Source organism: Notechis scutatus, chromosome 2 (genome assembly GCF_049901735.1).
Source record: "Notechis scutatus isolate UNSWTSFEM ecotype Mainland chromosome 2, rNotScu1.2, whole genome shotgun sequence".
NCBI classification, from domain to species: domain Eukaryota; kingdom Metazoa; phylum Chordata; class Lepidosauria; order Squamata; family Elapidae; genus Notechis; species Notechis scutatus.
The window spans coordinates 112860602-112998481 of record NC_142010.1 but is presented as its reverse complement, the minus strand read 5'-3'; the positions used below and the strand labels follow the sequence as shown (position 1 = coordinate 112998481).

General features: G+C 40.6%; 3 protein-coding genes and 3 long non-coding RNA genes across 11 annotated transcripts; 1 reads left to right on the top strand and 5 right to left on the bottom strand.

Moving 5' to 3' along the window:
- Nucleotides 1-8706: 8706 nt before the first annotated feature.
- On the bottom strand, nt 8707-20134 carry LOC113411933 (CMRF35-like molecule 7). 2 transcript variants are annotated; one of them, XM_026667246.2, is made up of 5 exons: nt 19995-20134; nt 17415-17747; nt 15116-15194; nt 11193-11402; nt 8707-10637 (listed from the first exon to the last, which is right to left on the bottom strand). In XM_026667246.2, the coding sequence occupies exons 1-4, from the start codon at nt 20032-20034 to the stop codon at nt 11249-11251; spliced, it is 606 nt and encodes a 201-aa protein (XP_026523031.1). In that variant the 5' UTR covers nt 20035-20134; the 3' UTR covers nt 8707-10637; nt 11193-11248. The 2 variants fall into 2 exon arrangements, with proteins under 2 accessions (XP_026523031.1, XP_087811972.1); XM_087955846.1 differs by lacking the exon at nt 19995-20134 and adding an exon at nt 19712-19777.
- A 15071-nt stretch (nt 20135-35205) lies between these two features.
- Nucleotides 35206-122374, top strand: RAB37 (RAB37, member RAS oncogene family). 4 transcript variants are annotated; one of them, XM_087955844.1, is made up of 10 exons: nt 35207-35482; nt 79486-79596; nt 101306-101416; nt 105538-105579; nt 106829-106895; nt 107605-107657; nt 109155-109220; nt 117235-117291; nt 117594-117670; nt 118489-122374. In XM_087955844.1, exons 1-10 carry the CDS (start codon nt 35363-35365, stop codon nt 118592-118594), a joined length of 810 nt encoding a protein of 269 aa, XP_087811970.1. In that variant the 5' UTR covers nt 35207-35362; the 3' UTR covers nt 118595-122374. The 4 variants fall into 4 exon arrangements, with proteins under 4 accessions (XP_087811969.1, XP_087811970.1, XP_026523189.1 ...); XM_087955843.1 differs by lacking the exon at nt 101306-101416 and having other exon boundaries at nt 35206-35482; XM_026667403.2 differs by lacking the exons at nt 35207-35482; nt 79486-79596 and adding an exon at nt 93343-93682.
- On the bottom strand, nt 49525-72905 carry CD300LF (CD300 molecule like family member f). 2 transcript variants are annotated; one of them, XM_087955833.1, is made up of 8 exons: nt 72763-72905; nt 60335-60667; nt 57010-57097; nt 56138-56200; nt 54859-54959; nt 53870-53904; nt 52165-52242; nt 49525-50141 (listed from the first exon to the last, which is right to left on the bottom strand). In XM_087955833.1, exons 1-8 carry the CDS (start codon nt 72818-72820, stop codon nt 50058-50060), a joined length of 840 nt encoding a protein of 279 aa, XP_087811959.1. In that variant the 5' UTR covers nt 72821-72905; the 3' UTR covers nt 49525-50057. The 2 variants fall into 2 exon arrangements, with proteins under 2 accessions (XP_087811959.1, XP_026523187.2); XM_026667402.2 differs by lacking the exon at nt 56138-56200.
- Nucleotides 89191-90786, bottom strand: LOC148132189 (uncharacterized). Its single transcript, XR_015747677.1, has 2 exons — nt 90656-90786; nt 89191-89608 (listed from the first exon to the last, which is right to left on the bottom strand). It is a non-coding gene; the product is annotated as an uncharacterized LOC148132189 (long non-coding RNA).
- On the bottom strand, nt 100992-105143 carry LOC148132188 (uncharacterized). The gene is made up of 3 exons (XR_015747676.1): nt 105099-105143; nt 101294-101493; nt 100992-101178 (listed from the first exon to the last, which is right to left on the bottom strand). It is a non-coding gene; the product is annotated as an uncharacterized LOC148132188 (long non-coding RNA).
- LOC148132187 (uncharacterized) lies at nt 109632-127113 on the bottom strand. Its single transcript, XR_015747675.1, has 3 exons — nt 126996-127113; nt 111073-111151; nt 109632-109962 (listed from the first exon to the last, which is right to left on the bottom strand). It is a non-coding gene; the product is annotated as an uncharacterized LOC148132187 (long non-coding RNA).
- Nucleotides 127114-137880: the final 10767 nt, after the last annotated feature.

Below are 137880 nucleotides of genomic sequence, written 5' to 3'. Positions count from 1 at the left end.
GCAAAGTGAAACTTTTTGTATCTAGCGAAGTCTACCTTGTTATGTTGGTAGTCTAGAGCAGGGATGTCAAACTCGCAGCATCACGGCTGTGTCACATGACGTATCGTGACTTTCCCCCCTTTGCTAAACCGGTCATGGGCGTGGCCAACGCATGACACATCTGGCCCGTGGGTCGCGGGTTCAACAGTCCTGATCTAGAGTGTGTACGAGTATTGTTACTTCGATTTTCTACTCGCCACTTAAAGATGAGCATAGGATATTTATTCGAGTTGGCTTTCCCCCATATCTCTCTGGGTGGCCGTTGCTCTCTCACATCTGTTAGGACGTGCATTTCCCCATTCTTTTCTGTCTCTCTACCACAAAGACCACCTGCACATGATATAATTTCCTCCAGAAGGCTGCACTTTTTCTTTAGTGCTCTTGTCCACATTCAGCCTGTTCTGCTTCTGTGAATCTTGTCCCAGCCCCGTGATGGTGAACCTATGGTACGCCTGCCAGAAGTGGCATGCGAGAGGTTGCCCGGAAGAGGTTGCCCGGAAGAATCCCACTGCAAATGCACGCGTGCGCGCCCCCCACCAGCCAGCTGATTGTCGGGTATCTGTTGCACATACTCAGAGGGAGACGCATGCATGGGAAATGCATGTGCATGCGCAGAAGCATGCGACATGGGGAGTTGTGTGCGCATGTGCAGAGGTGTGAGGTGAGGGGGTTGCGCATGCATGCACAGAGGTGCATGGTGCACACAGGGGGTCATGTGCGCATGCACAGGGGGGCGGGGGGAGTTGTGCGTGCATTGCATCATGGGTGCAGGCATGTGCATGCACTTTTGGCACGCAACGTGGACAGGGGTGGGATTCAAAATTTTTAACAACTGGTTCTATGGGTGTGGCTTAGGTGGTGGGCATGGCTTGGTGGTCATGTGACTGGGTGGACATGGCTTGGTGGTCATGTTATTGGCTGGATATGGCCAACTCAATATCATTCACATCAAGGCCCACATCTTCTCGCCTGGCCTCTCATGACTGTGGGGATGCTGCAACGGTCCTAAGTGTGAAAAACGGTCATAAGTCACTTTTTTCAGTGCCATTGTAACTTTGAATGGTCACTCCACACAAGCAAAGTACCATCAGAGGAAAGGAAAAATGCTCCAGAGAAATTCCTGAGAAAGGAAATCTAGTCCTGCCAAGAATGTAATAAGGGTTAACAGAGAGGCAGTTTCTGTAAGCAACACCAGAATGTTTCCTTCCTGCCTTCCTTACAGGATTAGTCCAGTAATTTCTTCTAACAACCGGTTCTCCGAACTGCTTAGAATGTTAACAACCGGTTTAAGCGAATAGGTGCGAACCGGTAGAATCCCACCCCTGAACGTGGAAAAGGTTAGTCATCACTGTCCCTGCCTCTTCTTAGACCAGGAACAAACTTTCAATAGCCAACAATGTCCAGGTTTGTCTTTGCTTACCCATCATTTTACCTTTGTCCCTCCTCTATTTTCCTCCTGATGTCACCACCAGTCTCCTTGCCTGCTGAGCAGTGGTTCCCCTTTCCTATGGGAAAATACATTATACTAGCTACTCTCAGGGTTCTGCTATCAGCTACAAAAATCCCCCCCACAACATTTCTAGGTACAGGTAGTCCTTGACTTACCACAATTTGTTTAACGACCATGCACAGTTACAACAGCGCTGAAAAAAGTGACTTATAACCATTTTTCACACTTATGACCGTTGCAACATCAATGTGATTTACATTCAAAGGCTTGGTAACTGGTTCATATTTACATTGGTTGCAGTGTTCCTGTGGGGTCCTCTGATCCCTTTTTGTGACCTTCTGACGAGCAAAGTCATTGGGGAAGCCAGATTCACTTAACAACCATGTTACTAATTCAACAACTGCAGTGAGTCACTTAAGAAATATGGCAAGAAAAGTCGTAAAATGGGGAAAAACTCACTTAACAAATTGGCCACCAATATCTTAACAAATTTCTCACTTAGCAACATAAATGTTGGGCTCAATTGTAGTCATATGTTGATGACTATCTGTATCTGAGTATGTACATGACAGTATGCTAAAGAGTCATGGTTGACTATGGATTGCTTGCTTGAGTGCTTGATTGATTGACTGACTATCTACTATTAAGGGTATGTCAACTCTTAGCAATCACATAGATTTCTTCCCCATGACAATCTGTCCTTGTCTTTTAGATCTTACAACTGGGCATCTATTAACACTATAACTGTTTCCATCTACCATACTACTGATTGTTCTCTTCTTTTCTTTCCCTTCACCTTTCCCAGCATTTCAGCCTTCCCAAGACAGCTAGATCTTTGCATATGTCGGAAGTAGGATCACTTCAGCCTGGTTCTTCATGTCTCAAGGGAGAACTCTGATTGACTAGGGACTGACTCAACCAGTTTCTTGGCTTGACAAAAAAAGGGACGAAGCCAAACTATTATCTAAAAATGCCTAGAAAACATGGGCCATAATTCTCCCATCCAACACTGCATACTTATTTCCTCCTTAGGGGCAACTTCTGCTCCTCAACCAACACAGGTCATTTCATTTTAACAATGTGAAGCATCAAAACCTGCTGGGTGAGGTTCTTTTGTTTCCAGCAGCTAAATAGCCACAGAACTTAGCAACTGGCTGGGGGAAGGGCAGTCCCTGCAACCAGTCAATGCAGCTGGCCACCAATATCTGAAGACAACCATTTATTTATTTATTTATTTATTTATTTATTTATTTATTTATTTATTTATTTATTTATTTGTTTGTTTGTTTGTTTGTTTGTTTGTTTGTTTGTTTGTTTGTTTGTTTGTTTATTTGCTTATTTGCTTATTTACTTATTTATTTGATTTGTCAATTGCTTACAAGATAATAGGTATAAGTATATACATAGTTATGAATACATGAAATGGGTACATATAAGAAAAATAAAAGAAACAATAGGACAGGGACGGTAGGCACATTGGTGCGCTTATGCACGCCCCCTACAGACCTTCCTGCAACATAGAACGTCCACCCATTGTCCTAGGAAAATGTAGTTTCAAGCTGGAACTTCTTGAATCAGCAGTGGCCTGGCAATGAGATGGAGGCTCATTGGGTGGCCAATTTCTTAAAAAATGATATGTGACCCCTTTTTGAACTGGGACAAGGAACGCTGAGTGCCATCAATATTGTTCTTTGATGGGAAATTGAGATAGAATTCTAGAGACTTCAAATTAAAAATGGAATCAAAATTTGGGAAGAAATTAAATCATTTCTCTTTTTGCAATAAATTGTGATGAATCATTTGTTGGTGCTCAGCTACTTGTTTATATGAGACATGCTGTATAGTTAGATAAAATGAAAGAAGAAACTCTGCTTTCCTAAGCCTTGAAAACAATTACTGAAAGTGATACTTTTGGAACTGTGTCAAAACAATCAGGAACAAAATAAACGGGTTGGGGATTGAAGTGATAAATAGTCTATTAATGCTGGATTCATGACCTAGATTTTGGGGGGAGGGGAAGGAAATCTTCACATGTTTTGGAGATTTAAATGTAACTAACCACGCACCTGTTTTCAAAACTCTGCCCAGCAGGCAACAAAAAGACTTCAATCTCATTATCGAGTTAGTTAATTACATGAAAAACAGTGTATTATTTACTGTTGTTTGTGAAGGTTTGGGGACTTCATAAAATGTTTCTGTTCCACATTAGTTTCAATGACTGTCAACGGGAAATACGCTTGGATGGATTTGTGAGCTGAAGGAAGTTGTCCTATTTTTAGAACAATGTGATAAAAAGACTATGTGAAGCTTTAAAAAAAAGTAGTAGCTTTCAGATGAGATTGTTATGTCTGGCAGATATACAAAATTCCTAGAACATCCAAAACTGAAGCTTCAGGACAAAAACATCACAATGATTGCTCATCATAGCACAGTTCAAGTATCTATAGTCAATATCAACTATGGATACAGCAAGTTGGGGTTAAACATGTCTATTTTCTCTTGCTGATGAAACTTTCAAATATATGGTCCTTGAAAATGCCCTTGAGGGGGAAAAAAAAGAATAGAACTTTATCTACGCAGCCATAAAATTCAAGTGATATTTCTCAGATGTCATGGCTGAAGATTTCATTTTATTTATGTATTTAAATAATTTATATGACCAGCCATCTCACAATAGTGATTTTGGGTGATGTACAAAGATTAAGACCCAACAATTATAGCAATTACCCATGGTATCCCAAGTAATGACACCTTCCATTCATTAAACACATCATCCTCTACTATAGGGCTGGCTTAATAGCAATAGCATTTAGATTTATATACTGCTCCATAGTGCCTTACGACATTCTCTGGATGGTTTACAATGTAATATTATTTGCATGTTGCCTGCAAACAATCTGGATCCTCCTTGGAAGGATGGAAGGCTGAGTCAACCTTGAGCCCCGTCAGCATCGAACTGCAGGCTGTGGGCAGAATTTTGCCTGCAATACTGCATTCTAACCACTGTGTCACCAGATAACCTCTTGGTTTTGAACACCTGGAAAAACAGCCAGGTTTTGACAGTCTTACACAAGTCCAAGAGTGTCAAGGCCATTTGCCTCTCAGGGATTTAGTTCAGGCAAGCACTTGTACAGAGACGGTGTGGCATTTGATAGGTTATGAGATCTGTACAACAGTGGCAAACTCAATATATGGAAGATGTAGTTTCTCTATCACTAGGCGATTTTAAAAAGAGTTTTGACAACCACTTTTTAAGAAGAGCTTAATTATTTTTTTGGGAGGGACACCGCAGAGAGGTCATTGAGGTATTTCCTGTAGTCCCTTACAAATCCACAGGTCAAAGTTTCTAGGAAATAGTGTAAGTTTGATGTAAATTTGAAGCTTTGTTTTTAGTTACAATATATCATTCATTTTAAAAATTAATAATTTAGTAAATTATTGAAGGAGACAGCTTTGCAGAGGGCATAATATGTTTATTAAAAGGGGGCATAGATTCCAAAAGATTGAGAAACAGTATTTTAGACCAGGGGTCCCCAACCACCGGTCCGCGGACCGGTACCGTCCGTGGAACAAGTCCTACTGGCGCTGGATTGCTGGGTGCCGCCATCTTGTTTTGATGAAAAAGTGCTTCCGGTGAGCTTTTCCGGTAGAAAGCTCACCAGAAGCACTTTTCATCAAAAAGATGGCGGCGCCATGCTCGTGAGCTTTTCCGGTAGAAAGCCATTTCTACCCGGAAAAGCTCACGAAAGTGCATGCGCCGCCATCTTGTTTTGATGAAAAGTGCTTCGTGAGCTCACCGGAAGCACTTTTTCATCAAAACAAGATGGCGGCGCCCAGCTGATGTCAGTACCGGGCCGTGCCATAAAAAAGGTTGGGGATACCGGGCACGGCGTAAAAAGGTTGGGGATCACTGTTTTAGACTATTGTAACTATAATATAGTTTGTGGACAGGAAATATTTTCTGTCTAGGTAGGAGGCATTTTAGGGGCCAAAGACAGAACAACACATTTTTAATTCATTTTTTTCAAAGGCGGGTTGCAAGGATGGGGCCATTTTATAGGTCTTCCTTGAAGCCATCTGATATTTGACAGACTGATGTAATCTCAAGGTAATCTGGAATCAGAGTTTGAAGGTAGGGATGGATGCGTGCAGCCCATGAGTTGCTCAAACCTAGACTTGTATGAACTGATCAAGAACATACTGAACATATGCACACACAAAAATGTCGGTGATTGGCAGTAAGATGCTATCAACAACTAAGCATAGCATTCCCAGTAGAGCAGGAGCATCCAATCTTGGCAACTATAAGACTTGTGGACTTCAACTCCCAGAATTCCCCAGCTAGCCATCCTGAGCTACAGATTTAGCATGTATTTGGTGAGATTTGTTTCACCTCAAAAGAGTACTTGTCCAGCAAATTCAATTCAACATTTAACCCACCATTAGTATGTCAGTACAAATCCAACCTTCTGGTCCATTGCACTGCAAGCACAAACCATCAACTGTTTTTGAGGGGCAGGGATTGATTTGAGTGCTGCCATTGAGAAAGCAGTATGATTATCTCTGGAGACTTTTTGAGCAGTTTGTGTTGGAATTGAGGTGTGCACAAAAGAGCCAAAGGTATTGTAACTTGGAATCATTATTTGTGAAATAACTGCTGACACATTCTATTGACTTTGGAGGTTAGTGAACTCACTAGAAATATCAATCCTAGTACATGGGGAAAAATGGATTGATTCATGAGCGATGATGTTATCATCAAAGGAAATGGCCTAAACGTGGTTCATTCAAACAGCTCAATCTTGTCATCTTGTCATCTTCCTAGCCACTCATTTCCAAATGACTCTAGTAAAAAGAAAAATCTATCAGCTGGAAATATCTCATAACGTTCAGTGTGAAACCCACTGGGGCAAGTGCTAAGGCTTAGAGTTTGTGAAAACAAATGTTTCTGATGTTTGCAGAAACTCAACATTATCTGAGTGCCAGTGGTGGGATTCAAATTTTCTTACTACTGGTTCTGTGGGCGTGGGTTGGTGGGCGTGGTGGGGGAAGGATACTGTAAAATCTCCAGTCAGAGGTAGCATTTGTCGGTTCTCCAAACTACTCAAAATTTTCGCTACCGGTTCCTGCTGAATACCACCTCTACTGAGTACCCTCAGTAGATTACATATGTACATTTGTGGATGGTATGATTGCAGCGATACTCTCATCCAACAAGCTTTGTCACTTGCATGCCTCTGTGATTTGGAATCAGTTTTGACTCTGGCTGACTGTCTGGACAAGTCCCTGAATTTTTTTGGGAATATTTGCAGGAACTGTAGTCCAAAACATTTGGAGGGTACCTGTTCTGTATCCTGTACAGATGCAGATAGATAACTCTACAAAACATCCATAACAAAGTACTTTTATTGGTTCATTCTGTATCCTCATAACTCACATATGTGACAAAGTTCTTCTTTAATGACCAATCCTTTGCATATCTGTCTTGTAGGTAAAAAGATGATTTATCTTCTATCCTTTTTCCCTCATGTTGTAGCGGTAGAAGTAGAAGAGTTACCACGAGTCCATGAGTTCAGCCAAGAGTGAGGAAAACCTCCCCCAATCCCTCAAGGATCAATTTAGTGACCAATCAGGATTACAGATGTGGTCACGTGATATGGACTACATTTCCCAGGATACCTTAACTACATTTACCATGATGCCTTCCCTTAAGGGGACAGCTCACAATTGCTACCTAACTATCCAATTCCCATACACTGGCTGGACAACACAGTACCCCCAAAAGTGCTTTTCCAAGAGGCAACTCGACTTTCTGGCTTTTCTTTGAAGATGTTTCACTTCTCATGCAAGAAGCTTCTTTCTTGGATGAGAAGCGAAATTTTATTTTTTTTATTTTATTTTTATTTATTTATTTATTTATTTGATTTGCCAATTGTTTACAAGATAATAAGTATAAGTGTATACATAGTTGTGAATACATGAAATGGGTACATATAAGAAAAATAAAAGAAGAATAAGAGAAACAATAGGACAGGGACAGTAGGCACGTTGGTGCGCTTTATGCACGCCCCTACAGACCTCTTAGGAAAGGGGTGAGGTCAATAGTAGACAGTCTAAGGTTAAAGTTTTTGGGGTTTGGGGAAGAAACTACAGAGTCGGGTAGAGTATTCCAGACATTGACCACTCTATTGCTGAAGTCGTATTTCCTGCAATCAAGTTTGGTGCGGTTAACTTTGAGTTTGTATCTATTGTGTGCTCTTGTGTTGTTATGGTTGAAGCTGAAGTATTCATTGACAGGTAGGACATTGCAATGTATGATTTTATATACCATGCTTAAATCAGACCGAAGACGGCGTAATTCAAGGTTTTCTAGTTCTAGAATTTCAAGTCTGGTGGCATAAGGTATTCTACAACGAGTAGAGGAGTGGAGAACTCTTCTTGTGAAATATTTCTGGACTTTCTCAATTGTGCTAATATCAGATACGTAATGTGGGTTCCAGACTGATGAACTGTATTCGAGTATTGGTCTAGCAAATGTTTTGTATGCTCTGGTTAGTAGTGTGATATTACCAGAGAAAAAGCTACGTAGGATTAGGTTAACAACTCTTAATGCCTTTTTGGCTATGTAGTTGCAGTGGGCTCTAGCACTTAGATCATTAGAGGTGAGTATTCCAAGGTCCTTTACAGAGCTTGGGTCATCAACAAGATCTTGACTATTCAGCTTGTATTTTATTTTCTGATTTTTTTTGCCAATATGTAAGACAGAGCATTTATTTGTTGAGATTTGAAGTTGCCATTTGTTTGACCATTCTGATACATAGTCAAGATCTTTTTGTAGGGTAGCAGTATTGTCTGTGGTATTGAACAGCTTTACATCATCAGCGAAAAGAATGCAATTGCTCTTAATATGATCACAGAGGTCATTTATGTAGAGTATGAAGAGAGTTGGTCCTAGAACACTGCCTTGGGGGACACCACTATTGACAGGTACAGAATTTGATAGGACGCTCCCAATTTTGACCATTTGTTGTCTGTTTGCCAGGAATGCTTCTATCCAGTTATTCAGTTGTCCAGAGATACCATAGGATTTTATTTTTAGGAGTAGTTTGTCGTGTACCACTGAATCAAAGGCTTTACAGAAGTCTATGTAGATTGCGCTCTATTGCTTTGCCCTGGTCGAAATGTCTTCAAACAAAAAAAGAAAAATCAAGAAAGTCCAGTTGCCTCTTGAAAAAGCACCTCTGACAACCGTGACCTGAATGACTGAGAATCTCCATAGACATTTGGGGGGAACCAGTTTGGGAAAGGCTGATCTTGCAATTTAGTGGTAAATATCCCATGATGATGATGGTGATGGTGTTGCCATTCATTTGCGCTACTACCATTGTTATTACTGCCATTTATGTCTCCTATTGACATTTTTAAAAAAAAGATTTACTGTCATCTTCAACACACACCGGTATTCTGATATTTACTGTACAGAATACATTATATTTATTTATACTGTATGGGAAATGGAGCCTAGGATGCACTGAGCTATATTGATTGTTCTCATCTGACAAGAGTAGCCCAGGAGTAAGCAAGAACAGCAGTTCCATTGTGTTGTCACTCCCCCCCCCTACTTTCTACCTATAGTGCTAATCTCTTTCTCTTTGAAACAACTTCAAAAGTTGGCAAAGATGGGTACAGCAATTGCTGTCTTGGTGCACAATGATATATGGTACCTAGATAGCAAGGATATTTCCAGAAATAAATACACTTATTATTAAAAACAAACAAACAGCAAAGCCAAATTTATTCAAAGAAGTTTCCATTCAAATGCAGATAAGTACTTTTCTTCTATCACTATATGGCTCTGTCAGGACCCTGATAGGCATTTTATTAAGTGCCACTAGCTTTTGTGAGACAAAGCTCATTTCATCTGCTGCAGCTCATCAGGCAGCTGTAATTCACAAAAACTTATGTAACAGTAATCAGATTGTGGTCTACCGTGGACAACCAAGACTCTCCTTTATCTTACCTAGATGACTCTGTGGATCCTAAATTGTTTTTCTCTCCTGTATTAAACCAGAAAGCAAATGTTTCAGCATTCGCAACTATTGAGAATAGACTTAAGAATTCACCTGACCTAATAAATCCTTCTGACCTTGGAGGTTGAAAATGTAATACATTTACTTATATAAGCATCCCTAGCTAAATGATGAATGGTGATGGTGATGGATGCTGGGAATTGTAGTTCAGATGTTGAGGAGGCAGCTAGAAACTATGTCTATGGATATTTCAGTCATCCAGGTCATGGTTGTCTCAAAGGGGCTTTTTCAAAAGGCAACTTATTTTTTTTAAATTTTATTTATATTTATTATTTTATTTATATTTTTCAAAAGGCAACTTATTTTTTATTTTTATTTTATTTATATTTATTATTTTATTTATATTTTTCAAAAGGCAACTAAAAGCACACCAATGTACCTACCGTCCCTGTCTTATTGTTTCTTTTTATTTTTCTTATATATATATCCATTTCATGTATTCATAACTATGTTTATACTTATACCTATTATCTTGTAAGCGATTGACAAATCAAATAAATAAAAATAAATAAATAACTGGTCTATGTATTTTTTTTCCCCTTGAGGAAGACAAAGACATTTTGCTTCTCATCCAAGAAGCAAGTTTGGGCTGCATGGGGTGAGGGGAAAGGGAGGATGAATTCTCAGAAGGATTAGTTCTGAGAATGCTTCTGTTTTCCCCTCACCATCCACTCAGAACTGATGAAGCTTCTTGAATGAGAAGTGAAACATCTTCTTCCTCAAAGGAAAAAAACATAGTCCAGTTGCCTTTTGAAAAAAACACCTTGTTTTTTGTTCAGTATGTTCAGGAGATGAAAGAGGGTGATGAGAAGGGTAAAAGAGTCCATAAGCCAAGAAGAATGAAGGTTTCAACCTCAGCGATGTATTTTCTCTGGTTTGTTGCTGATTTACCATTGAATGATGTAAATTAACCAAAGCTTTTCTCTTCTCTCCTGGTCTTTCATAAGGTAGTTGGGAAGACCCTGGCCACAGCCATCATTATTAGAGCAGTCATGAAACTTCTTGGTGTGAAATCGGACAGATTCTTGGTCCTCTCCAAGGTGAGAAAGAGACAGATACTAGAAAGCAACAAAAATATTATTTATTTTTAAAAAATAACATCCGAATAATTGTCTTAAGTCCTTATTATCTTGATATTTGTATGACCTTCATCTCAAGAGCTACTTTTGATTATGGAAAAAAAATTCTGCAATTGTATAAATGATTCTGAATGCTTGGGCTATTAATGACTACCAACTTATTTTTATAGTATGTATGTATTATCATTTAAGAAATAATGTCAGAGTCAGACAGTTTGACAGTTTGGTGGCAGTAAACATTCTAGGTAGCTTGATACATTTTTATAGGTCAATATAAAAGACTTCACAAATGACTATAACAGATGCACATGGTTGGCAAAAGAATTATCTCGTGCCTGTGCTGTGGCTGATGCGATAACATTTCTGGAAAGTCTGTTCTGACTCAATTTAGAATAACAACCCATATTTATGAAGAACTTATCCAATCTTAAGAATCTAGGTAAGCTCTCTTACCCAAAATTGGATCCCAGCACTGGAGAGGCACAACGTTTGTCTGATCTGCTCCCAAACTACTTGCAAATTGTCCTGACATACCTGGAAAAATCTGGATGTTAAAATCTGGATGCGATTGAATGAAATGAAATCATTCATTATCCTTTTGCTCCTTCTGTCTCTGAAATCTGGACCCCAGAGTGTTTTCCTCTCCTGTACCATATATGCAGCCAAAGTATAGCAGCCAGTATAGTTAAAAAGATGGCTATTTTCAAGATGAGCAGGATAAAATCAAGGCTTCTGAGTTGATTTCTAAATGGAGAAAAGTTCCAATGTTTTATTTTAAATTGATCTTCATTATGACAAGTAAAATGAATATAGATAAGCCACTCATTTATTTCACTTTGAATTTACATTGATCTTTTAGTACAAATAGAACAAGTGAGGTCCCATATTTGCTTCACCATTATGAACTATTATTTTGCTGTATTTATTGGCTGTCCAGGATAGGATTATTCTCCTGTACTCAAAATATTATTATTTTTTGTTTTACACATCGTTCATGTCTGCACTCAGACAATGTAAAGAACCATCTCCTTTTATATAGATCTGCTTATAATTTATGATCATTATTAGAAATTCTGCTACATGTCTCACCATTTAATTCATGTCATCTAAGTGGTTGTGGAAAGAGCTAAGAATCAGGGTGCAGACAGGTCCTAGAAGTCAGATTAGTTTACTAGGTAAGTTACCAAAAAACAATCCTGCCTCCAGATCAGGAAGAATCTTTCTTAAAGGATGAATATAAAAAGATGAAAGGGGAATAAAGTAGTTCTCGTCAATGGATCTAATACATCAACTTGGACAGGTGGACATAAGTTGCATCTGGTCAGAGTAGCTATTACATGAGCTGAAAATATAGGACATTGTGATCCGTCCTTTGCAAAGTCAAATCATTTACTTTTCCACATAGGACATGTTGGCATCTTTGGCCACTGTGAGGATGGAGATTCAATTGCACAGTCCGTCTCAGCTGCCTTATAGATCCAATAAAGGTCGCTGAGAGGATTGTTAAGTACTGGAACAAGACTAATATGGGCCCCCTCACCTACACATTAAGTTAACACAACCACAAGGGTCTCCCCTCCCTCTCCCCACCACCCTGTGAGAGGCTTATTAAAAAGGGGGGGCGGGCAGGGCAGAGAGCAGATAAGAAAGTGGGGGGGAGAGTGAGGACGAAGTGTGGACAAGCAGCATTGGAGTCAGCGCAGCCCACAAGTAGATTTTTTTTCCCGACTGGGAGAAAAATGATTCACTCTAGTCTATACGAATGATAGAAAAGTGACAATTCCCTCGCCTGCCCCCCCCCATCCTCTTGTGTTTTATAGTCACTTCTTGCCAGTTACCCTTTGGCACAGCTGGCGCGCACAGATCCTCCGACTAAGCTAACCTTCCTTTTGGCGTAAAGGATTTCGATAGGGTGAGAAGGGGAAGTTTATTCTTCAAGAAGTGGGAAAAGGGGAGAAAGAGAGAGAAGGAGGTAGAGGGAGGGGCAATCATTGAAGGACACGCCTTCCTTCCTTGCCAGAGTTAGGCTGTCACGGTGGCTGATAACAATAGCTTGCCACCAGATGGTCCTTAGTCTATTAATTTTCAGGAACATGGCGAAAAGTTTTATTCTGTTGGGTGTTTAGAATCTATTTGGAAGCTATTTGGTTGGTGGTGATTTTTAATTTTATTTTTAATTTTAGTGTTTATTTTTGAGTTTGATTACAATGTTATAAGGTAGCATTCTGGAATTTTATGGGGATGAATGGTGCTGTTTTATTTGTATTTATGGACTGTTAACCGCCCTGAGTATTGTGATTATATCTATTTTAACTACAATATCCCCCCCCTCTCTACCTCATCTATCTATCTATCTATCTATCTATCTATCTATCTATCTATCTATCTATCTATCATCTATCTATCATCATCTTTCTCTCTCTCTCTCTCTCTCTCTCTTATTTCTCTCTCTCACACACACATCTATCTATCTATCTATCTATCTATCTATCTATCTATCTATCTATCTCTCTATCATCATCTATCTTCTCTCTCTCTCTCTCTCTCTCTACTATCTCTCTCTCTCTCACACACACACACACACACACATCTATCTATCTATCTATCTATCTATCTATCTATCTATCTATCTATCTATCTATCTATCTATCTATCTATCTATCTATCTATCTATCTATCTATCTATCTATCTATCTATCTATCTATCTATCTATCTATCTATCTATCTATCATCATCTCTCTCTCTCTCTCTCTCTCTCTCTCTCTCACACACACACACACACATCTATCTATCTATCTATCTATCTATCTATCTATCTATCTATCTATCTATCTATCTATCTCTATGTATATATGGGTATATGTATGTGTGTGCATGCACGTGCATATTCTAATAAATAAATAATAAATAGTATGAAGTGAATACAAAATGTCACAAAAGAAAAGGTGCCTAACAGAGAAAAACCAAGTGTTCATTTGTAAATGTCAGGAACCTCTGAGCCAAAATGGAGAAGTAATGGACCACGAAGCTAGGAAAAAAATCCAGAAAGCATTACAAACAACTATTACAACAGAGAAAATTAAAATTATAGAACAATTTTGGGATATAAGCATTACAGAAGAACATATTTGGGGGAGGGTAGATTTGTCTGGTATATCCAAGAAGATGTAAAACCCCTATTCAAATGGAGCAAACATCTCCACAGAATTACTATGGGCTGTTCATATCAGTTCTCAAATGACATGCTATGGACTTAGTCTATCTTACCCCTTCAATCCACCAAGGAAGTCAGGCTAATCTTCAGGTGGAAAGTGAAATCACAGAGGTGTCTAAAAAGCAACTAATGATAAAATGGTGGACAGTTTTTATTACCTTAAAGTAGGCTAGAAAAACGGATGGGGTCTGTAGTTTATGTTCCACCATCTAGAGATACAATGTTTTTGGTTGATACAAGAATCCTTTTAGCAGAACATACTACCTATGGAATTCCTGTCAGAAAATGGCTTTTTCCTTAATGTAGCTTAGGCTTGTGTTCTGTGCTGCATGCTCTAGAACAGGGGTGTCAAACTGGTGGCCTGTGGGCCAGATGTGTCACGCACAGGCCACACCCGCCCCAGCTCTGCAAAAGGAAAAATGTTGCAATATGTCACATGACGGCAACATGATGCTACAGGTTTGACACCCGTGCTCTAGAACAGTGATCCCCAACCTTTTTTACGCCGCGGCCCGGTATCCCCAACCTTTTTTATGGCGCGGCCCGGTACCGACATCAGCTGGGCGCCGCCATCTTGTTTTGATAAAAAAGTGCTTCCGGTGAGCTTTCTACCCGGAAAAGCTCATCGGAAGCACTTTTTCATCAAAACAAGATGGCGGCGCCCAGCAAGCCAGCGGCCCGGTAGAACTTGTTCCACGGACTGGTACCGGTCCGCGGACCGGTGGTTGGGGACCCCTGCTCTAGAACACAGAATAATAGGGTTAGAAAAGACTTTGGAGTCTTCTAGTCCAACCCCTTGCTCAAGCAGGAGACCATTCCAGACAAACTTTTTTAGTGATCCCTAATTTTAATAGCGTTCTTGAATTTTTTTTTGCTTTACTTCAGTATTTCTTAGTTTTATAAAATATTTTAATTTAATTTTAATCAGCTGCTGGGCACCAAAAGTAGAGAGTGGAATTTAAAGATTCAACAAAGCAATAAACAAATGTATGAAGTATCATGTTTTGGTAGAATGAGAGGAACAAATAAGATGTGCTAATTGTGGTTCCTGGCATGCAGTAGGGAAAAATTAATGAGTACCTTTTGTGTGTTTTGGTTATGATGGCCAGATTGTCCACAGATAATCAGGTTGCTGCTGAACTGCAGTATAGTTTGGCATCCTGTTTTACTTAAGAAATATCTACTGGTAGACTGTTTAGTATTTTCCTTGGAATATCAAATATAAGAAAGAAATCGGGATACCTTTCAGGAGATAATGGAGGTTCACTTGGTTCTACTGTTTTATTTTCTTTGTTTCTAGATGTAGGTGTGAAAACATCATCTGTAGATAATAACATCTTTTGTCAAATACTAATGCAGGAGATAAACATGAATGCATTTAATGATTTATGTAGTTATTAAAAATAGGTACCAAACTGGACTTAGGTTATTTCAAATATTATTTTAATAATAAAGGCTGCTGTTTACAACATGAAGTTTAAGAAATATAGGACAGTGATTCATGAGTTCAAACATGATGTTCTCTCTATCTGTGGCCAATCTATGAAAACCACACGTATTGCATTGTGTATCTTGGCTGCACTTTTGAAAATACCCAGCCAGTGGTCTACTAATTTAAAGTATTTATGTATATTATGCATTACTATTCATTTACAAATGTCCCATTTGAAAGAGCAAAAAACATACATAAAATCGTTAGAACAAAATCTTGCCTCTCATTGTTGTAAAAGCAAGTCTTGCATGATAAGATAGACCATTTATTGAAGAGAATACAAACAGTGAGGAATTACCTTTGCCTGAGGATATAAAAGTTCTTCAGTTATAAGTTAGGGGCAGAAAGGGACCAAGAACATTTGAGGTGGGTGGGGGCAGGGGTGGGTTTCTACCGGTTGTGTCCACCTCTGTAGAACCGGTAGCTCTGAAGAGCAGCAGACATAGAATCGGTTCTATGTCTGCTGATGTGTTTGCCTACCCGCTCACCTGGGCTCTTACCTGACCTTTATTTCCTGATTTTTCAACTTCAGCTGCCATGCGAGGCACAGCTGCAGTTACAAAAAAGCAGGAAAAAAGGGCTTTTTGAAAGGCTGCTTCTCTGCACGCAGCATGCTGATGACGATTTACAGGCGCACGCCGGCAGCGTGCAGGGAAGCACATTGTAAATCACCGAACCTCGTAAATGACCGAACTGGTAGTTAACCCTGTTGGATCCCACCCCTGGGTGTGGGATATATATGATGAGGCAAGAGAAGATCTGTCATTCTGGCTTGTGTAACTTCCTCCTGCTGTATTTGCTTTTCTATCTTCTTCTCATCCTGTTGTAAGTGTTATCAGCCACATCTTTCAATTGGCCACCCTATGGAATTGTATTGAGGACCCTCAAGTCAATGTTTTATGTGGCTGCTATGGCAGGGACCTGCAGAGAAATCTCTTGTGCTCCCTCAGGTAGAGGATAACCGGCAGGGAGGCAAGTCATCCTAGAGAAATACATTATGCCATTGCTCTGGACAGTAGGTAGAGACAGCAACTAATAGGACCTTGGCAATTCCCTCCAGCCTTTCGTTTTATGTAAAAGGTACCTTTGAAGGATAATTGTGTTGGGATATTGTTTCTAGCCAAATTGTTTTTCAAGAAGACTGTACAGTCTTCTTGTACAGAGGGACAACAGGTTATATACCCCTAAATGCAATTTCCAGAAGTAGCAGCATCTGGGATGTTGTGAGACACTGTTTATAGCACTAGCACTTAGACTTACTGTATATACCGCTTCACAGTGCTTTACAGCCCTCTCTAAGCGGTTTACAGAGTCAGCATATTGCCCCCAACAATCGGGGTCTTCATTTTACCCACCTCGGAAGGATGGAAGGCTGAGTCAACTATGAGCCACTCAGAATTGAACTCCTGGAGTGAGCAGCGAGTTAGCCCTGCACTTCTGCATTCTAACCACTGCGCCACCATGGCTCTTAATGCATCTTATACATCTTTACATTATTTCTACAAACTTAAGAGGCTATCAAGGTGTTGTCATTTAAAATGGAAACGGCAATTCTCTGAAATCTAAGCAAAACCAATAATGAATAACAACAAGGGGTCCTTGACTTATGCCTGCAATGGATCCCAACATTTCTGTTGCTAAGAAATGAGACATTTGTACAGTGAGTTTTGTCCCATTTTACGACCTTTCTTGCCACAGTTCTTAAATGCATTGTTACAGTTACTAACACGGTTGTTCAGTGGCTTCCCCGTTGGCTTTGCTTGTCAGAAGGTTGCAAAAGGTGATCACATGACCCTGGGACACTGCAGCCTGCATAAACACATGCCAGTTGAATTTTGACCATGGGGAAGCTGTTCGTAAGTTTGAAAAATGGCCGTAAGTCACTTTTTTCAGTGCCGTTGTAGCTTGGAATGGTCACTAAAAAAATGGTTGTAAGTTAAAGACCACCTGTGTACAGTTCTAGTGTTTAGATAGAAACAACAGTGCACTGTCTTCCTATGGTTGCATGATGACTCTGTTCCCAAATTAATAACTACAGCAAAGGCATACCTGCAAGCACGATGAGTTCCACTGGCTGCCAGGTATCATATTTTCTCTCCACCCCACATAAGTAAGTCCCAGCATCGTTGTAAGTGAGGTTCTCCATGACCACATTGAATTCAAGACGTACATGGTTGTCTTTGATGGACATTCCATTCTGCTTCACCTCTTTCTCTGCTGCTGTTGTTCGGATGGTGCGGTTACGAGAACAGAATCTAAAACTTCCTTCTTTGCACCAATACTTGACAGCTTCTTCATCCCCTCTTCTATATTTGCAGGGGATAATTGCTGAGCCCCCAAGGGATGAAATCACTAATTTAGGAGCCTCCAGCATCCAGCAAACTGAAAAACAGTTACAACCATTTTTACTAAAAATAAAAATAACACAGACCCCCCAAAACGATACAAGGCATCTAGAGTTCTACTTAAGTCTCTGTAGCCTGCATGAAATTAATTGGAGAAAGAGGAAAGAATTTACTCATCTTCCCTAAACAGATTGCTCTTCAGAAGGGTTCATCTTCAGTTATCCCCCAGTTAAGAAGGCTTGTGAACTATTAAATTTGGTCCCAGATGTCTGAAGAACACCATGTTAGTCAAAGCTGATTTATATAATCATTTTCCTTAAAGAGAGTCCATCATGGATTTCCCTCAATTTGAAATGCAGTAGTCGACAAAATGAATAAGCCTCTCCAGTGCCTGAACCGAGTGCCTACTTGCAATCCCTTTTCAGCAAGCAGCATTCATAGATGATAGCATCCATTTGAGAAGGAAAAAAAAAAAAAAAAAGACGCGTAGCAATCCGCAAGAAGGGGAAATGAATTAAAAACAAACCAAAGAATGAGCAGGACAAAGGATTAACATCCTATTTCAAGAGTGAACGAAACTTCTTTAGAGAAGGAGATTTCACAGGCAGCCCTATTGCTGAGAAAATCGGGCCAGGAAAATGAGAGAAATGAGTGGGGCAAGAGGAAAGGCTGGAAAACAGGAGGAAGGAAAAGGAAAAGGAAGGTTTCAAGAACGTGCCCAACCTCTGTGGGGTCTCTTCTAAGCCCCAGTGGTGGATTAAGGCTCACTGGAGTCCTAAGCACTGACAAATCATGGTGCCCCCTTCCTTTGTACATACTGTACAAATGAAGCCAAGCTTAAAACTTAAAAGTTAAAACTTAAAAGTTTTTGTGGTGCCCCAAGCACATGCTTAGTCTGCTGAATACACCACTGCTAAGCCATCTTCTCTTTTGACATTGGAACAGAGCACAGTTTGTCCTTCTTATTTGTATAACTATCTCTACTGAAGGCTTGTTAATGCACATTTTTCCTATGAATGCATTACCATTTTAATATGTTTATTTTAGACAAATGGATTTTTCCACTAGAGAAAGGATGATAATCAGTGTTGCCTTTCATACTGCAGGAGACTTTCTTTGGTCAATCTCATTTCACTAATCCACTCCCGTAAAAACCTTTTGCTGATTTTTTATTAAGAATTTGGATTATTATAAAAATATATGTAAACTAAATTTAGGGAAAGAAAAGAGAACAGAAAGACTAAAAAGGGCAAGGGGAAAAGAAGAAATAAAAAAGTAAGAGCATAGTAAAGAGAAAAGAAATATATTAAGAAGTAACTTCCAATTTTCATCACAAGTTTAAAATTTAGTAACTCTTCATCCTCTCTTAGGTTATATAAACATTTATCCCTTTATCCCGTATCCCATCTCTTATCTATACATAAACCCATAAAACCTTTTTTCAGTCCTTTCATCAGCAGAAAATCCAAAAAGAGTAGCCAGAAATAACAATATATCTTATTTTAACCTTGATCGAATAAGCCAGTTTTATATTTATTCCTTTTACAGTCTTAATCTTTAGTTGTCCAGACATTGTCATAGGCTTTGATTTCGCTTCGTTTCTTCTTTATCTTATTACACAGACTTCCTCAAGGCTTCTGGCTATTTTTTTTTTCTTTTAAATATCCCTGATTATGTCAGATTTGAGGTTCAGAATATATGAAAATAGGCTGAAAAAGGTTGCCAGACATAGGATGGTTAAGGAAAATAGAACAAACTGAACCATGGACATGAAACAGCAACATCAATTCAAAGTAATACAATTGCCTTTGACCCAACACAAAAAAATGTTTGAAAAAGAATGGATCTATATTACTTACTTAGAATGGTGTTTAAATGGCTATACATTCTTTTTTTTTTTTTTAAGGGAAAAACTGGTATATTGCTTACCCATCAATTTTCAGTTGTATTCTGAAACCAGCTGCCATCAGATTAGTAGACTAAAACATCCCCCAGTCCTACCTGAATTCCTTGATGCCATTGTAGTCAAAAGCTTCTAACACATTTCTATCTCGCATTGTAGTTTCTCTAGTGCAATTCGACCAGGAAGCATAAATGGGTGTCCCTAGATTGTAATGTTCTATATTTGTATTTCTGCCTTCCTTTCACAATTTTGTCATCTGCCAAAAGGACCAGAGAGAAACTGTGCTCCACATCATTGGCTAAACTGTCCAACATGCATATATCTTTGTTGCAGGTAGCTGAACCCAAATCTAATTACTTCCCCAGTTTCAATAGTTCTCACCATGAAATAAAGTCCAAAGCAAGCCATAGAAAAGTTTCATTGTTCTTGTTTAAGTAAGATTTTCTTTTCTGTTCTTTTTTTACAAAAGTGTAACTTCTCTTTCTAAGTCGTTTCCAGAATCTTGTTTCATTCTCATCTCAATCACAGACCTTGGAGATTTATTTTGCCTCTGGCATTCTGTTGAAATAACTGTGAAGAGGAAGAGGTCAGATCTTGCTTAATTTTAAAAAAGAAAACACATGATTATTAATCCCCAAATTGACATATTGGTAAAGTAGAAACTGCAAACTCATTCTCAGAATAGAAAAAGCACCCAGATTTTACAATTATTGACCAATGCAGTGGCCTTAGATCCTTCCTATTACAAACGTAGACAAGAAAACACTGGGTTTGGGCGTATTTAACATGTTACTGTTGTAGTAGCTTTAATGTGTAATTTCTTGAGCTATAATGATTGCAACCACTAGTTCTAGTTGCTTCCAAAGACAGAAAAATGGAAATAGTAAATCATATCACCTCTCTCCCAGTATGGTTCATTGTCTTAAAGTGAATAAATGTGATAGAGTGTAGTAAGGAAGTGGGAAGAAATACACCCCAGAGGAGTAAACGACAACTCAGTTCAGATAGGTTATGTGAGAGAAAGAGGTAATGTGGATAGTAGTTTCCTTTAGTTGGGCAAGATTTTGTCTGTAGGTGGGGAACAATAAAGAAATATACTTGGAAGTTTCCTTTTTGGTTTTGGGAGCTTGACAATAAATCAAGTCTTGCATACAGGTAGTACTCAACGTATGATCACAATTGATTTGGACCAGAATCTTGGTTGTTGAGTGAAGCAGTTCTTAAGCAGGACATTACATGACTTCATTCAACAACTGCACTCATGGCGCTTCCAGTTGAAGTTGTTCTTGCAGGCTGTTAAGCAGATGGAGTTCCAAGTAAGGGATGTGGGGTGCCTCAGTGGGGTGGGAGAAGCCCTGGCGGGCCCAGTGCAGGTTGCACAAAGGTTGGAGAAATGCTGCAGTGTGGTGCAAAGCCTCAGCTACCCCAACCCAATCATACACTGTGGGGCTTGCCAGTGGAAACCCCATGGCTGGGCCTGAAGTAGAAGCCCAGAGCCTTTAGCAATCTCAGCCAGCTGCCAGATTTCAGCCTCAGTGCTGCGGCTGCCTCTGACAAATGTTGCCAACTTCTCATACTCATCTATTTCCACCACCCCAATCACAGCAGCATTCTCCTTTATCCCTAGGGCTGGGCCTGAAGTAGAGGTCCAGAATCTTCAGCAGTCTCAACCAGCTGCCACTGCATTTAGGCCTCAACTGCAGTCCTGGGGCTCCAAGAAAGCCAAAGCAAGTTCCTCCTTAGAGAGAAACTATCTTCCTGGAATATTTCCTCCTTGTTCTTTCAAACCATCCCCCTCCCCTGTCCTTGTAGTCCTGCCCTACCACCTCAAAATACACTCAGTTGGCTCAGTGACTTCCTTAGGCACATTTATATTCAAATACTTGCTCTTGTCTTTATCTAACCAAATGCCTTGCTGCGGATCCGTCATTGTGTACTCTAATTTGCATAAATGTATAAAGGGGGGACTGTAACCTCTTCCCTCTTGAAGCCTATCTTTGCCTCCAGCACTGTCAATAAACCAACCAGTGCAATGTTTCCTGGTCAATTCAAATGTATCCCTGAGAAAAATTCTCCTACATCCTAACAAATCCTTTGTTTTCTTTGAGTGCAAACATTACCTTCAGAAGAGGTTAGTCAGATTGGCTTTTTCTCATCACAGGCATATCTAGCTTCATCAAGCAGGTGAACTTCAGCATGCTTGCATTTCTACAAGTGCTTGATATCATATCCTTGCTCCCCTGATCATGTTGTGTGCCATCCCTTCCCTTTAGGACAGGGGTCCCCAACCACCGGTCCGTGGACCGGTACCGGTCCGTGGAACAAGTCCTACCGGGGCGCTGGTTTGCTGGGCGCCGCCATCTTTTTTTGATGAAAAAGTGCTTCCGGTGAGCTTTTCTGGGTAGAAAGCTCACCGGAAGCACTTTTCATCAAAAAGATGGCGGCATTCCGATGAGCTTTTCCGGGTAGAAAGCTTTCTACCGGAAAAGCTTTTTCATCAAAAGATGGCGCCGCCATCTTTTTGATGAAAAGTGCTTCCGGTGAAAGTCACCGGAAGCACTTTTTCATCAAAAAGATGGCGGCGCCCAGCTGATCAGCGCCCAGCTGATGCCGGTACCGGGCGCGGCATAAAAAGGTTGGGGATCACTGCTTTAGGAGAAGAGCAAGCAGAGCTGGGGGGGTCAGAGTTAAATGTGTCATCAGTTTAGAGTCCTTGGGTTGCCACAAGTGATCAAATTCTAACCACCTCCCTTGAATTCTATTGCCTGTTATCTAATGCCAATTTAGTGCTGCTAGTTGACTAGATCAGAGATCTGCAACCTGTGGGTCACGGCCCACTCATCAGCTGTGACAGGACTGTAACCAGGCCACGGAAAGAGCTGCTGAGCACCTTTGTGCTCCCTCACTTGTGAAACAGCAGGCAAGCATGCAACATTTGTGTGAGTGGCAACCGCATGTGCACGCCACTCACACAAATGGAGTTTCGTGTGCAAGTGTTTGTCTGATGCTCACCATCCTCTCTCCCCCACTCCCCACCCACCCGCAAAGCCGTAAATGTGGGGAACTCTGGATTAGATTCTTGTGTATAGATTTGAATGAATCTTCTATGCTGCAACTTTTCAAACGATCCTGATTTTTTGCTCTCCCCAAACAAGCTACTCCATGAGTTATTGCTACGTGAATGTTGAATGTGATTGATCTTGGCTGCATCTCAATGCTTGGGAACTCTTCCTGTACCTTTAAAGCAACCACGAATGCCTTCTCCCACCCTACAGTTACCACTAAGTCCTACACAACATTAGCTAAAGGGTGTATACACAAACCACCAGAGATCATGGCCTTCCCTCACCTTCTATTTTGATAAAGAGTATTCTTTAGAAGAGGATGGGAAGGGCCAACCGCTTGCAAGTTTTTGAAATGCCTGCCCATGCTGGAAATAGAAAGCATAGAACTATTTGGGTCATTGCTTCGGGGAGATGCAATTGGACTGTCATGTAGAAACCTGGAAAGAGATCAAGGACATTTTCTTCCATACAACTGCACATTCATGGATGCATTTTTGTGACAGTGGTGGAGAGCAGCTGTTCAATGCAAAGAGATGGGTGAGATGACAGGTGGGCAAGGAGCAGAGCAGAGAGAGCATGAGCACGCGCAGTATTAGGTTTGATCATTTAAAAAAAAATAAGACAGATCTTCATATACAAATACGGGCATCTCTTCATGAGAGCCTCCAGCCTCATCTGATCACCAGAGGTTTTTGTCTGTCTCTGTGGTAGATGATTTGAAATAGGAGCAAGGTGGTGGTTCCTTTCCTCTTCTCACATTCTCTCATATCTTTCCCTATTATCTGTTCACCCAATTGGCCAAAAACTACACTAAACATTGCTAATCTGAGGTGGTATTCAGCCGGTTCGGACAGGTTCTGGTCAGTGGTGGGATTCAATTTTTTTGTACTACCGGTTCTGTGGGCGGGGCTTGGTGGGCGTGGCAGGGGAAGGAGACTGCAAAATCTCCAGTCAGAAGTGGTATTTGCCGGGTCTCTGAACTACTCAAAATTTCCGCTACCGATTCTCCAGAACTGGTCGGAACCTGCTGAATACGAGCTCTGGTTCTGGTGTACCGGTAGTGAAAATTTTGAGGAGTTTGGAGACCTGGCAAATGCCACCTCTGGCTGGCCCCACCGACCCCCCCACCCTTTACTATCCTATATATTCCTTTGTTTTTTTACCTCAGCTGATTCGGATTGTGGCACCTCAGCTGAGCTAAAAAACAGCTCACCTCACTAGTGCCGACACAGAAGGCGTTTTTTGAATGCTGTGCACGCACGCGAAGCACTCTCTCATAGAACCGGTAGGAAAAATTGTGGAATCCCACCACTGTTGCTAATCCTTATTTGCATCTACTACCGCTGATTTAAGTTGCTGTAGTTGCCTCACTTCCCTCCCTTAGATGTCCAAATTCAATGACAGAGACTCTTTAGCTCCTACTGATCACAAGGGGGCAGTAGGGGGCAGATCAAACTGTCTAGGGCAGGGGTGTCCAACCTTGGCAACTTTAAGACTTGTGGACTTCAACTCCCAGAATTCCTCAGCCAGCTTTGCTGGCTGAGGAATTCTGGGAGTTGAAGTCCACAAGTCTTAAAGTTGCCAAGGTTGGACACCCTGGGTCTAGGGAGATTCTCAGTCATCCAGGCCATGGTTGTTCCCAAACGTACTTTTTTTTTCAAAAGGCAACTGGACTTCGTTTAATTTCTCATCCAAGAAGCTCCTCCAGGACTGAAGAAGCTTCTCGGAGGAGAAGTGAAATGTCTTCAAGGAAAAAACAAGAACGTCCAGTTGCCTTTTGAAAAAGCACCTTTGGGTGCAGATCACGAGTTAAGGATTTCAATAGAAGAGAATATCAGGATTCTCAGGACTGAATTGTGTGGCCCTTGAAGCTCTCTGGCCTTGATTGTCTACTTGCAGACAATTCATGACTAGGTAACATCATCAGTGCTATTTATTTTGTGTCCCCTGTTTGTCTGGATGTCATGGATGTCAAACTCAAGGCCCACCAGCTGGATTCTGCCTGCAGGGTACTTAAATCTAGCCCATGGGGCCAGTCTGGAAATAGCAAAGGACCAGCCGCGGTGCCTCTGGCAGCAAAATGGGGCATTGGGAGGCGAGCCCCATGCCCCATTTTCAGCGATGGCCTCCTGCAGCACTCTGCTGGCCAAAATGGGGCATGGGGGGGCATACGTGGCCCCCATGCCCCATTTTGGCTGACAGGCTGCTGCAGGAGGAGCCCATCCTGCCTCCCTGCCCCAGACCCCCAACTGGCCCACAGAGAACTACAATGCTGATCCAGCCCTCAAAGAAATACCCCGGTCTAAGAGATTCTAATATATATATATATATATAATTTTCTTCTGCTTTTCTTCCCAGACCCATCATTTTTTGACTCATCCCCTGGTAGGAGGTATCTAAATAAGTGCTGGGCTTTTGTCACGTATTACCTGTACAGTTGGCCTTCACTTAATAACAGTGGTGGGGGCCAGAATTCCCATTGCTAAGGACATAAAGTGCAACGTAATAAGACTGTGGTGCTTCGTAGTTGCAGCACTTTTAATTGCTATCATTAAGCAAATCCTAGACCAGGATGTGACCTGATCACTGTTTGTGACTTCCTGCCCAGCTCCTCCATTGCCTTTTCTTGTTGGAAGCTAGAAGTGAAGTCCACAAATGGCAGCTGGGTGACTAAAGGGACTCCATCTGTAACCATGGGGATAGGTTGCAAGTACCACTCGCTCTGTGCTGTTATAAGTTTGCATGGTGGCTGAACAAGTGGTCATTAACTGGGGGACCACCTGTAAATATAAGTGGTCCTCAACTTTATGACCACAATTGGCCCCCAAATTTATGTTGCTAAGTGAGAAATTCATGAAGTGAGTTTTCCCCCATTTTGCCATCATTCTGTCCACCGTTGTTTAGTGAATCCCTGCAGTCGTGAAGCTAGTAACACGGTTGCTAAATGAATCTGGCTTCCCCATTGACTTTGCCTGTTGGAAGATCACCAAAAGGTGATCACATGACTCCCGGCTGCTGCCACCATCATAAATATGAACCGGTTGTCAAGCATCCGAATGCAAATTATGTGACCCCGGGATGGTCATAAGTAACTTTTTTCAATGCTGTTGTAACTTTGAATGGTCACTAAATGAACTGTTGTAAGTCGAGAACTACCTGTACCAGTGGTGAAATGCTACTGGTTTGGTCCAGTTCAGCCGAACCGGTAGTAAAAAAAAGCTCTGATGATCAGAGCTGAGAGGATAAAGAAGAGAAAAGCTCAGGATGGGCCCTCCCACTTGCCCCTGTGCTTTTCTCTTCTTTACCCTCTTAGCTGATTGGAGTGACAGAGTCTCAGCTGTTGTTCTTGTGGTTCGCCGGCAGCAGGTGTAGACGGCTGAGGTCTCAGAGAGCGAGGACTCGGATGAGGGGCCTGCGTGTGATGCAGGGATGGGGCCAGGATCATCAGGGAGTGCAATGCTGCCTTCGGAGATTGTGGAGGCTGGCAGCAGTGATGAAAAGGTCCCCAAGGAGCCTGTGCCCAGTGCGCATGTGCGCAGGGCTGCTCAAAGGAAAGAGCAGCTGCAGCAGCATGGGTGACTCGGGAGTCAGGCTGCAAGGTAATGGCCCCTCCCTTAAGAGATAAAAGCCAGCTGAGAAACCGGAGTTCTTGGCAGGAAGCAAAGAAGTTTTCGCACTCAAGCCGTGTGGACATTCGGAATATTTTGGTTGGTGTTTGGAGACTCTTTGTGTTTGAAATATTTCTTAGTAACTTTATCTAGTGTTCTTGGCAGCCTTGCACCACCTTGGCAAGGCTCGTTCTTATCAGAGACAATTAGTTTGAAGCAGCCTTTTAACCGTGAAAGAACGGAATTTGTAAAGAATCATCAGAAGGTTTTGCTGTTACCTCTGTTCTGTGTTTGTTTCCTTGGAACAAGGTTTGGGTCAGAACAGTTGTTTGGAAAGCTGTGTGAAGCGCCCAATCACCGAACTGATAGGGAAACTGGTGGAATCCCACCACTGACCTGTACATCTTCTTTCTGTTGCAGTTGCAAATCCTGCTTCACTAATTATTGCTCATATTAGATATCCATTCTCTGGAACACGAACGGGCCCACCCAGAAATGTTTCAACTACTAAATGTTCAAGAGACAAAGCTCAAATATTTGAAGTTTTTCAGAGTGAGTAACAGAGAACATGCTACATTGGTAGCAGTACAGCTAAGGGTGACTTAAGGCTGCCTCCCTCAAGGGCTGGGATAAGATGAAAACAACACAATCAAGACTCAACAGAAGAAGAAAAAAAAATTGTTTGCCAGGCATCCATGTTTGGGACATGGTTCAATGCATGTAGATGAAGGCCCTTACATGTATATATTGAACGGCACAGGGAAGCATTTCCAACCTAAACGTTAACAAAGACTTTAAAAGAATGGGCCTGTAGTCATGCATAATACAGAGCCAGGCAGCGCTCCCCCAAACCTTAATTAAGGGGTGTTATGGAAGCAAGTCCCTTTGGAGAGACAGAGGTGTTTGCTGGCAGAGGACACTGAGGATGAGTGCATCTGTAAATAATCCAAAGGAAAAGGTACCCATGGGCTCACTAAAGCTCTCCAATAGCTTGAAGCACAATAACACTTTATAATAAACTTATTAGAATGCATTTGTCTTTGGGTGCACAATTAACACATTTCATTGTGCTCCAAGTACAAAGCTTTGTACACATTTATTTTTCTCTCCTGTTAAAAATATATGAATAAAAACTACTTAAACATCTCTGTATGCATCGGATGACATTGGCATTATTTTTTTTAAAAGAAGTATACACCAACTTTTTTCAATTTGGTAGATTGTGTTAAGACCGCAACATCTACAAGTGAGCCTCTTGGGTGTCCATGCAACATCCTGACATGCTAAAAAGGGAGTGGGGCTTCCATTGTAGAATCAAAACACTGGAAACCTTTCCACACCCCTCTCGCCAGCACTGCTAGTCCAATTTACAGGTAATCTTTGAATTACAAGCACTTGTGACTGTTCAAACTTACACTGAAAAAACCTGGGTCCAAACTCTGGCTAGTGCCTGCCAGCGAAAGAAGGACATGAATGTGGATGGAACTGCGTGCACTTGTGAAAAAGAGCAAATATACACTATTTTGCTGTTATTTTAAATTCACTGGATCTCTATGTATTCCAAAGAACCTCTTGTGCTTAAGTGTTTGGTTGAAAGTGACTTAAGTGTGGTTGCTGACCAGGGCTATGAGTGTGTGAGTGAGTGACCATAAGCTGAACCTGGGACAATATCTAAAATAATAATCCATGACTATGAGTTTGCTAAATCTCATTGGGACAAGATTTCTACATCAGGGGTCTCCAACTCCCGGTCCATGGACTGGCACTGGTCTGCGGTATGCCAGCAAACAGGCCACATAAACAAGTGAAGCCCCATCTATGGGATGCAGGTGCACACAAAATCACACCTCCTCTGTTCCATGGAAAAACCTTTCTCCATGGGACTGGTCTCTGGTGCCCAAAAGGTTGGGGGTTGCTGCTTTACATCTTTAAAAGATTAGCACCTTGAGCAAAGGTTACTGGGGCAAACTGAGCCTGAAGGTGTGGGAAACCCCACCCCTCCTAGAAGAATGAAATATTTTGAAAAATATTTAAAAAGCCAGAATATTATATTTCTCTAAAGGAGAGACATGTTTTTAAAGACAGAAAGCAGCCCCCAAGTCTTTTTAATAGCCCCAGCAGCACTGGGCCAGCCTATTTACAATACAAAAGACCTTCAACTCCAGGGTGATGGAATTAAGACATGACCCTCCAGGACATAATAGGATTATCTAGCAGCAGAGCTCACTGCATTGCACAATCTTCTCAGGACATTGCATCACCCAGCAAACTTCAACCAAACTTAACTCAGACAAACACGACCCCAAATGGCCTCATGGGAGTCTGACAACAGCCAATAGAACACATGTTCTTGCACAGGAACAGGAAACTCAAGTGCAAAGCCCAACAGAAGGTATATATACCCCTCACTCTCAACTCCATGTGGTCAGCTGCACCAGGACCATGTGCTTGATGGTTCTGCTTCATCATGAAACCATTTTTCCAATCAGCCTCCAGCCTCCATTTTGTCTCCAGTGCCTTTCTCCTGGCTTGGAACTGAACCAGTTGGATATTTCTTCCAAGCAGTTGGATATTTCTTCTTGGGCTGCTTATCAGATTGGATAGTACTTTGGACACAATAAGAGAGCCACCAGACTTAATCTAAATCTTTTTTTACATCTTCACTGAAAGTTACTAGAAATGGGAGGACTGAATCGTCTCTGATTACTTATAGCACAAATGCACCAGAAATCTTTAACACAAGATGTTACATAATTTGATGTGTGTGCATATTATTATTTTTTCTCTTTTCAGGCTAAAATAAATAAGGCAACACTGCTTGAAAGTTTAGATTCCATAAAACGTGAACATTATAGAATGGTAATATAGTTCAGGAAACCCCGAACTATAAATATACAGGAGTGGGCAATAAAGTAAGCAATTACTTTTTATTACATTGGTGTAACTATCTTAAAATGAATGAAGTGCCATGGACTCATTTCACCATGTGGTTGAAGCCTGGAAATAGCACAGAACTCGTGTCTACTAAAGAGCCATATAACACACCTTCTCCTGCTTCTGTAGCCTTTGCCCTAGCTACAGTCTCTCATTGGCGCCAAAGGAACTCTGCCGCTTGCTAGGAAATTCAATTAACTAATTAAATGCTTTGGGATTGGAATTTATAACATGAAGCATCCCTGCTTTGCTTTCTTTTTTAATCTCTTGAGCATGGGTGGCCAAGAAATCCAAGCAAGGTGCTTGTTTAGTTTGTCTGACCAAACTTCAGCTAGTTTATTTCCATAATTGTCTAAATTACTTTGCACAGTTTAGCATCTAGGGCAGGGGTGTCCAACCATGGCAACTTTAAGACTTGTGGACTTCAACTCCCAGAATTCCTCAGCCAGCTTTGCTGGCTGAGGAATTCTGGGAGTTGAAGTCCACAAGTCTTAAAGTTGCCAAGGTTGGACACCCCTGATCTAGGGGACAAGAAGATCATACAGATATATAGAATCGGCACAGATTCTACTTTTGCACTTAAAGGTAAAAGAAAATTAGTCAAGATCTTCCAAGGAGCATTTTGTTAAGAGGGAGATTGGTGGCTGATGTTCTACAAAACTCAGTGCTAAAGTGACAGCAGGAGACTTTGCTTATTGGGATTTAAATGGCCAGAGCAGTTGGTCATTGGTTTCCTGAAGAGTCACTAGGTGGCAGACATGCAGCAAAAGCTGAAAATAATAAATGGTCATATCAAGGGTAGTTTCAAAATCAGGTTACAGAAATCACTAAAATCAAGTATCCATGGCAATAACACTTAGACTTATATACCGCTTCACAGGGTTTTGCAGCCCTCTCTAAGCAGTTTCCAGAGTCAGCTTATTGCCCCCAACAGTCTGGCTCCTCATTTTACCCACCTCGGAAGGATGGAAGGCTGAGTCAACCTTGAGCCTGGTGAAATTTGAACTGCCAAACTGCAGGCAGGCAGGCAGCAGGGGTAGCCTGCAGTACTGCATTCTAACAGCTGCCACCACCACGCTTCTTAATTAAATTTTACTTTATGTATTAATTAAATTTACTTTCCTGTCAAAAAGTAATCAGGTCATCAAACGGAAACTATAAATATAAAACATGACATTATCATTATAACAGTATAGTGCAGGGGTGTCCAACCTTGGCAACTTTAAGACTTGTGGACTTCAACTCCCAGAATTCCTCAGCCAGCTTTGCTGGCTGAGGAATTCTGGGAGTTGAAGTCCACAAGTCTTAAAGTTGCCAAGGTTGGACACCCCTGGTATAGTGCATCATTGAGGAAGTGATGGGAAAAGTGGACATGAACCCCCTCCTCTCTAAAAAGTCGCTCTGCTTTGGGGTAAAAAAAAACAACCCTAGACATTAGCATCAAATAAAGCCACCTTGCCTTAACAAACTGTACATATAGACTGCTGCACAGACAACTCCAAACATTTTTTAATTCTTTCCTGTGTTTCGCTCCCCCTTCTTTGACTCATGCAGTTTGTCTCAGCACTTCCATTTAAGCTTGTTGCCGGAGGTTGGGAGTGGGCTGGGGATAGGAAGAAGGAAAGTAACTCTTGCTTCAAAAGCTGTGACCACCAGATCTCTCCTTTGCTTCCTCTGTTACCTCCTGCTGCATCTCCAACTGCGGGTTCTTCCTCTGCCTGTTCCTTGATACACACGGTATCTCTTTATTGATTAATTAAATTTTTATGCCGCCGATCTCCCCCGCAAGGTGATCTCTTATGCTAGGTTTCTGCACCCAGATTTCCAATTTGACGTCTGCCTAGGGAGTTGTCTTTCTTTACCTCACTCCAAGCCCCTGGATGCAATTGCTTGTATAAATAGTCTAGTGGTGAATGATTTATGCCCAAACGCTCATAGCAATAGCTAGGATATAGTGTTATTTTAATGATATGCCAGCTAAAATGAAGAAAGTTCCTCCTGAACCAAGTTGTGTGAGAAAAGCTACACTCCAGAGAATAGAGATGAAAGTGGATAATAGACAAGCTTTTGCCCTTGATTGAAATTGTAAATAGCAGCTTCCCCAGACTCCACCAGATGAGTTGCAGCTATATCAATTGGAGATGAAATGAGAAGAAATAATTAGCTTTGAATTAATGGGGAAATTTCAGTCAGTATCTAAATAATAAAGAATATTTGTAGAGCAGGGTTGAAATGAGGGTTCCTTGATGGTCTCTGATCTTTATTTATTTCTTTTTATTTATTTATTTGATTTGTCAATCGCTTACAAGATAATAGGTATAAGTATATACATAATTATGAATACATGAAATGGGTACATATAAGAAAAATAAAAGAAACAATAGGACAGGGATGGTAGGCACGTTGGTGCGCTTATGCACGCCCCCTACAGACCTCTTAGGAAAGGGGTGAGGTCAATAGTAGACAGTCTAAGGTTAAAGTTTTGGGGGTTTGGGGAAGAAACCACAGAGTCAGGTAGAGTATTCCAGACATCGACCACTCTGTTGCTGAAGTCGTATTTCCTGCAATCAAGTTTGGTGCGGTTAACCTTGAGTTTGTATCTGTTGTTTGCTCTTGTGTTGTTATGGTTGAAGCTGAAGTATTCATTGACAGGTAAGTCATTGCAATGTATGATTTTATATACCATACTTAGATCAGACCGAAGATGGTGTAATTCAAGGTTTTCTAGGTCTAGAATTTCGAGTCTGGTGGCATAAGGTATTCTGCAACGAGTAGAGGAGTGGAAATATTGTGAAATATTTCTGGACTTTCTCAACTGTGCTAATATCTTGGTTGTTTTCTTGCAGAAGTTTCATTGCCCAAACTAGATAACATCTTCAGCACATCTTCAGTGATGTGCTACTAGCATGGATGATGTTACCCAGTTTGGGTAATGAAATGTCTGCAAGAAAACTACCAAGGTCAGAAACCCCTTTCAGTATCTAAACACATAGGCTGTACAGTACATTTATGAATCTGGAACCTGGCATATCTGGAATCCATGAAAAACTTAAAACTATAAACATCCAAGATTGAAATTTGAAAAAGATGTGAAAATACTGAAAAGTATTATTGTTATTTCCCAGATTTTGGAAGAAATTGGACACTCTTGTGATAAACCTATTAGAAATCTGGAAACTGAATTATTTAAAAGATACAGACAACTCACCCAAAATAATCTAATGAGTCTACCCATAGATGTAGAGGAGCAGAGAGCTCTGTTAATTTATATGGAATAATGCATTCATGAAATCTTCTCCTTGAGAAGCTAGACGCCTTCAGATTCAGAATGAGAGAAAAAAAAAACCTCATGGAGGATTTCTGCCCCTATAAATATTACATTTCTGAAATCCAACATCAGAGATGATCTTTTTCAACTTTTAAAACAAAATACCTTGAATGAAAGTAATGAGTTTTCCAGACCTTGTGAATGTATGTATATGGATGGATGTATGTAGGTGTACACACATGCACACACATTCACATACACACAAGCAATCACACAAGTACTGAAAATGTGATTAAGCTGTGCCAAGGTGCTAAGGGCAGCCTAAACTTTATCTTTAAAAAATGTCTCTCCCATGATGTTACTCCCTAAGTGTCCCCCAGCTTCTTACTCTTTCTTGCAACAGTCTTATGTGATGGGACCTTAAGACCAATTCCTTCCTGCATGTCCATCACCTGATGGCTACAGCACATGTTAAATTTGTGTGCATTTGAATGACTTTCCAGAGTAATCAGGTAATGTGTTGAGCCATGCGAAGAATCAGACATGCTTAAAGGTAGGGAACAAGCCCATAATAATAAGGGGCATGCATAAGTGCACCATTGTGCCTCCTGTCCCTCTCCTATTGTCCCCATTTATTCGTACCTATTTTCTGTATTAACTCATGTTTATACTTATACCTATTATCTTGTAAGCGATTGACAAATCAAATCAAATAAATAAATAAATAAATAAATAATGTCATACCATCATGTTAGAGAAACTTCTTAAACTGCAATAATGAGAGAGGCTACAGCTCAATATATATTTTTCCCAAGCTGGTACCCTCCAAGACGACAACTTCCCCAGGTTCAGTCAACTGATTCACACCAGGCAAATAAATGAGAACAGAATGGAACAAACATTCACCTACTAAATATTTTGGGTAGTTATTTATTATATAAGACTGTCCTACTTAGTATAGGTGATTCTTGGTGGAGTGCATCCAGAAAAAATGTTAAAACAATAAAGCAAAAATAAATACAACGTAAATGTAACAGAACACAATCAAAATATAATTGGGGCTGTGAAACTCTCCCTCTCACAATAGAATGAGTTAATCTTCAACATTGCTCCAATGTACAGGGGAAAAAAGCCAGATCTTCAGAAGGGTGTATGACAACTCACCACAGCCAACTCACCACGATGGCCAACTCGCTGCAGGACAACTTGCCATGGCCAACTCATCCAGGACAACTTGCCGCGGGACAAGAGTTACATTAATATTGAAGAAATGGTGGAACAGAATCATTAAGGAAAGGCTTAATCATTAAAGGAAGGACAAAATGAAATGTTAATTACAAAAAACATTTTAATTATTTTAAATAATTAAATTGAAATGTTGAATTGTCCCATGATGAGTTGTCCCATAGTCAGCTGGCTGCGGCAAGTTGACATGATGCGTTGACCATGGCAAGTTGTCCTATTCCATTGTGTAAAGGAAACTCTCCTTCTCACAATAGAATGGGTCCATCTGCTATATTGCTCTAATGCACAGCAAAAAAAAAGAAAAAAAGTGAGATCTTCAGAAGTGTAATAAGGTTGGGCCACCTAAATTGGGTGCTTTTTAAAGGGCAGCCACAATAACAGAGAAGGGACATATCCTAAGTCCCATTAGATGCCACTGCTTCAAGAAAGAGGCCCAGAGAATGTCCATTGCCCACTCTGTGTGATCCCCTGGATGTATAGAGGTAACAAGATAGAGGTGATCCCACCCCCAGCCATTTTCCATGTAGAGTTTTTTTAGTATGTTGAATTACAGGAGTCCACAACTTCTCAACCAATACAGATTTCCAAGTGTGGCTATTTTATTTGGAAAGAGATAGTACATCTTCATTTTCTTTTCAAATAATACAATTTTTATTAAAACTTTAAACAAGAAAATAAAAACTAACACAAACTAATGTAAAGTAAGGAAGAAAAAAAAAAAGAAACCAAAGAAGAGGCAAAAAGTGGTGGTGGTAGGGAGTTGAAAAAAAATGGAAAAGAAAGGAAAAAATACAAAAAAAGTGGCTTCTGATATTTTTCCACAGCATTTATAAATACAGTACATCTTCCTTTTCACTATCACACATCCTGATTGCATAACTAAGGCCATACATCAGCAGTCCAGAAGTACATATTGTGCTTTTTGTGTGGAAGAAACACACATGTTTATTTGCTGCGTTAGAGGTAGGATCCGATAACTCTTACCTAATTCTGCAGGACATGGGGGGGTGGGGGAAAGAACCCTACAGCTGAACGTTTTAACAGCTATTCATATCCCTTTGATTTACCTTGAAACCCGCAGTGATAGATTAGAAAGTTGCTGGTAATGCCAGAGCAGGACCCAAGGGGCAGTGTGATGTAAGAGGGAAAGACTCAATGTTTATTCAAGTTTAGAAAATTAAAGGGACCGCACTGAAAGCTTGACTGCGGTGTCTCTCTCTCTCTCTCTCTCTCCCCCTCCCTCCCTCTCCCCGCAGTTTACCTCGGATGCTGTGCTATTAGTGCTGCAGATCGGTGGTATATGAACGGCGTTGGAAGGGTTACGATGCGTTCGGACTTTGCGGTGACTCTTTGAATCTTGACACGGGAGCTAACCTTGGTGCTGAAAGCGCTCCGGCCTCTGCGATCTTTTGAGCTCCTAGTTTCTTTAGCTCTTTGCGATTTTCTCTCCCGTCCCACCTGCTGTTTTTTTTGTTTTTTTTAAACCTTTGTTTCATGTTCACTTTTTCCTTTCCCGGATGAGGAGGGAAATGTAGCAGGCTAGAGCTGTGCTTGCTTGCTGCATTGAGGTTTGGCCTGGAGCCGTTTGCTTTTAGCACTGACGCAAGAAAATCCATCTCAAAAAAAGGAATGGAGACTTACTGGGGATATCAGAGTGGGGCTGGGTGTCCTTATGCCTACTCCGAGCTGGGTGCCAATGAGTTTGGTATCCAAAATACCAGTTACTATAATGAAGATATACTGCATAAGGTATGTACATCTGGGATTGGAGGTGGGGGTGGGAGAAAACATAGAGATGGAAGTGGGACAATATTTTAGAGCCTGCACGAAGCAACATAAACAAGGAAGTGGCACTTTTGAAAAGAGCGGATTGCTAAATGCTGAGAAGTCAGTTTAAAGGGATTTTTATTTATTATCCTGTGGATACTTTGCAAGTTGGTTGTGCGGGACAAATAAATACTTAGCTTCCTAGAATTTGCAGGTCTCCTTAAGTATAGCTTGTTTATTTTAAGAGAAGGAGAGAGGATGAGATCAGTGTTGCTAAAAGAAATTGTGTTAATTGCAATTGTACCTTTCCTTTTAACTTAAAAGGAAGTTAAGGAAGTTGAGACTAACTAACCCCATCAACTTGAACTCAGTGAACTCAGTCATGGTAGTTTAATTTAATTCTGTTGTTTTCATGCAAAAAATTCTAATACAAACCCGAATGTTCTTTTTTCCCTAAATTAGTACTGTTGAGCCTCTTCTTAGCAATCTTAGTCTGTTGCTGTTGAGCTGTAGATAGAAGCACAATATTATCTAAGAGAACTCTTAACTGTAAATATATGCGGTGTTTGCAAGCCCTAGATAGTGAGCATGAGTGCTGAATTTTGTGGGACATTTGTGCCAGGCTTTGGTTGTATTTATAGAATTCCACAAAGAACAGCTTTGCAAAAAAAAAAAAAACTTTCATTTTGTCAGCAAATCATGAAGAATAGTTCTGTTTGGGGTCTACTGTATTGTAAACACAACACAGCTGTTGAATAACCATTAGGCCTATGTTTATTTCCCAATTCTAATAAGGATAATTTGGGAAGCAGATACAAAGGAAGAGATTAAATGTAAAAGAAAATAGGATGTCAGGATGTCTTTGCAATAATGGAATCTAATGTGATTTTTTGGGAAACTTTCCAAGTAAGATATATTGTTCCATTCTGTAATTAAAGCCTTTTATGGAAAGCCATCATTAATCATATTATGGCAGTTTTAATTCTGTAGTATACATTTTTAAGCAGAAGAGCAGCCCAATGTGAGTTTTAAATGCAGAGTGGAAGTCTAGGTCAGTGATCCCCAACCTTTTTTATGGCGCGGCCCGGTACCAACATCAGCTGGGCGCCGCCATCTTGTTTTTATGAAAAAGTGCTTCCGGTGAGCTCACCAGAAGCACTTTTTCATCAAAACAAGATGGCGGCGCCAGCTCGTGAGCTTTTCCGGTAGAAATGGCTTTCTACCCGGAAAAGCTCACGAGAGCAGCGCCGCCATCTTGTTTAATGAAAAGTGCTTCCAGTGAGCTTTCTACCCGGAAAAGCTCACCGGAAGCACTTTTTCATCAAAACAAGATGGCGGCGCCCAGCAAGCCAGCGGCCCGGTAGGACTTGTTCCACGGACCGGTACCGGTATATTTTTTAAAACAATATCCTTATGCAATATAATGAACAGAATCTTCATGCAGATCTTGCCAAATCAATATGTATAGTTAGAGACTGAGAAAACTCAGGAACACCATGCTTGGGAACAGGTTATGGTATCATATTGTAATCCTCAAACAGTGTGTTCCAATCATTCTAAAAGTTCTGTCTTTAAAGTAAGGCTTTGTTCATGCTAACTGTGCATACTTGTTCATATGAGACCTACTGTGTCCCAAAGATGCTTTTTGAAGAGACAACTGAACTTTCTTTTGTTTTTCCTTGAAGGTGTTTCATTTCTCATCCAAAAAGCTTCTTCAATTCTGACTGAATGGTGGGGAATGGAAGGATTTATATTCCTCACAGAATCCTTCCATTCTCCACCATTCAGCCAGAAGCAAAGAAAGTTTCTTGGATGGGAAGCGAAATGTCTTCAAGAAAAAAAACAAAGAAAGTCCAGTTACCTCTTGAAAATGCACCTTTGGGACAACCACAACCTGGATGATGACTGAGAATCATCATAGATATCTACTTTGTACCAGTTACCACACGGACAACATGTGGATTCATAGGGATGAAATTTATCTATATGCAAAGAGAAGGTTGGGATAGATAATAAGAATCAGTCTCCCAATTAATTTGTAAGGTTCCCGGTTTGAAATGATGCCACTATAGCAGCCTTCTTCAAATTCATGTCCTTCACATGAAGTGATGACAACACTTGGATCAGAACTCCCATCATTTTCAGGCAATGTTGTTTCAAGATGATTGGAGTTTGAATTCATCACATCTAGATGCTCTTTTTAAAACCAAAAGTTTTGGTTCTTCATATTTCTAGATTTTCTCCAGATGGCCATTTTCTATATTACCTTTAGTTTTTATCTTGCTACCTGACAAAACTATCCCATTTTAGCAACAGCATTTAGACTTATATACCATTTCATAGTGCTTTACAGGCCGCCCTCTCTAAGTAGTTTACAAATGTCAGCATATTGCCACCAACAATCTGGATCTTCATTTTACCAACCTTGAAAGGATAGAAGGCTGAGTCAATCTTGAGCCGGTTAGGATCAAACTCCTGGAAGTGGGCAGAGTTTGCCTGCAATACTGCATTCTGACCACTGCGCCACTATGGCTCTTAATTTTGAAAGATTATACATTTAAAATAACAGCTACAATACTTAAAAACACTTCATTAGCAAGTATGCTTCTACAGACAGACAGTCCGAAGTTTATGAATAAACTATGCTACAGCATGCTGAAAGTTAACAACTGATGGGAAACCTCTCTGCAGCCACAGTGCCGCTGTTTACAACCTCTGAGAATTGTCATAATTGCAGAGTTAAGAAAATAAGTTGAGAGCTATGTTATTGGGACCCTAACTCAGAGGATCTCAATCTAGTTCTCAATCTATTATGCAAGGATCTATGAGAGTCTTTTGATTATCGTCAAGCAAAACAAATTTGAGTGAATGAATGTATGAATAAATGATATTTTGAACCAAAATCAATATAACATGGAAGTTGTGATAAATTACTTGTAATTTTTTTTAAAAAAATAATGAATACATACCAAGAATTTGATATTTTATACATTTGAAAGCAGTAAGATTAGGGAAAGTTTTTGTACTAATGTTCCAGTCTGACCTGCTTCTTGCTTTCAGAGCTTCTAGTGGCCATCTTGTGTCTCTACATCTCCTCAAGGGGCACATATTAGTTAAAGGAAGAGGAAATTCAGACTTTAAAAAACAAGATAGCGTGAGGAAGTAAAGCTGAGGTTGCTGTTTGCACTTTGTAAAAGCAATTGCAGCCAAGCAGAAACACTTTCCACCACCACTTCCTCATCTCTTTTCCCAAAGGGCTGTAAAAGTTTACAGCAGAGGCCTCCAACCTTGGCAACCTTAAGACTTGTGGACTTCAACTCCCAGAATTCCTCCTCCAGTCATGTTAGCTCAGGAATTCTGGGAGTTGAAGTCCACAAGTCTTAAACTTGCCAAGTTTGAAGACCCTTGCTGTAGGCTGATTTCACTGGGAATACTTTTCCATAAAACCTTAAGCCATGCACCAAACTCCTAATGCTACATGGCTTTATCTTTTGTTGATTTTAAGAGATGTCTTCCAAATTGGCAGAAAGCAAGATGCTTATGGATCACAGCCAGGTGTGCCTAAACTATATCTGTTGTTGTTGTCTTGCTATTGTTTATGCCTCCCACAGCTTAAAATAAAAAAACTGAAAATACAGAAGGGATATGAATGTTTTACAACTTAGTATATATCAACATTCCTGGCTATTAAGATGTAAGCATATTCTTCAGCCAATTAAGGTATACCAGAAAGGGAAGAAGCAGAGGCCCTCAAAAAGTGATAGACATATGAACACACAGTCCCTAATTAGTGGATCCTTCCCCTGATCTGGCAAACAAGATATTGAACAAGATTTTTTTTTAATTTCTAGAAGAATGTTTGTGGCTGGTAACCAACTCTTTCCTTGCTGGCAACAACAGGTGCCCCATTAGGCAGGACATGGGGGATATCCAATTGGGAGTGGATGAATTTTTGATAATTACACATTTTGGTCTTAACTGCCTTTCAAAATTTCCTTGTGTAAAACCTGAATCATCTTGGCTGGTAGAGAAGCTTTGGCTCCAGACCATAATTTCTCCACAGAGAATACTTGTCTGAAAGCTGACAACAATTAGGGAGACTTTTCATTATAAAGATTTAATCATAAGCATTACATTAGATGTTTGTGATCTGGCTGGATGAAATGCATAATTTCATAGATTTTGCCATCCATGTGAAAAACTTGGCAGGAGCTCACTTTTAAATATAAACATATAAATTCAGGTTGAAAATTAGGAAGAATTTCCTGATGATAAAAACTATCAGCCATTCAACAAGTTGCATCACAGTGTGGTCTGCTCCACTTACTAGAAGTTTTCCAACAGTGTTGGTTAACTCTCTTCTAAAAAGATTTAAAAAAAAGATCCAGTTTCTAAAAGAGTCAGTTTTGTCTACTAGTTAAGGTACTGCCTGATCTTGAGCCAGTTACTCTCTCTCAGCCCATCTCACAGAGTTTTGCTGTGGGAAAAATAGGAGAAGGAAGGAATACTTGGTATTGCTGCTATAAGTTATTTATAAAACATACTAAAGACAGGTTTTAAAAAAAACTTCTTTAAAAAAATATTTAACTGATCCTGCATTGAACAAGAAGTTGGCTTATTGACTTCTGAGGTTCTTCCAAACCTATGGTTTTATGATTAATTATTTTTAATCTGCCATTGTATGAGATAGATAGATGATAGATAGATAGATAGATAGATAGATAGATAGATAGATAGATAGATAGATAGATAGATAGATAGATAGAAATTGATAGATAGAAAAGACAGATAGATAGATAGATAGATAGATAGATAGATAGATAGATAGATAGATAGATAGATAGATAGATAGATAGTTCTCTCATCACCTCCATATAGTATCTTATAAGATGAGATTAATGGGAGAGGGAAAGTCATGCATCAGATAGCAATGTTGTTCATCCTTTGCCAGCATGGTTATTGCTCATATTGTTGGAAATGAAATTGTAGTCTAGCACATGTTAAAGGCAGCAGCTTGCGCAAGAGTCCAATAGAGCTTTATGGATAGTTTGGGGACGTACAACAATTTCTTGGTTTAACTTATCTCCCTCCCAGTAGCTATTGCAAGAGCAAAAAACCAGAGGCTGAAAGAGTTATGAGAAAGACCGTCTTCTACACTGAGAGACTGTTTATTAGAGTCTCTCCTGTCCAATTGTGATGCTTCACAGTTTTATGATTTCTTCCCCTGACAAACTTGTCCATCTCAAACCCTCATGTGCTTTTTGACATTTGGTGAGAAGTTTACAAAAGTAAAATTGCCCTAGCCTTTAAAAAAACTATTTTCAGTTTTTGGATTCTGCTCCTAATATTAATATATTGGTGATCTTTTCCCTGCTGTTATTATAGTTTTGGGTTGGACTTTACTGCTTTCCCCCTGAACACTTTAAGCTGAAGTCAGTCTCCAATCCATTAAATTTAATAAACATAGTAAATGAGAGAATTGCTAGGTACTGGTAATATCAATAAGTGAAGCTTTCTTACTGATCTGTTTTTCCCTCATCTCCACCACCCTTAATATTTTAAGAATAAAACAGGTAAAATTATTTAAATTTTCTTTCTGAGTTAGTATTGTATGATTTTATTTATCATTTTTAAAAAACTGTCCATCACCCTCACAGAAGGAAATTTGTAGAGTGCACAAAACCTTTGTGTTACTATCTTCACTTCTTTTTAAAGGAAAAATCATTGTTGGGCTGCAAGATCAAAAATTGATGGAGGCTACAGAAAATGGAAGGACTGTTCAGTGGAATTTAAGAAGTACAGCTGTTTTTGCCCTTTGTATTTCTGTAGCCTATATCTGATAGCCCTTACTATAATAATATTGAAACTGCACAGGAACAGTTTTTTCTTTATCCTGCAAGGTGATAATGACAGCAACAGAATCCTGCAAGACTCAATGACCTGATTTTTATGGCCTGTAAGGACAGGCCATAAAGTAGGGACATAAAATATCAATCACCAGGATATTGGTAGGAAATAACACTATGCTATATGTGGTCCACTTCCCTGCACATTGATAAGTTACAGTGGAAGAATGTATATCCCATTTCTTTGACCTTTCCCCCCCCAAAATATATACAGATTGAAGGTAATGAAGGGATACAGATTTGCATCTCTGACCGAGTGGCAATCTTTCATCCTCAGCTGCTGTGGACTTACACATCTCTAAACGCACCCATTTCTTTGAGTATTTCTTCACAGCTTTGCTAATATGCATTCCTCCATTTCTGATTCAGCTAGAAAAGAATTCCAGTGTAGTAATTTGCACTTTCCCTACTGCCAGACTTTATTATGCTTCAGCCACTAGGCCAGGGAGTGGTGTTATTCTAAAGCAGGGTGGGGAACGTTGGCCCTTTTATGACTTGTGGACTTCAAATCCCAGAATCCCATGCTGGTTCAGGAGTTCTGGGAATTGAAGTCCGCAAGTCATAAAGGAGCCATAGTTCCCCACCTCTGTCCTAAAGGTTTAGTGAGGGACATTTGCAGGTTGCAGTTGGTGAGATCCTCTGGTTCATTTTCTCTCCCACCTGATATCACTTTCAAGCAAATTGCCACCACTTTCTATCCCTAACATGTTGTGGGACAAGACTGGGAAGCTCCAAACATTTCTGATCCCTTTCATTAATCAACTCAATCAACTTGATCGATCTTCTGGGAGATCAATAGCCCTATGTAAAATAAAATAATAAACAACACTAAAAACATATCCTTTCAAACAAGACACTGCTGGCATATAAAGCTTCATCTCATTAGGTATGTTTGCTGCCTCAAATTATTTATAAAAAAATAATAAACAAACAAACAAAATCCACCACATAGGCTCCTAATCAATTGAATGTATACATTTTGGTGGAGAGGGGTGTTTAATAGGAATATAGGGTGACTGGATATAGTTCTACTCATGGAGGATTTGTCATTGTATGCAAAACCAAAAACTCTTGCAGTCCTTGTCTGAAAAACTATAGAGGGCGATACCCAATGACTTCAATGAACATTGGAATAGATCTCCAATAAACAAAACAAATTATTTCATTTGCGTTAGGATAGTGCAAGAAATAAATGTACCACTTTTTTTTAACCATTCGGTTTTAATCTCTGGATCAAATAAAATATTGCTGGAGCCCTTCAATTTAATAAAATGAAGCCATTTCATTGGAAAGGTGGAAAGCAATCCAGTGAAGTGAAACACATGTTATCATAGGTAGATCAATGATATGTGGGAATGATCTTGGGTATGGGGGGGAAAGCTACATCAGGAGAACAATTGGGGAAGAGGCAATTGGGTAGGAGAAGCAGAAGAGATGTGGGCATGTCAAACATCTTCAAAGGGACACTTCCAAGTTTCTTGGGATGTGAAGGGAATGGGGAAGAAATTTATTTTCATATTGGCAAGATTTAGAAACAATGTAACCTTACAATAAGGTAGAATTAGTTCATCTGGGTGTGCTTCTTGTCTATCCTATCTCACAAGGCTGACAATGAGCTTGCTTACTTTTGCATAAATCCTCAAATTTGGGTTGAGGCAGCCAGTCTTTTTGACCCAGTCAGGAAAAAGGAATAAGAAAGGTGTTTTGCCTTAAATTAGTGCTGCTTAAATATTTCACCCTGAAAATCAGCGAAAGGTTGTTAGTTGCCTTTGGCACAATGCACTACCTCTTTCCGTTCTTTGTTCATTGTACAGTTTTACTGCTCTGATCATATGAGGAGAGAGAGAGAGAGAGAGAGAGAGAGAGAAGAGAGAGAGAGAAAAGAGAGAGAGAGAGAGAGAGAAGGGAGGAGGGAGAGAGGGGGAGGGGAGGGCCCTGCTATATCACCATTTCCCTTAAAAGACCTGTGCCTGAAATCTGAGAATTAAATGGTAGGATGGGGCAAGCATTCTCACCAATAGCAAAATAAAAGACCCACAATGTGTAATTAGAGGTATTACAAAAGAAAAGGCCCTGATTGTAGATAAATTAGAACCAAACTAATGACTTAACTTTCAAGCAGAGCTAAGGATTGGCAATTACATAGATCTAACATTATTTCTAAATTAGTTCTAGAGCTTCTTATGGAAGAATAAGGAAAATCTATGATCAGATGTTAAACAAATTTGATCTAGGTATAATCCAATGAAACTGGGAAACTTAGTTAGCAGTACAAATCTAGCTTTGAGTTGGTTAGACAAGCTTAAAGAGAAATATGTGAAATATTTCCGTACTGCCATAATTCTAATTGATATAAGCACTATAATAGTTTATCTAGCATAGCAGAGAAAGAAGGAAATGTGGAGAAAAGTGGAGGAATAGTTGGCATAACTAGGAGGGCCCCCGGGGGGGCCCCCCCCCCCGGCGGGGGGGGGGGGGGGGGGGGGGGGGGGGGGGGGGGGGGGGGGGGGGGGGGGGGGGGGGGGGGGGGGGGGGGGGGGGGGGGGGGGGGGGGGGGGGGGGGGGGGGGGGGGGGGGGGGGGGGGGGGGGGGGGGGGGGGGCGGCGGGGCCCCACCACCCGGGGGGGGGGGGGGGGGGCGGGGGGGGGGGGGCGGGCCCTTGGGGGGGGGATGTTTGGGGGAAAAAAGTCATTTTTTCCGGCGAAAAACCGGTAAATACAATCAGACTTTAGGATTAGAAACCACCCACCCACCCCCACCAAAAAACTTGCAAAAATATAAAAGAACCATTGTAACAAAACATGGCCAGATCAGAGTTAATGAACAGTCCAGAATGGCTATTCTTTCTTTTCCCTACCCTATTAAAGTTATCCAATGTGAGAGCTAATTTTAGAATATTTCACTGAGAACATAAATCCAGATAAGGGATATTATCATTTTGAACAGGGAGATGAACAATATCAAGCTGCATTGTAACGTATTTTAGAGCAGTGAGCCTATGGGCCTATATTAAGTTCTGTTTGATTCTGGCAGTCAAGTGGACCTATTACAGAATCAGGAAGCTTTATGGTTCTGACTGGACAGAGCGACTCAGTTGCTTCTTTGCATTTTGTCCATTATTCTGGGTTAACAGTATTTCCTCGCAGAAATTTCACATATTTCTCTTTAAGCTTGTCTAACCAACATTGGATAACTAACCTTGGCTAAATGGAAAATGGGGAAAGGCCTCGATCACAATGCAAATTAGCCTTCCTATAGTTCCCCAAAGGAAAAGGGAAATGAGTGAATATCCTGCAAGGAAAGCGTAAACCATAAAGTCATATTGGAAAAGCTTGGTAGAATTAATAATGTATAGCAGTTTAATGCTAAAGGTCTTCCTTTTGTGGGAGAGTCGTCCTATATGAACTAATCAAACAACACAGAGTTATTCTGTGAGCGAAATGGGTGGTTTCTAAATTTTATATCTATATATAAGAATCAAAATATATAAGAATATATATATAAGAATATCTGATTCAAGATGTTCCTCAGAATTGCTCTATATATGGCCACATGCACTCTGGGTCACATTTTACTCTTTATATCTGGAACCCTGCCCAATTCTAATATAGCAATACAGGTCAGCTTCATAAATATTTGATTCTTAAATCCATTTATTGGCTTATTTTCAAGTTAAAACTGCACAAATTCTTGTATGCATTTCCCCCTTCTCTGTGTATTTTGGTGTGCAACTTTCTCCTATACATGCACTGTTAATTTCAGATTTTTAATGGAGGGTTGCATCCCAAGATTTAGTCCGCAGAGTAAGAGATTGGAACTGTTAGGTCTCTTCCAACTGTATAACTCTATGATTCAAACAATATTCATTTGGAAAGTTGTGATGAGTAAAGCTGTACATAGCATTCAAAAGACATGCTCTGCAAAGAGATGTTAATAAGAGTGGAAAGCTTGCCTAGGCTTGGAAGACTATTCTTGGTTGTCTGAATGTCTCTGTCTGTTTGCTCTTAAATGACCGTATCCAGTGTTCATTCAGAGACAGTAATCAGATGGGACACCACGAGAGTCCGGTACTCTTCTGAAAAAAGTAAAGGTAATTTTCCCCCTGCCCAGTCATGTCAGACTCTAGGAGGCAGTGCTTATCTTTGTTTTCTAGCTGAGGGGGCCAGTGTTGTCTAAAGATGCTTCCATGGTCATGTGGCCAGCATGACTATACATCGAAGCAAATGGAATTCTATCACCTTCCCACCAAAGTGGTAGCTGTTTATCTACTTGCAATTGCATGCTTTCGAACTGCTAGATTGGCAGGAGCTGGGGACTCACCCTATAAAGTGGTGCTTGGGCCTCAAATGGCCACCCTTCTAGTCAATAAGCCCAGTGTCTTAATCGCTAGATCACCCCATCCCTATTGTATATCTTCTAGACCTTTATTAATGGCTTAGAATATGAAAAACTGGAGGGAACACTTACTGCTAGCTGGGCAAACATTAGAGAAAGTGTCTTTGCTTTAAATGGAGCTTGAACAGACCATTTTCAGAGCTCTTACTGAATCTGAGAAAGACAGGCCATGAGCTTCTTCTAATATTTCCAGTAAGAGCAAGCAGCTGGACTGTTTCTGCTGCTGGTGGTCAGCCATAACAGCGTAACACAGTTGGACATCTCCCTAGACTTAAAGTGGACTTAAAGTGGATGGAAGCTGCTGGAGATCAACTTCCCATCTCTGTGGACACAGGGAAGCTTGAACCCTTAAAGCAGCTTGAATCGAATCATCCAGTAACAGTGACCAGGCATCAAACCAGAAATGACATCAACCTGCTCAGTTGTGTCCTACTTTATAGGCAAGTACTCTCCATGCAATCTTGAATAGCAACCTCTATTTGGCTTGCTGAGATGAATCTCTCCAGGGAAGACGTTCTGTCCTGAGATATTGGCTCTCTTTCCAGTTTAACACAACCTCTAGTTCTGCAGCTAGCCAGGGACAGGAGTTTAATTTTCAAAACAAAGAGAGGACAATTTCTGATTTGTATCAGAAGCTGGGAATGCAAATATGAGTCACTGACATGTTCAGGCTTCAGCTACAGCCCTGCTTTATTTTCCAGCTAGTCAACATACAGCATCTGGGAACAGGCAATCTTCATGATTGACATTTATTCAAGAAGCAGAAACTCATTGTGGGTCTTAGATGAGGCAACACCCAGAACAAGCTCAGTCAGTGAATCCTTTGCTTTTGCAATCACAGCAGAAGAAGGTGCAAAGAATACACTTAATATAATTACAGTAATGCTTGATATCTGTCCAGTCACCATTTCTGTTCTGTGGAACTGCAAGGGTTGCTAAACCCATAACAGATTAACAGAACTGAAAGGGACCCTGTAGGCCATCTAGTCCAACTCTCCCACCCAAGCAGGAGACCCTAAACCATTTCTGACAGATGGCAGTCCAATCTCTTCTTGAAAGCCTCCAGTGATGAAGCTCTCACAACTTCTGAAGGCAAGCTGTCCCATTGGTTGATTAGTCCCACTGTCAGAAAATTTCTCCTTATTTCCAGGTTGAATCTCTCCTTGATCAGTTTTCATCCATTATTCCTTGTCCGGCTTTGTTTTGGAAAATAAATTGATCCCCTCCTCTTTGTGACAGCCCCTCAAATATTGGGACATTGCTATCATGCCTCTCCTTGTCCTTGTCTTCACCAAACTAGCCATGCCCAGTGGGAGTCAAATTTTTTAACAACTGGTTCTGTGGGTGTGGCTTAGTTGGTGGGCATGGCTTGGTGGTCATGTGACTGGCTGGGCATGGCCAACTCAACATCACTCACATCGAGGCATGTATCTTCTCGCCTGGCCTCTCATGACTGTGGGGATGCTGCAACAGTCGTAAGTGTGAAAAATGGTCATAAGTCACTTTTTTCAGGGCCATTGTAACTTTGAATGGTCACTCCACACAAGCAAGCACCAGCAAAGGAGGGGAAAAAAACCTCCAGAGAAGTTCCAGAGACAGGAAGTCTAGTCCTGTCAAGAATGTAATAAGAGTTAATGGAGAGGCAGTTTCTGTAAGCAACACCAGAATGTTTCCTTCCTGCCTTCCTTACAGGATTAGGCCAGTAATTTCTTCTAACAACCGGTTCTCCAAACTGCTTAGAATGTTAACAACCGGTTCTAGCAAATAGGTGAGAACCTGTAGAATCCCACCCCTTGCCCAGTTCCTGTAACTGTTCTTCATGTTTTAGCCTCCAGTCCCTTAATCATCTTGGTTGTTCTTCTCTGCACTCTTTCTAGAGTCCCAACATCTTTTTTATAGTGTGGTGACCAAAACTGGATGCAGTACTCTAGGTGTGGCCTTACTAAGGCTTTATAGAGTGGCATTAGTGCCTCACCTGAACTTGATTGAATCCCTCTGTTAATGCAATTTAGGATTGCATTGGCTTTTATGGCTGCTGCCACACACCTTTGGCTCATATTTAATTGGTTGCCCACTAAGATTCCAAGAGCCCTCTCATGGTTACTGTTATTTAATTGCTTATTGTACCCTATGTCTATTATTAAGTATTGCACCTAATGATTCTTGACTCTTGATTAATGTATCTTTTCTTTTATGTACACTGAAAGCATTTGCACCAAGACAAATTCCTTGTGTGTCAATCACACTTAGCCAACAAAGAATTCTGTTCTGTTCTATTAAGCCTGGTTTCACCCAGTCTATATGTGTACTTTAGGTTTTTCTTGGCTAAGTGCAAGATATCAGTGTTCATACCAATATTAGCCTCGGTGAAAGCATGTGTCTGGGCCAAATTATTAGGTCTATTGGTGACTCAGGCAGAGGTTCTCAACTTTTCTGAAGGAAAACTCTTGCCCTAGGTGTCCCCAGTATTTTTGAAAATTAATGCTGTTGCTTGATGTTTAGGAAATAGAGGTAGTCCTCAACTTAAGACCACAACTGAGCCCAAAATCTCTGTTCTTACGTGAGACATTCGTTAAGTGAGTTCTGCCCCATTTTTACAACCTTTCTTGCCACAGTTGTTACGTGAATCACTGCAAGTGATAAATTAGTAACCTGGTTGTTAAATGAATCTGATTTCCCCATTGACTTTGATTGCCAGAGGTCACAAAAAGTAATTGCATAACCTTGGGATACTGCAAAGGTCAGTGCCAAGCACCTGAATTTTGACCACATGATCATGGAGATGCTGCAAAGGTCATAACTGTGAAAAACAGTCATAAGTCACTTTTTTTAGTGCCGTTGTAACTTTGAATAGTCACTAAATGAACTAAAATAAGTTGAGGACTAGCTGTATAGCATTAAAAGCCTTTTTCCTGCCATATTAATTTTTTAAGGGAATTGTGCTGCAAAAAAAACAGTATAAAGCAAGTGAAGCTGTATAATAAACTGTATAATGTAACTGTAACAGTATAATCACTGTACATTATAACAAACAATAATGGCTGTCTGGGGCATCCTGGGAGTTGAAGTCCACACATCTTAAATTCATTGAGGTTGACCAAGACTGCTCTAAACTGCTAAACCAGGGGTGTCAAACTGGTGGCCCATGGGCCATACGTGTCACGTGCAGGCCATGCCCACCCCAACTCTGTGAATGGGGAAAAATGTCGCAAATCATCATGTGACAGCAATGTGATGCAGCGAGTTTGACACTCCATGTGCTAAACGCTAAAGGCCTTCTGGAAAAGTCCGATTCTAACTCTTCTTCAGAAAGCTGTAGAATCTCATGCCCTCACATTCCCAGCCTTCTCATTCCGGTTCCAGGCTCTCTACCTCTTTAAGGGTCTTGGATTATTTCTTCTCATGGGAATTTCATTCCCTCTCCTCTTTATGATAACCCAGGGCCTCTTGTCTTCTCGCCTTGGGGAAGCTTTCTGGTGCCTGTTTCCAAGAGCCAGTCCTTTTCTGTTTGGGAAAAGGCTGGGAATTTCTTTTGGGGATTGCTCCTCACAGGGACATTTAAGCTTTCTGGGCCAAAAGACCCACTAACTTCCTACACACCATTTTACATTTTACAGCTTTTGGTGCAGACATTTTACATTATAGCACATATCCTCTTGGTTAGTTGGAAGGAACTCAAAAATCAGCTGAAATGAGAACAAGAACCCAACACAGCAGAACCAGTAGAGGAAATCTATAGCTTTTATTTCCTTCTGCTACAACTGATGATGGGGAAGAAAAAAAAAACTAAGCAAGGAGGTTTACCTGCCCGGTTACTCAGATACTAATCTTTACCTGCAGAATCGCTGCTGGATTTAAACAGTCCATGTGCTTGAATGAATCCTGAGGCTATTGGCAAGATTGTCCTAAGGGAGGAGCAAATCCAGGGGATTTTCAAAGTGTTGAATGACGAAACATATCACACAAAACAATGGGTGGCTTGGCTGGGGAATGATAGATGCTATAGTCCAGGAGGACAGTTTTTAGATACTTTGGCTTAACACAGAAGATGGCTGAGGATGGCTCTGGAGTGCCATTCCGCTTAGGTCAAAAGGATGGTCTTTATTTTGTCGCATCTCTGCAGTAATGTAAGTGATGCAGAAGAGTTGTGCTCTTCCATCAGAGCAGCTGCAACAGGAGGATGGAGGAGGTTCTGAATCCTTCTTTTTCAGTTCATATAACGAGATCTTCTCAGGAGTGGCTTGATGGTCTTCTTCTCACACATTAGCGTAGACAGATTGGTCATTTAAGGTAGAAAACCTGAAGGACGCATAATCAACCTTTCCTGTGTTTTCAGAAGCCTAGAGGGTTAACATATAGCACACGTTACTAGTTACGAGAGTGATCAAAAATATTTGAAAAGGGGTCAGAAAAATGCATATTCGTGGTTTGCCAGCAGGCTTTTTTCTTAACTATGGTTGACCAGGTTAAGGCAAGCAGCTAAGGATTTATATATCAACCACAGTGGCTAGATTCATACAACACATAATGTCATCAATTATGCAGCTACACTTCAGATTAATAGCTTCCATAAATCCAGTCATACACACATGTTCTATAAGATTTTATGTTTTAATGTTTTCATTGTGTTAGATAGTGAGGGCAGTTCTTCCAGAATAGGGTTTCTTCTTCCAATTGTACATTCAGAAGTCATGACTCTAAGCCTCCTGACTCCATCACACTGCCATTATATTTTGTACGTATTCAAGGAAGCTATTTGAAGATCAAATCCTAGCAACAGTTGGACCTTTTTCTCTGAGAATGCCTCCATGCCAGGCCTTTCCACAGTTTTAATTTCTAGGTCATTGGAAATGTTCAAGTCCGTTTATTTTTGTCTCAAGAATAGTGAACTTCAAACCACAGTAAAACAGTCTCTATTATTGAAATGCTGTGATCTATGGAGCTTTTGAACTACGTTTCTATTTCTCCCATTGGCAAGACATCTCCCTCACAGTGTCTCCTGGCTTCAGGTCTTTCAAGTAAATTTGGAATTTTGAAAAAATATTATGGGCAGTTTCCAAAATAGCTGCCATAATTGGTGTTGATATTGCCAGTCAGAAAGGCCCATCTACCAGGAAATAATCTGATGAAGTTGCTCTCATGCCAGCCTCACAGTAACTTCGCCTTGTTTTCTGGGTAGGTGAGCTCAAGTCCAAATAAAGCACCATATGAGGTATTTGAAGGCAAAATGGTGCTCAGAGGCTCTATGTTGGAGATTCAAATGATGAACAGGAAAGCATGGAATGGTCAGAACTGCCAAACTCTAATGAAACTGCATTCAATTTACATAATTTGCACATCATGTCGTGTCCATCTAGTAATTTGAAATGCAAATGCGAGTAGATAAGTAGGTACCACTTTGATGGGAAGGTAACAGCATTCCATGTGCCTCAGCAAATAGTCATGCTGGTCACATGACCACTGAAAGTGTCTTCGGACAATGCTGGCTCCCTCAGCCAAGAAACAGAGATGAGGATCTCCCCATAGAGTCGGATACGACGGAACAGGGAACCTTTACCTATTAGTAGCACCCTAGAAAATCTAGATACCAGCCAATTCTGGTACAGAGATTCACTTTTAAGAAGTTCTCCCCTAGGGAGCTTTTTGAAACCTCTGCAAAAGGAAAGGCATGGGGAACAACTTTCAACCGATCTTCCCAATTCGTGCTGTAACCAAAGAAAGAGGAAAGAAAAACAAACAAGATGATAGGAACATTCCATTTTACAAAGCCTTTAGGGTAATAGGGGGAAATTCCAATAGTAGGACAATACTGTGGTTTGAGAGTCACATGGATACAACTTTAAGGAAATCCAGAATTACAGAATTAATGGCCTGTAATATTTTATCTACTTTTACATTTAGTCAAAGGAAGGTTGACTTTTGATGTTTCGTATGTCCTTTAAACTCTCTAAACATTTTGTAGACCTGGAACAATTAAGACTGATTTTGCATTCCGTATACAGGTATGACTATTGAGAGGCCGAAAACTATGAGTTGGAATTGGTTGCAAGTGGTTGGGTGAAAGTTTCCCAGGCTTCTTTCCCAAGATGAATTCACCAATCATTTTGGTTTTATTTTATTTTGGGGGGTGGGGGGAAATCACAGCTAATTTCTTACCGATGTACCAAATATATATATTGATCTTTAAGATAAACACGGTTGCAAATGTAATAGATAACAGATAACAGATAAGAGTTGGAAGGGACCTTGTAGGTCATCTAGTCCAACCTCCCGCCCAAGTGGGACCCCCTATACCGTTTCTGACATAATGAGATAAGTATTAAAAGCATGAACAAAGTTGAATAGTTGAATAATGAAAAGCACCTGAGACTTAGAAGCAAAAGACCGAGTTGGTATCACAGTTGTATATGTCACTTCTGTGCCATCAGATGAAGGAGAAATCTAAATTAAAGGAAAACATGTTGCTATTTAATTTGGTTTGCCTGGTACTTCTCTTACTTTCACAGTTACCTTCACATCATTAGGCTGACATTACCTTCCCTGGCTATATAACAGGATGATATCACAATCATATCATAATAAATGCTGTTTCATTTGGCATTATTTTTTCCCTGCATTTATATTATGTTTGTTCTGTAATATATTCTTTTTTGGTAGGTCAGGGTACTATCCTGTAGCACATCTTGAATACAATTGCGTGTGTTCCATAGAATTAAATGGCATTACTTCCCTGGGGAATTAAGATTATGTAAACAATTGATTTTAGTGATGGCCTTGAAGACAGGAGGCACAAAAGGCCAATCAGAAGCATCCTCCAAAGGAATTCAAACTCCAGTGGCGGGAATGCCTGGTTTTGGGTTTTTTTTTTTTTTTTTGGATAAGCCTGAATTCCTAATCATAGAAAAGCTTCTAAGACCAACTGCACTGAATTCTGATTCACTGTTGGAAATTGATGGCTGAATGTGTAGAAGTGTTGTGTTTGGTAGATGAAATAGCATCTCATTTCCACATGAGATATAACAACTCAGGATACCCATGTAGGGAACTCAGGATACCCATGTAGGGAATGAAAAAGAACCAAGACATAATATACAGACACACACAGGCCACCGTGAAAGGAAAGAGTTTTCTTGAGGATGCTGTTTAGTTGTATGACTCTTAAATAATGCACATCTCTTTATTTTTAACTGAGAGCCTTGAGAATTGTTTCTCCCTTCAATGATTATTTTAAAAAGTCTGATAGTCAAACAATTTTACCTGATCTTCAAATACTGGGAAATGTCAGGGAAATGTAGAAATTGAGGCCCAAGGCTGTAAATAGTCCTTTATGACTCAGAAGGGAATCCAAGATATATTGATAAATCCCTATTCATGAACTTATCTTTTCTTATTTTGTAACTGTGCCCTGACACTCAGGTTTGTGACTCTGAAAATGCTGAAAAGGTTTAAGAGAGGCTTTGTCATCATGGAATGTGACCCAAAGACCTAGCAATTTCCTTCCTCAGAAGAATTTAAGTTTCTAGATACCTAATCTCTTCCCTCATCTTAGAAGTAACTTGAATTATTCTTCTCAAGCCTTCCAGATGTATTTAGCCAAAAATACCCACACTTATCTGCCAACATAGCCATGCTACTGAGAATTCTGGGAGCTTGAGTTCCAGAAAATTTTATTTTTATTTTTAAAAATTTTATTTTTTATTTTTCTTATATGTATCCATTTCATGGATTCATAACTATGTTTATACTTATACCTGTTATCTTATCATTGCTTGACAAAATAAAATAAATAAATAAAAATCTAAAATGCATTCATTTGGAAAATGCTGAATCAGCAGACACCTCAGTCCTTTCCAACTTATTATTTGACGAAATGGTTCAGACATGGTTTCTGGTGTCACTGATCCAGCTATGTACACTGGATAAGCTGGAATGTCTTATATCAATTTTATGAGTTGGGCCATGACTTTAAAAAGTGATCCTTCATAAATATGTTCCAGGTCATCTCCTGTCTTCTTACTAAAGTCAATGCACTTGGATGAACGCCTGCAAAATTTTGGAAATTGTTTACCGTAGTTGGAAGGAGATCCTTAGAGTTTTTGGTAGCTGGGAAAAAAACACACAATAAAATAGCATTAGGGCATTGCTGCAACATTCAAAGCAGCAGCTTTGAAAAAAAAAGTTATCATATAGTTATCATTTCCTTTCTTTGCCCAAATGAATTTTTATGACCTAACCAACTTTTTTTAAATTAGATTTTTCTCCCGGGAAATTATATTTTTTTCAAATTATGGAATAAGGCAGTTACTCAGAGTCCTGGTTTTCTATAATTAGAAACAAAGATCAGAAAAACAATTCCTTAATCCATTCACTCAAATTCATAAAAGATGTGAAGGATTTTAAAGATAAATATTGTGAAGAAACCAGAACTCTTTTATTGGGATGTATGGACAAGGAATTAGAAAAGATTCATGGCAGATTGATTTTGTATATGGTAACTGCAGCAAGGTTATTGTATGTTCAGTGATGACAGAACAGTGAAATTTCTCCCAATGGAGGAATGGATAGTGAAAATGTCAGAATTTGCTGACATGGCAAAGTCGATCTATTTGGTCAGAGAGAAAAAACTTTTCTGAAAGTCTGGAAACCTTATATGGACTTTTTGCTGAAAACAAACAAAAATGATATGATAGTTCATGGATTAAAAGATATGGATTAAAGGAGAGGTTTGTATAACGTCTAAGAAGAAGGATTTATAAGATTATAATTATCTATGGAAGAGAAGGTTGAAGTCATTGTATTTAGTAGCTTAAGTGTCTTTTCTTTCTTTTTTCTTGCACTTTTTTATTTCTTTCCTTTCTTTTTTAAAAGATAAATCTTTATGTAAAATCCTTTTTAATAAAAGTTTTATTTAAGTTTTCACAAAACATACAAGTACAGATAAAAATCCTTAATAATGTAATTTTTTAAAAATATGTCTCCCCAGATACCAAACATAGTTCACTCCTGATTTAAGGAACGAAACAATCAAGATGCAAATGCTTTTGGCAAATTTCTCACCTTTTTTCTTCCTTAGCTTCCACATCAACAGTGTAGTTCCGCCTAAAATTAGCACCAGTAACCCAAGAACCACGGGTAGCAGGATTATGAGGTCAGGTTCTCTGGTGGGAAAGATAACAGAAAATCAGTGAGATTGCTGGACTATACTAGTATTCCCTTCTGGTTGTTTACCATATAGCACTAGGTGTTATTTAAATGAATAAACTAGATTCATTCAAATTGGATGGCACTGGGAACTTCTATCTTGGAGCAATCCTCCATGGAAGGATTATATGGAGACTTTCTACAGATGAAGTCTCTTAATTCTAAAGAGAAATGTTCATTTTTGTCCCTCCTTCCACTGGTGTACTAAGAGTTAATTCCTTGGTGTGAAAAATCCATATAGGCTTTATTTCTAATCCTTACACAGCCACTTTTTTTTGCCCTGCAGATGTCCTTCATATAGTGGGCCAATTTAAAATAAGGGCCGGGGGGACTTATCCACAAATGTTGGAAAGAAGTTCAGTATGAAAAAGTCCATATGTACTACTTAGTGCTACCATCATTTTTTGTACAGGCTGGATCTAGTCACAGACCACAAATCTCAAACATGTTGGAAACCACAAGCAGAAGTCATGTCTTATATGTTAGAACAGGACAGCAACCATTTTCTGAAGGCAGACACCAATATCTGCCTTTCTTAACTTCCCTCCAATTGCAAAATTGAACTCTGTTTTCCTGCCAGTTTGTAAATAATCTATTTCTCTTATGCTGCTTTGAGTTCTCTATTTTGATTCCACTAACCCTAGAAAGTCACAGGGACCAAAACACTTGAGCAATAGTTTGATATCTAAAAGCTTTTTCACCTTTGCTAAAAGCACGCAGTAGCTAAAAGCTTTTTGCCTCCTGGACAGCGCGGGCAAGCAGGAAACAATGGGAAATGGCGGGAAACTGCGGGGGCCAATGGCCTACCTCCCGAACAGTGCAGGCAAGCAGGGAATGGTGCGGGCGAAGGAAAGGCCACACACAGCTGAGCGCACTTGGCAGGATGAGGCGCAGCACAATGGGGCTGTTTTTTTCACCGCCGACAGAGCCACCGATTGCAATGTAGAAACAGGAAATGGGTGACCATCACGAGGGAAGGAGGAGGAGTAGGGAGAAGAGAGGGAAAGCAGCCTCCTCCTTACCTTGCGCCACCCGCTCCATTGCCTGTTTTGCCATTGCAGCCCCGCGCCATGGAGCTTTCCCCACTCACCACCACCCAGATGCCCTTGCTTCTCCCAAATATTTTTTTGCCTACCTGATGTTCAGCTTCGTCACATTTCTTGCCGTTGTATGCAGGGTAACGAAAGTGTGTGTGAGGCTAAAAAAAAAATTCACTCAATCGAGCAGCGAGCGGGCGGACAGGGTGAAAAGGCGGGTGGTGGTAGGGCTAGCCAGAGGTGGTATTTGCCGGTTCTCTGAACTACTCAAAATTTCCACTACTGGTATACCAGAACCTGTCTGAAGTGGCTGAATACCACCTCTGGTAGGGGCATCTGAAATGGTAAGTAAGTAAATATGCCCTTAGATTAGGCTTTCCCAATTTCCCTCCCATTTTTGAGGAGATATAGACAGAGTCCAGGGAAGGTGTAAAGTACATTCTTATAGTAAATACAGCTTTCCCTAGATTTAATTATATAGTTTTCACATTTGTCTTTATTTCGGTGTTTGGATTTTTAGGGAAGGTGTGAACTTTAAGATTAGACTATAGGGCAGGGGTGTCAAACTGAAGGCCTGGGGGACAGATTCTGGAAGCCCTGGAAACAGCAAAGGACTGGCCCGCAGTGCCTTTGCCAGTGAAAATGGAGCTCGGGAGGGTTGCAGGCAGAGGGCTGCAGGAAGCCATCACAGCTGAAAATGGAGCTCAGGAGCCCGTTTTCGCTGGCAGGTTGCTTGGGCCACCACAGGAGCCCCCAACATGAGTGGCATCAAGCTGGCCACACTGACCTTGGCCATGTCCCCCCTGGGCCCCCCAAGATCAAGCACAACCTTGATGAGGCCCTCAATAAAATCAAGTTTGATACCCCTGCTCGAAGGAGATGTGATGGTGAAATGTTTAAGACTGCCTGCCTTATATCCTTAAGTTCGGACACGATTCCTGTCATTTGCTCTATTTACATCTAAACTTACCTATTTGGACTTCTCCATGTAGTTTCAATAGGGAAGGCTGAGGTGGTGGAAAAATACTCCGTTGTTATAATACTGGTAGGTGGTAGCTCTAAAAAAAGAAATTAAAAAAGTACAAACCCATAATTTTCTAACCTATGCTTGCATGGTCTTAAAATTATACCAAGAATGTATACTGACAATGATGAACCTGTCACTGAAAAATTCCAAGCTTCAGAAATAAGGAGTAACTTTCCCCTGGGAGGTTCTCTTCCATTCAAATTGGCTACAAGTATTAGGTGAACACAGAACTGATATTTCAGGATGACCTATTAATGCCTTGGGGAGGGGGAACAATTTGACAATGAAATGTTCAACAGACTTGCTTGCTTCTACCTGGCTCCTGGAAATACAGGTATGGAATGATGCAACTTATAACATTTGTTTGCAATCGTCCCACCCCCCTCTGATCTAAGGCGTCTGTGTACTGTGGCAGAGGGTAGCAATCCCTCCAACTTTGGAAACAACCTCATGAAGGAGATTAAATAAACCTGCATATATAAACAGCAAATGTAAATATCAGTGTGCCAGGAGGTCTGTAGTTTGTGTTCCTGCGGAAAGGCATCTTTTTGTTATAGTGTTATACCAAGAATATTGGGAGAGAGGGAACTGAATCCATTTCCTTCCCTTGTTAAAATGCTTTGCTTCTTCCTTCAATTTTCAATGTGGCTCTTAAACTTTTAAACCTTTCTACTTAAAAAAAAAAAGTTAAGGAGGGCAGCAAAAGAGTTTTTGTTTGTTTGTATGGGTTATATTTATCAATATTTACAGAATTTAAATTAAAATGGATGCATTTGCCGCCATTACCACTTCTCACAAGTGTTTGATGGGAATTTAATGTTGTATTATTATTTTTTTAACATTGCCTGGCAAATTATTTCAATTTGCACAGCCCTGAGAGGGTCTTGAGGGATAAGCCCAGGGATACTGGGACCAGACTTTGAGAAAAACCAGCTAACACCACAAACTCTTAGGATGACAGCCATGAACTCCTGAGCTGCCTCTGCTCCTGGGCCCAGGGAAAGAAGATAGATGTTCCTCAGGACCATCAGCCCTGGGAATTCTATTGTCAACAGCACTAAAGCAGCTTGGGCAGGAAGCCATTATATAGCAGCCAACTCATCTGATTCTTAGAACCAAACCACAAATGGGTCTCACACTTGGTTCTCGGCAAGGTAGCAATTCCAAGTAGGTACCAGAGCGAGGACTTGATCCAATGGAAAGCAACAGCCTCAACTGATTAGTGCATCAACATCAACAGCACAGAGGTTGAACAGTCTGTTGAACTGGAGTCAGTATGTAAAGCTGCATGCATTGGAAAAGGCCATTCCTGCACCCATTAGTTTTGGTGTGGAGGATGTATGTGTCTGCCCACAGGTTCTACATGTGCAAGCCACATATAATGTTTTGGAATCTTTCAAGATGCCTACTGCATTAATAAACAAGTAAGCAAACAAATAGAATAGTGATAGAATGTAACCCCAGAATCTCAATTACTCTAAAAAGAAAGATTTTTCTGCTGTCTTCCCTAGTATAACTCTCTGCAATGAGGAAGAAATATTTAACTAAAAGCGAGGTGTAGCTTGGGTATTGTGAATACAAGAAATTATGTAGTAGAGAAACCTAAGCATGTGGCTGTCACTTTTCCAGGCTATGCAAACTTTATAATACAGTAATTCCCGTACCTAGTAATCCAAGAGATCAGAAGAGAACTGGAGTTCAAATATAGGGCCGAGGCAGAGTATATGCCAGCCCTGAAGGACTCCAGTTTACTACTGATGCTTTACATTTCCCTGGCAACCATCAATTCTCTCCTTCTGTTCCTGCTGATGCCAGCAAGCTCTGTGATGGAAACCAAGGTTCTCATCAATCAGATTTCAGAGGAGCAAAAGCTTTTTTCCCCCCCCCACCGCAGGAATGCTGCTGGACACAAGAGATTTGATCTATATTACTCCTTATCCACCACCTGACATTGCCTGCCATTAAAAAAAACTGTTTGGTTCTTCTCTTTCTATATAATTTTCTTTGACTAATACCAGGTGTGTGATCAAATATTTATTCTTTCTCAACCAAGAACAATTCTGCATGGCAGATTTAAACAGCTCATCTTCCATGCTGAAACCAGCTAGGAGTTTCATTTTAAAAAAGCATTGCTGGACTTCAAGCTCTGGTAAAAAGGACAGGCAGGATATTCTGTCTGGATGACAGTGATCATAGCCCCCAATGGGCAGAGTCTCCATCTGTGCTGGGAACAAATCCCTATTTCCTTCTTTTCCACAAGCGGATCTTTGAAGATATGCTCTTTCCATTGGAGGAGGTCCTTTCATATGAACCCCTGTCCATGAAGTGTCTGTTATACTGACCATCTTGAAATCTGGTGCATAAGCAAAAAGCTTCAGGGCTCCTGAGGAGGAGGATGTTTGCTCAGAAAATGAACATTTCTAGTGGGGCTAGAAGGAAAAACTAGAAGAACTTGTGTCAATCTTACCCCAGTTCAAGAAAGAGAGAGAGAGAGAGGGAGGGAGGGAGGAAGGAAGGGAGGAAGAAAGGAAGGAAGGAAGGAAAAAAGTTATCTGAGGGACCGTCTTTTGCCGGTCACATCTACCCAATCAAAACGGGGAAGCAGGGAATGCTGTGGGTCCCATCCCTGAGGGAGATACACCTGGTGGGATCCGGAAGAAGGGCCTTCTCTGTGGTGGCTCCCTCTCTCTGGAACATTATTCCCCCAGAGATTAGAATGGCCCCCTCTCTAATACTATTCCGGAAGGCGCTGAAGACCTGGTTCTGTCAGTGAACCTGGGGAACCCAGAGAGGGATGAAGCCCATTAAAGTGTTTGTATGAATGTGTGTTGTCACGGGGATGGGGTAGACGGGGGAGTTATTATTTTACTAATTTTATTATTTTTCTTTTTTATTCTTTTTATTTCTTTTATATGGTTTTTATATCCACGTAAGCCACCTTGAGTCACCATGTGTGAGCAGGTGGCAATGTAAATTTTCAAATAAATAAATAAAGAAGGAAGGAAGGTCCAACATTTCACTTGCTCTGTGAAATTCACTGGTGAATAAAAGAAAAAAGGTCATGGGAAAAGAAATCCCTAAAGCTAATTCAGGAAATGCACCTGAAAGAGTTATAGTGAGTTAGAGAGGCTTTCATCACTGCCTCTCAGCCTCTGTACTGGGTTGCCTTTCTTGAGATGAATATTCAATGTATTTGCCCCACTTCACATAATCTCTAACAGGCTTTCATCTTCCTACAGTGCTTGATATAAAAAAAAACCAACCTCACCTACGGTTACCGTAATATTTACTTCCCACTTGAAATCTGCAAAGGATTTCTGTATGGCACACCAATAAATGCCAGCATCTTCCTTGGTGATGTTCTCCATTTTCACTGTGAATTCAAGTTGCGTCTGATTGTCCTTGATAACAGTTCTGCCAACCCTCTTTTCTTCCTCAGTACTGTCAGTCTTAATGACCTCTTTACAGTAATCCCAATCAGAGCCTTTGCACCAGTACTTTTGGAAGTTATGATAATATTTTTCATATCGACACTTTACACACAGCGTCTTGCCAAGCGAAGCCTTCACCATCGAAGGGCCTTCAACGACAGACGTCAAACCTGCAAAAGAGGAACATCCAACCTCAAGCAGACATACAAGCCATTATCCTCTGTGCAGGTGGAAAAAGTGGTTTTGCAGTACAAGGAACAGGAACAGGAACAGGAACAAAAAAAAACACCTAAAAAAGAGAAGGGTTCTAAATATTTCTGTCCCATATAAACATTAGTTTTACTCTGTGGAGCCTTGACTTCCTCTGATGAAAAGATGACATGCAGATTCGTTCTCTATTAATAAAACAACTGATTGATAAGTATATTAGAAGACTAAAAGCCAAAAGGTGTTTGTTTGGTATATGGAGATCATGTGAATTAGCAAAATAAACATAGAAATTTAATATTCTCCCTCCCTCTCTCTCTCTCTCTGTACAATTCAAATGAAACTAACATCAGCCTAACTGTGTTTCTCCTCAGCTCCTTCAATATAGCCGTAAAAAGGAGAAGGATACAGTATTTTCATTCCAGTTTATAATTCACCATAGCCTGAAATCAAATTAATATTCACTGTAATTTGTTAAATTTTAACAAATAGATTCATGAGCTATATTTTGATCTTGACCTTTGCTTGTTTCGAGGAAACGATAATTAAAATTAGCCACTGATTTTGGTTTGGATGTCAAATCAAGCTGGGTTTAATTAAAAAAAGATGCAGAACTTTTCCTTGAGGTTTTATCAGGGAAGGTAGGAGGGGGCCTCTAAGCACATCAACCCAAGGCTAAACGTCTCACAGAACACAGGACTTAATGGGAAACCGTCAATACAATTGCCAATTGTATGTTTTGCAAAAGAGATCCCCATCAGTCAGAGAGGCCAACTAATCCCTTAAGATCTTTTCTATTCTTTCTTTGAAATCTGACGGCCATGCTGAGCTGCCAAATTGGATGGCATTCTGCTAAAATCAGCGGCAAAGCAGTTTTGACAGCTATTTCATGGGCTAATTTTAATATAAACATGCACGGCTGCTTCATTTAGGTCTGGGGAAATTAGGTGTCCTCCTCTTGACATTTTGATGGGTTGAGTCAAAAGAAATCCCTGATATTGAGACTGGGTAGCCGAAAAAAGAAGGAAACAAAACCAGTTTGTAGAATTTAGTGTAGGATATAATAGTATATTAAAAGGATATTTTAGTATATTAAAAGGATATTTTTACTTCCAACAGTTCATTTAGTAACTATTCGAAGTTACAACGGCATTGAAAAAAGTGACTTATGGCCATTTGTCACCCTTATGACCATTGCAGGCATCCCCACAGTCATCTGACTTGTATTCAGATACTTGACAACTGACTCACACATTCATGACAGTTGCAGTGACCCATAATCGTTTGATCCCCTTCTGTGACCATCTGGCAAGTAAAGTCCACGGGGAAGCCAGAATCACTTAACAACCATGTTACTAATTTAACAACTGCAGTGATTCACTTAACAAAGGTGGCAAGAAAAATCATAACATGGGACAAAACTCACTTAACAGCTTTCTCATTTTAACAACGTAAATTTTGGGCTCAGTTGTAAGTTGGGGACTACCTGTATAGATTACAGCCATCTTTGAAGTTTAATTCAGGATAGAATATCAAAGGAAGAGATACATTTCCAATTGTTTTATAGAAGGAAATTCCCATTGTGAGCAGTAATTTGCATGTTACCCCAATGGGCTTTCGGGGCTGTGAGTACAATCTGAGAGCCGTTTTAGCATTCTGCCCACCAGGTCAGACAAGGCAACACAAGACTCAATAAAGGAGAATATTTGTAGCTCAGGGTTGACATGAGGGGTCCTTGGTGCTCTCTGAGCTTGCTTGTTTTCTTGCAGATGTTTCATCACCCAAATTAGGCAACATCACCAGAGCGTTGATGAGGTTACTGATGATCAGCACCAAGGATGTTACCTAGCTTGGGTGACAAAACACCTGTGAGAAAACAACCAAGCTCAGAGAGCATCAGGGACCAGGGGTAGCATTTAGTAGGTATCACCAGTTCTGGAGAACCGGTAGCAGAAATTTTGAGTAATTCGGAGAACCGGCAAACTCCACCTCTGACTGGAGATTTTACAGTATCCTTCCCCTGCCAGGCCCACTAAGCAATGTCCACAGAACCGGTAGTTTAAAAAAAATGAATCCCACCACTGACAGGGACCCTTCATAGCACAAGGATGCCAGCATCATTCTGCCTACTGTTGTATCCAGTTGGAATTTTCTCTGCTTAGTGACCAGGCCAGTGACTGATTTACCATTAAAGGAGGTGGGTAGAGGACTTTTAATGTACAGGGATTGGTGGATTTCCCTGTCAGTGGGACAAAACTTCCAGTAGCCACTTTCTAAAAGTAGGCTGGGCCTATAGCAACATGAAGGGACATTTTACCATGTTTGTTGAAAATGTAAAAAAGCTAAAAATTTGGACACAAATACATATGTTAATCTGGAAGATTTTCACGGCTAAAGCACTACTGAAACCAGAGACTTCTTTTGGAACTTGTTATTTATATGTTGGAAGAAACTTTTTTATTATTATCTTTGACTTTTGTTGCAAGTCTTTGTTCATTCTGAGCCTTTGCTTTCCTGACTTCGTCTTTGCAGATTCTGGCTATGCTGATATTCTGCCTTAGTTGTATGTCCTTCTTTCCATTTTTTTGTATTTGTCCTTTTTGTCTTTCAATTTGTCAGAGAGATCTTTGTGCAACCGTGCTGGTTTCTTCTTGGATTTTTTGTTTTTCTTTCTCAGTGGTAGTGAAACTCAGTGGAACCGCTGTGCTTCGCTGGCAGCAGGTGCAGACAGCTGAGGTGTCAGAGAGCGAGGACTCGGATGAGGGGCCTGCGTGTGATGCAGGGATGGGGCCAGGACCATCAGGGAGTGGAATGCTGCCTTCGGAGCTTGTGGAGGCTGGCAGCAGTGATGCAGAGGACCCCGAGCAGCCTGTGCCCAGTGTGCGTGCACGCAGGGCTGCTCAAAGAAAAGAGCAGCTGCAGCAGCACGAGCAACTTGGGAATAAGGCTTCAAGGTGATGACCCTCCCTTAAGGGATAAAAGCCAGCCCTCAGAGGTGGGATTCTTTGCAGGAAGCAAAGAAGTTCTTGTACTTCAAGTCTTGTGGAAGTTCGGACTATCCTGGTTTGTGTTTGGAGATTTTTGGTTTTGATTATCTCCTTGCAATTTAATCTAGTGTCCTTGGCAGCCTTGCACAACCTTGGCAAGGCTTGTTCTTATCTGGGACAATTAGTTTTTAATAGCGTTTTACTGTGAATGAACGGAATTCACAGAGAAGCATTAAAAGGTTTTGCTTTTATTTCTGTTTGGTGTTTGCTTGCTTTGAACGAGGCTTGGGTCAGAACAGGAACTAATGGACAGCAACCAGAAGAAAGTCATGGGACTTTTTATATGTGGTAACTGCAGTGAGACTACTTTATGTTTAAAAGTGGAAAGGTGTGACACTACTCACAAAGGAGGAATGGCTGGTGAAGATGATGAGATGGAGATTGCACAAATTAACTTCTTTGATTAGTGAATATATATATATATATATATATATATATATATATATATATATATATATATATATATATATATATATATATATGTTTTCTGAGGTTCTCATGGTATTTGTATGTGGATCTTTGGTTATTCGGTTTTCTCCGCGCAAGATTCAAAGTATCTAGGCAACGTTTCGGCGAGGTCCCACTGTTGTAGATATCTCTACAACAAAAGGCCATTACACAGCCCATTATACCAACATCAACTCCATCAACCAATCAAGAGGCTGCAGCACAGCCAACCAGCCCAGCACACCATCCCCCCACTTGTATATAGAGAGATGGCAGCTCCGGTCACACACTGCTTGCACTGGCACTAAGCCGAAAGCACCAGCCTGAGGATGGCGAGTGGGACCTCGCCAAACGTTGCCTAGATACTTTGAATCTTACGCGGGAGAAAACCCGAATAACCAAAGATCCATATATATATATATATATATATATATATATATATATATATATATATATATATATATATATTGTTTGATTGAAACTTCTTATAAACTTTTTCATGAAAGAAACAAGTGCATTCATAATTTGTGTTTTTAATTATTAGAAAAAACTGGATAACGGGGAAAAAATGAGCTCTTTTTTGGTAATCATACAGTAAGACTTAATGTTGTAATTTTGCTTATATTTGCTTCAGAAGAAATTGGAAATGTCTTCTTTTTGTTTATTGTTCTCTGTCCTCTGCAATTGCCCCCCACCCTTTTTTTAAAGTTTGGGTTAGTTTTTATGTACTTTGTGAATTTTAATAAAAATAAGATAACAAAAGATATATACGCTAAAGTAAGCTGAGCCTGGGGGAGGAACTACATTTTGACACTGGGTATAGGACAACTCACTGTCTCCCCAAAAAGAAAAGCCCTCATCTATAGAATTTGGGTTGGTGATATAACAGTACAGCTATCTCACCTATACTGAATTGTCCCACACGGCAAGTTGCCCAGAGTAAGTCATCTTGCAGCGACTTACTCAGAGTGAATTACCTGGGGTGAGCCAGCCAGAATGAGCTGGTCAGGATGAGCTAGCAGAAGTGGGCCAACAGTAAGGACTCAGTAGCCAAAGGCCAGAGCGGCCCAGGGGTGGCAAGCTGACCCATGGGCAGCAATTGTCCCATTCTGCTTGACTTTAGAGGGGCAGGATTATCCATCTCTCCAACCTTTAAATATAAGCATTTTAGCCATTTTGATGTGATCTCCTGTTCCAAAACAGATGACCTAAAAAAGAGGTTGCTGTAGCCCCCTTTGGTTTACAAGGACCACTTTCTCTATTAATGGAAGGTAGATTTGGACCACTCTGAGTAGTTGACCAGGCCCTCTGTAAATCAGATTGTCAAATTGTCAATTCACAGTAGAAATGAATGCCCCAACATGCAACACACTCTGATGGACACTGTAGTAGCCATAAGCCCTCTCTAACTTATGGAGTCAGGACTATTATTACACGGATTTGACAAGCAAGCAGCTCGTTTTACAGAGGCCCTGGTCTAGTCATGGGAAAAGCCAGAAGCTACAAAGAGAAGGGAAAAAATTTGTAGTAGCTGAAAGAGGCCTCCATACATGCGACACACAAGTTGGGCATATAGCAGGACTAGCATTGGGAGGAGGTAAAATGCTACCATCTCACTGGATCAGAAAAAAGCAAAATCAGTTAGCCCTGATCAGTTAGTTGTGGACTAGGAATAAAGGGATACATTATGCAGATGTGTCCTTCAATAACAGTTAGGGAGGCATCCTTTGGCTGAAGTTTTGGAACATTGTGGATGAGCCCTGCGCTTACATTATTTTTATTCCTTATTGTAGTTACTGTAAAGCAAGTGCAGCTATGAATATCCAAAATCACGTTCTTTACAACACACAAGGGCTTCAATCCCATGCACCTTATCAATTAATAAAAAAGCAGCGATTAAACATAATGTTTCCCATTTGTTTTCGCCTTTTGGGGAAGTCACATCAGTAAAAAGCTTCCATGGTTTCTTTATTAGCGACAGAAGCTAAAGCTGTCATGGCCATGATGATCCTAATCAGTGATGTATCTGTCTGAGAATCAGACTTTCTTTGTCTCAAGAGGAAGGTTGAAAAGATGGGATGGTTATAGGTATATTTTTAAAACAGGTGAATGTCATTTCTCCTAATAGCTGTGTATGTTTTTCCACAAGCCTGTGTAAACAAGGCATTACGAACTCTTGCTGATCAAATTATGGAGGCTGAAGCCAAACACCCAGGTTTCCTTCCCATCATTTTAGGAGATTTCAATCAAGCAAATTTAAGGAAAGAGCTCCCAAAATATTTCCAGCATGTAAATTGTCCCACCAGAGGCAAAAATATTTTAGACCACTGCTACACAACAATAAAAGATGCTTATAGGTCTTTACCACGAGCAGCTGTGGGACACTCTGACCACTGCATGATTCACCTTGTACCTGCCTACAGACAAAGTCTTAAAACCATTAAACCAACAACTAAATCAGTGAAGACTTGGTTGGATGAGGCAAAGCTGAAACTTCAGGCCTGTCTTGATTGCACTGATTGGAATGTTTTTGAAGCTGCCTCTGCAGACCTAGATGAGCTCACAGATACTGTAACATCAAATGTCAGTTCTGCGATATGTATATATACACTTATGTGTACCAACAAGGAACCTGCAAATATATAGTAACAATAAACCTTGGTTCACAGCTAAACTTAAGCAGCTACGTCGTTCCAAAGAGGAAGCCTACAGAAAAGGTGACAGAATGTCATACAATCAGGCCAGAAATGTATTAACAAGAGAGTTCAGAGCAGCAAAAAGAAGCTACTCTGAAAAGTTAAGGAATCAGTTCTCAACAAATGAACCAGCAAACATGTGGAAAACTCTTAAAAACCTCACTGGCTACAGCAAACCTTCTTCCCAGGCAGAAGGAAATCAACAACTAGCAGATGACCCGAATGTCTTTTACTGCAGGTTTGAAAGGAAACTACAGCCACTTATCTCCACGACCCACATCTCAAACACACCAACAACAGCCAAGCCTCCTACAACTGACCCCAACCCATTGGGCTCACAACCTCTGGTGATCACAGAAAAAAAAGTGCAAGATCTATTATACAGACAGAAGCCAGGAAAAGCACCAGGGCCAGACAAGATATCTCCTTCTTGCTTAAAAGTCTGTACTGACCAATTGGCCCCCATCTTCACCCGATTCTTCAATAGATCACTAGAGATGTGCTATGTTCCTTCCTGCTTCAAACACTCTACTATCATCCCAGTGCCAAAGAAGCCATCCACCAAGGAACTGAATGACTACAGAGCAGTTGCTCTAACATCTGTAGTTATGAAAATCTTTGAAAGGCTTGTGCTGTCCCACCTGAAAACCATCATGGATCCGCTGTTAGATCCCATGCAGTTTGCATACCAAGCGAATAGATCGACAGATGATGCTGTTAACATGGCTCTGCATTACATCCTACAACACCTTGAATCTCCAAATACCTATGCAAGGGTCCTCTTTGTAGACTTCAGTTCAGCATTCAATACCATCATTCCAGACACTCTTCTAAGTAAATTAAGCCATCTAGTGGTACCTGAACACATTTGTAAGTGGATCATAAGCTTCCTAACAGACAGGAAGCAGCAGGTGAAGCTAGGCGGAATCACATCCGATACCTATACAATCAGCACAGGGACCCCCCAAGGCGGTGTGCTATCTCCACTTCTCTTCTCCCTATATACCAAAGACTGCATCTCAAATGATCCATCTGTTAAAATACTGAAGTTTGCTGCTGATACAACAGTGATTGGTCTCATTCGAGAGAACGATGAATCTGCATACAGACAGGAGGTTGTACAACTTGCCTCGTGGTGTAACCGAAACAATCTGGAACTGAACACACTCAAAACCATAGAAATGGTGGTAGACTTTAGAAGAAACCCTCCCATACTACCACCTCTTACAATACTAGACAACACAGGGACTTCCGGTTTGAGCTTCTTCAGCGATAGACCGAAACCTCGTCTCTGCGAGGCTTCGATCCGTGCTCGCTGCTGGAGCGCCCCGAGCCGGCTGGTTTCGGGGCTAAGCCACCCTGTAGAGGTGGTGAAGAGGGGGGAGACTGCCAGCAGGGTTGAGGAGAGCTGCATCTCTCCTCCCCAGCTGGCCATTACTCCCTTTCCTAAAGGCGGTTGCAGCGGTGGTCAGAAATGGCCAACACAAAGAAGAACTCGACCGGAAAATAATGTGCAGGAGGATGATAAGAAGAGAAAGTTTTGGTTGACCGGGTCAAACAGCAAAAGCAACAAATAAGGTACCCTGGAATTGAAACTGTTAAAAAACAATAACATTGTTCCCTAGGAAGATTTTTAAGCTGCGAAGGAGAGAGAAAAGGGAAAAGATTTGGTTTTCTCCTTTTCCTATACTGACAGCTAAGAGACTTAAGCAAGAAATTGGAAAAAAATCCACTTTGACATCAATAGGCATTTAATGTTGAAAATAAAAAGTCAAAGGGATAATAAAGATTTCTGGATAATTAAAAGCTTTTGAAAACAGGAAAGGAGAGAAAAGAATAAAAGGGTAGGATCTGGAAGGGAGGAGACTGCCTGGAATTAAAAAAGAACTTACAGCAAAATCTCAACAAGACTTCCAAAAGATATATTCTAACTGAAATATCGCAACAAAAACCCCAGGAAGAGAAAGTCGAAAAAGAAATAAGAAGATATAACTCAGGACTATCTGGATTACTTGATTTCTGGATTCTTGGTTATTGTTTTGAATGACTAAAATCAATCAGGTGGTTGTTTAAAACTTTTTAAAATGGCTCCACTTTTAGAAGAACTGAAAATGGAACTTAAAAAGTACAAAGAAGATACACAAGAAGGGAGAGGTTCTTTTGGCTTCGTATTTCAGTTTTTAGAAATGGCGATTTAGAATTATGAGAAACAACAAGAAATGCCTGCAGAACAAGAAGATTGCAACAAAGAAGAAGCCATCTTTAATGAACAAATAATCTTAGATGGGGGGGGGAGGAAAGGGGGGAAAGAGAATGGAAAGTTTAAGTTTGGGAAAAATAACTCCAAAAAAATAGAGTGAAAAATAAGTATAAAATCAGAAAGCAACAGAAGAGGGAAATGCAGAAGAGAGAATTAGAAGTAGAGAGACAAGGGGGTAAAAAGGGGAGGGAGAAGATGAGAGGGAAGAAAGAAAGGAAAAGAAGTTATAAAGGACAGAAGCAAAATATAGAGAAACAGGGTCTATTTAGAGATAATGGGTGAAAACTTAATGGAAAAAGGGATTCTGCAAAGGTTCATAAGATAGTATGGTTATATTATAAGCAGAAATAATTTTAGAAAATATGAAACAATGTATGATTAAAATGTCTGATAAAATAGCTATCGTAATTCATTGGAATGCTTGTCAATAAATAAATGCAACAAAAGGTATATTTAATGATTTATAAAACATATGTGAAGAGAAATAAGGGAAAAATTAATCATGGAGATTATATGTGTTTTTAAGGAAGTATGATATTTAATTGAAAAGAGGTGTTAAAGATGTTATGGTTTTAATGATTATTAATGATAGAACTGAACTGGAATGGAATGAGGGTTTATAATTACATATATTTACAATCTTTCCTTTTTAAAAAAAGAATATAGTGTGTATTATAAGAATGTGCCAAGCAGAATTCGATTGGAAGTTATGTATTATGTAATATATTGAAGGTCATAAACTTAAGGTATATATTGAAGTTTAAATAAGAATGGATGTAATTAAAATATATAAAGGTGTCATACTCCAATTAGTAACTACAGGAGAAAATTTGTTTAATGAGAAAAGATAATATGAAATTGAAACAGAACAGACAAAAGTATAAATATAATGATTTGAATTGAGATGAGATAATCAAAATAAAATTGAGAAAATTAAAAGAGGGGAAAAAACTATATAGAAAATGTAAAATAGTATAAGATATGGAATAGAATACAAAAAGGAGCATGAAATTGAGTTTTGTGTCTGTATAAAGAAGTTCAACCGGGGACCATGCTATTTTCAAAAAAGATGTTTTACTTGTATTTTGTGTGTGAAAACCCAAATAAAACTTTATTAAAAAAAAAAACTAGACAACACAGTATCAACAGTAGAGACCTTCAAATTTCTAGGTTCTACTATATCACATGACCTAAAATGGACACCTAACATCAAAAACGTCATCAAAAAAGCACAACAAAGAATGTTCTTTCTGCGCCAACTCAGAAAGCTCAAACTGCCCAAGGAGCTGCTGATACAGTTCTACAGAGGAATTATTGAGTCTATCATCTGCACCTCTATAACTGTCTGGTTTGGTTCTGCAACCCAACAGGACAGACACAGACTTCAGAGGATAATTAGGACTGCAGAAAAAAAAATGGCTACCAACCTGCCTTCAATTGAGGACCTGTATACTGCACGAGTCAAAAAGAGGGTGTGAAAATATTTACAGACCCCTCACATCCTGGACATAAACTGTTTCAACTCCTACCCTCAAAACGACGCTATACAGCACTGCACACCAGAACAACTAGACACAAGAACAGTTTTTTCCAGAAAGCCATCACTCTGCTAAACAAATATTTCCCTCAACACTGTTCAACTACTTACAAAGTGTACACTACTATTACTGTTAATCTTCTCACCACTCCTTATCACCCATCCCCTCCCACTTGACTGTTTCCTAGTATGATTTGATTGTTGATTGTACCCTATGACTATCATTAAGTGTTGTATGTTATGATTCTTGATTCTTAACGAATGTACCTTTTCTTTATGTATACTGAGAGTATTTACACCAAGACAAATTCCTTGTGTGTCCAACCACACTTGGCCAATAAAGAATTCTGTTCTATTCTATTCTATTCTATTCTATTCTATTCTATTCTATTCTATTCTATTCTATTCTATTATGTTTGAGAGAAAAACCTTCAAACTCACCTTCCACTAGAAATAACAAGAGTAAATATAAAGTATCCTACACAGTAATTTCACCATGGCTTCCTGTGGTGCATGTAGCCAACAATTGTGTGACACCATCACAAATTATCACTAAGCATTCCAGACTTTGAATATCTTTGGTTCTTTTCAACCTCAGAACAGAAATGGGACCGACCAAATTGCAGGGCTAGAAAATAAAAAGACTCCAAAAGCAGAATTTGAGGGGAACAAAGGCTGACCATACATACAGTATCCAGGAAGAGAACTTCTCTCATGAAAGTGCCACAGAAAATAAGAACTAATGTCTCAACTAAGCCAGTAAGCCACATGAAAAGCTATCTTCAAAATGCTTCCGAATACTATTTTGAAAACATTTAAATTGTTTTTGTTTTATTCAGTCTCCCAGATCTTGCAATTTCTTATGCTTTTTCCCTAAAACCCCCCGAACTACAGCTGAATGTGATCTGGTTTAATCCAAACTATATTACTCCTTGGAAATAGCTGCCAATAAGAAATAAAACAAAATGTTTCTCCTAAAATGAAGTTCTTCTAACATTTATCTGTTATATATCCACATTTAATGACTGTTTACTGATATTGCTCCTAGTACATTAAGGAAGGAAAGAAAATGTTCACATTGTTCTACAGAAATGAAATATTTTGGGGTGGAATTTTACACCACTCTGTAAAGTTACAAAAATATAATAAATAAATACAAGCTATGGAAGCAATGCAAAGAAAAAAGAAAAAAAAAGTTAACTGGAATCTTCAATTAACTCAATAATAGTAACTGTGAGAGGGATCTTAGAGTCCTAATGGACAATCACTTAAATATGAGCCAGCAGGGTGCTTCAGTTGCCAAAAAAAGCAAAGGCAGATCTAAGTTGCATTAACAGAAGGATAAAATCAAGATCACATGAAGTGTTAATACTACTTTATAATACCTTGGTATGTCTGCACTTGGAATATTATATCTAGTTTTGGTTGCCCTGATATAAAAAAAAGATGTTGAGACTCTAGAAAAAGTGCAGAGAAGACAAAGACAATTAAGAGGCTGGAAGTTACAACATATGAATAACTGTTGCAGGAATTGGATATGTCTAGTTTAATGAAAAGAAAGACATGATAGCAGTGTTCCAATATCTAAGGGAGTGCCACAGAGACTTGGGGGTAAACCTATTCTCCAAAGCACCCAAAGAAAGAACAAGAAGCAATGGATGGAAAGTAATCAAGGAGAGAACCAACCCAGAACTAAGGATAAATTTCCTGACAGAACAATTAATCAGTGGAACCCTTTGCTTCCAGAAGTCGTGGATGCTCCAATACTGGAAGTTTTTTCTTTTTAGCAGCAATTGGACAACCATTTTTTTTTGAAATGGTATAGTCTCCTGCTTGAGCAGGGGTTTGGACTAGAGGACCTCCAAAGTCCCTTCCAACTCTCTTATTCTGTCAGCTTCTTCTTCTTTAGACTAGAGAACACTCACCTGTCACATTTTACCACTATTAACTCATAAAACTCCTCCTCTTTATGGCTTTAATGCCTCAGATTCTAGGAATTTGCTGAGATATCTGGATCCAACTATCCCTTCCTGTTATGATCCCCTAGTGTAAACTAATATAAATCTCTCACCTTTTAGGAAGAGATCAGAAAAGAGGAACAGTCCCAGGGTCAGGTGCTGCTGTAGCATGCTGTCCTTCACTGCACACTCGCATTCTCCTTTAACTTCTACCTGTTGGTTTGACTGCCACCAAAATTTTCTTTAGAAAAGCATTTCCCCCTTCTATCATTTGCATAGCACATACTTGAAATCAAATTGAAACACCATTACTTCTGCTTTTTCCACTCAGTTATGAAAATTCTTCTTGCTCGTGATGAAGAAAGAGGAAGCAGAAGTCCACCACCAATAATTTACAACTCCAGTTTTTCAAGCATCTTGTCCGAATATGACAGGAAGGAAACAGGGAGATCTAAAATAAGATGAGTCTGCAGTCTACCATGCGCATTAACTTGCAATCCTTCAAATAAGTACAGAAGGCCTGAGGACTTCAGCTTCCACGTAGGTACGGTAGAGGCAAACACTATAAGTGTGCTGGAAATAAACACATTTTATTGGCAAAAAGGAGCAGAATGAGTAACATCCTTGGTGATGAACAACAGATTTTCTACAAATTTGATGAGAAAGTCTCTCATATCCAAGTCCACTCAAAGCCACCCACACAAACAATCTCCACAATTTAGAATACTTTATTGGGCAAGTGTGGTTGGACACACAAGGAATTTGTCTTGGTGTAAATGCTTTCAGTGTACATAAAAGAAAAGATACATTCGTTAAGAATCAAGAATCATAACGTACAACACTTAATGATAGTCATAGGGTACAATCAGCAATCAAATCATACTAGGAAACAGTCAATATAAATTGTAAGGATACAAGCGACAAAGTTACAGTCCTACTGTCAGCTGTTCGTCCGAGGTTGAGGGGGTGAACAATAAGATATCAACTCACTCGTGTAGCTTCAGTAAAGCTTTTTATTCGTCTCCCACACCACAACAACAGGTAACAGCGATCAAATTATGTTTAAAGTCAACTCTGGGTTTCATTGCAACCCAGAGTTGTATTTATACATGTTATTATTTGGATAACAACATAATTACTATAACCACCTTCCGGCCGCCTTCGCTGCCTCACATCCGGCATCCTTTAATTAAAGAAACATGGTAACTGCACCTTTCCCCTGCTCGATGAGTCCATGTACCCCCATTTGTCTCGTATCATTATTACAACACCACCCCTTGACATCCAGCCATGAATCATTATTATTGCACCACTCCTTGTCAGGAAGCCGATGTCAGTTATTTGAAGAATATTCATCATAACGTCTACGTGTTAACACAAGGCAAGTAAAAGACTATGGTCATATCACATCCTGGCTGTCTCGGCTCCAGTCCGTTCTTTATTGGAGTCGTGACACCTACAATCACAAGTGGGAGGGGATGGATGATAATGAGTGATGAGAAGATTAACAGTAATAGTAGTGCACACTTTGTAAATAGTTGAACAGTGTTGAGGGAATTATTTGTTTAGCAGAGTGATGGCTTTCAGGAAAAAACTTTTCTGGTGTGCAGTGGTCTATAGCATCGTTTTGAGGGAAGGAGTTGAAACAGTTTATGTCTGGGATGTGAGGGGTCTGTAAATATTTTCACAGCCCTCTTTTACAAGGGCAGAAATTCAGCAGCACTCAAAAGGAACTGCTTTTTTTTTAAAAAAAAAAACTATTCAGATTAGCCTGCAACACACTGGAATTACAAAGAGCAGAAATGAATTACAACACAAAACATTTCAATACAATACACATTAGTGCAAGTTCAGCAAAAGTACAAGTCATGCTAAACACAACACAAATATTGCAACCCAGAAAAAAAAACAACCAACTTGGAAACTCACATTGCTCCAACCGCCTGGAATAACCACAGCATATAAATCAATAGAGTCCCCACAAAGCATTCTAAACAAACCCAAAGATCCAATATCAAAATACTTCCATAATTGTGATCTGACCACTAAGCACTAGAATCATGATCATGTGATTGTAGGGAAGCTGTGATGAACACAACTACAAGAAACCGTTATAAATCCCTTGGTTCGGTGCTATTGTAACTTTGAACAGTTGCTGAACAAGTGGGTATTAAACAGGGACTATTTGTAACTTAAACTTGAAAATAGTGAAAATTTAGATCTTCAAAAACGCAAGAGGATTCAGCTGCAAAGTGAGGTTCTTTGGTGGACTAGACACCCGAAAAGGAACAGGGATGATATTGTGGCAGAGATTGGTGGATAGATGGTGAATTCTGACTGGAGTCAGCTCTCCTGACAAGGAAAGATTATGAGATCACCCACTAGCACTCTAGACAATTGCTCCTTGTATGAGACTGCAGGAACTGAGGTTTTTGTGGTGAACTCAGGAGTCAAAAGGCTAGAAGTTGATGGATTTCAGTTAAGTTCACAACTGTAACACAGCCTAACTGGACACAAAGTTCACAAAAGCCTCACTTTCTTAATCATTATAGGATATAATCAATTTGCAGTTCAAGAGGGGGGGGGAGGAAAGCCTACCTTTTAGCCTGCCTCTTGTAATTCATACACATTCATTTTGGATTAGAGTATTAGAATGACAGCTACCAGGAAAGCCACAAAAACAGCAGAAGAGAAAAGAGGATTGTTAGAACAACATGAAGAAAGGAATTACACAGAGTTGTTTTCAGAAAATGTTTCAGGAATTAGGTAAAAGGTTGTCTAAATCACAACACTCAATTGATAGCTTTTGAAGAGAGAATGGATGAAAGACTTATAAAGATAAAAGATAAAAGAAGAAGTTAAGAAGATGGGAAGCACTGTAAAACAAGTCACTGGACAAAATGACAAAGAGGAAAATCTGGAAAATAAGACAGAAGTTAGAAATGGAGAGAGGGAAAGAGATTTGATAAACTGGCATTATTGGAGTTGAGAGACTAGGAATTTTGCTTGAGATTCAGAGTGATTACAGAGGATTCTGGTGAAGGAATTGGGGGAAAGGTAATTAAAGCTTTACCATTTTTTAAGGAATGAGAGGAAGAGGACACAGGGGCAGAATTAGACAATGTTTATAGAATAAATACAAAATTAAGAAATTAAGAAATGTTCTGAGGGAAGTCCTGATGCTCTTTGTCAGCAGGAAGATAAGAGACTAAGTTCTGCAGCAGCATTTTAATACAAGTTGTAACAGAAGCCATCTTGAGGAAGCTGAGTTGGGAAATGCCATGAGTTAAACTGTTAAAAGGATAAGCAGGTAGCCCATGGGTAGTCGTCTACCATCTTGGTTATGTTCAGACCAGGACAAAGACCTGCCAAATGGAATAGAAAAGAGAAGGCCCAATTAGGAGCTTTGTCAATCACACTGTCTCAGACATGAACATTGCAAAATAAAATCTGATAGCTGAAGGATGTCAACACTGATGCCTAAGGTGCTCCAAGAAGCATGAAAGGCCACCATATCTAGAAAGACTGTGTGCAACATTCCTATCACTTCGTTCCTTTTCAAAAGTGCATAAGAATATGAACAGATGGCTAAGGATGACATTCCAAGCCTCATATCCTCAACAGAGTTGAGTGAGAACTCAAATCATTCCATCCAACCAATCTCAGGAGGATCTGTTTGAGAAAGCTGCCTTTAACCCAGCCTGAATTTGTCCGGCTTCCTAGGAAGAACAAGGAAGTAACTAAAAGTTGTAGTCATATAAAGGACCATTCTCAGGAAGAACTTAAAGGAGTAGATTTATGAATTAATTGAAATCCGGCTTGTCATTTAAGCATTTCATCACCACCATCCTTACTTCCTGGAAAATAAAAATGCAGGAAAGGAGGGAGGAAAGATCTTGGTGGTTGTATCATCTCTTTCAAACTAAGGGACTAGGGCAGGGCTGTCAAACTCAATTTCGTTGAGGGACACATCAGGGTTGTATTTGACCTCAGGGTGTGGTCAGGGTGAATGTAGCCAGCTCAACATCACTCATGTTGGGATCACCTGTGGCAGCTCTGTTTTCACTGATAGAGGCACCACGGGCTGGTCCTTCACTGTTTCCAGGTGGCCCTGGGGGCCATATCTAAGCACCCCATGGGCCAGATCCTGCCTGCCAGCCTTGAGTTTGAAACCCCTGAACTAGGGCGAATGGGCCATGATAGGGATATAGGGAAGACCCTTCAAGCATTGTGCTTGAGTTGCAAAAGAAGGACTATGTTAGTATATGGTAGTAAAAAGTCATGTTTTATTAAAAGGCATATACTTTTATGAGTTGCCAAAAAACTGTGATAAGCTACACACACACACACAAATACAAACACACACACACACATTGAGAACCATTACTAGTGTGTTGGATACATCATCCCCATCCATCAAAACATTCCCTTTAAGGTGCAGAATAGACTTGGTGTTCTACTTTCCGTCTCTATTCTGCTGCTCTATATGCATAAAAAGATTAAAGCTGGACTAATCAAAGAATCCTCCCTTTGAGACTTTCTCTACTAATTAATCATCCCATTGTTTCCAGTGCCTCTGGAAAATTCTGCGCCTTTTGATATAAACATCTAACGTAAATTCTTGCTCATTGCTCAGGCTTCTCTCTCTCTCTCTCTCTCTCTCTCTCTCTCTCTCTCTCTCTCTCTCTCTCTCTCTCTCTCTCTCTCTCTGTTTTTGCCTGCCTTCCTCCTGCTTTTGCCAGTTTTTTAATAAAAAAATCATATATATGGATGTTTAATAAATAAACATATTTTTGTTGGTTGAACCGAGTGATGTGTGTACTTGCTCTGATCTAGATAAAGGGATTGACTAGGAGGCTGTTGGGTAGAAACCAACTGAGGATAACCCATAATAATTTTCCAACATAGTGTACATTCATAATTAATTCACTGTAAACTTTTCAGTTGCTGGAATTCAAATTGTTACTGCCAAACAGCCCCTTCTTGCTTTAAAGATGGATACATATTTCAATAATTTATATTCCGCTGGTCTGTGGTTGAGTAAAGTAGATTTATTGTTGGTTATTATCTTTATTAGGGTCAACCAAAACGATTCGCTTTCCTAAATTTCAAGGTCTCCACACTTTTTTTTCTTTTTTACCAAATCACTTTTTGCCACCTGACATGATAATTTTTTTAGATGAACTAAGAAAAACAAACTGCAACTCTGTAGCATCACGTTGATTGTTTCTAACTAAAATATTGCCAAAGTATAAATTATAGATTATTTTCCCCAGAACAATTGCTGGTCTTTAAAACAAAACATCTAAAGTAGTTGTAGCATTCTAGCTCCAGATTATCTCTTCATTCTGACATTGGGCCTCTTACTTTGAATCTGAATATAATGTATGTAGAGCTAGCTAATTCTAAATGGATCAGCAGAAGCAGCCCTGGATTAACTATTAGACAAATTAAGCCTATGATCAGTTAACCAAGGAAAGGGGAGCACCAAAATCCACCACCCCCCGCCAGTTATCATGCCCTTAGCTCATGGGTGTCAAATTTGCAGCATCACATTGCTGTCACATGACATTTCGTGACATTTTTCCCATTCGCTGAGCTGGGGTAGGTGTGGCCTAAGTGTGATGCATCCAGCCCATGGGCTGCCATTTTGATACCCCTACCTTAGCTCTCTCACTGCCACATTTCAGTACATTCTCATATTTGTATTTCCCCCACTTATATAACAATTTAATTGCAACAGACATTCAAAAGTATTGAAAATCTGCATTTCTTTTTCCTATGCCCTAGTTATAAATAAATAAGTTTCTCATTTTGGCTATTATATTTAGTGTTATTTTTTAAAAGTTTATATTTAATAGGCTTGCAGGATCCAGTCTAGGGAATGGCCTGGGAGAAAGCTTTAATTTTTAATCTCTTATTTCACCTTCCGCATTTATTGACGTTAATGGCTGGTCAGTGAAACAATGGAAAGGCCGAGGGGCACTATTGTTGGTCTGTACTTTGGGCATCCATTGGCTTTCATCTGTCCTTGACTAAAAGCCTTTAATTAAAAACTTTCAAGAATTGAGGGCGATCCCAGCATGGCTGGCTGAGGATTTCTGGAAGTTGAAGTCCACAAGTCTTAAAGGTGCCAAGGTTGGACACCCCTGTCTTTAGGTTCAGGAGTATTGAGCAACAAAAACAAGCTGATTCTTGAAAAATGTTAGCATGATTTTTATTTCAGTATCTAATGAAGCCTAAGTTGCTCTGCCATTAATGTGTTTCTAATATCTAAGAGGCTGCAACAGAAAGAGGGGATTGACCTGCTGGAGTTGGGTATGTCTACTTTAATGAAACGAAGGATTAGGGGTGACATGATAGCAGTGTTCTGGTATCTCAGGGGCTGCCACAAAGAAGAGGGAGTCAAGCTGTTCTCCAAGAAGGCAGAGCAAGAAGCAATGGATGTAAACTAATCAAAGACAGAATCAACTTAGAAATAAGGATAAATTTCCTGACAGCTAGAACAAGTAATCCGTGGGACAACTTGCCTCCTGAAGTCGTGTGTGCTCCAACACAGGAGATTTTAAAGAAGAGATTGGAGAACCATTTGTCTGAAATGGTATAGGGTTTCTTGCCTGAGCAGGGGGGTTGGACTAGAAGACCTCCAAGATCCCTTCCAACTCTGTAATTCTGTTGTTCTGTTTCAAATCCATGCCTGTGTTTCTCTGCAGAAGTGTAAGGCAGAGATGATTTGGTTAGTGGCCACAATATAGAAGGTGGAACATCTCCAGTTTTCATTTGGCTCGTTATTCATTCCAAAATGCTAATCTGGTTTTCTGTCTGATTTTCTGCAGACCATCCTGGTGGGAGACAGTGGAGTGGGGAAGACGTCACTGTTGGTCCAGTTTGACCAGGGCAAATTCATCCCCGGCTCTTTCTCTGCGACTGTTGGCATCGGATTTACCGTAAGGACCACTCGAGTGCCGCATCTGTTGGGGAATGGTTTTGTCAACTCATAAAATATTTCTGTGGTCTTTTAGAGTTGCCAACAAAAAGGGAGGGGAAGCTGTGGGCAGCTTGAATTCCATAAATGTTTTCAAAGATAATTTCTAGGTGACTGAGGTTTCTGCTGCGCAAAATTCTACCTGGAGATTATGATTGATGACTCTTGGCTATGGATGTGTCCCATTGGAGAATATGAATTATGATACACCTGGGGGTGGGGGAAAACCAGGGTCAAGGGTGACAATGAATTATGTGTCTCAGAGTCAGCTACACCCAGGCAATCTTTTAATCCCCAATAAATCTTTTTGGAGTTTGGCTAGAGACTCATGATTTAAATGGGGTTAAGTGTCAGAATCCTGACAAGTTTACTCTGGAAGTCTTGCTGTCTGGCTTCTGATACAAGAACTCCACAGACGGTCATAGTAAATACATTCAAGCAGACCGAAAAACTAGAGAAAAACCAGTATGACAAGTAATGTGGTAATGTGATAAATGTGTTATGTTGGAATTTAGGGTATCTCTGCACTAGGGATGGCTAGGTCTTCTTTCTGGTTGAGTGTGAGTTCCTCCTGGACAAGTCCCTGAAGTTGTTTTGAAAAGATTTTCAGATGTGATTTGCTCTTGTTTGCTTCCTTGGAGTGAGAGAGAACTACTAATTTCTAGCCTGGTGCCTTAAAACCTACACCAAACTGGCTTTAAGAGTGTAATCCCAACTTACAACCACAATTGAGCCCCAACATTTCTGTTGCTAAGTGAAACATTGGTTAAGTGAATTTTGACCCATTTTATGACCTTTCTTGACACAGTTGTTAAGTGAATCACTGCGGTTGTTAAGTTACTAACTTGGTTGTTAAGTGGATCTGGCTTCCCCATTGACTTTGCTTGTCCGAAAGTTGCAAAAAGTGATCACATGATCCCGGGACACTTGCAACCATCATAAATGTGAACCTTTTGCCCAGTGTCCAAATTTTGATCACATGACCATGTGATCAAGTCATAAGTGTGAAAAATAGCAATTGCACTTCGACTGATATATTGCTCTACAGTGCTTTACAAGTCTCTCTAAGTGGTTTACAGATTCAGCTTATTGCTGCCAACAATTTGGATCCTCATTTTACCCACCTTGGAAGGATGGAAGGCTGAGTCAACCTTGAGCCTGGTGAGATTTGAACTGCCAAACTGCTGGCAGCTGGAAATCAGCAGAAGTAGCCTGCAGTGCTGTACTCTAACCACTGTGCTACCACGGCACATAAGTCGCTTTTTTCAGTGCTGTTGTAACTTTGAACGGTCACTAAATGAATGTTTGCAAGTTGAAGACTACCTGTATTGTGTGTCTTCTCAAAAACTGGGGAGTGTGTTGGGTATGGATGGTCATGAAAACTGTTCTGTCAAGGCCTAAGATTACAATTTGTAATCTTAGGCCTTGACAGAACAGTTTTTACCTAGTATGTCTCTGTAACTTATTCTGAACTGTTTTTATTTTCTAAGGAAACAACATAGGCCTAAGAAAAGATTAGGCTGTAGGTTGCAATTTTGCCTTGCAGTATTTTTCATTTTTTAAACCTAAAGTAACAATAGCCTGATCTTTCTTTACACATCCTAGTGAAATGTCTCAAATGAAGAAAGCTTATTCTCAGAACTAAACAGATGAGTGTGACGGATAAAAGTATTACTTTCTTTGTTCCTATCAATCACCCTCTTCAAGCAAACCCTCTGTGCTCCCTCTGCTAGTTTCCTTCTTTTTTTTTTTTTTTACTTTCTTGTCACTTTTATTACTATGTAATGGAAAGCCGTGTCCTGTTTTACTAGAGAAGTCCTCTTAAGTGTCTTGGGAAGCTGATGGATGAAGTTACTTATCAGACTGGGCAGTGATCCTATGGGGTTGATGCAGCCTCCAGACTGAGAGGCTGAGCCTTTGGAAGATGTAACTTAGAACAAAAATGCAACTTTTATTTATTTATTTATTTATTGTTTGGTCAAACATGTACAAGATAGCAGATATAAATATAAACATAAACGTGAACGAAGGAAGTGAATACAGATAAATGGGGACAATAAGACAGGGATGGTAGGCACTCTGATGCGCTTATGCGCGCCCCCTTTAAGGACCTCTTAGGAACGGGGTGAGATCCCCGGTAGACAGTTTGAGATTGAAGCTGTCAGGGGTTGAAGCTGGAACAACAGAGTCGGGTTGGGTGTTCCAGGCGTTGACCACTCTGTTGCTGAGTCGTATTTTCTGCAATCGAGTTTGAAGCGGTTTACCTTGAGTTTGTATCAATTGTTTGCCCGTGTATTATTGTGGTTGAAGCTGAAGAAGTCATTGACAGGCAAGATGTTGTAGCAGGCAATTTTGTGTACTATGCTTAGATCAGACCGCAGGCAGCGCAGTTCGAGATTGTCCAAGCCCAAAATTTCGAGCCTGGAGGCATAGCGAATTCTATTGTGAGTGGAGGAGAGGAGAACTTTTGGTTTCTGGAGAAATACTTCTGAACCTACTCAATCGTGTTGATGTCCGCTAGACAGTGCAGGTTCCAGGTGGGTGAGCTGTATTCAAGAATTGGTCTGGCAAAGGTTTGTATGCCCTGGTTGGGAATACAATGTTAGCAATACAATGTTACAACTCTTAGTGAATCTGTTCCCAAATCAGCCTCAGTTCCTATAATAAGAGATGAGGTTGGAGGAGAGAAAAAGAGGAAGGGGTACCTACCTCTATTTTCATGCAGAAAAGAGAACCATTTGGCAATGTTTCCCAATCTTGGCACCATGAAGACATGTGGAATTCTGGTAGTTGAAATTTGCACATCTTCAAATTGCCAAGACTGAGAAACACTAGTTTAAAATGATTTAAATATTTTTAATTACTGTATATACTCGAGTATAAGCCTAGTTTTTCAGCCCATTTTTTGTGCTGAAAAATCCCCCTACTTATACTCGAGTCAGATTCCCTCTGAAAAAAAATGGTGTGGAGTCGTGGCCTCCGGCGGCAGCGACTCCCAACAGCCAGCCGGGAAGGGAAAGGCAAAAGCGCTTTGCCTTTCCCTTCCCGAGGCGGCGGGACTGGGGCTGCGCCGGCGGTAGTGACTCCTGACTCAGGGGGCCTCCGAGGGAGGGGAAGAGAGTGACTCCTGCCTCCCGCTGTCATCATCATCTTCTTCTTTTGGGTTAGTGAATCAATTAAACCTTTCATGATAGTGAGATCGTTTCCCAAATTAATTATTTTTATTTTTGAAATTTACCAGTAGCTGCTGCATTTCCCACCCTCGGCTTATACTCGAGTCCAATAAGTTTTCCCAGTTTTTTTGTGTAAAATTAGGTGCCTCGGCTTATATTCGGGTCGACTTATACTCGAGTATATACGGTACTTTTTTTCCAGGTTGTATTTTCTGTTTCATGCATGAAATTATTTTGGCCTTCATTGGGTGCAGGAAAAGTTTCCAGTGTTTTCTGCATTTTTTACTGTTAAGATGAGGGACAAATATCTAACTCTGGGCACTGGGTCAGTGTTCACCGGTGTTATTCTTTGGCATCACTACAGAAGTGGTATGCCTATATCATGTTTTTGTTTTTAACTTCCCAATGAAGCATAGATTTCCTGCTGGCCTCCTGTCCAGGTCCTTATCAAGTGTAACCCTGCATTTTGAGAGCAGTCAGAATTGGCTATGTTTTACCACAAACATAGTGGCATATTTGGGATAGGCTAACCCTAGACTGCTTTGGGTTTCCTTTCCATCTAAGCATTTTTGCATTTCCTAAACCTGCTGATGATATCTCATAGGAGGGCAGCACCACTGTAGATATCTAAACATACAAACTGTGACCACAGGATCACAACTGGTACACCCTGTACTGCAGTATATAGTGTATATAGAAAACACAACACTGATTCTAAGGAGGAGCTTCAAAGGGCAATATCTCCCCCTAGTGGCAGTTACTAGGCAATTTTTTCTCTTTCTAAGGAGCAGAAAAATCGTTAAATTGTGAGATTATGAAAAAGAAACATTGGGGATTCTGAAAGATTACAAAAAGGAAATGCTGATATTTTTAAAAAAAATTATGGTCAAAATTGTGGAAGAGGTGAAGCAGATAAATAATTGGCATACACAGTTGATAGCTTGATCCCATTTTTTTCTACATTTTGGAATTATGAATGTGTGTGCAGATATACTGTACCGGAGTATGTATATGGACTTGCGTGACATCCCTTCACGTTCCTGAGATCTCCCCTCCCTCTGCTGTCTCTTCCAGTAACATTCCTGGTTACTTCCATCTCTTTTTGTAGAATTTCAATGAGTTTTTAATCAGTGGATCTTTCTAGTTGCTGTTACCTTTCACTCTTAACAAATTTGTTCCAGTTTGTTTCAATCCTTCTTAAAATTTGATGCAAATGGAATCTTGCCAGTATAGAATATATTGGCTTTACTGTATTGTTTCCTATGATTTGAAGGCTATATTTCTATTGATGCCACCTAAGATTGCATTTTCCTTTGCAACTGCATTGCACTGCCCTATTCAGATTGCAATCAATTATTATTTCAAGATCTTTTCCATTATGACCACTACCGTGCCCAGTATCCGCAAGTTATTCTCATACACGTGGTTTCTGTTTCTTGCATGAAGAACTTTGCATGTGAATCTATTAAATTTCATTTTGTTATTTCCATTCCATGTCTCTAAGATGCTTTATTAGCTGACTGGCCCTGCAAATTTCTCCATTCCCTCCATCAAATTATTAAGAAAAATGTTGAAGAGTGCAGAACCCAAGACTGAAGTGATTATTTTTTGTTAAGAAATGGGAGGGTTCATGGGTAATTTACACTAGGGGTCCCCAACCCATAGTCTGTGGACTGGCACTGAGCTGTGGCATGCCAGAAACTGGGCCAAACAAAGAAAGCCCCATCCTCAGGCTGCAGGCTTCAGGCAGCACACAAAGCCACATTCCCTCGGGTCTGCAAAAAACCTCACTCCACATAACCGGTCGCTAGTGCTCAAATGGTTGGGGGCCACTGATTTAAACCATATCTCTTTGAGATGGGATTGAAAAATAACGTATATGAACTCCTCCAATTTGCTGATGAGGAGTCCATTCAATGGTGTCCAATTCTCGGCAATTCTATGTGCCAGCTCTTTTTTTCACATTCTCCAGTCTTGTACTGCTTCTTTCCGTTGCTGCATTCTTTTCCACACTTCTTTCTCTATCTTGACTTGCACTCCCTTTCTCTATATTGAACCAATCAGCAACTCCATACGGTGTTCGCACAGTGGTTCCCTGATTGATGTATAGTAATTGCACCAACTTGACCAAATTAGTCGACACCCCCAGGTTTTCTTAGGGCTCTCTACAACTTGTCACAATCAATACAACCGATAAAGCAGATGTAGAAGTTCTTTTGTTATTTTGGAAGCAGCTATGGGCAATATTATCCCAAGTGCAATGCAGTTTGAACATCTGGCAATTCCCTTTCAACAGATAGCACCAGATGTTGTTGTATGATCTCAAGGACAATCTTGCTAGTGTGAGTAATGAGGACAATGGGGCAGTAATTACAGCAATATTTTGACTCGGCCTTTTTTTGGCCATGGGATGAACACTGATCATTTTGGCAATGGTTTGCTCTCCAAGCTTGTTTCCATTTAATTCCCAAAAATGTTATTACCATACCAAGTAATATCATCAGAGGGATTTTCTTGTCCTATTCCTCTTTACCTTATATATGTCTTGTGTGCTGGTGTGGCCAGTTGGCCATGTGATTGGTTGTTCGTTTGGAGCTATAATTAAATTCTGAGCAGTTCATTTGTTCTCTTGCTGATTGGTTGTTCAAATGGTCTCATTTCTTATGTATTCATATGCTAATGAAATGTTCTGGAACTAAATGGAAACAAGCTCAGAGAGCAAACCACTGCCAAAATCTAAAACCTGAGCTACAAGTATTTTCTAAATGATCAGAACACTGATCGTTTCTAATCCTGTGTGCATGTGTTCATTTTCCAAATTTTCTGGCACACGGTTGGGATGGTATAAGCCTTAGCAATTCTGCAGGGATGGTGTGAATATGTTGTCCTGTTCATTACATATAGTGGTTGTGATGATAGACGCAAGGGTCTTCAAACTTGGCAAGTTTAAGGTTTGTGGACTTCAACTCCCAGAATTCCTGAGCTAACATGACTGGAGGAGGAATTCTGGGAGTTGAAGTCCAAAAGTCTCAAAGCTTCCAAGTTTGAAGACCCCTGTATAGAGGGTTTTCTCTAAATCCATAAAGAAGGTATCAGCTTAGGAAAGGCTAATTTTGGTCGCCGTGATATGAAAAGGATGTTGAGACTCTAGAAAGAGTGCAGAGAAGAGCAACAAAGATGATTAGGGGACTGGAGGCTAAAACATATTGCTGGAATTGTACATGTCTAATCTAGTGAAAAGGACGACTAGGGGGTGACATGATAGCAGTGTTCCAATATCTCAGAGGCTCCCACAAAGAAGAGGAAGTCAAGCTATTCTCCAAAGCACCTGAGGGCAGAGCAAGATGCAATGGATGAAAACCAATCAAGGAGAAAAGCAACCTAAAAATAAGGATAAATTTCCAGACTGTTGTAACAATCAGTGGAACGGTTTGCCTCCCAAAGTTGTGTGTGCTCCAACACTGGAAGTTTGTAAGAAGAAATTAGATAACCATTTATCTGAAATGTTACAGGGCAGGGGTCCCCAACCCCCAAGCTGCAGCCCACTACTGGGCCATGGCCTATTCACAACCGGGCTGTGTGAGCACATGCACACACAGCTCTGTTTATGCAAGTCAAGCTGTGTGTTTATGCAAGTCAAGCTGTGTGCATGCCAGCCCACTGCTCGTGTGGCCTGATTCCCTCTCCCCACTCCGGCTGGGCCACCAAGCCACAAAGGTTGGGGGCCACTGGGACAGGGATTCCGGCTTTAGCAGGGGGTTGGGCTAGAAGATCTCAACCGTCTCCTTCCCACCCTGTTATTTTGTTACACTATTCCTAGTTAAGGAACACTAACATTAACCAAAATCCCTAGCAGAGCCATATGGAGGCAGGTATTTCAAAATTAACACCAGAGGAAAATAGGTTGATATTCTGAGAACTGGGCATGTTTAAAACAGATTAAGTAGTGTTTGTTTGGGGTGTTGTTGTTTTTGGGAAGATTCCAAAAATTATCAGGCCTGAGAACTTAAGGGGCAGAGGAGGCAAAATTACCTGTATGTGGTAGGTGGGGAGGGAGACTCATTGGCACCAGCAACAATTGGCTATGTGTTTTTCTCTGGATAGAACGTTCATTTGTGTACGTGCCTGTCTGCAACTCCTAATTAATCATCCATGTGGGAGAAGGTCTTCAGGAGGGAGAAAGGTGTTGCCATAAGTTTAAAAAGACTCTTGTGGGAAAAGCCAGCCTTATGTTTACATCTTATCCTTTTAAATGAGAGCAAAATAAACAAGGCAAAGGATATCTTTGGATCAAGGGAGGCTGTAGATAAGTAAAAGTCTTCAAGTGGCAGGTTGTTTAGAAGAGAATTTACTTTGGAATGAATGAAAGATTGCAGACTTTGCTGCGGCCAGAGGCCAGAGCTGTGGTAATAAATCTTACATTTGAAAGAGGTTTTTTTCCCCCTTTTTTGCTATGCTGGCTGTCCTTCATTGCCCAAGAAACTGAACTATTTGAACCAGGAAGTTCTTCATTCCAAGTCTTTTTAATTCATCTAGGAGAAGTCATTAAATAAGATCGGTCTTAGTTCTCTTATATCTACTGTACAGACATAAAACCACAGTGGTTGCAAGGATTATTGAAATAACAATATTGCATATATAGCTCTTTGAATATAGGAATTTTGTTTTGTTTTGAGGAAAAAGCTTCTTCCCTTCCATTTAAGGGTGCCTTATGCAGAAGCCGAATTTAGGTTTAGAGCACTCTAAATGAATTTATGAGCAGTGGTGGAATTCAAAATATTTTACTACTGGTTCTGTGGGCACATGCTTCCCTGGACCGTCACTGGTCTGTGGCATGCCAGAAACTGGGCCGTGCAAATAAGCGAAGCCCCATCGGTAGGATGGAGCAGCACAAGAAACCGTGCCCCCTCTGGTCCACGGAAAACCCTCTCTCCAGAGAACCGGTCCCTGGTGCCCAAAAGGTTGGGGGCCTCTGAAATACAGGACACCTGAAGATAGCGGGACCTGTCTCTGCATGACCCTTTTCATCAAGAGTGATGGGCGTCAGTGATGGATATAACCACATGTCCTTTTCTTCAAAAGGATCATTCTGAGATGAAGCTGGTTTTGGTTTATTGACTGGAACTGGAGGACACTGGATTTATGAGGAAGATGTTACCATGTTATCTGACAGCACCTTGAGACAAAAGACAGGTCTAGTTTGACAGCCCCAGCTCTTTGGGAAGAAAAAGCTTCTTTTCTCATGCAATTACCTGAAAATTTACTTACACAGTTTACCCTCTTCATCCCTCCCTTCAGTCACCCCTCCCTCACATCATACTACTTGCAATTCCCCCCAACCCATTTGTATTAAATCATCTGGGAAATTGCAGAAGCACCTCAGACCTATCAGAGATCTAATTTATGGTCAGTTTTCAGAATCCTGTGAATTTATTTTTCTTGAATATTTTCCATAGCATTGTTAACAGGGACTGGATATACAGGTTTCTCTAGCAGGGGGTAGTGAAAAACCAGAGCTAATATAAAAGGTTGTGGAGACCTGGAAACATTGTTAGGGCGGAAAACGAAAAACTTTATCTGGATATGCCATCTACCTTGTATTTGCAGGGCAAGGAATTTGCAGGCACCATTACTTTCTAGGCAAAACATTGCTAAATGGAGGAGAAAACAACCTCACTTGTTGCAGTTAATATGACTATATTTCCCAACATTCTTTTTTTACTACCTTTTATTAATTAAGTACAAGCCCTCCTATTTCCCTTTTCTATTACTTGGCTGTTATATATGGCAATTATTTCTTCATTTATATCTAAATAAACATCTTCCTTCATGACTAGGCAAATAAAGCACAATAGAAGTTTAAACATTTGAAATCTCAGTGCTATTTCTTATCAAAAAGTATTCATTGGGTACAAACTATAATTCCTTACTGGTTAGGGTAGCACCATTTCTCCCAGACAGCAAGATCACACCCATACATATATGGTGATTGTATTACCTTCTTTTGGAGTAAGCAAAGTTATGCAAAGCGCAGAAGAAGTGTGAGAAGCAATAGACAAAAGCAATTAAACCCAAGAAATAAGGAAGAAGAAAATCTAGTTTACATCAACATAATTCATTTTAACTCCCACACCTTTCAATTCTTGCAAACTGTCCCTTCTTCCACTCCATCCATACACTCCTTCATTCTGTTATTTTGTTCTTGAACTTTTCACCATTCATTTTTAAGTATCCCTTCAGATTTGCATCCGTCTCAATCCATTCATTCTGTTTTTGATCAAGCACTTCCATGTTTCTTTCACACTCATTTCTATTCAATTCACATTCATTCTTGATCCAACCCCGTTTTACAGTTTCACTTTGTAGTCTCTCGTTCCCACCTCATTTGTAGAAATTTATTTTTCTACCCGAGCATTTTCAATTACTTTGATGAACACTCATTATTTATATCAGACAATAGGCTACATTGTTACAAGCATTTGCACTTCTTAAAATGTCTCAATCGTTTACATATTGAGTAAGCAATCTACCAATGTGCAGAAATTCATTTATTTGCACTATCTTCTTGCTATCTGCAATCTCCAATAATTCATTTTGATTTTCCAGTCAAACACAACAATCTTATCCTCTGGAATGAAGCCTCCTCCTGTCCATATATGGCGAGTCCTCACTGTGAAGAATTTTCCTCCAAGAATCTGGGTCCAATTTGAGTGAAGTTCCCTTTTTTTAATTATCCCATTTGGTCTGGCATTTTATGTATTGGATTGTTTTCTATAATGATGTATGGTTCCAATTCCAAAACTATAAAAGCAATTAAAACAATAGAAGCAGTTAAAATAATAAAATAGATACATAATAACTGAAGGGGTATGGTGGCCTAGCAGTTAAGATGCTGGGCCTGTCAACCAGATGGTAGGCAGTTCGAGACCTAAAGTACATGAAGGGGTGAGCTCCGCTCTTGTCCCAGCTCCTAACAACCTAGCAGTTTGAAAGCATGCAAATGTAAGTAGATAAATAGGTACCACTTCAATGGAAAGATAAAACATTCCATGCAACTTGGCATATAGTCATGCTGGCCATGTGACCATAGAAATATCTTTGGACAACACTGGCTCTCCCAGCTAAGAAATGGAGATGAGTACCGCCCTCCAGAGTTAGACAGGGAATCCTTTATCTTTACTTCTTATATGTAATAACTAGCACTTTGGCTCAGAAAACCCCCAAATCACAAAGGGCAGCAACTTTAAAATAGATGTTGCTCTACTAAAGTAGATTGCCCTAGTAGCCATGTATTTGCAGTCCATACTAGTTATAGCTTCTGAACGGTTTTCATGGGCAACTTTACATACAGTATTACAAAAGTCCAGGTGGAATGAATCACCAATCAATACATTTCTAATCCAAAAGCATTTCCTATACATTTATCTTTTTATCTATCTTTCTATCTATCTATCTATCTATCTATCTATCTATCTATCTATCTATCTATCTATCTATCTATCCATACATACTTCATTCATTCATTCATTCATTTATTCATTCATTCATTCTGTTAGTATTCCAGCAATCACCCTAATTAAATCATGATTCTCGAGCCAAACTTCAAAAAACTTCAAAGAATTTATTAGAGGAGACATACTGGCATTGCCCTGTATGAAGCCAACTCTGGCATATGTAATTTACAGTCACCTGTGACCCTGTTTCCCTTCTCCCCCCCCCCACCCATTCATTTATCAAACTTCTTAACTGTCCATCTCCACCATGGATTTAACAATGAAAGGATCACTACACATTGTTATCTTATTCCTTGTTTGGTGCTGAACATTCCACTAAGAAACAGATGCCTACTACTTCAAATGAAAGGAACAATCTTTGGCTCCTGACTTTTTTTCCCTCTTCTCTGATTCCTTTAACATTTTTTCTTGATCACAAGAACAAATGTGTCCAGTGCAAGGAACAGGGAGAAGACTTTACAGAACCTATAATTAATACAATATATTTTACAATAGAAGTAACCAAAAGAACCAACTGGTTTCAAGTAAGTAAAACAGCCAGGCCCCATCAATTTTGAAAACATTAACAATATCTGAGGTAAGATATAATCAAAATTGAACAGCAAAGGAATCTTATTGTTATATAACACTTGTACTAACACAAAATATTGTGAAAATATCTGGGAAGATGATTTGGGATTTCAATTGGATGAATTCCAATGGATTTGTGGTACTGAACACCTATCAAACCTCAAGAAGTTATCTGTAGTCAGGATCAGTCATGAAGGTAATGGATAGGTAGCTTTATGCTTTTCTAAAATTGTACCATATAGATCTATTCATGTTAGACTCATGGGGCTGCAAATAAAGCACAGCTAGTCCTCGGCTTACGACCACAACTGAGCCCAAAATGTATGTTGCTAAGACATATGTTAAGTAAGTTTTAAATTTTATGACATTTCATCAAGTGAATCTGGCTTTCCTATTGACTTTGCTTATCAGGTCATAAAAGATGACCCCGAGATACTGTAGCCATCATAAATATGAGTCCGTTGCCAAGCATCTGAATTTGATCACATGACATGGGGAGGCTACAATGGTCATAAGTCATGTTTTTCAGTGCCATTGTAACTTTCTGATCCCTTGGATCAGAACAGTGGCATGTTTCCTTGTCATTTGGAAAATGCAAATCTCGTATTAAAATAGTCTCACTGGAGCTTAAAAAACAAAGGTCCTGTTTAAAAGCTCTTTCCAAAACCAGGAAACCCCCTAAGAACCTTGTGATTCTCAGCTTTCCTCCCAATATTAAGTATGTCTTCTAGTCATCAAATACCTACTTGGTTTATCATATGAGGAAGATCTGATTCTATTCAAAGATGAATATCTAGTTTCAGTGACTAAGAGTTGGGGGCTCCTTCAGTACCTAGAAAGGGGAGGGGAATCAACAGAAGCTGGGGAAGTTATACTTTGTAAGTCCCATGAGCAAGATTATAACAAGGCAAAGAACCTCATTTTATAATAGGTTAGCTAATGAGATTATTGAAATAAGATAATCTTTTACCACTGAGCAAATGAAAGAATTACTGGCAGTTCCAAAACAAATGAATTCTTTTTTGTTCCTTTCATTGTATTTAATCACTGGATTTTCTCAGATTAGGGGAGATTCAGTGAAATCTGATAGTATTTGTGGCATCTGATCTAGTCTTTATCAAGATATTGTTCTATTTCCAAAACATATGTAATTAAAGAATTCATTTATCTATAGAGGCCAGAGGTCAAACTAAAGAAAAACAACACCTTTTTTGAAGACTTTTACTTTAAGTGCTGGCTAGTTTTACAAATATGTAAATTAATCTAGTGTGGGAATTATTCAACACATTCCATCTCAGGAGATTTGTAGTTTTGGAAATTTCTAGAAATTACATAACTTTGCTGAGTATGGGATGTAATCCAAAGGACTATGTGAGTGTGTGTGTGTGTGTGTGTGCGTGTGTGAATTCCACTGCTGAAAATGTGAACTTGATTTCTCCAGAAAGCATGTGAGATTCCTTAAAAAGGGAACTATTCCAAGTTGCTATATGGCCCCATTTAATTAATTAGATTTTTATCCCATCTTTATTACTTTGTAAGTAATTCAAGGCAACAGACATATATAACTACTTCTTCTCTTATTTTTCCCACAAGGTAGGTTGGGCTGGGAGAAAAGTGACTGGCCCTTAGATCACACAGTTGGCTTCATGCTTAAGATGAGACTAACAGGGTCTCCTAGTTCCTTAACCACTAGACCAAACTGGCTTCCATTCTCATTTTGCTACTTCGCTGCATGGCAGAAAGTACCAGAGGCACCTTCCTCATTTACTCATGTCTGCTTGTTTCAGTTCTGCTAAAATAAAATAGGAACCTTTCTGTATTTCTGCTTGCCCTGACTAGAAGAGTGATATAAACTAGTCTGTAATCCAGAAGAGCATCAAACCTGTTTTAGAAGTAGATCGTTGAATAGGAGTGTCATGAGAAATATTTTTCCCTGTCCCTGGACAATGCAGCCCCTCCATCTCACCCTCTCTGTTCAACTGATCCCTCCCTCAGGCTGATCTCTCTTTTAAAGCCAGATCTCTGGCTGATCGCTTTTCCCAAACTAAAACCCTGGCTCTTTTGGGGGGATCTGCTGTATAGTACTAGAGCCCACTTGGAAAGAACCAGATTCTCCTGCTACCCAGTCAAGAATGAAGCTCCGGAGAACTGCCTCCAGGGACCAGAGCAGGCAGACCACGCATGTTCCTGAGTATGTGTGTGGCAGAAAAATAAGGCTGACCTGACCTGAAGTGGAGTTACACGGAAACAGAAAGAGGCACGTTGCCAGCACAAGGCAGGCTGTCCCGCAGCCACATCCTCATCAAAGGGAAACAATTCCTTTTCCAAGCTGCAGCCGTTTTGCAAAACGGCTTACCATTCATCACCCAAACCGCTTAATTTGCCTTCAGCCAAATGCGCGGTTGTAAAGATGCAACCACAACAGCAGCAAGAAGCGCTGGTGAGAAGTCAAGTCCCGAGGCCACCAAAGCCCAGGCAGGCGAAAGTGCTCTCCTAGCTCCGCGTCCCCCCTTCGGTCCGGCCCTGGGCTCTCTCTCTCTCTCTCTCTCCCTTCCTGAGCGCCAGAAAGGGGCGGTTCCGCGCGTGGGCAGGAGAAGGAGGGGGCCGAAGCAGCGTGGCCGGAGCTCTCGAAACTACCCGGGCAGTTCCTGCTCCTTGCGCGGGAGCCACCATGACCAGCAACGGAGCAGGCAATGAGGGCGCCGTTCCGGCGCGCAACGGAGCCCCCGGCGCCCTTCCGCCGGCGGTGAAGCCCTTGTTGCTCGGCAAGAGTTACGACGTCTCCGGCAAGGTGTGGGCCTGCCCCGATTGGGCAGCAGGGGGCACAAGAGAGGGCAGAGAGCGTGGGGAGGGGGGGAAACCTTCGCGGCTGTCGTCGCGGGCTAAGGCAAGGCGAGCAAATAAGGCCGATGGGTCTAAACCCGCTCCCCTTTCCCCAAATTGTCTTGGAGAAGAAGGGGGGGAAAGTGATACCCCTCCCCTTTCCCCAAATTGTCTTGGAGAAGAAGGGGGGGGGAAGTGATACCCCTCCCCTTTCCCCAAATTGTCTTGGGCGGGGGGGGAGTGATACCCCTCCCCCTTTCGTGCTCTCCTTGCTGGCTCCCTCACCCAACGTCTCCAAAAAGGGTTTAACTTCGCCCACGAACTTGGTTATCGATAAAGACGACCAAGAAACAAAAAAAGGGGCAAATTAGCCGGGCTAATTTTGGCGGGGGAGGGAGGGAAACGAGGGTGGGGCTCAGGTCTGCTTGGAAAGTCTCTTTCGGATGGTTATGTATGTGTGTGAGGGGGAAAAAGACCAAGGCCGTTTTTGTTCTTTCCTTCGTGTTTGAGGACTGAATTATGGTTTTAGTATTGCCATTCTTACCAACAGACAATTGTGTTCCTACACCCTTAACAGATGCCTAGTGAGCAGAAATTCAACAGGTCGTTTCTTTAGATGGGGAAGAGCACGGCCAGGGACAATGCAGCTTGCTGAATATGTTTTTCCTATCATTCACGGGCTTATAAATCTACCCCTCAAAGGGGGCGGAAGCCTCTATGGCCCTGAAAATGGCCTCTTTTCTGAGTCCCGGTTAATTCCTGGTTGCAACTGTACCAGTCTCATTTTCAGGTCGAGCTCTGCCTCCGTAGACAATGCAGGTAGTCCTCCACTCACGGCCACAGTCGGGCCCGACATTTCTGTTGCTAAGCAAGACAGCTGTTCAGCGGGTTTTGCCCCACTTTGCCACCTTTCAGCCGTTAAGTGAGTTGCCGCAGCGGTTCATTTAGTGACACGGTTGTTAAGTGAATCTGGCTTCCCCGTTGACTTTGCTTGCCTCGATCACACGATCCCTGGTTATAGCAGCCATCATAAATATGAGTCCGTTGCCCAAATTTGATCACGTGACCACGGGGTTCCTTCAAGGGTCGTGAGGGTGAAAAGGTTCTAAGTCCATTTTGTTCGGTGCCATGTGGCAACTTTGAACGGTCACTAAATGAAGTGCTGTAAGTCAAGGCCTGTCTCTAAAGGGGAGGTGCGGGATGATCGCAGAGGTTGGTTCCTCTTTAGCAAAACCCCTTGATAAAATCCATGGCCAATAAAACAAGCGTTGCACTGTTCTTCTCCTCCTTCTTTGCAGCAGCAGCTGTAGCTGTTGCTATTCAAACCACATTGGGAGGAAGCAGCTAAAGCGGGGAAGAAGGCGCATCTCAGAAGGCAAGCCAGGATGGGGGAAGGGTTTTGGCAAGGCAGCTAAGTGCACTTCCTCACACTCAGAGCTTGCACACAGATCTCCTCAGCTGGGATAGGAGTTTCCAGCAATCGTGCTGCAGAAAGCAGGAAGAGCACTACTGGGGACCGGCAGATACAGCGTTCTTCTGTTGACATTGCCAGTTCTTTATTTCATTTGCATCCTGTGTTCCTTTGGGCCATCATAAGCCTCCTCCGTGTTGGTCCGTGCAAAACTGCCTGCTTGGTGTGGCATAAAGAACCAGCTTGCCACAAGAAGGCAGCTGAAGAAGTGTTACTACAGCTAGCAAAGCAGCGCTGTGAATGTATCTTAAGTATCCTTGGGTTTCCCATACATGAGGAATTATAGTGGAGCATGGGATTCCAGTGGTGATATCCGTGTTTCCATCGGAGTTGGAAAGTAGATCGGTATTCTAATCAATAGAAATACAGGTAGTCCTCGACTTACAACAGTTCGTTTAGTGACCAAAGTTACAATGGCACTGAAAAAAGTGACTTATGACCAATTTTTCATACTTTATGACCGTTGCAGCAGCATCTCCATGGTCACGTGATTTACATTTGGGTGCTTGGCAAATGGCTCATATTTATGACTGTTGCAGTGTTCCGGGGTCTTGTGACCCTCTGACAAGCAAAGCCAATGGGGAAGCCAAGTTCACTTAACAACCAGGTTACTAACTTAAGAACTGCAGTGATTCACTTAACGAATGTGGCAAGAAAAGTCGTAAAATGGGGCAAAACCCATTTAACAAATTTCTGACTTGGCAACATAAAGGCTGGGCTCAGTTGTCGTAAGTCAAGGACTACCTGTATGCATGACAAGCCAAAATACAACAGAAATCAAGTGAAACTTTCTCTTGAAGGAAGGATCGCTGCATAATCGCATTGGAAACTTAAAACATTGTTGGCTGTCCCATGACATAAAACCACTGCCCCAAATGGCACAAGGGACACGCTCAAGAACAACTCAAATTATCTGCACACAATAACTGTAGTACCTTTCCTTGCCATTACTGATTTTGTTCCCCGTAGAACGAAGGTCCTGTGCTGGACTTCATTTGGAGGGGGAAAAAATGCCTGGCTAAGCATATATTTTATGCTTTGGGGTAGCAAAGGCTTGAACCCACTGCCTCCCACTTCCTAGTGATAGTAGAGTCTTGAGGGCATGAAGGATATTTAATTGCAATGAAGACAGAACATTCATCTTCTTCCTCTGCTAATGACTTGGCTCTCATGACACCCTAAGCCAGGGCTGTCAAACTCACCGGCCTGCAGGCTGGATGCATCATGCGCTGGCCACACCCACACCCAGTTTAGCGAAGTGGGGAAAGTACCGGTATGTCACATGATACCACAATGACAACGTGAGTTTGACACCCCTGGCCTAAGCCATGGTTGATTTAATAAATAGCTTAGTGTATAAGCCACAATTGGCTGGAGATGTATTACGTGCTAAGCCATAACTATTTTACAAATTATAGGAGAGTTCATATTGCATATAGTCCTCAACTTACAACCACAGTTGAGCCCAAAGTTTCTGTTGCTAAGCAAAACAGTTGTGAAGTAAGTTTTGCCTCCTTGTATGACCTTTCTTGCCACAGTTAAGTGAATCACTGCCATTGTTAAGTTAGTAACACTGTTGTTAAGTGAAACTGGCTTCTCCATCGATGTTGCTTGTCAGAAGGTCTCACGGCCACCGTCATAATACATGGCATTTGCCAAGCATCCAAATTTTGATCACATGACCATGGAGAACTGTGGAAAAACCTATGTCATAAGTCATTTTTTTAACTTTGAACGGTCACTGAATGAATGGTTGTAAGTCGAGGAGTATCTGTACTAAGGCAAGGTTATAGATTGGCCCTATATTTTCACCGATAGGAATCAGGGTGCTGGGCCTGGAAGTGAAAGAAAACATTTTGTCTACCAGATCTCTTGCAACCTTACATCCAAAAACCCCTGTTTAATGCCGCTTACTCCGTCAGTCTACTTCCAGATTCCTTCTGGGAGGAGATCCTTGAAAAGGATAATAACAGGTCTCCACCCAGAGATCCCTGCTGTCTCCCAGTTACTGTAATGTAGCTGTCAATTGTTAGTGGTGTTCCTTTGTTCTCCAGTCCACTGGGGTCTGGAACTGCTGCGGCTTCTCCCTTTTCCTGACACACCCTGAGAAGGAGTAACACAACAATCAAAGAGACTTTGCAAATTGGTTCTGGGTCCTGAGCCATTCGGTCACAGCCAACATTCCTGGCCTGTTCTATCTTCCTTCCCCTGCATGGCACTTTTTGGGTCAAGTGGACTACAACTCACATGGATTACAACTTCAGATACATTGAAAGAGCCGCCTCAGGCAGGAAAATCTACATGTTCTGGGACTTCTGCCTTCTATTAAACCAACATTCCCTCCATACAAAAATGCAGAGAGAGGACATTTTGTCTTCCTCTTTCTTAAAGCGAAAGCAGTTGGAGCAGCTTTCCCAAACTTGGTTCTTTTCAGTTGGGGTGTGTTGCGGCTTCCCACTTTTTTCAATTTGTGTGCCCAAAGGCTGGCTGAGGGTTTGGCAAGTTGCAGTTCCTGGAAGATGTCACGTTGGGGAAAGTGACATTGGCATATCAAGTGTTTTTTTTTATCCCCTTTGGAAATAGGAGATAGGTTTCAGAAATAGGTTTCAGCTCTCTGGGAAATACTGCTGTCTCCGGTTGAAGAACAGCAGTTCAGGAGAGCTGGGAAGCAGATTTCCTAAGGTGAGGGGCACACCATTACTTCACAGATGTTCCTTGTCCTGAATCTAAGTTTACTTTGTTTCAGGATCCAATCTGGGTTGGTCACTGGGAACAGAGGTTTAGTCTTCTGAAGTTTCGGAGTCCTGCTGAAGCCCATCCTCTTCTCTCACACCAGATGTGTGAGAGAGAAGTTCCTTGAGGATGGATTCCAGCCTGAGTTTGAAAGCTCAGAAGCCTCTGGTCCCAGTGTCCGACCCAGATTTGGTCCTGCAACACACACGTTTGCCTTCTTTCCTTAGTTTGTTCCTTTTCTTTTAGGAACTACTTTTCAAGTCTGGACTGCTAAGAGTCCAGTGTTTGTTGTTCTGTCAGGGGTGTTGATGGATTTTCCCCTAATGATTGCTGTTATCTCTGAGCTGGGTGGGCTCATTTTTTGTAGGAGGACAAATGCCGGCTAATCTACATTTCTCACAGGGATAAATTCCAGAAAGGCAAGAAAGTGTGTGCGCGCGCGCTCACGTGCTCTCCCTTTTGTGGACCAGAACACCTTAAATTACAATGGCCACAAAATCTTACACCACAATCAACCCTTAAGATGCTATATGGCAATTTCTTTCTAACTAATCAGAATAGCCTCAGTTATTGCTTTTCATTGCCTGAGGTAAATAGGGAATCCAACCAAGCTGTGGCTTTTAAACTGAAAGTCTGTTTGCTTAGAAGGAGTGGATACTGGCTTACCTATTTGCTCTGCTGTCTTGCGACAGAGGTGAGGCAGTGGCAAGAAAGGAAGAGAGCCCCAGAGCTTACGGATCTTCTCCTGATACTTGGCATGGGTTATAATGGTACCTGTCAGGTCTTGAGGGATGGGGTACCTTGGACCTTTTATGACTTGTGGACTTCCAACTCTCAGAATTCCTGACCCAACAAGGCTGGTTCAGAAATTCTGGGAGTTGAAGTCCACAAGTCATAAAAGGGCCAAGATTCCCCACTCCTGATCTAACTCATGGACTCTGTGTGTGTTTATGGTCACAGTGACATCGAAGGAAATAGACAAAAGCCCATGAAGGAAAGAACTGGTTGTTAGAAATATACTTCAGATTTAATCAAGTGTATTAGCAACAAACAGTTCCTTCTTTCTCCACCCTTTGTCTATATAACATCATAGATCAATGACAAATCTGGTTCCAGGGAGTGTGAAGAAAGAGGCTGGGTTTGAACTGTGCCTTTTGAGGATTAGTTGGAGGATTAGTAGAATATTTGGATTAGGCTGAGGTAACATTAGCTAATGGACTACTCCCTTGCGTAGGGCAAAGATGAGGATTGTAGCTCCCTCTAAGCTGGGTTTCTGACCCCTCACAGGGGCTTCCCAGAGCATTGGGTGACCTCTCCACGGTACATGTTTCAGTGCATAAAACTACTGATCCTGTGCATGTTTCTGTGAAAGTAGTTTTAGTGAAGAAACTTATTCCCAGATAAGAGCACAGATAGGATGGTATTCTAACTGTCTTGAGTGAACATAGTCATGCTGGCAGTGACAACGGAAGAGGGCCAGAGGCAGCAGAGGGCAGGACTCCCATAAATGGAGCCAAGAAGCTCTTGTAGGCTCTACAGAAGGTCCCTTAAACTGGAATAAATCCTAAGTAAGGAACTGTAATCATTATAATTCCTAAATTGAGGAGCAATAACCCAGTAGCAATGAGAAGATTTAGGCCCTGTCATACTAGCTCAGTGGCTTCTCAACTGGCTGGGGAATTGTGGGAATTGAAGTCTGCACATCTAAAAGTTGCCAAGATTGAAAAACACTGTACTTCACTACCCCATAGACAGCTGCCCTGACATTTCAGGAAGATACTTAAGTCCTTGAACAAGGCATATGGCTCCTGTGCTTCCAGAGATGTAATTTGTCCAGAGTAGCCTAGCTAGAAGGCTAAGCAAAGGCAGAAGTTGGAGCATATGGCATGAAGTGTAAATATAAATGGATTGTTTGTTTGCATTGGAAACAGCAGCTGGTACATAGAGTAGCTACAAGCTGATCTCCTTATCTTTTGTGCGGAAGAGAGGAAACACTGACAAGGAAGAGGTCCTTGTAGTAATGATGAAAATAAGGACAAGAAGTTATGGAGAGTTAACCATTCCAGAGAAAGGAGTGTGGAGCCAGCTCAGAAATGAACTCCAAACTCTTTCTGAGAATCAGGATGGTGGATGGATATCCCTCAAAAGTGTTCACCTATCGTGGGAGAACATCTCTTGAGGGAGCACAATAGGAAGGAAGACTTGCCAATCGTTTCCCACCAAGCAAACAACTACGGTATATTCTGGAGTTCCCTTTCCACCATCGCTTTATGCATACACTAGAGAGAGATGAAAGCATAGGAATTAATTTTGCCAGGACCACAGAGGTGGGAATAGAAAGGGAGATCATGGATGGTTATCCTTGAGCTAAACCTTCCTGAAAGATTAGCAAAATACCCTCCATTTGGAAACATTTTAAAACACCCTTTTTCAATTTGGTGATGTCCAGATTTGTTTAATTTAAATTACCACAATTCCCAACCGATTGGTGCCTTCGGCATCTCAGGAGAACATTAGAGGGGGGAAGTTTGTCCTACACTGTCCTTGTAAGTTTGCTGTAACTAAAGAGGGTGATAAACAGAAAGGGGTGCCCACTTTAAAGATGATTTCCCAAGTATTGCTGTGGACTTCATGCATGCACAAGACTATTCTGCTATTTATCACAACAGTCCAACTTTTTTACTCTTCTGCAAATCTGAACAAAACAATCTCAATGCAGTGAGTTGCATTAAGAAGTTGGCTTCTTAAAGATGTGGCATCTTTTCTTTCAGGCTCACATAGAACCCTGAAAAAAGTTGGGGTACTTTGATTAGTCGCAGAGAGGAGTTGTGCTTAAAGGAGATCTAAAGCATTTTTCAAAAAAATAATTATACGCCTTGTTAAGTCTGTGGCAGCGTTTCTCTACCGTGGCAAATTGGGGACTTCAATTCCCAGATTTCCCAGCCAATGTAACAAGTCTACACATCTTAAAGTTGCCACAGTTGAGAAACACTGTTCTACAGTGGCGAAAAATCAGGGATTTTAATGAAAATGTAAGGTTTTTAATAATATTTATTAATCGGAAAAAGTGCTGTCAGATTCCTGATTTTCTGTTAAGTTATCCACCTTGATTTACCACCAGCATTGATAGAATAAGGCGGTTATAGTGGAGCAGACAATGAATGACTCCCGGACACAATGGCTAAAGTAAGATGAAGATGAGATATTGCTATTTGTTCTTCTCTTTATAGACTGGTAGTTCTGCTTGCTAAATTAGATCACTGTTGACAGGAGAGAGAGAGAGAGAGACTTCTTTAATAAGAAAACATGAGGCAAAGAAACCCCCCCATGAATGTCAGTATAACCCCAACCAGCCATATTAATGGGCTTTTGCACCTCATCTTGTAGGTGATGCTGCTTGGAGATTCAGGTGTGGGAAAGACCTGCTTCCTTGTCCAGTTCAAAGATGGAGCCTTCCTCTCTGGGACCTTCATAGCTACTGTCGGGATAGACTTCCGGGTGAGGCCACTGTTAATGCTGGAGATAGTTTGCCACAGCAGAGAAGTGTGCTGGAAATCTTGCAGTAGACCTTTGAGCTAAGCACAGTGCAAGCTGAAGAACATCACATGGATGCAATCATTTGTCATGCCTGGTTTTGATCTTTCAGTAGCTGGATCAGGAGTCCAGTATGTGGAGACCCAGGGGCCTCATCCTATTCCTATCTGCTGTGGCTGTAGTAAAACAAAAAACCCAAATGGTCTTTCGTGCAATCTATCAATAGCCTCTCAGAGTTGTGGGTGTTCCATCGCTGGAGGTTTCAAGAAATGATTGGACAACCATTTGGGATGGTGTAAGGCAGGGGTCCCCAACTCCCAGGCTGCAGCCCAGTACCAGGCTGTGGCCCATTTGGAACCTGCCCGTGGAAGCCACAGGCGAGCATGCACATCCATGCATAGCCCCATTTGTGCGAGCAGAGAGTGAACGCATGTATGAAGCTCCATTTGAGCAGCTGGCAAGTGCGTGTGCCTGCCACTCGTGCAAATGGAGCTGCATGCACATGCTCGCCTTTTGCTCACACCGAAAAATCCCCTCCCCCCACCCATCCCTGATGGTCCGCAAAGCCGGAAAGGTTGGGGACCACTGGTATAAGAGCTCCTGGCTTGGGCAGCGTTTGGAATAGAACACCTCTCTGCCGTGTGATTCCATTATTCTGTCCTCTCTTCCTCTTCCATTTACACACACACACACACACACACACACACATTTTCAGAGCTGCTGGTAGTCCTAGAGGGAAAAGTTTCTATCATCCTTAGTAAGGCCACACTTGGAATACTGCATTCAGCTTCTTCCTTTTGGCAACTAAACCAATGATAACTCAACACTGGAATGTTTTGATCAAAGCTCTTGGTTCAAAATAGAAACTAACAGAATGGTAACAGAATGGTAACAGCCTGGTTAATTGTTGTGTTTTAAAAGATCTCTAAAATATACTTTATGCATAACTTGGATATCTTTTTCCAAGGATTAGTGTGCATCTCTTTGTTATGTAAGTGATAAATATAGTCAATTAACATTATCTCAATTTGTAGGAAACATGATAAACTCACAATGGAATGTCAGATACTGTACATTGATAAATAACATTTTTGTTTGATGAATTATAGAGAAAAAATGTGGGTACTGAATTATATGTTACAACTAGGTAATTTGTGGTATGTACTGTCTTTCTCATGCTTAGTTTTCTGAGACTAATCAAAACCACCTATTTGTTCATAATATTAACTATGTGGACAATCTAGATTAAGCTGACTTCCTCCAAATGGATAAGTTCTAGAATTCCCAGTTTATATGGCCAATGATAGCTCCAATTCATCTAGAGTAGACTATTGGGAAAGAGTAACTGGTCCTAGGAAATTGTTCATAATAGTTTAAGAAGAATGTTGTAATAATGTGTAATATTGTGGGATATTACTGGGCATTTTAAAGCAAAGCAACAAGTAATTTGTGGAGGTGCCTCTAAGCTGTTCTTCTTTGTGCTCCAAAATAATGTTTTGGCTCTGATTGCGCTGAATCACATCAAACTTTTCCATATCATATCAAATTCATACAGAACACATTATTTTCCTTTCCTCCCTAAATAATATTAGGTAGCTATATTCTATGTTCATTATAGTGAGATGTGCGACAGCCCTTTGAGGTTGTCCAGACAGAAGCACAAACCATGAGTAGTAATGCTAACTTTATTGTTAAGTTATAACAACAGAATCTTGCAAGTTTGAAAGAATTTCTGCTCTCCTGTACTTTTATTTTCCCCCAAACTAGGAAGGGCTCCTTCTGACATAGTTCCCATGCCCCCTTTCCTTTTGTGGGTTGAGATATCTTTTGCATGACTATTGTCTAAGGCCAGGGGTGTCAAACTGGCAGCTCACGTGCCAGATACACCAAGTGCGGGCCACGCCCACCCCAGCTCCGTGAAGGAGAAAAACGTTGCGAAAGGTCACGTGACGCCAACGTGACATGGCAAGTATGACACCCGTGGTCTAAGCTGTGGCTCTTCCTCCTGTTTCCCATATAGCATCCCCATACCTTCATGTTCAAAAACTAAAGTCTTCCTCAAGTTGAGCTGGACTTCTGGTGACTTCAGGCATGTCACCCGAAGTACAGAAGTGGTTTTCCTCTGCTTTCTTCCAGAGTGTTTTTCCCACTTCCCAGTTTAGCCTATAGGATCTTCCTAATGGTCACCCATTCTAAATATTAACCAGGCTTGGCTTAGCGTCTTGATATCAGCCATGGCTGGTGCTGCTATCCTGCTGGGCCCTATGATGTTAGGATTCCCCCTAACTCATCAACATATTGCAGTAGCCTGCCATTCTCACACACAAAAACCACACTAGTATAACCATGAGTGTCTTGTCTATTTGAGGACAAAGCTGCTTGCTCCATCCTTGCCTTGTAATCCTAAGTGCCAGGAGAGGAAGCCATTGTAGGGAGGATTGATGGGTGGGAGATGAAGGCTTACTATATTTCTTTTTTAGTTTTTTTTAATACCGTTCCATTTTTTTTTCTCCGTAGTTGCTCCAGAGTATAAAGAATGTGGTATACAGAACCTTTTGTGTTCCTAGGCATTTTGAAGCACTTCTCCTTGAATTTTGTTAAAGCACAGTGGCTCCAAGGTCATGTGGAGAGAGACCTAGGGGAAGTTTTTGAAGCAGCCACATGAGACTTGCAAACTAGGCGTCTGCTTCAACTGCTCTGAAAACTTTGCAAAGCAATATAGGGTGAAAGAAGAGGGAATAACAGTGGGTGGATGAATGATGAATGGATGTGATGATGAGCATTTGTGTCCCAGTCCTTTTGGAGCTTGAGACAGATGATGTGGCAATAATCATTTTATTTCCCAAATAATAATCTTATGAGCTGCATTAGGCTGAGAGAAAGTGATGTGGTCCAAAGTTCTTCAGTGGGTTCCATTATTCAGCATTTCTCATGGTCTTCCTGGACCACATTTGTTATTTACTGTGTGTTCCACTTGTTCTAAATAACTTGTGGAGCCTTGGCCTCTATATTGTAATCACTATCTGACTAGTATGTCCTGGGGAAACACAATCCCTTGAATACAGTAGTGAGAATTTACAAAGGAAGATGCATCTCCCTTGTCGCTGTTTATATAGCTTAATGTTTTGATTGTGGATTTCATAGCAAAATACATTGTTGCCTACTCTATCCAACTGACTATTTGTCTCTCTGTTTTTAAAATGATAACTACGTTGGTTTAGTGCAGCAAAAAAACACTTTTGGTCCTTTAAGATGTCATTGTACAAGCGTTTACACATCATATTCCATTGATCCATGAATATTTGTACATCTAAGTTGCCACAAATGTAGTACCCAAAGTTGTGCTAATTTCTTTGTGTGGTGAATGATGAAAAAAATGAACAATGAATCTGTGCAGCACTTGATAATCTATAAAATATTATTTGCTAGTAATGCAGTCATCATTACTGTGACAAAATATAATATGTGGAAGAAATTTAAGGCATTTTAGTTGTACTAACAATTGCTGACAATAAGCTGAACAAGCATTGGCTTAGCTGATAGGGTTGCTTTGCATGCAATCCCAGTAAATATGATACTTCTGATCCCCAAATTGCAGGCAAAGATTGACAACTAAATGTATCAGATATGTTGCTTACAGTCTTACCTAAAATCTCAGTGTACCAATTATGTCAGCAATATGCATGCAGCTATGCATGAATATGCATGAATCTCTATGGAGATTCTCAGTCATCCAGGTCATTGTTGTGCCAAAGGTGCTTTTTTTCCAAGAGGTAACTGGACTTTCTTGGTTTTTCTTTGAAGAAGCTTCTTGGATGATAAGCAAAATACCTTCAAAGAAAAACCAGAAAGTCCAGTTACCTCTTGGGGGAAAAAAAGCACCTTTAGGACATGGCATGAAGCTTATTACCTTCTAGCTATTAGTGATTGTTCCATGGAATTTTAAACTGGAAGTTATAGAAAATCATGAGAAAGGACCTTAGTTGCTTGTTTTCTCCCAGGTGATCTAAAAAACTGAAAGCTGAACATAGAGTTCTTGTTAATTTGCTCTTTATATAAATGTGGGGTCTTTTTGTTCCTTACAGAATAAAGTGGTAACAGTGGATGATGTAAAAGTGAAACTGCAGGTAGGTCTGATTGATACACTAAAGTTGCATTTCCTGTGAAGTCCTCTAACTAAGTACCCTTGGCTCTGTTTTTTTTTTCTATTTTGAAAAAGGCCTCCTATATATTCAGTTACAGTGAGACAAGCCATTTTTTCTCCATTCAAGGCTTCAGCAATTACATTTCCCCTAGGCATGTGGAAGTAAAAGCCATAGATGTGGCTGACTTCCAAAGAAATCCTGCTTTCCAACAAAGCATTCTCTGTATCGGCTCTTTGCTAATCCCATGTGGCAAAATCAGCCCTGAATCCAAATTAAAATGGAAACAGGAAATCCGTGTCATCCAAGAGCCCTTGAAATTAGTTGGTAGCTGTTCGCTCAGCACCTTGTTTGTTTGTTTGTTTGTTTTTTGGGAGGGAGGGTTGCTACCAGCTTATAGATGTACTCAAATTGTGTGAAAATTTCCCTATACAAGATTGTGTTTTTACAGAGGTAATATATATGATTTTGTTTTACTTCTTGTGCGGTCTCTTCCTCATCATTCAGTTGATGTTTATCTTTCTTTTTATCAGATAACCAACCTATTATTAATGAGATTTACTTAAGTATTTTTTAGCATTATAGGATTGCCCAATGCCAGAAGATTCTGGGGCAATGTACATCATTAAAAACAATAGAAATCAAAATAAGAACAATGCACTGTACATTTTGGAACAAAACAAATGCAGAAATTCTGAAAAAAATCTGAAAAAAGCCTGCTTCCTGAATCCCATCAGGGGATATAATTTAATAGAAACTAGACCACTGGAGTGATGTTGAGCTGGTCATGCCCACTGGCCACACACCCCAGTCCTCACTGATGTAGCCCTCAATGAATTCAAGTTTGATAGCCCTGATGTATATGAACCATTTTATATATTGGTACTGGTGGATCTGAGAATGTGAGAGTTATTTATTTGCAAATTTCTGGATCAAAAAGAAATCCTGGTGGATTCATGAGATAGTTGTATTTAAGTCTTTTACATTTGCATTATCACTTCCATATGCTGAACTGAATTCTGTAATGCTACCACATAGTTCATTTTTATTCTCTTATGTTTGGAAGAACTATCTTGATTCTAATAGACATAATTCATAGAACTATCCAAGAATATCATTTTGCACATACTGTCTGTGAATTTTAGTTGCAGTAATATTTGTTTCACATCTGGGCCTCTCTAATGAAATACAGTGAAGACTGTTTCCTTGGTTTTCTGTCTTTGCCTTATTGCAGATTTGGGACACAGCTGGTCAGGAAAGGTTCCGGAGTGTAACACATGCATACTATCGTGATGCACAAGGTTGGTCCTCTAGAATGCTGCCTTCCTTCATCTCAGATTGAATCAGAGTTGGGGTGATAAGCGGAGTAGATCTTTCATTGCTCAGATCTAACACCAAGTGATAATGCCACTGTTTGATATATAGAACTATATTGTCTGATGTATTAGCAGTGTGCAATATTTTGAGTTCGAAAAGGCCTTTTGGAGTGTTCCAAGTTTAAAACAGTGTGTCTGTATGTGTGTGTGTGTGTGTGTGAGAGAGAGAGAGAGAGAGAGAGAGAGAGAGAGAGAAAGGTTTGTTAAGAGCAAGAACAAACCTACTTTGAGTATTTCAATGGAATGCTTTAAGTGGATTATTTTGTATCAAGCTCAAGATATTTTCTGTTTTGTCTGCATCCTACTACATTTATGACATAGCTCATCTCTCCATTCATCTTTGTATCTTCTTTGAAATGCATGAGAATTGAAATCCAGGCACTACGTTGAGAATGGCTGGTATAGCTATGACTTGTGTATAGACAATATTAGATTTTAAACCCCATGGTTTTCCATCAAACAGATTATGTTGAGGAAGGATGGGGATGTGCCTGTGGATTGAGATTGTCAACAGTTTTAGATAATCGAAGTTCAGGATAAAGGGATTCATAGTTTGAATTGTTCTGTGTGACCTCATGCAATTTTAGAAAATTCCAGAATCATCAAATAACACATATTCCTCTTTTTTTTGCAGCTCTCCTCCTCCTTTATGATATCACCAACAAAGTCTCCTTTGACAGTATTCGGGTGGGTATATCATGCCTATGTTGATTCAAGATGGTCTCCCAGCCTTTGCTCACACAGGAGTCAAATAGCAAACTAAAGTTGTAATCTGATTAGTAAACATATCCCAGTTTGACTGAGATGTTCTTGTGTCTCAGTGTCTAAATGCACTGGGTTGTACAGGAATCAGCAAAGAGACAAAAAGGATCACCTGCCCTTGAAAAGCCATGTGTGATAGAGTGAGCTCCTGTTACTTGCTCCAGCTCCTGCCAACCTAGCAGTTCAAGAGCATTCAAATGTGACTAGAGAAATAGGTACCACTTTCGTGGGAAGGTAACAGTGTTCCATGTGCTTCAGCATATAGTCATGCTGGCCACATGATCACGGAAATGTCTTCAGAGAATGCTGGCACCCCTAGCTAAGAAAAGGAGATGAGCTTAGAGTCAGATACAGCTGGACAGGTGAAACTTTTATCTTTTTACAGTATGATATAAACTTTACTTGGCGTAGAAATATGTGCTATATCTCTGTGCTTCACACTTCACAAAGAGAAAACATCTCTGCCCCAAAGAAATAGCAGACTACAAGTTGTCGGAAGGCAGATGAAGAAGAAAAGGGAAAATCAGGCTAAAAACAAAAAGAGAAATCATACATTTCATATTTGCAATTAGTTGTCAGGAATACGGGTGCTTCCATGTAGCTACCCCATTCCTGCTCCAAACCTTCAGGATGATGTTTGAGATGCTTTGCAATTCTAATAGCCAGCATGCACAAAATGCTAAGCAGTCAACAGCTGACTGCTAAGGAGATTACAAAAAAATGGGTGTCCAGATAGGACTCTTGTTTCTGATCCTTGTCCTACTTTAGGCTGAGTGATATTTTGGAAAATGAGTCTAGTTACTGGGTAGGAGACCTGTGAAATGTCTGCCTCCTTGGCCAAGTAGACAGCTGAAAGGGCAGTATGGCACACTGATACGTTAAGCTCTGTGGGGGCTATGGGAAGTCTGGGAAATGGATGTAATTTTAAAGTTCCTTCCAATGGGAAACTGCCCCCTCCCAAGCCCCAGCACATCTGATGCAAAACTGGCTCAATTGACAAAAGGGACAGTACCCAAAACGGTGCGAGACTAAGACGTCTTCACTGGAACTTCAAGGATACCCATCCTGAGGATTATTTGAGCTACTTCTTATCAGAGCAAGAGGACTTGTCCTATCTCTTCTCTGCTTCAATGCTGAGAGCTCCTGTAATTCAGTGGCTGGTTCCAAAAACTGCACTAAACTATGAATTGCTTAATTGTGCTACATTGAGCAAACCCACATATCTGATCAGGTTCATACCACACAGTAAGACATATGCCAAGATTTACAAATCACAATGGCCGAGCTGATACAATTGCTGTGCGCCAAAGGCAAACAACCACCAAGGTGGCAGGACAGTATGAGTGAGCTCAGTCAAGTCTTGATGTTTGATGTTTCTTCTCAGCTATGTTTCATCTCATCACATTCAACATTCCCTTGCAGGCTTGGCTTACAGAAATCCATGAATATGCCCAAAAGGATGTGGTTATCATGCTCCTAGGTAATAAGGTATGCAACTTTGGATGGGAATACAAATTTGTGCTGTCTTGAAGACACTTTCCAACTTTTTTGGCTCTTAATGGTGTCCTTGTGTTTAATTAATCATACTGTGCTTTGCCTATTTCTCTACTGTGATCAGCTCATAACCCAAGATTGAGGAACCTGGATCTTTTTGATAATGGTGAACTAATTCGAATCAGCATAGCTAACTTGTAATTCAGCAACATTTGGAGAGCCATAAATTCCCCATCCCTTTGACAAAGGAATTTTTCATCCCATTTCTGCTTCATGGCTAGTGAATGAAGAGGCTTCCTACTCTTGGGTACATTATGAGTTTTCTTGGGACTGCTATTTGTTTCTTAGTTGCTTTGTATGTTATAGTCCTCAACTTTTCAGTACATCAGATGCAGTTTTCTAACCTTGCTGAGAATTATATTTATTTGTAAATAAACATATCTATATGCTTTCATGGCATTGTAAGTCACTTTGGATAGTGAGATGGGCGGCATGTAAATTTAATAAACAAATAAACAATAGTTCGGCAGCAGGTCTGTGCAGTCTTTCAACAAAGTGATTTCGGATGCAGTTCTTGAAAGCTGCAAAGCAGTGGCTTGACCTGTTGGGAGGCTTCATAGGTGACATTTCCCTTGGAAGAATTGCTTGGAAAGCAGCTTGTGGGATGATTTGCAGAGGCTTATTCCAACCATTAATAGAAGATCATTGTGCATAATAATTCCAGAAGACATGGGATCTAAAAAGAAGTAGTAGTTTTCAACTAGTGGAATCAAAAAGGCATGAAATATAAGACTCTTGAGACATTTTTTTCCTCAGACCAAATATATCTAGGATAATAATTATGCAGGGTGACATTAGATTGTATTCTGAACAAGATGGTTCCAAGAATAATGGGATAGATAGCATCACAGCAGACCTGCTAACCCTTGGACTACTGGGAACATGGATGAGCACTTCAGGGAAGCAGGGAAGATGGGCTGCTAAGCCAGCTAAGGGTCATCAAACGTCTGCAAGCACCAGCTCAGTAAACCATATCCCACCAAGGCAGGGATGTCAAACTGACGTCACCGTGGTGTCACATGACATATCGGGGCTTTTCCCCCCTTTGCTAAACCGGGCATAGGTGTGGCCAGTGCATGACACATTTAGCCCATGGGCCAGGAGTTTGACAGCCTTGCACTAAGGCATCCTTGTTTCATTCAGATGATGTGTCCTTCAACTCTCCAAGAGCCAGTTTGACCTAGTGATTAAGACACCAGGTTAGAAACCAGGAGATTGTGAATTCTAGTCCTGTTTGGCTATGAAGGGTAGCCGGGTGACTTTGACCAGTCACTCTCTCTTGGCCCAACCCACCTCACAGGGTTGTTCTGGGGGAGGGAGGAGGAGGAAGAGGAAAGTATATTGGATAAGTTTGCCACCTTATTTGCAAAAATAATAAAGGTGGGGTACAATCAAACCAACATACAAATAAAAGCACTAAAATGACTGATTTACCTTTTCTATTATTTTGAATTTTCATGAAAACCTATGAAACGGTTTTTTGACACCTGTTACTCAACTGCACTCTGCCCTTGCTCCCCTTCCAGAAAATTGAAAAGTTTATGCCCATGATTGGGAAATAGAGCTTAGATTTGGCTTATTTGAAAGGCTTAGCTGAATATATTTATACACTCATACGGGAAAAAAAACATTGGTTTTCTGAATGTAACATTTTATTTTAACTCTGCTTTGCTTTAAATCATGAAGTCTCCCAAACAAATGGCTGCTTCCCCCCCCCCCTTTTTTTTTTTTTCCTTTGCAAGAAGTGACAGCTCCGGTTTAGATATACGACATAACCCTTAATTACCTCATTCCATGAGACCAAGGGTCGTTTCACACAACTCCTGCATTGTGTCAGAGGGTCAATGCGTATCGCCTCATTTGCTCTGAAAAGACAATATGCAACTGTTGGTGTTAAAAATATCACCCATGGTTTATGTAAGACAAAAATTGAAGAAAAAAGGTTTTTAAAAACTGCTAGCAAAGCTCCCCAGTCGTTAGCTGCTCAGATGCAGATCTCAGGTTTCACAGTTATAGGGCCCCCAGTTGATGTTGGCATCACAACTTTTTTTTTTTTTTAATTTGCCAAACCACATCCCGAGAGATAAGGGGATGTTGTTGAGGAAGCATCCCTTATTCCTGGCATAAAGCAAAGACAAAGGGGACCCAGGGCCATTCTGGTGAAATCAACATGCCAAGCACCACTGGTGCTCTACTAGGGTGCCCAACTCTTCAGGAAAAAAAGAAAGAGGAAAAACAGCCCTAGAGCAGGTAAGGAAAGAATAAATTAGGGGAAAATGGAGTGCTGAGGCAAAGGGCAGAGAGGGGGAGGGGAAGTACCCAGGCACTTTGCTGAGGAGTCATTTTTGGATTTGGGCATTTCATAGAGTGAATACCTGTAGCTTCTGATCCATCACAAGACTCTCACTTGACCCATCACAAAACCCTCACCTGACATGATCTCCCCATCACAAGACCTACTCACCACAGAAGCCCTTATAAGTAGAAGAACACCGACATCCCTGTATTCCTCTGAAGATGTTACCTAGCCTGGGAACAAAACATTCAGAAACCAACCTACAAGCTTGGAGGATGAACCTTCACCCTCACTCCATGGAGGTCTAGTAGATCATCAAAAGACACAGAAGTTGCCAACTCTTTATTGCATGCCTTCTGATCATCTGAAATTTTGCAATCCACATCTGATGAAACAGCCCTCAATTCATTAAATAGTTTAGATGAAACAATGTTGCGTGGCAGATACTATAAAGTAGGATTATGCAACCCACGGACTTAAGTATGGATTTTGTGCTGTGATTGCAAAATTCCTATGCAAAAGACCAGACCAGATTCCCTAAGTTTAATGCCTCTCTTTGAATCCTGCTGCTTGGCAGGAGGAGATGGATCAGTACGAGAAAGAACTTGAGACTTGCACAGAGAACCACAATCCCTCAGAGCTTGGAATTTGCCTCCATTCTGGCCACCATGTGCTCCCCGGAAGATTATGCCTGAGGAAATAGGTCTCTGACAGTAAAAATATTGTGTTGCCCTTCCAGTTTGGCAGAATGGTGGGCTGGAAGTGCACAAAAACCATTTCATTGTGAAAACTGAATGGACACACTCAACCATAAAAAAAGAAAGAAGAACAGAAAATGAACAGGGGAATATTCTTGAATGGGGGCCAACCTTTCAGTAAAAAATGATTTTTTGGGTGGTGGCTTGTAGGTGGATGGTAAAATAATATTAAAGGTATGCAGAAAAATCCGTTGATGCATTTTTGTAGCTTGCCCCTTTGCTGACCAAGGTGAGCCAGCAGGGGGCACTCTGAGCCTGTAACTTCACACCTCTGGAATTGCCCTGGAAGTAGGGGACAATTTAAGACATGCCCTCCCAATCCCTCCCAATCCCTCCATCCTCAAAAACAGAGGCACCCCTACCTGGAAAGGCCAACAACTGTCCAGCCTTGGAATATTTATTTTATTTTATTTATTTATTTATTTGATTTGCCAATTGTTTACAAGATAATAAGTATAAGTGTATACATAGTTGTGAATACATGAAATGGGTACATATAAGAAAAATAAAAGAATAAGAGAAACAATAGGACAGGGACGGTAGGCACGTTGGGGCGCTTATGCACGCCCCCTACAGACCTCTTAGGAAAGGGGTGAGGTCAATAGTAGACAGTCTAAGGTTAAATTTTTTGGGGTTTGGGGAAGAAACTACAGAGTCGGATAGAGTATTCCAGACATTGACCACTCTATTGCTGAAGTCGTATTTCCTGCAATCAAGTTTGGTGCGGTTTACTTTGAGTTTGTATCTATTGTGTGCTCTTGTGTTGTTATGGTTGAAGCTGAAGTATTCATTGACAGGTAGGACATTGCAATGTATGATTTTATATACCATGCTTAAGTCAGACCGAAGACGGCGTAATTCAAGGTTTTCTAGTTCTAGAATTTCAAGTCTGGTGGCATAAGGTATTCTACAACGAGTAGAGGAGTGGAGAACTCTTCTTGTGAAATATTTCTGGACTTTCTCAATTGTGCTAATATGAGATACGTAATGTGGGTTCCAGACTGATGAACTGTATTCGAGTATTGGTCTAGCAAATGTTTTGTATGCTCTGGTTAGTAGTGTGATATTACCAGAGAAAAAGCTACGTAGGATTAGGTTAACAACTCTTAATGCCTTTTTGGCTATGTAGTTGCAGTGGGCTCTAGCACTTAGATCATTAGAGGTGAGTATTCCAAGGTCCTTTACAGAGCTTGGGTCATCAACAAGTTCTTGACTATTCAGCTTGTATTTTATTTTCTGATTTTTTTTGCCAATATGTAAGACAGAGCATTTATTTGTTGAGATTTGAAGTTGCCATTTGTTTGACCACTCTGATACATAGTCAAGATCTTTTTGTAGGGTAGCAGTATTGTCTGTGGTATTGAACAGCTTTACATCATCAGCGAAGAGAACGCAATTGCTCTTAATATGATCACAGAGGTCGTTTATGTAGAGTATGAAGAGAGTTGGTCCTAGAACACTGCCTTGGGGGACACCACTATTGACAGGTACTGGATTTGATAGGACGCTTCGATTTTGACCATTTGTTGTCTGTTTGACAGGAATGCTTCTATCCAGTTATTCAGTTGTCCAGAGATACCATAGGATTTTATTTTTAGGAGTAGTTTGTCGTGTACCACTGAATCAAAGGCTTTACAGAAGTCTATGTAGATTGCGTCTATTGCTTTGCCCTGGTCGAGTTGTGTCGTCCATATGTTTTTGCAGTGTAAGAGTTGTAGATTACAGGATAGTTTTTTTCTGAAACCAAATTGTTTATTGGAGAGTAGGTTATTTGTCTCTAAGTGGAGGATGATGGATTGGTTAATAATTGATTCCATGACTTTACAGGTGACGCAGCATAAGGAGATTGGCCTGTAATTTTCAACTAGGCTTGGGTCTCCCTTTTTGAAGATGGGGATGACTGTGGCTTGTGACCATAGGTTAGGCAAGGAGCTGGTCCTGAAAGATTTTTCAAAGATTATGCTTAGAGGTTTGGCTATGGCAGTGGATAGCTTTCTTAAGAAGTAGGCACATATTCCATCCGGTCCAATAGATAGAGATGGTTTTAGATTGCGTAGTGATTTTTCAACATTGTCTTCTGTGAAATCGATATGTATTAGATCATTATTGTTATCTGTGGTACGGCTAGGAAATACTGGGCATGATCCATTGCTGTTTACAAATACTGAGCCGAAGAATGTGTTAAAGATGTTGGCTTTAATGGTGTCGTCGTTGCAGTCTTTACCATCAGGTCCTATCAAGGGAGGGATGGACCTTGAGTCTTTTAGTTTGTTGTTTACAAAATTGTAAAAAGCACGGGTGGAATTGGTGCTTAGAAGGTTTTCCTCTTGTTTAATGTGATAATTGGTGCATTCGGTCTTTATCTGGTGGCATAAATTTTTGTATCGGTTTTTGAAATTGGCAACGTGACCAGATTTGTTTTTCCTCCAGAGTGATCTCTTTTTGGATTGAAGTTTCCTTATTGATATGGGTAATCTGCTTTTTTGTTTTGTTTTGGGAGTTGTTGTTGGTACATATAGTTTAATGACTCTTTTGACTTCAAGTAAAAATATGTTGTAATGGTCTTCGACAGTATTGCATCCAGTGAATAGAGATTGCCAATCCAGGGATGAGAGATCGTTGTCTATAAGATCATAGTTGCCTTTTTTGAAGTTACAATTGGGGATTACATCATTGTGGTGATTTTTGTGTGGACGTATGTTGAGACAAAAGTCAATCATATTATGGTCACTACTGGAAAAGGGTTCTTTAGTTTGTATTCCGTAAATTAAATTCAAACTATTGCAGAAGATGAGATCGAGGCAGTTGTTTAGTCTAGTGTTGTTGGTTGCTAGTTGTTCCAGTCCCAGATTTGTAATAGCATTGTAGAAGGTTGTATGTATGATTTCAGTTGTACAATCATTTAGGGTCCAGTCAATATGAGGTAGATTGAAATCACCAAGAAAGATAAAAGGGTATGGGCAGGATGCAGCCCATGTTAGTAATGTATTTAGCTTGTTTACATGTTCGATGTCATAATCAGGTGCTCTGTAACATAGTAAGAATTGAATTGTGATATTTAAGGATAGTTCACAGATGATGGTCTCAGGAAGAGCAAGCTCCTGGGTAACTTGGATATTTTTTAGATGTAAGGATTTTTTATAGAATATAGCAACACCACCTCCTCGACGATTTTCACGATCTGATCGGTAAACATGATAGTCTCTTACTGTGGTAATGGAGTCGGGAGAGATGCATTGAGCCATGTTTCACAGACAAATATAATGTCGAAGTTAGCCATATTTAGGAGGATGAGAAATTCAGGTATTTTATTCACGAGGCTTCTTGCATTGAGTAGTTTGCATTTAAGGCCGGCAGTAGTTGGAATTGAGGTAGTTGGGGGCGTGCGTGCCTAGTCTTGGGTGATGGTGGATCGGTTGAGGTAGGGTTGTGGTTGAGGGTAGAAGCTGAGTATTGGGTTGCGTGGCTTACTTTTGATACAGTCAGCATGGTAGTCAATGTACAGGTCCTTCTCTCCATTGTCTAGACGTTTTTTGAGTTCAGTGCGGAGTACACGGGAGCGGGCACGTTGCTGTATGGTTAGGTCAGGGCGGCAACGGAGGTTCTTATGGTTGGTGTTGGTTTTGGCGAGTGAGTTTATAGTATAAATGAATTATAGTATTATAGTATATAATATATATTATAGTATATAATATATATTATATATTATATTATATTATATTATACTATATTATAGAATTATAGTATATAATATATATAATTATAGTATAAATGAATATCAGAATGCGTTCATGTCAAGCATCGGAAGATAAGCTCAATTTGGAAATAACTTACTTTTTTGCCCTATTGGCACAAGCACAACTCCGTAATGGTGTCTCCTGTTGCCAAAGGAAGATCTGGGAGAAAAATATGTCAGGACTGAACCGGGGACTCCTTTATGCTCCCCAATGTGGACGTCCCTCATCCCAGCCTTTCCTCTTGGCAGAAAGCTTTGTAATTCTCTCCTGCTCCTCTCTGGCATACAAAAGTCTATCCTGCTTCAGTGCTGCACAGGAAGGCCTATTTTTCTGAATGGCTTAAAACCAAACTATTTATTTATTTAATTAGAAATTTATGTATTGAATTGATAGCCTATCTTTCTTTCTCTTTGAGAATCGAGGCAATTTACAAAGTAAAATTGAATAGCAAATGGAACTGAACAGAAAACACAGACCAAACAAATGGCATAACCAACACATAATGCTCAAACTTTTAAAAATAATAAAATAAAGCAAAGCATTAAAATCCTGGCGGAAGGTTGTCTTTCACTCTTCCTGAACTCCATTTGGAGTCAACACTGTATCAGTGATAGAATCGACTGTGCAGTAGATAAATTTGTTTTTGCTCCTTTGGTGATTTACCTCAGTTGTCAATTATTTATGCATACTTTATTGTTACAGATTGTTGTATGATGTCTTTAAGTGCTGTTAGCTGCCCAGAGCCATGAATTTAAGATGAGTGGCAATATAAACTGAAAGATGATAGAGATATAGGGAGAGAGATGATATAGAATATAGATGATGGATGGATGCAGAGTCAGACAGACAGACAGACAAACCTGAGAGCAAACTTCTGCTGGGAGCCTAATTCTGTTGCTTTTCTTCCGAATGCATTTCTTTTTCAAATGGGAATTTTAGAACAAAATCAGTTAGAAGAAGTAGAGTGAGACTAAGATGGGCATTTTAGGGGAAAACCTATCTATCTTCTGCCTAGGATATTTTAAAATGTTTATTTTGTCTCTATTTTTACCCTCCACCCTCCCGATAGAAATGCACTACTGAGGTATCTCCTGCTTATATGTGATTCAGCATTCTTCCTTGCTCTTCCCCACCCTTTCCTGTCTTTCTATCTGCAGGCTGACATGAGCAGTGAGCGAGTTATCAGAACAGAGGACGGGGAATCCTTAGCCAGGGTAAGTGAACAAGTCCAAGTGTGACTGTCTTGCAGCATAGCTGAGGTAGGCGATCCAAACTCTCTGCCCAATTTCAGAAAAAGCCAACTGTATCAGTAAGCATCTCCTCCTGTTGATGCAGAGCAGGCAGTATCTTGGTCATCGGCTTAACTGAACCTAATAGCAAGATTTTCCACCTCCTCTTTGGGATTAGTATTTTTAAAGTTCCAGGGCTTTTGTTAAGCACAGGAACCTTATCAAAAAGGATTCATCATGTTTGCTGGCAAGATGTTGCCACTTTTTCTGCTCTGTTTTCATTCCAGGAATATGGAGTGCCTTTCATGGAGACTAGTGCCAAGACTGGTATGAATGTGGAACTGGCATTTCTGGCCATCGCAAAGTGAGTAACAGGCTGCGGATAGTTTGCCTTCAAAAATATAACAGCATTTGGAGAAGACGTTGGGCCTCCTTGATTTCATTTTACCAAGCCCTTCCAGGACTCAAGGCTGGTGCCTTAAGAGGTTTTGGATAGTAAGATCCAGACCACTTGGGTCATCCTGGTGGGACTGGTAGGAATGAGCTCCGAAACCTCAGGAGAATTTGGGAAAGAGGGATTCAGGAAACCCAAGATAATTGGTCATTGGGTTGCTATGAACTTTCTTAAGAAAAGGCTATCAGAGGTGAGACCAAATAAAACTCAACGTTCAAAAATGTAAGGAATTCTCTCTAGTATTCATAATCAGAGAATTATTCAATTCCTTGGCAGAAATGTTAAATGGGGCAACCAAAATTACATACCTTTGTGAGGTTTTCAATGAGAGTTCATCCATCTCCCTCTCCTAACACTTTTTCTCTTGGATGTTTCACAAACACCTCACCATTTTTTTCCTCCCCTTTTGCTGCCTACTTAAGACAGAACAATTCGTTCTGTTCTTTCTGGAACGCTTCGTAATCTTTGTGTTGAAATGAAACATCCAAGAAATGGTGTACTGTAGCTGGTTTTCAAGGTCACAGCAGATTTGGAAAGAGTTGTGAGTAGCATCTCTTTTTGGGCAGAGGTGGGGGTAGACATTAATATGCTTATTCCGAGTCTTGCATTTTAAGAAAGATTAAATATTCTCCTAGAAGTCCAGGAAAACATTTCTCTTTTGAAAAGTTTCAAAAGTTTCCCTCTTTTGAAATAATGTCTGAGCAGCGCGTTGACCCTTTGCTTTCCAGAGAGCTCAAGCAACGAGCTGTGAAGCAGCTGGACGAGCCCAGGTTCCAAATCCACGACTACATTGAGTCAGAGAAGAGGCGGTCCAACTGCTGTACTTTTCTCTGAAGGAAGAAGATACTAAGGCAGTCTGAATGACCGAACACTAAAGAGACCAAGGAGCAGAGTGCCACCCAGAAGATGCAGGGAAGGAAGGAAAGAAATTTGGGGGGATCTACTCCAAAGACATTACTTTTTAGAGAATCCTTTTAGAGACTGTACATAAGAAGTATATGTCTGCTGTTGATTGCCATGTGTGGATGTGAAGGAAGAGTTAAGAATGCATGTGTGAAAGTATGCAAAGGCAATCAGGTTCTATAGTATTACTCAGGCCTATCATTCACTGGTAAGAGGAAAAGTATGGCCCACACCAAAGCAAATCAAGCTTTTTCTTAACTCTCACAGCCCTGCACTTTGCCTTGAAAAAAGAGGGAGGGTTGACTGGGAGCTACAGAGGCGGTCTCTCCCTTTCAAAGGCCATGGGAGGTATTGCCCTAAAAAGCCATGGTTTGTATGAATACTGAAACCAGCAGGAATATTCAGTCAAGTAAAAGTAGACCGATTTCCTTTGACCTCTGGCCTTTCCTGCTTCCCACACCCAAAGATCCTGCCAGGATCTTGCTTTGCTTCTCCTCCCTTCCTCCCTCTGCCCAAGGAAGGGACTCTGGGGATCTGCGTGTGTCTTTTGTCCTGGCTGGAACATCAAGAAAATGCTGCTGACTGGAGTTAGGTGGGGGAGAAAGAGAGAGACCACTATACTTTTATGACCATAAACAAAGGGAAGTGTTAGAAAGTGGACTGTTTGTTTTGATGGTGCGATGAAAGACCCATCTGGGTGGGGGGAAAAGAAAAGTCAGCATGCTGGTGTAACAGGCCAGAAAGCCTTAGCCTCTGCCCTTCAGATGAACAAGCCTGCTTCTGAGTCTTATTTCCTCAGAAAATAACCAGTGGTAGATCCATACTAAGTGGTTGCTCCTTTGAGTTTTTGGTCCCTTCTTACAAGCACATCTTGGGATTCTCCAGAAGAAGTGAGCCTTTTTATAATTCTCATCAAGTATTTGATCCCAAAAATTCTGGAAGGGGGAAACTTATGTTTGAACTAAGCTCATTTCTGTCACATAACCCTGTTTTATAAGCACGTGTCATTTAGAATAGGCTGGGTATTTCGCCATCATTCCAGTACACCCAACCACGTACATTCACACCAACAGGTACAGCCCAGAGAAAACTGCATGCATTGGCAGCCTATAAATATACATATATATATGAAGCATGTTTCCCTCCAGATGAGGAGACTGTAACATTGGGTTGCACTAGGATTTCTCCATAGTGAGTTGGTTCTGGATGGCATTCAGTGATCCTTCTGTCCTTGACAACACCCTGCTTGCATCTCTTTCCATTGGGTTGGCAGGTTACTGCAAGCTGTTCCCAACAGCTGTTCAGCTTAGACAAGCTCAACCAGATCCGTTTGCAGACTTTTTTCCAGGAGGGAGGAAGATGGGGAGCCCTTCTTCCAGACAGTGAGGGGTAACATATAAACTGGTCGGCTGCATTTGGATGCGAGGGAGACAGCGGGGAGAGGAAATGATTGGTTGGGTGAGCCTAGGGCCCTGGAACAGTCTGTGATGGGTCAGGGATGCTTTGGTATTATTAGGCTGAGACAGCACAGAGAAATATCCAAGACCAAATGGTTTTGTCTGCCTGTCTTCAGGTACACACCACACCGTGCAATGCATTTTTGACTTGAATTTCCCTTACAAATTTAACTTGTCACCTAGCTCACGGCTGTCTCTCTTCTTCCCTGCTTCTGGAAGTAAGCAACCAGTGGATTGTGTCTAGATCAGAGTTCCCTCACCTTTTCGACTTTGCAGGCTAGCGGGGGGACAGGGGGAGGAGAGGAGATGGTTCCATGTGAGCAGTGGGCAAGCACTCATGTGCGCACACAAACACAGCTCCATTTGCACAAGTGGTGGGCATGGACAACTGCCCATGGGGATGCGTGCATGCACAGGTGTGCTCACCCACCCCTTTTACGATCTGGTTCCAAACGGCTCAAGGCCTGGAGGTGGGCTGCGGCCCAGGGGTTGGGGAGCTCCTGGTCTAGGTTGATCTGAGCTTTGCTGATCTAGCATAGCACGGTGGCCTTTTGTTTCTTTTTAAAGCTCCTTTTAATTTTTTTTTCTTTTTCCTTTCTAAAGTTCCAAAATGTGACGTTAACTCTTACTCAGGGGTCTTCAAACTTGACAGCTTTAAGACTTGTGGACTTCAACTCCACTCAGGAATTCTGGGAGCTGAAGTGCCACAAGTCTTAAACTTGCCTAGTTTGAAGACCCTTGCTCTTACTGATCGTCCCCAACAAAGTGTATCCCTCCCTCCCATTTCCTGGTTTCTTTAATCCGCGTGGGTTAGGCAAGAGCTAACTGTAGCCGGCCATGCTCCTTAGACATTATGCGAGGCAGGTGGCAAGAAATGGAAGCCTTATCGCTGAAAGAGCGCTCTTCCTAGCAAAGCCCACATATTTGTTGCCCTGGCAGCATGCACAGTTTCCCAGAAAAACAACAGCAAGTGTGCCAGGATTTAAGAGAGGGAGGCGGATTCTAGCCAAACGGAGCATAGTTCCATATTGCCTGCACCTTTCCTGACAAATGCATGATCTTTGCAGATCTTTGTACAAGTTTAAGTACCTCGAGATCAACGAAAGGAATAATGTTATGGGGAAAAGAATATCATCTTCATCATCATCATTGTCCTTTCCTGGATCTGCTCATCCTTTTTTCTCTGATCAGAAATTCAGCTCTCTTTTTTAATGTCTGCACATGTTTTCCCATGTTAAAATTGTTAACAGACCTGTGCAATTGTGACCCAATACATGTAGGCTGTATAGCAACAGAAGACAATCCTTTGGGTCCACCGCACGTTAGAAAATTTTGGTTCATGTTTCTTTAAGAATGGGCTGCCCTGCGCAGATCCCCTGTTCACAAAATTACTGAGGTGATCTACACCTTTGCAGGCCTGAAGGTATTGTAGCAAATAAATGCTATGTTTGAAGCTGGGACATTGCTTTGCAACATGTCAATTTTATTTCTTTTTTCTTTAAAAAAAAAAAAAGCATCTGCCAAGTGTACTCCAACTTGATCTACCCCCTGCAAAGAATCTCAGGTAACATTGTTGGGTTAAGGCTGCTGCCTAAAACCTTGGGAGAAACTTATAGAATAGTAAGGGATGGTATAGACCAGCACTTTCATTTCTGCAGTGTATGTTTTCTGAAAATTGGAGAATATATTTTGAAATAAGCCTTATCCACTGCTTTGGCCTTAATTTGAGAATAATAAGAGGAATATTAGATAGAAATATGATTACATGGTTAAGAACTACCTGCAACTACCTTGTAACTAGATATAATGTTAATCATTATCTGAAAGGGTGATAAATGGGTGTCATTTGGGTGACAAATAAAGATTGTGTAGCCATACATTGGAACAAGAGAGAAAATGTACGCACCCTCCTTTGCTTTTGTTGTTAAGTTTCCTTTCTGCATTTTTTTTTTTTTTTTTTTTGGTATAACAAATCTTTTTGTCTGATTCACCAGGCATTAGAGGGATCAATTTTCCAAAGAATTAAAAGGGGACATGAGGAATGTGGAATAGAGTATTTGATTGTACAACAGGTTGTTGGTTAAAAAAAAAAGGTTGATCTGCATTTTGATGTGTTTGATTTTGTTGTGAACTACTCTGGGGAAACCTGTTTTTGAATGGCAGCGTACAAAAATAAATTATAGATGATTGTATATAGCTTTATACCCCTAATATCCCCTATAAAAATAAAGAAAATTGCTTCCTACTTTAAAAAGAACTTACAGTCATTTTGTTTGCTGGAAAGAAAGCCCTTGATACATTTCTGCATATATTTTTTTTGCAAAAACTCTGTGTCAAGATGTCTTTTGATGAAATACTTTTTAGGTTTGGGATAAATTCTACTAGCCTGCAGGACTCGAGAAACTCCCTCCCTCTCATGGTTGTAGAGCACTACAAGTAGTCTTCAACTTACAGACATTCATTTAGTGACCATTAGAAGTTACTACAGCACTGAAAAAAATGACATATGACCAGTCCTTAACAACTCTAGTTGAGTTGTGGTGGCGCAGTGGTTAGAGTGCAGTACTGCAGGCTACTTCTGCTGACTGCCGGCAATTTGGCAGTTCAAATCTCACCAGGCTCAAGGTTGACTCAGCCTTCCATTCTTCTGAAATGGGTAAAATGAGGACCCAGATTGTTGGGGGCAATATGCTGACTCGGTGGGATTCAAAATTTTTTTACTACCAGTTCTGTGGCCGTGGCTTGGTGGGCGTGGCAGGGGAAGGATACTGTAAAATCTCCAGTCAGAAGTGGTATTTGCTGGTTCTCCAAACTACTCAACATTTCCGCTACCGGTTCTCCAGAACTGGTTAGAACCTGCTGAATACCACCTCTGGTGCTGACTGACTCTGCTTAAAGAGGGCTGTAAAGCGGTAAGTCTAAGTACTATTTGCTATCCCCATGGTTATGTGAGCAGAATTCAGGTGCTTGGCAATGGCCTGTTCTTACAACAGTTGCAGCATCCTAAGGTCATGTGATCAGCATTTGCGACCTTCCCAGCCAGCTTCTAAAAGGTAAAGTCCATGAAGAAGTCTGATTCGATTAACAACTGTGTGATTCACCTAACAACTGCAGGGATTCATTTAACTGTGGCAAAACAAAAGTTGTAAAATTGGATGTGACTCACTTAACAACTTCCTTGCTTAGCAGCAGAAATTTGAATCCCAAGTATAGACTACCTAATACAAGACCAATGAAGACAGTGTCTTCAAAGAAACACACAAAACATTGTTTTTCAAGAGTTTTATCTTAAAGGTCTACAATATTGTGGGCAACTAGCAAATAGAAAACACAGAAAACTCTTAAATATTTTTCTTTCTTTCTAGAGGCAATTCAGATTTTGGTAGCCCAGATCTCTGGTAACTCTTCAAGCATGTTTTGCCAAACAGAAATATCAAAATACTGCATTAACCTATATATTCAACCCTTACTACCCTGCTGTTGATTAGTTTATTGATTCCAATGATATCATCATCACCCATAAACAGTTTAAAAAATTGAATAAAATGTGCTTCATTTGTTGTGTGGATAATTGAATACTGTTGAAATTACCTATTCAGGTCAACTGAGCAGCTGTCCTCTTACTATGACCTTCCTTAGCAATCAGGGATCTGATAAGAAGAATGGAGACATATGGTAAGGAACGGCAAATTAGATTGGACTCTAGTTATATGATAAATTGCAGTAAGAATCTGAAGCAATGACCTGACTCTGCATAAGTTTACCAGGAACTCACTTGGTGGATCTATGTTAAGTGCAGACAAAGATCCTCAAAGATTAAGTCTTCTTCTAGTCAAACTTGATTCATCAACATGCCCAGTAGTTTTCTTGACAACAATACATGTGTGGTTTGTGAGCATTTTCATGTAGGATACTGTTTTGTCACTTCCTAAGCTATTCCTGGATATACATCCAAGTGCTAGTCTGATTTGATCCTGGTTTTTCTGAGAACAGCCTATCTCACTTGTAATGAAACACATACAAAAACCATGTTTGTTGTTGTTCAGAAATGCATCCCTTTCTGAACAACAAAAAACATGGTTTTTGATTTATAACAAAGGATTTTTTTTAAGGCAAAAAGATCTTCCCTATTTCACCTCAGTCAATCTGATTTATATTCTCTGACCCAGGAGTTTAAAATCATGTACCCTAATCCGAAACATACTTATTCTGAAATATGTTACATTGGCTATAGGTATGTATTAGATTAAAAATTAGGGTTTTGCTGGCTTAGGAAATTCTTTAATTTAGGCTGCAGTGTTCTCTACTTTAAGACTTAAAATTCAGTGATAGGTTCATGCAACATGTTAGGCCAAAATGAATCAAATCCTTTTATAGATTAGTGGAATGGGTAAATCCAGCCACTGAGCTCAACTGCCTAGTCATTACTGATGGCCTTCTACCCCAAAGCGTGGATTTTTCATTAGTCCATTTATCAGATGATTTGGTGCATGACGATTACCAGATCTATCCCAACAAAACTGCCCGTAGAGTTGCAATGCGCAGTTCCGATTTTAACTGCAATGTTTTAGCAAATCTCTGTCATTCTCATTCAACTTATTTATTCCCAGATTCACTTCTGCTTTCTCTGCTGTGGACAACAACTTTCCCATCATTACCTTGCATGGGAGCTCTTAGAATTTTTTTTTTTTTTTACTGCCCGAGCTAATCTGGTTAGGATTTCACATCTGCATTCGCTTTGGAATGAGGGGTAGGAATGACTACACTGCTATGCACACAGAATAAATCACACTTGAGTACAGTGGGGCTGGCTTCCAACAACCCAGGTATGCAGCTGAACTTTGTGTTCCCTAGGAAGAAGGGGAAGAAGATTCACTTTATTAGTCATCTTTCTTCTACCAACTGATTGCACTAGTTGCTCCAGCTCTGGTGTATTGCATGCCTTCTTCCAATTTTGCCCCTGCAACCGCCCCGAGGGACAAGATGAGTGGAGAGAGAAGTCACCCCGGGAGCTTCTGCAACCGTTGACTTTGCTCTCTCCAGTCCCAGCTCAACAACTTTTATCAACTACATCACACTGTCTTTGGGTCATCCATCTCAGTAAATATGCACAGAATTTCAGTCATGAGGGAGTGGTTTCTCTTGACTGGAATTTGCCCTGCCAGTGGTGAGTGGGTGTGGGAGAATCTGGGTGCACAATGCCTCTTCCAAGTAATAAGCACCCAGAGTTTCACCGACTTGTTTCATGGTCCAAAGGTGAAGGGGAAAAGTAAACATAATCTGTTAAATTAAAACCTTTCTCCTCCTTCTCCTCTTTCTCCCACTATTCTTTTACTGCAGACTTTTAACATTCTCCAAATGCCTTTAGCATCCCACTGGTGGCCTTGTGGCTGTTGCTGGACTGCAGCTTAGGCTGCCCAAACAATATTATTGCCTGGGCTTCCAAGAAAAGGCTCTTTTAAGCTTGTGAATGTAATTCTTGCAGCTCAGTTTATCGTTAGCATCATCATCATCATCATTCAGAGATCACTGCCGATGAAAACACACCCAGAGTTTGCCGAGCTGTAATCAGTCTCATTCTTTGCTTTAATTTCAATGCTTTCCACACTGAAGCTTCTATCTAGGCCAAAATATTTATCTTTTTTTTTTTAAACCTTGTCTATCGCTTGCTAGTATGTTTTTAAGGCCATTAAAGTTCTTCTTAGGAATGGTTCAGGCAGGGAGACTGAAGTTTTGAGAGCCAGTTTGGAGCAATGATTAAGGGAATCAAGGGCAGAAATCAAGCCACAGTGAGTTCTAGTCCCACCTCAGGCATGAAAGTCAATTGAAGCAGTCAATCTCTCGGCCCAACCCACCTTATACAGGGTTGTTGTGGGGAAAAGAGGAGGAGGAAGGAATATTAGGTATGCTTGCCACCTTGAGTTACTTTATATAGTAATACAGGAGGGATAAAAACATCTACAGAATACAGCAAAAGCAGAACTGGAAGAGAACTTGGAGGTCTTTTAGTCCTTTAAAAAAAAATAATAATAAGAAGGGCTCACCAAGCCCACAATAAGGAGAATATTCACTGTACACACTGTACACTCCATGATAAATAAAAAAAAAACAAGTCCCCAATTATCCAGTGTGGACATAATTCCTTGCCCCTTCCCTCCAGCCTGTCTCCTTGGAAACCCACAAGAAATCTACCCCATTCAACCATGCTGCCCTGCCCTGTCTGTTTTCTGCCAGCTTCCCCACCAAGGAGGAGGAGGAGATTGGGGCCTATGGTGCTATTGTGATTCCAAGGGTCCCTGAATGGTCCATGAAACCTGGCACCGATGCACCCTGCGGCTAGCAAAAGCCTTTCCGTCGAGGGGACACATTTTGAGCTACAGACCTCCCTGCTGGCCTGTTCGGATTTGTTCCCCAGCTTCAGCTTTTGTCAAATCTGGCCTGAGGGGGAGCACAAGGGGGAACAGCAGAACCACTCTTTTCTCCACACACACACACACACACACACACACACACACACCAGTATAGTTGCTCTGGATCTTCAAATGTAAACCGGGCATTCAGTGGGGGCTCTTTGCCTACGTGAGGACTGGCACGCCTCACCTCGAGGGGCAGCATGGAAAAAGCCTCTCTTCCCCCCCTCCCCAGAGATGTGTGCTCACTTGATTGGCTGTTTGTCACCATCAAACTCCCCCTCCTGCCCTTCCCTCCTCCCCCAGGTTAAATTTGTTCCTTTGAGATTTTAGCCGATCATCAAACACGCTGGAGAGGAAGTAAATTTGCTGATTCTCTGTTTGACGGGGTACACACTTAATTGAGAAGCCTTTTTATTTATTTGCCTTCCTTCTCCCCCCCCCCCCAAGCCTTAATATACTCACTCCAAAGGCGTTTGTAATTGGCTGGGTAGTTCGGATAGTTTGAGGGTTTGTCCCGTCTCTACCTTAGGTTTGGAGGCAACATACTGTACTTCAAAGCGGAGCAGAACAGGAAGGAGAAGAAGAAGAAGAAACGTGATTGCAGTCCAGAAGACCTTTTTCTTCCCTGCCTCTTTACGCTGCAGATTGGTAACGCCTGGGAGCCTCACCTGAACAGAACTATTCAGACCGACATCCATCTATTTATTTATTTATTTATTTATTTATTTATTTATTTATTTATTTATTTATTTATTTATTTATTTTATTTATTTGATTTTCCAATTGTTTACATGATAATAAGTATAAGAGTATACATAGTTGTGAATACATGAAATGGGTACATATAAGAAAAATAAAAGAAGAATAAGAGAAACAATAGGACGGGGACGGTAGGCACGTTGGTGCGCTTATGCACGCCAGCATAAGCTAGTAGCATCTAGGCCAGCATTTTGTTTCTCAAGGGGCCAAGAGGATCCTTCTGGGCTGCTTGTAAGCAGGACCTGAAGAGATTCCCCCCCCCCCCCACCATTGCAGATGCTCCCCGCAATTGATATTTGAAGACATGCTGTCCATAGATCAAAAGTAGTCCTGAGTCTCCAAACTAACAGAATAACAGAGTTAGAAGGGACCTTGGAGGTCTTCTAGTCCAACCCGCTGCTCTAGTGGGAGGCCCTATTTGCCCAGGATAATCCCGAACTCCACCAATCCCTTTTTAGAAGCCACTCAGATCCAGACTTGGCCAGAATAGAGAAAATGGTGCTAATTTGGATTCCTTTTATATCCCAAATCTTTTCTTCAAAACCCAAAATGATATTTTGGGAATTTTAGGCTTGCCTTGAGAATCACCTTCTTATTATGGCTGTAAGTAACCAGCAGGGAAAGCTTAGTTGAGGCTTTTTATGCTTCCTTGTTTAAATTCAAAAGACTCCTTGGACTCTGGCCATGAATGGTTACTTAAGGTATAATTATTCCACTTTTCTCCCTTTTGTATTTTTTTAAAATTCCTTTTTTTTTTTTATAGTACTTAGTCGATACTTGCCTTTTCTTTAGTGGTTAATCGGCTTCATAATGGAATGCGTTACCATTTAAATCTTCTCCTTTAAGAGCTTGGGCATGGATTGGGCAACATTATAATGCATTTTGTTTTATGCAAACCCAGGCAAGTATGTAAAATGTTTAAAAAACATCTGAAGCCTATAAAAGTTTACTGCACTTCCTTTTTTCTCCTATCCCTTAAAAGGAACCAAAGCAGACACCCTCTCCCTTTATGCATAATGTAGGACATGTTGATGAATTATTTTATGTATATTGTCCACATTTTCAATTTGCACAAATCTTTTACCGAGATGAGCTGCTATGAATTTCTTTTGTTGTGCTTTTAAGCAGAATTACATCCCTCCCTTTGTGTGAAGCTAAAGCCCTTTTGCAGAGCCTGTGTTAAAATGTGGTTTGATTTAATCTTTTCTGTAATTTAACCCATAATGTTCAAGTTAGTAAAGCAATTGTGCGCTTCTGGACCTTTTGATTATGCAAAAGAGACAATTGTGGCAGCTTCAAGTGTGTAATGTAGAGTTTAGGAGCACCAAATCAAGGTATCTCACCCACCCAAGTCATCTCATAGATTGAAGGACCATGTGATTATTCCTGATATCTATCACAGCTCAGGGTTGAGTTATTAGCACAAGTTCTGAGTCAGAAAATACATTTGAGCAAGGCTTTCTCTGGCAAGGATGCAGCAGCTAAGTATCATCAAACATCTTTTGCTACTGTAGAAAAACACAGAATAGCATTTCCTTTCCCATTTCATGCACAAATGGCTTAACCTCTGACTCTTTTTTCTCAGCAGAACAGCATCCTTCATCAAATACAAGGAGAGCAGCAAAGAAGATTAGGAAGCAAACATTCTGGTACAGAAGATTCCCAGTTCCACCTTCTTAATCTAGCCCCTCTCTTCTGCTGTCTGAGAGCCCTCCCTCACATGGGTTGGGTTCACCCATTAATAGCACCAATTATAATAACAAAGTTGAAGAAGCAGACCAAGGTACTAATTCTGGATGCACAAGACCAGGGGTCCCCAACCACGTCCGCGGACCGGTACCGGTCCGTGGAACAAGTCCTACCGGGCCGCTGGTTGTTGGCATCGCCATCTTTTTGATGAAAAAGTGCTTCCGGTGAGCTTTTCCGGTAGAAAGCTCACCGAAGCACTTTTTCATCAAAAAGATGAGCGGCGCTGCGCTTCGTGAGCTTTTCCGGTAGAAAGCCATTTCTACCCGGAAAAGCTCATCGAAGCGTTGGCGCCTATCTTTTTTGATGAAAAAGTGCTTCTGGTGAGGTTACCGGAAGCACTTTTTCATCAAAAGATGGCGCGCCCAGCTGATGCCGGCACCGGCGCATGCGCCCAGCTGATGCCGGTACTGGGCGCGCACCCAGCTGATGCCGGTACTGGGCCGCGGCGCCCAGCTGATGCCGGCACCGGGCCGCGGCGCCCAGCTGATGCCGGTACCGGGCCGCGGGCGCCAGCTGATGCCGGTACTGGGCCGCGGCATAAAAAAGGTTGGGGATCACTGCACAAGACCAAGCCTTAAGAAGAAATGCATACAAAGCCAGAATTGAGAAGATAGCAAGTGCCACCTATGCAAAGAAACGAAGAAACGGCGGACCACCTGGTAAGATGATGTAAGAAAACGGCACAGACTGACTAAAAGCAATGGCATGACAAAGTAGCAACAATGGTACACTGGAAAATCTGCAAGAAATATCATTTGCCTGCAAGCAAGCCTCCTTCTGTATTATCTGTTCATAAAATAGAGAAAATCAAAGAAAATGAAAAAGCTAAATTGCTCTGGGACTTTAGAATTCAAACAGACAGGCACCTGCCACATAACACCCCAGACTTAACCATTCTCCATAAGAAAGACAAAAAAAGGTCTGGATAATGGACCTGGTTGTACTTGGAGACAGCAGAATAGAGGAATACAAAGACCTGCAAATAGAAGTAGAATGACTGTGGCAAAAAGATAGTAGCAATAGGCATAATAGTACAAAATAGGTACCTTGGGTACAATCCCTAAACATTTGGAGCACCACTTGAATACCGTTGGCATTGACCAAATCACCATCAGTCAACTGCCAAAGGCAGGTTTACTTGGAACTGCTTACATCTTATGATGATACCTTTAACAACAACATTCAAACCTTGCACCAGTTAACAGCGGTGTCCCCCAAGGGAGCTTTCTAAGACCCACACTCTTTACACTCTATATAAATGACCTTTGTGATCACCTTATAAGCAACTGCATCCTCTTCGCTGATGACGTAAAACTATTCAACACCACCGACAATGCTACCATCCTTCAAAGCGACCTTGATTATGTGTCTGAATGTCAAACAGTTGGCAACTCCAAATCTCAACCAACAAATGCTCTGCCCTACACATTGGTAAAAAAAAATCAATACACCAAATACAAGCTAGACGGATATGACCTCGTTGACAACCCGCACTCTGTCAAGGACCTTGGAGTACTCATATCAAATGACCTAAGCGCCAGAGCTCACTGTAACAGCATTGCCAAAAAGGCTTTAAGAGTTAGTTGTAAATCTAATCTTATGAAGCTTCTCCTCTGGTAATGCTGATTTGCAAACTAGGGCATACAAAACCTTTGCTAGACCAATACTTGAATACAACTCCACTGTCTGGAATCCGCACCGTATATCAGACATTAATATAATTGAGTGAGTCCAGAAGTATTTTACAAGAAGGGTACTACACTCCTCTGTTCGTAACAGAATACCCTACACCACCAGACTTGAGATTCTAGGCTTAGTCATCCTTGAACTACGCCGGCTAAGGTTGGACTTAAGCATAGTACATAAAATCATATGTTACAATGTCTTACCAGTTAATGAATATTTCAGCTTTAACCACAACAACACAAGAGCACACAACAGATATAAACTAAATGTAAACCACTCCAAACTTGATTGCAGGAAGTACGATTTCAGCAACAGAGTGGTCAATGTCTGGAACTCACTACCTGATTCTGTTGTCACCTGCTCAAACCCTCACTTGTTTATCTTCAAACTAACCTCTATTGACCTCACCCCATTCCTAAGAGGTCTGTAAGGGGCGTGCATAAGCACACAATCATGCCTACCGTCCCTGTCCTATTGTACCCAATCATTAGTTCCTATTTCATGTATTTAAATTTATGTTTATTCTTATTTCTATTATATTGTAAGTGTTTGACAAATAAAATAAATAAAATTAAAATAAACATTTGCCTGACCCAAGTCCTTGGGAAGAACTCATTAGATGGATAAAAAATGCCAAATCCAGTCCAAATGTCTGGCTGATTATGCAACCAATCATAATAAAATTAAACTTGTATGCCACCCAATTCTCAATGACTCTGGATGGCTCACAACCATAAAACAAATTACAATGCAATCATTGGGGGGTGGGGAGTAACCAGATCTCAGGGGAGGAATTTTGTCCCAGAGGGCTAAATCCTTGGTTTATGAAATCCTTGCAATTGTCTACATTCCCACAAATCCAAGTCCATGCACCTCAATTTGCAAAGTGCAATGAGTAGGTTTATGTAACATATTAAGACAAAACCAAACAAAGTACAATTATGGATTATGGCCTTGCCTGATCTCAGTATCTGCCCTAATGATCAGAATAACTCAGCAATGCTAGTTATTGTCTCCTATCAGTGACTTTTTATCTTCTTTTCTTCTCTAATCTGTTGGAGGAGGAGATGGGGGGAATTAGTGACTTATCAAGTCACCAATATTTTCCCAAGATGGCAATTTGTTCAAGAGGCCAAAAAAGAAATCTTTCTTTTCATACCATATGAACAACTTGTATACATTTTGTACATTTTTTTTGAAAAAGCCTCTCTTTAGTCAATGTGATTATATTGTAGGTATTAATATGCTGAGCTATTCTTGGAAATGTTCTGGAAAAAAAAACAGCTACACTATACACCTACCCCATGCTCTGAATTTTTTAAATTGTGGAATGACTCAGAAAGTAGAAGCTGGATCTCTACAATATCCCACAGGCAGGTTCAACAACATACCGTGTTTCTCCAACAATATGCCCCCCCACTAGGAAGACTCAGCATGTTTTCTAGGCATAAAATGAAATTAAGGCCCTCCCCCCAAATTTAGGCCTAGTTTAAAACATGCGAAATTGGGGGGGAAGCGGGGGGGAACTTGCCATTAGGAGTGCCCCGTGGGCAGCTATGCCTAACCATCAGCCGCTCCTAACACCATGGTGGAGCACGGAGGGCTTCCTTATCCCTCCCTTACCCGGGTCAGCAGGCGGACAGCGTCAGCGTGGATGTCCAGCAGCGTTTCAGCCGCTTCTCAGGCCTCTGTAGCTTCCACGGTTCCCACTGGTGCTGGCGCCTCTCTCACCAGCGCCATCTCCAACAACAGCGTCTGAGTCGGTCCCGCTTTCTCCCCGCCCCCGTAACAACAGGAAAAAAAAAGTTTTTGAGGTACCTGGGAGTGCTGTGCGCTGCATTTTGGTTTAATCCCGAGTGGCTGGGTGGGCGTGAGAAGAGCCGAGCGAGCGTCTCTGCTGCTACTATCCTTGGTGCTCTAGCCTCGGGCTCTGCAGGTTTGCAAAAGTCCCGGTGCGCAGCCCGTTCCTGCATTTCAAGCGCCCAGGCTGAGCTACAGCTGTCCCTCTCTCGCCAGCTCCGTCTCCAATAACAGCGGCAGCAGCAGTGGTAACCGTGAAAGTTATGGAGGCAGTTCCCCCACCCGAGAAGCGGCTGAAATGCTTCCACGGTTCCCGTAGCTGCTGCCACTGTTATTGGAGATAACACAGGGGGGGGAGAAATTAATTCACCCCCGAAAAGACATCCTAGCCGTTTTTTTCGGGGCTCAAAAAAATAAAATAAGGCCCAGCCTTATTTTGTGAGAAACACGGTAGTAAGAAATCCATTGGGGAAAAAAAGCAGCAGGAGGAAGTTGAATGTACTTTGGGCCTGTACTTTGCCCATCAATGCATAGTAGCATTTCTCAACCTTGGCATCTAGGTTGGCTGGACTTCAAGTCCCAGAATTCCCCAGTCAGCCATTCTGGAAGTTGAAGTCCACACATCTCAAAGCTGCAAGGTTGAGAAACAATAGTAGTGGCATGTTAGTACAAAATCAAAGCCTCATTCTGTATTATAGATTCAAGAATACACTGCATATTTATTGTTATTTTTATTAAATTTGTTTGCCACCCATCTTGCCACAGTAAGCTGGACAGCTTACAATGTTAAAAAGGATAGAACTATACAAATCATGTATATAATACAAATAAAATACTATAGAAGTATAAGTTATCAACTAACTAAAAGTTGGGTAGGGAGGGAATTGGATGTGAGGGGGGAAGTGGGTCTGTTATTAATCTATCAACCACTTCAAGCATGAGATTCCCTCACTGGAGCTCCAGGGCAACTGGCAGAACCAGATTTTGAAGCTCTTATAAGAGGGTGGGAGCCGATCAGATGCCACACTTGTGTGACAAAAATGTACACATACAGGAGGCAATGATGGATTCTGGTTCATGATGTATGGTGTTACAAATGAAGCTAGATACAGTTAGACTGTGGCCTTAATATTAGCCCCCACTCCCAAACCAGGAGACAGTGAACTCTAGTCTCATGCTAGGCACAAAGGCCAGGTGGGTGATCTTGGGCCGATCACTTTCAGGGCTAGAAAGGAGGCAAGGGCAAGCCACAAGAGCAAGCAACAAAAATGATTAGGGAACTGGAGGATAATGCATATGAAGAAGGGTTGCAAGAACTGGGCATGGCTACTCTAGTGAAGAGAAGGACCAGGGGAGACATGATAGCGGTCTTCCAACATTTGATGGGCTGTCACAGAAAGGAGGGGGACAACTTATTTTCCAAAGCACCTAAAATCCAGACAAGGAACAATGGATGGAAAAAGATCAAGGAGAGATTCAACCTAGAAATAAGGAGAAATTATCTGACAGTGAGAAGAATCAACCAATGGAACATCTTGCCTTCGGAAGTTGTGGGAGATTCATCACTGGAGGCTTACAAGAAGAGATTGGACTGAAATGGTTTAGGGCAGGTTAGACTAAATGACCTACAAGGTCCCTTCCAACTCTGTTATTCTATTCTATTCTATTCTATTCTATTCTATTCTATTCTATTCTATTCTATTCTATTCTATTCTATTCCTAAAGGCCTCACCAAGAAAACTGCAGGGAATCATCCAGGCAGTTGCCAGGGGTTAAAACTGACTCAAAGCCACGTACACACAAAAGATATAGGCTTGAGCTTTATGTGCTTCCTTAAAAATAAAAACAAGTAGTTAGAGCTGTCCATTCTGTGAGTGGGGATCTAATTCTCTCCCAAGTGAGTCTTTGAGAGCAATTACTGTATATTCTAAACATTACAGTTGCACTGACCCTCTTAAGAAGGTCGGGAATTGCTGGTTATAAAGAAATATCGGAAATAATGGGAACAAAATTTAGTGTGCTAAAAATTATTTAAAACAGCTGGCAGCAGTTATCCACTGTTTGATCCCACAGTATTTGCAGTTCTATCCAAAGCAAATGGCATTTTTCTTCCAGATGTCCCAATGCTGAGTTAACATATTTATTTCAGAATTGTTGTCAGATCTTAGATCATGTTCTAATGTATGCTTGCTAATTTTTTTATTTTTAAATCTTGAGGTAGGGTTTTCTCATGCATATTATTCAGTAATAACACAAGTTCCTTGAAAATGAACTTGCTTATTTAAAATGCATACGGGCATTTTATGCATGTAAAAGAACCTGGCTATCTGAATAATTTCTTTGAGATATTAAAAAAAAAATGAAGAGCTAAGATTAAAGTGTAAATCAAGACATAAATAAGGCAGACAATTAAAAGCTAGCATGATAAATCACACAAAGGAAATAAGGAGCCTTTTTAAATGATAAGACCTAAAAATAACAATATCAAATTAATCTTTGGATTATGCAAAGATATTAATCAAATGTTCTACACTGTAATACTATTAACACCATATATAACATGACATTTGCTTAGAAGTCCTCTTTTTCATCTTTCTACTGAAAAAAAAAAAAATATGGACCAGAAAAAAGCAAAATGCAACTGCTATAAATCAGACATGTATCTATCCATCCAATCTTACGTTTTATTGTAGTTATATTGTTTCTTTCACAATGGATCAATAATTCTTGATTCCTTAATAGATTCCAAATACTGGAAATAATGTCAAGACACTAGTAGGCAGCTTTGACAAACATCAACAGCTCTAAAATAATTTGTATGATTTTCAATGTCAACTTATAACAAGTAGAAGAAAAGTCCCAAAACAAAAGATACACTTATCTCCAAATCCTTTTTTTTTCATCACTAACAGGATAATTGCAACCAATCTTGCTGAACATTCTACGGTGTACAACATGCACATTCAGTAGGAAATTTTTCTGTTGTTGGTTACACTTTGATAAAAAATGCTTCTTTTTTATAACAAACTGCCACTAGTTTGTGTGTGTGTGTTTGTGTGTGTGTGCACGGGCGCGCCTAAGTGTATGTGTATACCATATCTATACAGAGAGAGAGAGAGAAAGAAATGCTCACCCCTATACGTAGGTGTGCGCACACACACTTTATAAGAAGATAAAGCATGCAAGATAAGGCAGATTAGCATTTGAGAACAGCTAAATGTGGCATAGATAATAAGAAGTCTGGACAAGCCTTTCTAAGAAGTAATTTTACTCAAACTGAGATGGAAAGGCATCTAGAATTAGGGAAGTCTTAGCATGTCAGAATGTAGTGACTATTGCAAAGAGGAGGAAAGAAATGCCATGGAATCCAAATGTTTTCAAGAGGAAAAAAAAGCTCTTACCTGCATCAACTTGGAGAGTCTAACTCTTTAGAGCTAAGACAGCAGGCCCAACAAGTGTTGGAGCCAAACAAATGAAGCATTAAGGCAAGATGTTTGAAGATAAGCAACAAAATTTAGCTGTTGTTGATGTATAACTTCTCAGCCTGTCAGCCTTTTGATGTAATCCAGACAAGAAGCACTTGATTTAAAAGAGCCATCTGGAAATCAGATTAGTCCAGATTAGTCCAGGTAGGGAGCTTACCTTCAAGCAGGGCAAGGCAGGGCAAAGAATGTAGGTTCGTTATGAGTCAACACTGCTGAATTACCAATTGGAAGGGATAGCAGTACAAAGCCCCTGAAAGCACCTTCAGATCAGGTGAGTGGATGCCACTGACTGATGCAAACAGACAACACAACAAAGGCCCATTTAAATCATTAGGGAAGATCCAAATCAAACAGCTACAAAGGAATTTCATTTCTTTCATTACAGGAAATTTCTGTGTATCAGTACAGGAGAATTGCTGATCACCACTGAGGCAGATTTTGGGGTGGGGGTGGGGGGGGGGGGGGGGTGGGAAGAATTGATCCTATATCCAGAGATTTTTGATGAGAACTCAACAAAATAGAGATGTTCCCTCAGTCAACATGTCTGTTAAGGCAGACAATGCACTGGTTTAACAACTTTTCCCGCTCCCAAAGTAATTAAGAGAACAAAGGAGAAACTCATTTCAAAACAAGTATGTGGGGGAAAAGAGTGGGTTAAGAGGAAAACAGATATGTAATGTGTGGGTGAGGTCCTGGAAAAAGAGAGAGGTGAGACATTTAAGAAACAAAACACAATATATGAAGCAACGTATGGACATAATGGAAGCCAGAACAATTTGCAAACATAAAAGATATGGGGAGATGTAGTGAATACTGTTGGTGTACATTAAATTTATTTATTTATTTATTGCTTGCTTGCTTTTGTTAAAGCTGCCTAATCCCATTATGACTTTTAGGCATGTTTCCCACTTTTTTTACCTCATGTCTTTAATTTCTTTAGTTTATTATTTCCCTCTCCTTCCTTTTTCTTCCTCTGAAAGGGAACAGTGTGGTGTTATTAATGTTAACTATTGCACATTTTAGTTGTTTTTAATCTTTTTTTTCTCATGTAACCTACTCGGGGTGAGGGAAGAACAATACAATACAGAAGTAAAGTAACAGCATTAGTATCAACTTAGCTCCTTTCCAACGGAAAGATTTGCAGACTGATGTGCTAATGAGATGGAATGGATTTAAGGGTGAACACCAGGGAACCCGACATACACCGACCTCATTTCCTGCAGCATCACCTGCCAGGCAGAATTGGGTAAAGAAGAACGCTCATAAACCAAGACATTTTCACAAGTAAAACTGAAACCGTTCAGATATTTCAAAGCCTAAGCTCTCAGGACTAGAACAGAATAGCAGACTTTCAAACACTTTACACTAGTTTGAGCAAGGAAGTTGAAAAACAATGTAAGTATGGGGCAAAAAATATGCTGTCACTCCATTAAACTATTTCAAGGGCAAACTAAGGGAGCAGACCACTCCGCCAGACAGAACCAAGAGAAGGGGCTGAAGTAGAACAACTATGAGGAAGATGGGCAGTTGATAGATAGATAGATAGATAGATAGATAGATAGATAGATAGATAGATAGATAGATAGAGATGATAGATGATAAATGATAGATGGATATTAGTTGATATAGATGACAGACAGACAGACAGACAGACAGACAGACAGACAGACAGACAGGATATTGTTACTTCTTTCCATGCTGCAAGATCTGAAGGCCAAAAGATGGAAAGTTCTCAACTAGAGTTAGAGAAATTCCCATGAATTTCTGGGCTTTCTGGAATTTCTGCAACAATCCAGACCTCCACTAGAAGGAAACAAAGAGACAAAAATCACCACACTCTTGACCCTGACTTAGGGATCACATTGATT

Excerpts from the sequence above, each read along its gene's own strand:
- LOC113411933 (XM_026667246.2), bottom strand. The coding sequence starts at position 20,034 with ATGAAACTTTTCTATGGCTTGCTTTGGACTTTATTTCATG. Across the intron at positions 17,748-19,994 it reads GCTTTGGACTTTATTTCATG|TTTGCTGGATGCTGGAGGCT; the intron begins GTGAGAACTATT and ends ACTGTTTTTCAG. Across the intron at positions 15,195-17,414 it reads GGAACTCATCGTGCTTGCAG|ATGATGTTTTCACACCTACA; the intron begins GTATGCCTTTGC and ends TATTATCTACAG.
- RAB37 (XM_087955844.1), top strand. The coding sequence starts at position 35,363 with ATGGAGACTTACTGGGGATATCAGAGTGGGGCTGGGTGTCCTTATGCC. Across the intron at positions 109,221-117,234 it reads TCATGCTCCTAGGTAATAAG|GCTGACATGAGCAGTGAGCG; the intron begins GTATGCAACTTT and ends TTCTATCTGCAG. Across the intron at positions 117,292-117,593 it reads ACGGGGAATCCTTAGCCAGG|GAATATGGAGTGCCTTTCAT; the intron begins GTAAGTGAACAA and ends TTTTCATTCCAG.
- CD300LF (XM_087955833.1), bottom strand. The coding sequence starts at position 72,820 with ATGCTACAGCAGCACCTGACCCTGGGACTGTTCCTCTTTTCTGATCTC. Across the intron at positions 56,201-57,009 it reads ACATGGAGAAGTCCAAATAG|CCTCACACACACTTTCGTTA; the intron begins GTAAGTTTAGAT and ends TTTTTTTTTTAG. Across the intron at positions 53,905-54,858 it reads GAAGCTAAGGAAGAAAAAAG|CTACCAAAAACTCTAAGGAT; the intron begins GTGAGAAATTTG and ends TTTTTTTCCCAG.